The sequence below is a fragment of the Tympanuchus pallidicinctus genome, unplaced genomic scaffold (assembly GCF_026119805.1).
Source record: "Tympanuchus pallidicinctus isolate F22 unplaced genomic scaffold, pur_lepc_1.0 scaffold15, whole genome shotgun sequence".
Classification (NCBI taxonomy): domain Eukaryota; kingdom Metazoa; phylum Chordata; class Aves; order Galliformes; family Phasianidae; genus Tympanuchus; species Tympanuchus pallidicinctus.
The window spans coordinates 28,796,107-28,928,442 of record NW_026294669.1 but is presented as its reverse complement, the minus strand read 5'-3'; the positions used below and the strand labels follow the sequence as shown (position 1 = coordinate 28,928,442).

General features: G+C 44.3%; 1 protein-coding gene across 2 annotated transcripts; it reads right to left on the bottom strand.

Annotated features, from left to right (window-relative positions):
- Positions 1 to 11,171: 11,171 nt before the first annotated feature.
- Positions 11,172 to 119,091, bottom strand: TMEFF2 (transmembrane protein with EGF like and two follistatin like domains 2). 2 transcript variants are annotated; one of them, XM_052675665.1, is made up of 11 exons: positions 118,837 to 119,091; positions 118,314 to 118,423; positions 113,112 to 113,241; positions 110,355 to 110,381; positions 54,914 to 55,010; positions 37,424 to 37,572; positions 36,509 to 36,568; positions 17,288 to 17,444; positions 16,206 to 16,364; positions 12,817 to 12,903; positions 11,172 to 12,406 (listed from the first exon to the last, which is right to left on the bottom strand). In XM_052675665.1, exons 1-11 carry the CDS (start codon positions 119,009 to 119,011, stop codon positions 12,310 to 12,312), a joined length of 1,248 nt encoding a protein of 415 aa, XP_052531625.1. In that variant the 5' UTR covers positions 119,012 to 119,091; the 3' UTR covers positions 11,172 to 12,309. The 2 variants fall into 2 exon arrangements, with proteins under 2 accessions (XP_052531625.1, XP_052531626.1); XM_052675666.1 differs by having other exon boundaries at positions 17,288 to 17,411; positions 118,837 to 119,088.
- Between the last annotated feature and the right edge of the window lie 13,245 nt (positions 119,092 to 132,336).

Here is a 132,336-nt window from a genome sequence, read left to right as displayed (position 1 = left end):
CAGATCAAAGCTCCCACTGTCTGTAATGGCATCGTATGAGGCCATCTAGACGGGAAAACTGATAGCATCCATTTTGTGGTGCGCTAGAAAAATCACACCGAGATTCATTTATTCCATTGCATTTGGCACTAAGAGTGGTTAAGTGTTGGAACTGGCTGCCTAGGGATGTGGTGGAGTCACCATCCTGGAGGCGTTCAAGGAACGTGTAGATGTTGCACGGAGGGATATGGTTAGTGGGAAGTATTAGTGACAGGTGGATGGCTGGTCTGGATGCTCTTGGAGGTCTTTTCCAACCGTGGTGGTTCTATGATTCCCTGTCCCTGTACAGAGAACTCAGCCCTGGAGATCCTTAACTGGCTCTGTGTGGCCTTCTTGGTCTCACTCGATCTGCTGGCTGCTCATCACTGCTTGTAGAAAAGGGCTGTTGCTCCAGCCCTGTATAAATTGGGGTTGTTGCAGGAGAACAAATATATGGGAATGGGAGATTTGGAGAATCACCGCTGGGAGAGATTTTTAATATTTGGGGAAAGAGAAAAAGATGAGGACGCCTGACAGGAAATGTATCATCATAAAAGAACATGAAACTGCAATTTTGCTTCTTGTGCAAATGGCATCCAGCGGAACTTAATATGCCACCAAGAAATCCACTTTCACTTTATCGGCCAGACTAAATCATGTTATGCACAGGAGACTTCCTTTTGCTGTGTACCAAACAGCAGTAATTCTGCTCAGACTTGTAGACAAGTGAAAAAATAAGCCACATAAAAATACCATATGTGCCAAGAATTTTCTGTGTATTTCTTCAGATGTTTGAGGAGCCCAATAATAAACTATGATTTTTCTTTGCAAAGCAAATTAAGTTTATGTGAGGGGGGAAAAGAATAGCTTCCTTAGTTTCAAGTACAGGAGGATTCTTCAGCTGCTGGGTTGGACATTAAGCAGCTCGGACAAAAGTGAGGTCAGGACACCAGCAGACTGAAATTGAATGGCATATGGGCAGGCTGAACTTGCCAATTGTTTTCATATAGAGAATATGTGGGGCACGGTGCAGGCTAAGTGAGTCAGATCAGAATAACAAAGTTTTAAGAGGAGCTAGCTGATATTAAATGGATGTGGAAAATAGTAGGATCCACAGAATGGAGCATGGCTACCTGCTTGGAGTTGGCTGTGCTTTTGGAGCAAGGAACCAGCACGATCCTTTAAGCATCATCCCATGTTCAGGCTTTTGTGGTGAGTGTGAACGCTGGCACTAGAGAACTTGAGCTTGGTGGACTTCTTCTGGTGGCGTGTGTGTTTTGTTGAGCAAAAGCCCTTTCCAACTGGAAGATTGACTTTTGTTTCTTCCAAAGATGTCAGCTTCTGTTAAAGCATGTGCTCTTTTTTCTTTTCCTTCTCTTTTTTTTTTTTTTTTTTTTTTTTTCCCAGTTTGAGAATGTATATGAAAACAGAGATGGCTTCACTGGCTTCACCTTTTTTTCCCGGACATTTCTGTAAAAATGGAAATGGCTTTTAGTGAAAAGCAGAGCTCCCCTGTCTGCTCTCTCTCCTCTAGAAGAGAGTGAAAATCAGAATGCCTTTAGAGTTTGTCGCTGAATACACATGGTTACTTTTTATGCCGGGACACTCTTTATTACAATCTTCTCTGTGATTTATCATCTTGAGGAATTTCTCATGGGACATTGGCCAAAGCAACCTTCTTGGAGAGGCAGTGTGTTACCGCATTGCTGTGCAGGGCTTTGCTCAGGGTGATGCTTCTCCCCAACACAGGGGAGTTTTTGTAAGGGGAAATTAGGAATTATGGTCAGGATTACGCTGAAAAAGAATAATCCTTTATCTGGCACATACCTCATTATTGGTAAAAAGCTGATGGTGGAGCCTTTCCTCCCTCGTAATCAAGCTGTTTGGAAGAAGAAGATAATGAAATCACCTGTAATGGAAGAAAATGTAACATTAATTATGTGAAAAGCAGGTGAATTTAGGCGATGTTTTCTGCGGATAGCTGGGGAGACTCGTGTAACTTTCCATCTGCAGACACACTGCCATTCCTGTCCCTTGAATCATGTGCTTGGGGGGAGCCACCACGGAGCTGGAAAACAGCCAGTATCTCTCCCTCATTGCCACGGTAGCTGTCATGTTGTGTCATGGTGCTTGGCGTTGTTCAAATGACATCGCAGGAGGTAACGGCGCAATGCAAAGCGAAGCGTTAAAAATCCGACATGGCAGGTCCAAAACAATACTTGCTTTTAGTAGATCAGTTATCCTTTAAAAGGGAGTATTTAGGTTTGTGCTTAGATAATTCAGGAGCTCCCGTCTCTGGTAGGAGTGATGTCAACCTGAGTTACTCCCTGTGATGAGCAGTGATGATGGGGCAAGAAGGCATGAAAAGGATGAAGAGCACTGGGCTCTGGGTGCACATCCCAGAGCTGTCTCATGTGATCAAGGCAAGGATCCTGAGGCTGCTCACGGTAACCCTGTAAGAGAGGTGAGCAAGATCTGCTATAGACTGTCTGGCTTTAGTTCTTAATGGGCATAATTTTCAGCTATTGAAAACTCGCTAATTTCATTATATAAAAAGCTGCATATTTTTCAGAGTCCCTGTTGAGGTTAGAAGATAAAAAAGGTTAAATCAGCTCCTGGCTCCTAGTATTAATATCCTATTTATTATTGTGCAGCCAGTACGGGTGTTTATTCAGAAATATTGAATAAGCAGAAAGTCATCTGCATAGGACACGGCTAAAATGTCAAGCTGCAAATTAGCTTGTTTACTCAATAAGCAGTGAAGTTTTTCTAAGAGTTCTTTTATGAGCTGCCATACCCCAGGTTGCAGGTGAACCCGAGTGTGAAGCCGAGCTTTGAGCAGGGGGATCGTGCTTTGTAACTCGGACAGGGCTAAAAAGTGGGCTGAAGAGATATAGCCTCAGTACTTCTTATTTTGTAAAGTGTTCCTAAAAATTTTGTTCACAGTAGTGAACAAAAAGCAAATAAATAAGTAGATAAAAGCCTGTTTCCTGATTGCTAAACATGTCTGTTCAACTTCGCCACTCATTCTGCTATGCACTCAGCATCAGAGGCACTCTGTGGCATTTTACAATGCTATGGAGTGTTGGTGAGCTTGCTTCTTTCTGCATGATTTCCAGGCACTGGAGGATACCCTGGTGAGTTAAGGCAAGCAAGGTGCAGCACTGCCATTCTAGATGCTGTTTAGCTTTACACTCTCATGCACAGCAAAAAAAAACTCCAACAAAAACTGGCTGTTGTAAGCTACCTAAACCCCATCTGCTGTTTCCTGCAGTGTAGAAGCGCATACTTCAAGGTAGTACAACATAAAGGGGCAGCATGATTTTAAAGATGCATTTCCCCATATGCATTCAGTGTCATTGGGTCAATCTACCGGTTGCTTCCTTCTGCAGCTTTAATGAGATTCAAGAGGACCAGGCCAGCAGGACCAGCGTCATCTCTGTGCCTTTTCCCATAGCCACACTCATGAGCATCTTGCATCTGAGAGCTCTCCATCCTGAGATGTAGAAGCGTGGGTGTTAATAAAAATGAAGTGATTAAAAATAAAGCCTCTGGCCGAGCTGCACTCAAGATATTTGCCAGACGGATGGTGCAGGAGACTCGCATTGAGTCGCTGGCTGCTTTGAGAAGAGCAGATCCAGGCTAAAAAGAAAATAATTGAATTTTCTCCGTGGAATATTTCAGCAAATACTTCCACGTCTTCTCCACTTACTAAATACGGTAATATTTAGACAATTGGAGACATGAAATGTCAGGTTGTAGGAGCTTAAAGTCTTCTGATTTAATCATTGTAATAATTTATTTTAATAATTTCAATTTAATAGTTTTCCGCTCGCACGACAAATCTGACCGCCTTCAGGACAGCCCGGTTTGGACTGCCTTTGATGGTGGTTATCGTGCCAGCTTACATCTTGCACTGCTCAGTGCTCCCTGGCCTGGCTGTTGCCTGCTGCCCATCTCCATCCTGTTTCCAAGCCCAGGCACGTCCCATCCCCTGCCGTTCCCCAAAGGACAGCCAGCTTGTCCTGCCTAACACAAACCCTGGAGCATGCCAGCAAACTGCTGCCTATGGCTTGGTTTCCTTTGCCGTGCAACTTCTAATCAGGAAGAGGTTAGTTTCGCACCTTGGTCTTCTCTCCGATACTGTTCAGGCTCTGGTTACCTCTCCCTGCCGCCCTCCTTCCTCTGTCTCTCATGTAAAAATGGCCTTTTAAGATAAGTCAGCTTCTGATCTCTGTATTTTTGCCTGTTGCCTCGTATGTCTCTTTTTAAAAGCTCTACTAGTGCCACTTTATGCGAAATTCGTGTCATTATTATTTTTTTTTCCTTAGGTTTGAAAGGATTTTGCTTTTAAAGGGAAAATAGCACATCTCTGCATTCTTCTCCATCGTACTGGGAGAAGTGGGGATTTTGGAACACTGCCTGAGGAACGGTTTGGCACTCAGCAGTGATGGATGTTGAGAAGAGAGGGCTGATGTCCCTTGACACCACTGTTCTGCTTAGGGGTGAATAATGCCCACCTAGGATGGCTTCTCAGAGGCAAGCTTTTAGTAAGTGAATTGTGTTAGCTTTTAAAGAGTTAATGGAAACTCCTTTCAAAAAATATTTTCTTATGTCTGGTTTTGTTTTCTCGTCACAAGTATGAACCAAGCTCAGCGTGACTTGGCCAGCCGGCCTGGTCAGGTGAGACTGGGTCCTCTTCCCCCCAGGGACCACCAGCAGACCTATCTCCCTTGCAGGCGTGATGCCCAAGCAGCACATCCTGCATGTCCTTCAGCCTCCAGATGAAGGACCTGCTTTCAGCTCCCACCCCTGCACGACGATCCTCTGCAGTCACCCCTCATGTCTTGCAGGGCCCCACGGCACCCGTGGAAGAGAGCAGCCCGTGGCCCTGCTCCTCACCCAGGCGGGTCTGTCACCTTGGCCAGGCCAATCCCCATCGGCACATCAGGGCTGTGGCAGGGCTCCAAGCAGTGGATGCAGCCATCGCTGCCGCTAATGAGTTTGTTGCTGTGTCTCTAATGAGTGAGTGCTGTGGGTACATTTTCTCCCGTGCTGGTTTCCCAGGGCCCTTCTTGAGAAAGCAAACCCGATGCAGATGAAAGTAATATTGCAGTACGCTAGATAAAATTGCTTCCTTTGTTAATTTTTCTTTTCCTTTTAATTTCCTTTTAATCAGCACAGAGTCTCTGGAGGCATCAAAATCAATACTTTTTGCATACACTCTGCTGCTGCTTTTGAAACTATTTGCCCTTATTAAGTAATGTTTCCCTACCAGACATGGCTGTTCCTGGCTGACCAGCATCCCTACTGCCAGGAAGATCTCTAGGAGGAGAGAGTCTAATGCAGCCACATACTGGCTGACTCACACAAACCGAAGACACCACTGACTGTGCTTCTCTCAACACATTTTCCATAGACTTCTGAAAGGCTCTTTGTGGAAAGAGCAGCAGCCTGCTTGGCACGCATTCTCTGGCACCTTTAAGCAGAGGGAGGAGGTGCATGCATGCCACTCTGTGCCATCCACCATGCCAGCCTGCCCTGCTTGCTGCACCTTGCTGGGATCCTGGCTGTGGTCGGTGATAGCTTGGAAGCTCAGATTTATAGTCCGCATGAAAGCCACAGAGGAAGGAGGAAAACCATTTAAAACATCCCATTAGAATGTCACTCCACAACTGAAAGAACCCATTACAACTTTTATGGAGCTCTGTACATTTGTTTTCCTGTTGGCTCAGATGCGCTACCTCCCCACTTGTAACCAACCTTGGCAGCCTGGCAGGATCCCCTCTGCACCCGCCCCAGGGCTCTGAGCACCTTTTCCTCGCACTTCTGCTCGTGCTGGAGGATACCTGCTCCAAGGTGCAGCCCCGTGCCTGCTGTTGCAGTTTGTCTCTGTGCTGTGGAGCTTGCCAAATCTGCTGGCCTTGCCAGAGTCGAGCCCAGGCTGTTGGCAGCACCTCCTGCCTCACGTGCTTGCCCTCACTGCTAATCTGTCCTTGATTGCAGACCCGGCATTCATTGTTGTCAATTAGCTGTGCCTACAGAGATGCCGTGTAATGGCCTTAATGCTCAGGATCTGGCCCATGGTCCCCTCTCTGCGGGCTGCCTCAGTATGCCTTTGGCTGTGTGCCTGGCAACTGGCATGGAGCAGCAGTACATGGCTGCTCACTGCAGGGCAGGGCGGAGGTGAGGACAGCAAGGGGAGCGGCAGCCTGAGGCTGGGATGGTTCTTCCCATGGCTTCAGGAGTTGTGGAGCAGACTGGGACACCCTCGGGACAGCCTTACTGTCATCATCTCCTCCCCCCCTAGCCTTGGGTGTAGTGCAAAAGACTTAAGTGTAAATTTTTCAAGAGAGTCAGTGCAAAATGCTGAGGCAGCAGCAGTACACTGGGGCCACCCTCATGGTCACAGCACGCAGCAGTTCCCATTGCCTTTACATCAACAGCTCAGAGTTATCACTGCACTTTAAAGATCCCTAAAACTGGGCACTCCTTTAAAAAAAAATTTTAAAAATTCTTTTAAGAAAGAGAGAATTAACCAAATCTCAATCTCTGAAACAAGGACCAGCAGTACCTGCAGGACTGCAGGACCTGGAGTACAGGACACCCTGAGCTCTGCATCTCTACTCAGCAATGCCGTGACTGTTGCTAAGCGACAGGTGATGCTTGCTCTAGCCAAAATTTGGCTCTTAAATGTACGTTTGCAAAAAGCAATCTTTTGTGTGCATGAAATTAATTTGCAGTTATGTGCTGTTATATTAGGTAAAAGTAATAGAGTTTTGAAGTGCTTCGGTGTGGCATTAAACTGGGACACAGCACGTCATGAAGACATTGTGCAGCCAAAACTTGAAGTCCTCCCCTTTAATTGATTGGAATTTAAAGCCAGGATACCTTCCTCACCAAAATAAATTAACAGTAAATCAGGCCGCAGAATAAATGAGTGAATTAAGTCGGTCTGGTTGAAAAGTTCAAAGAGAATCAAGTCCCTGGGCTGATGAGTTGTGGTTCCATGCAGCTCCCAGGGGTTGCTCGGGGAGCTGTGGGGTAGGGGAAGGTGCTCCGCTGTGCTGCTGTCAGGTGGTTGCCACATCTTTTCTAATTAAAATAAAATCATGTTAGGATTCCTGAAATGAATACTTGGTATAATAGATTCTGAAAGTGATGAAAATGTTTTCATTAAATAGTGAGAGAGGGAGAGAGACCCTGTGAGGCACAGCGTTTTATCTCAAGTCTCTAATAACATTAATAAACTCTTTAATCTTTGTCACGTTTATGACTTAATGGCAACCCTTGCAGACGTGACAGACAAGTGAGCGCTGCCAGGCTCCTCTAACCTCCACGTAGCCATATTCTTTGCTGCAATGTGTGATGGAGGACCAGGAGGTGTCATCCCCATCTTACCTCCACCTCAGCTCCCTGTACCCCAGCACTGACCGTGGTCTGTGCTCTGCTGGCTGTTGTTCAGCTGGACACTGATGGCAAAACGAACCATCACCATTAATCCCTCCTTTATTTGCATGGTTTTGATGCCATCAAAACAGATGACACTGATGTAGCATAAGGAGAATTTTTAAACGGGAGCATTATGTTTTAAAACCCTAATGAAAGCAAAATAAATGCTGGAGTTTGAATTCAGAGAATGGGAGGAAAAAAAGGCTATTCTGTGCTGGTGAAGTAATGAAGGTACCGGCTGGTAACAATGTTTAATAGCACATTAAAGCTGAATTACTTTGGAATTTCTGCAGAAGTTGAGATGACATCCACATAAACACCAAATGAATTCCAAATGATCGGTATTATCATAAAAAGCACCAAATGAATTAATAATGATGGAACACTTAAACTAAAATGTTCTCTTTCCTCATCTCCTGTCTCTTTTATGCGCTGCTCTAGTCGCTTTTGTCCAACCACATGACCCTTCCTTTCCTTTGTCTTTTGATTGTTAAAGAATGTACTTTTGCATGACTGTGTCATTCCATGCAGGGAGCAAGGCATGGACTGTTCCTCGTGACAGTGCTGCACTGGCACTGCAATGTGAAGGGCTGGTGGGAAGACATCTGGACTTATTGCTGGGAGAATGATGGCAGCTGATCATGACCGTGACAATAACGATTGCTGCTGGATGGCCCCACGTGTGCACAGGCCTTGGGGCACTTTGGACAGTGCTTAGTTAAGTAAGAGTCTCAGCAAATCCCCTACTGATGCAACTGCTGGATTGCTGAGAACTTCCAGAGCAGGACATTGGGCTGCCAGGAGGATGACAGTGCAGGGCTGTTTGTTGGGAAGTCATGGCTCCAGGCACAGCTCCAGGGAATAGAGCAGCCACTTGAGTATAGAGCAGCACCTACTGCAAGGGAACTCCTGTGCAATATCCACCACTGTGCTGTTGCTGCTGGGCCTTGGCCATCATGTGTGCGTGGCTTCTGTGACAGCAGTAGCATCACGGAATTACATTACCAATTAATTTGCAAATGATGGTGGAGATGTGCTCAACAGTCCAAAAGACACACACACAAAAGAAAAAAAAAAAAAAAAGGAGAGATGGGTTTCATCTTCCCGTGTGCCTTGTAGCTGGTCCTTCTAGCCCATTCTGCATCTGTCAGAATCAGTGCCCTGGGAGCAGTCATCACTTTTATTAACCATTAAACAAGAAGCTCCTTTTTATTTGAAAATGTAAACCATGCAGAGTGCTATCAATGGCCTCTATCCCAGCTCACATTAATCTACACCGCTGGGAGCTCCCCAAAAACTGACCACAAAGCAGGGCTGGATGCGCCCCTAGGACCTACACCTCGCCTTCGGGTGCCTGATGTGAAGTCATCCCTGGGTGCCTAACGGGGCCCTGAGCAAGCCCGAGGGTGGGAGGCTGCTGTGGGGCTGGAACACATAACAGACTATAGGGCAGACTCCCTGTGTGCTATTTTTTAAGATTTATTTTTATTGTGCTGCCTTAGCTGCTTCTGTGTGAGACTGCAGAATATTTTACTGCTTTGTGGCTCTCAAAAAAAAAAACCAAACAAAAAAAAAACCAAAGAAACACAAAGAAAAAAAGGGGAAAAGTTAACAGAAAAAGTGTGTTGTTTTTTTTTTTTTTAATAGAAAAACTCTGCGTCTTTGTTTTCAGCATCCCTGCTGGGATGAAACTATTAATCAAACAGCAACTGAAATAAATTAAGCCCACCTAATACGAACAGCCCTATGTCAGATGGAGAACAGTGCCACGGCACAGGTCTCTGTCTACCTGCAGTGCTGCTCAGCCCTGTCTAACACCGCACCAGTGGCCATCTGCACGCGGGGTGAAGACCAGAGATTTTGGCTTCCATGTCAAACAGAAGGATCTAATGGGCTCAGCCAGCCAAATTTGGGTTCATCCAGACCATATCTCTCAATAAAACATTATCAGTGATAAAATGGCTCTGATGGCCTAGTTGTGATGAGGCAGAGGATTTCCATGTACCACCAAGACCCACTGAAGTTACTGGAGGAAAAGCTCAACCCAACCCAATTCATGGTTAATCTCAGCCCCACCTTGCCTCCACACCGATAGGTAACGATGCCTGCAGATACCTTGCAACCAGCCACAAAGCCATGGGTAAAAGCGAGGTGCGTGGCCTTTATGTGCAGTAACGAGCCTGCCCCTAATTGCGGTGTAACTTCCACTCGCACACGGAGCTCAGAGCATGGCGAGGCGTGCATAATCAGGGTGAGAGCACGGCTGCAGAGAGAGATGCGTCTGATGTCAGATGAGAGGAGCGAGAGCCTTTAATCATTTTGTTTTCAAAGACGCTTGAGAGAACTCTTTGAAGAGGAGGCTTTCTCAAGAGCAACTTCTGCAAAACAGGAGGCAGCATTACGCAGTGCGTACCACTGCCGGCCCCATGCTTCACCTGTGTGGGGCACATAGACACGCACCTGTAGGTATGCATAGATCTGTATGTGGCTCTGGCACGCTGCTGCTGGGCCTGGCACCGGGAAGCTAGTCCAGAGTTCACCCCATCTCGTTCTGCCTAATGTCTGCTGCAGCAAGGAAGTGCGGCCCCAATTATTATCTATTCTGTGTTATCTAATATTCATCATCTCATGTTTAATTTTCATATTAATATTTGAGGCAACCACAGTTCTCCCTGGTACAGAAGGCAAGCTAAAGGGGATGACGGCTACAACAGGATGCCAGCCTCCCTCTATTACTTCAATTATGTTATGCAGTGTTTCACTAGTGTTGGAAGAAGTGTGAACACTCAGAAGTAAAGCATCACGGTGGAGAGGAGGCTGGGGAGGGAGTTGGAGCTGGAACTAGATAAGCTTTAAGGTCCCTTCCTGCCCAAGTCATTCTAAGATTCTGTGATACCTGCAAATGTGGCTGGGGTGTTTACAGGAGAAGGCACAGTGCTTGGAGAAGCAGCCTAAGGGGAGAGCATTTGGGCTTTGCCTCTTGTCTAATTCTTAACCACCATACCTATGAAATTAATATTTCTCTTGCTCCCAGCATCTTTCAGCTTCAGTAGCAGCCTCAAGCAGCCAGTATCACTTCCAGCTTTGACCCATGGGTCTCCAAGCAATCGAACTGATTTTTTTTCCTCCACAAACTGCAGTGTCCTTTTTCCTGGTGACGTACCAAATCCTGCCCCCAGCCCCAAACCCTGCTACTGTGGCTGCCTCGGTTCTCAGTACAGCAGCATGGGAAAGTATGCCAGCTCAGAATGCTCTTGTCCCTTCAGGAAAGGAAGAAAGCAATTCAAAGCCCAGTTCTCCAAATTCACGCCCAGCTTTGATTCAAATTCTGGATGTGTTTGATGCAGAAATCTCCACTGCTTTCCATAAACCCCCAAGACAGTTATTGTTGGCCTGCACGCCCACACCGGCATGCTGAGGTTCAGTTTCAGAGGCACAAACAAGGAGGTCTCTGTTGCTGGAGAGAACCGTCCCCTGGGCTTTGCCAACATCACCGCTCTTCCTGTCTTCAGGTCAGCAGCGAGTACTCAAAACCAGCCCTGTTTTTGGAGGTGCTGCTGCTGGGGATGCAGCCACTAACAGCTCTCCAGCTGGGGCTGCTTGGGAATTCCTTGTGGCACTACACAGAAAGGGCAGGGCCAGTGACTTTGCTGCCTGCCCTGGCACCGCATTCCCACTCCCATCAATCAGCACAGACCAGGTGCCGGGAAGCAGCTCTTGCCAATCGCCTTTTATTACCTTTAAAAATTCAAGAATCCCGGAACAAGACAAAAACTGAGAGCGTGTGAACATCATGCAATGGATTCACTTTAAAGCAGATTGGGGATGGGGGAACCAAAAGTCATGTTAGAGTAGAAATAGCGCTTCTCCCATGTCTGGGTGCCAGATGGGGTGGGCTGTCACCAGCAGGGCTGGTGGCAACGGTTATGAGTGATCCGGCTAATGCTGAAGGCAGGAGATGGAAACTCACTCAGGAACCACCATCCTGAGTAACCCCAGGCCCAACAGAGACCCAAATGCAATTTCTCATGAGTTATGATAGCAAAAAATAGGGACCTCTTACTTTTGGCATGGACAGCTTTTGTTCAGGCAAAGCCTCTTTGGGAGGAGAGGCGCAAATTACAAGTTGTTTTTTAGTTCAATTATGCTATTAATCCAGCAGTCCATCAGCAGAGTGAAGTGATGACTCGGTGCCCTTCAGTGTCACTCTGCCTTCAACATTCAGAACACAACCTAGAACAATATTTGCTTCTCAGAAGAGTTTTGGAGAGTTTGAACTACCATGGAAACAACTGCATCTTGTCCACAGTGTGGATGTGACAAAACTCATGCCCTTGTTTTCCCAAGGTATAGGCAACATTTGAGTTCATTACATTTAATAGAGTAGGGTCACCCATAAAGCTATTCATAAGGTGTTTTCTGAGTGGTTTTCACGTTCTCTTTGAAAAAATAAATTATATCAGCATGTTCATGAGGTACAAACTGTGCTGGCATTCAGTTGTTATTATGTTATTAACTTATTTAACCTGATAATTTTCAATCAACAGTAGGAAGCAATTTTCACTCACTCCAGTGACCAGTTGGAGATGCTGCAATGCATGCTATCAGGGTTCACCTTGGCAGACCCCTACTCCCTCCCAGTTGGAGACAATTACCCCTGTCACTCCCGTAAGCAGTCACCAAGAATTTCCATTTCCCCTTCAGCTGGGACTTAATTTAGAAGGCGAGGACTTTCTAAGCTATGGGAGAGTAAAGATAGATGGTATGGGAGAAGGCAGCTGATGAAATGTAGTTGAGTCCGGATCTGAAATATTTTATCCCTCCTCAATGTAGGTTAAATTATTCTTCACCTTTCCCACATCCATAATTGTCGCTGATCTTGGACCAACTCAAAACCCTACTACTGAGTTCAGTAGACTCAAAATTGCCACTAGAACTGGAAAAAGAAAAAAAAAAAAGAGATTTGTTAGTGTCCACGTACAACATCCCAAGACTATACACAGCTATGAGATACAGCAAATTTAAGAAAGCCAATTCTTTTTTTTTCTCATCACTGAGTATTTATTATATATAACAAATACATGAAAAAGAAAAAACTATATTGTGTGATATAAATAGTTTATTTACATTACAGAAAAACATCAAGACAATGTATACTATTTCAAATATATCCATACATAATCAAATATAGCTGTAGTACATGTTCTCATTGGTGTAGATTACCACAAATGCAAGGCAACATGTGTAGATCTTGTCTTAATCTTTTGTCTATAATACTGTATTTTGTAGTCCAAGCTCTCTGCAGTTAGTTTTGCCATTGTGGAAACATGCGCTCTTTAAATTAACCTTGTCGATGCTCTCGTCGTGTTGTCTGAACTGTAGTGCCCCGTGTTCTGCTTCTGTCTGTGGATTCTGTTGCTCCTGGGACATTTCCTGGAAAAGAGAGCGGTGAGAGCACGCAGTTTGGAACAAGTCTCCCTGCTGGGGACACGCTGTGACAGCAGCGCATGCGAGCGCTAAAGTGGAACTTCTGTCTCACTCTGTATTGCCAGGGGAAAAGACAGCAAACCTTCGACAAAAATACAGCAGGGAAACTTCAAGAGCGCCGCTTCTTGCTACAGCACCGTGGTGCTCAGCAGTAGTTGAGCTATTTTTATAAATAACAGGACCAAGCTCTACGGTGCTCCTTAGCAAGGGCGCGCTTCAACCTCGCACTTGAAGCAGCAGCATCAGCTGCAGGGCTTGCTTGGGCATGGTTCTAACTGAGCAGCAAAATGCAGTGAAATTCGATTTTAGTGACCCCTCCCCATCAGAAGGGCCAGGGCTTCTTTTCAACGTTGAATGCGAATGATGCTATAGTTCTGTGACTCCATCCAAAGGGCTAGATGAGCATGAGGGCTCACGGAGCATTTCACATTGCTGAAACACAATTATATAAGCATCTAACATAATATGGGTCAGACTGTCCCGACTTGTCTCATTTCTAAGCCAACAAGACTACCCCCTCATGAGAAGCTGTATGGCTGTATGCTGTATTTTGCCTTTTTCCTTTCTTGGAAGCCAGCTGCTATCATTACTAGGGGAAAAATGAGCTTGCCTTCCCAGTGTTCTCGGAGGTTATGGCAGTGCTCTCATTAGGAACTAATGCAGACTTGAGATGGTTTCTGATTTCCCAATGAACTTTTTACTTGCTGCCTGCTCCCAAAAATCTGACTGAACTTTTCAGCATAAGGCACTTGTGATGGAGCCACTGCTAGCAAACACGGGGCAGTTCCATTCTGCAGCACCCAGCTCCGGTGGCACAGCAGGACCCCGTGGGGCACAGCAGGCTGCCAGTAGCTCCTCCACATCACCTGTGACCCGCTAAAAGCCTTTGGTGGTACTGATTCCATCAGAAACGCAGTGGCTGGGGAAGGTCAGCAGCCCTGGGGCACGTGGCTGTGTGTGCTGGTAGGTGAGAGGATGTTGGAAGTGAGAAGAAAAACACCCAGGAGGTGCTTCCCCAAAATCCGACAGTACCCATATGGTAGTGCAAGGTTGAGACAAATCGATTCACATACAGAGGCCATGAAAAACCACCACTTCACCAAAAATACCCATTTTAACTGCGAAATACACTATGGTACCAATCAATGGAAGCAAAGGTGTGCTCTGAAAAGACACCGGGGCCAAGTATTGATACCACAACTACTTAAACGTGGTGCTGTCAGGTGTGTTGTGGGATGCTGGTATTTAACCAGTCTTTTAGATGCTATCATCTGCTGAAAACTAAGTGATAGCTTTACCTTGGCCCTTAGCTCACTAACCAAATTTCTCTGCGGTGTGTGGTGGTGGGGATACACTCGATTACGAACACATTGGGGTGCTGAGGCAGTGGAGCACAGCCTACATGCCTCCCTCCCCGGAAGCCTGCTCACAAGCCTGACTCACTCATAATGAGATTCATAGCAGGTAAAAGATGCATTACACATTCATTTTTAATTAAGTTATTTCTTCCCATAAATAAGCTGTTGTGACTAAACATTACTAAAGCACTAAAAAATGCAAAGCCATAAAGAAAACTGCTGAGAATCATTATGACACTCGGCCATACCTATATTATTTTCTATCATCTTTCACTTCTACCACTGGCTGTCTTTTGCTGTACTTCTACACTTGGAAGTCTCCTTGTGTGAGGATGATGGTTCTCCCTGCTTTCTCCCAGGAACCTGTGAAGGTGGCTTTGGTGTTTTTCAGGACAGGGAGTTCAAACCAGGTTCTCCAAAGCAGATGACTTCAAAAACTCAATTACTTATGCACTTGCTGCCACAACATTCTCCTGTCACACGGATTTCTCTTAAGCCACTTATGGTTATGCTTTTGCAAATGTATCTCAAATCATTACGCCGGGATGGAGGATACTCTGCAGTAATTACACGCATTACAGAGAAAAGTCAAAAGATCGTAAATTAACTTGGTTACAAAGTCTGTGGGAGAAGGTAACATCTATGAAGGAAAACAGGGTGATGGGCAATTTGCATCGCAGTGCCGGGTCGCTCAGAGTGCACTGTCTTCATCCTTAGGTATGAAGTAATTTGCTCTACTGGATGAAGGTGACGAAACCAGAGTCATTCAAAAAAAATGACACAGAGCATTTTCTCCATTATCAGTCAGTACACCGCCTTCTTTTTCTTCCTGCACACTGCCTTTCTGGTTGTTCAAATGAACTTCTGTGGATGCCACCACAATATTATCTATTGCCCCTTCTGGCATCTAGCACTGAGGCAATGGCCAAAAACCAGCTAGGTTTTATCAGACTGTTTTGTTTTATGCCTTGAGGCCACAGAAGGATTTATGAACCCTTTTTTTTTTTTGTCTCTTCCTGGAGGAAATGCGATGTTTGTCTTCCAGTCAGGTAATGCAACACAAGGAGTGAAATACATTAGAAATGTTATTTTCTACAGAGTTATGACACCTGCCTTTTATTTTCTTGTCTTTTTAAGAGAAATTTATTTCTGAAAGAGTCCTGTACCAGGGTTGCCAGCTGAGTGAATTTAACCTTGTAATTCCAGAGAGAAGCCTGAAGGTGCCTGAAGTTCAGAACACCCTGAGACAATAAAGTGGTTCAGTGGGGAAGAGCAGCATGTATAGAGAGATTGAATTTATCCCTCCCCTACGAACCACCTTGGGGCTGTCATTCACATTCAAACAAACTCTTCTTCCTCATTAAAAAATGAACAGATTCACACACGGCTCAGCGTGCCACCATCTAGAGAAGACTGTAAGCACATGCAATACCTGGTGAACACGCATACAAGCCTAATGAAATCATTTAATCACTGGGATTGCAAACAGGCTTAAAAGTTTGTTTGTGTCGCCTGATTAGGACTAAGGGAATGGGCCCTTGAGGAAACCAGATGGGGATATGATTAGTTTTATTAAGTGTTGATCCAGCTGCTGTACTTATATTCCCCTTATTTATGTGAACAATAGTTGTCCAAGCATCTGAATACAAAACAGGAAATTTCATTTTCTGCAGGCACCGTCACTAGCTAAGTTTGATTAAGATGGAAGTAAAAACAACAGTAACAGTAACAGGAGCACTGGCTGGTGGGACCTGACGAGATCACCTGTTTGCTGGTGAATTAAATAGCATTTGTTATCACAAGTGTCACAGCAGAGGTCTGTATAATCAGAGTTATAAAGCAGGAAAATAAAAAGTTCTTTCTTGTTCTACAAATATCTGAGATACTGACCTTGTAATACAGAGGACTACAACACAGATGATAGCAATCTGGATAGTTCCAATCACAGCTGCTATTAAGACATACTGAAATCGTACCGGACCTGGAACCACATATAAAACGCTGTAGTCCTTTTTTTCACAGTGTTGTCCAGTATAGCCGGCATCACATCTGAAACAAAAAATACTTTCCCCAGTTAATTTTGAAGCACTTTGAAACAAAGTATATCTGAAAAAAACAAAACAAACAAACAAAAAAACCCCATATCAGTGGCTTGAGCATAAGCTTATATGTTTGTTTTTTTTTTAAGGATGGGGTCCCAGCAAGAGCACTGATGCCTCCCTTGACCTCTCTAAGGGAAAGCTTCCAAACCTCAGCATCACTGAGATCTGTGCAAGCCAACAGCAGAAGCAGTGCCAAGTGGTGCCCAGAGGACCAGGACTCATCCAGCATTTGCACATCAGGATGAGAATCCATTTTGTACTTGCACATGGTATTTTAGACTTCTCTCTTTCTTTGGGGAGATGGGGGAGGGCTGAAAGCCCTAGTCATGGCTCCTTATGCAGATTACCCTTAAGGAGGTGATAAGCAATCATTCGAGTTCCATATGAAATGTGATTAGATGTTCCTGCAAGCGGATACAGCATTTACATTTTGTCTGGATGCTATAAAAAGCCCTCTGTTGGTGCTGCAACCATCCGCCCCGGGCCGCCCGACACTTCCCTATGACTCTGGGGAACAGGCAGCGCCCTTCCCATTATCTCTCACCCTGTTCCCACTCAAATCCCCAGCAATCTGCTCCTCTGGACTGCGGGGGCTACCTAGCAGCCGCCTGTGCACTTTGTGAAGCGCTTTTACAAAATTAGTTACATACAACTGAAGGTTACTGAGTGTTTTCACCAGCAACTGTGCATGACTCAATACCATTTTGCCACAGATAGCACAGACGTTGTTAAATAATTTAAGTCTAATGGGTTTTGTGGCACAAAGGGCCTGGTTACCTCCACTTCCCATTGAGAATACACTGACTCTAGAGAAGCTAAGTCAAGATGTGTGTGCAAGCAGCCTTCCCTCCTTGGTAGGCAAAGGGTTACCTGCAGGATGGCTCCAGCATGTTGGTGGAGTGCTCGCACTTGCCGTGCATGCAGAAGCCGTTGTAGTGCTCTGGACAGGGGATGTAGATCCCTCGAGCGCTCTCTTCCAGTTTGTTGGCATTCTCTGTGAACACAGGTGGAGGCAGCGTTAACCTGGCTGCATGAGAAAGGGGAAGAATTCAACACAGAAAGGACAGAGTTCAGAGCTTCAGAAAGAATGTCTTCCTTTCGCCGCTGTCCAAGGAGAGTTTCAAAAATTTCTGACAACTTGCACTAATAAAGGAGGCTGTGCTGCCCTTGTGTTAAGACAGACAGGAACAAGCTCCCAGAAAACATGAATGACATGGCAGCCTTCACATCCCTTTAGAGCACTGCCGGCTCTTTCATCTCTAGGACTTTTAGGACATTTCAGGATCAAGCACTAAATCCTCTTCCTTGGGAGAGATGAAGAGATTAGAGATGAAGAGAAAGGAGGAAGCGAGCCTTATCTCACAGCCCTAGTTGTTTTCTCTTAACTTGAAGAAGAAACCTACAGCAAACACAAAAGCACGGCCTATAGAGTCATAAACTGAATCAACAGCACTTAATTTCTAGAGGAAATTCAATTTGTATCCTTGCACTGGCTTACAGGAGAACAGGCCATACAGCCAGGTTTCCATGAGGTTAATAGCACCAAATGCCAGCCACCAATGGACCCGCCTGGTGCACACAGGAGATCCTAATGTGCTTGGGATCCATCGTGAAGATCCCTCCTCTCTCAAATCAGCCAGCAGCACTATTAAAATAGTAAGGCGCCATTTGATTTCTTAAGGCACACATCAATGGTGACAGAAATTGTCATTTTCAGGGCAGACTAATGTGCTAGGAACTGATAGGAATGCAGATGCTTCTATTGCATGTAGGCTGTAGAAGAGAGGAATGATTTTTCCTTCTCCAGCAACCGAATGGGTAGGAACAATTTCCTTTAGAAGATTCCCCAGCATACTTTTACACAAATCTAGGATCTTGTAATTATACCTCAAGTGCATGGTAAAAATACACCACATTCAGCCACGAGTTGTCTGCAGTGCCCCATTTTGACTGTTGACCCTTCTAAAATAGAGAGAAACTGAACTTAAAGGCAGAGAGGGGACAGAAACACAATTATTCATTTGATCTGCCATTTCAGTCACTCGCTAGGCAGATCGCAATAAAAGCATAGTTCAGCTCAGCCAGACAAGAGTTTGGGACAGAGAGATGTAAAGCCTAATGAAAAACCTGGACTGACTCCATCACTTTCCTATTTGCGGACAAATGTAATTCCTGCCACTGTCCTCACACTGCTTCTCGTTTTTGTTTTAAAAACAAATACATCCTCACCCTTCAGATGAACAGTATTCAGAAACTTTTCACTCGGAGCGTTTCTCTGACAGAAAATGCCAGCTTGATGAAACCAACATCTTGTGCATTTCTGCTGCTTTTTTTTTTCCACATCTTTAGCCTAACATGACATTTCATATTGTGCACATCTTTTGTTACTGCCAGAACATGACATGATAGCCTATCATGTAAGATTCACTAGTCAAAACAGATTATTTTTAAACACATTGAGGCCAGATGCTGCTTTGTATATACCGAAGCAGCTTATCGTCTTCTTGCTAGAAGTCTCCTTCTGGTTGCACGTTGCTCTCCGGCCTTTCTGTGGATGGCAGGGAGATGCTAAGCTCTTTTGCTGGGGTAGGAACCTGGGGCCTGAAGTTTCCCCACTGTGACTGATCTTCATTCTCCTGATGGATTATCCTTTGAACAGTTAAACTAATTATTTAAAGCAATCTTGTCTAAATTCCTTAATTTATCTGCCTGTTCCTGTTCTCCCTTTAATAAAAAAGTTGGAAGAATTATTTCAGATATACTTTTAACTTCCAGCTTAACCATACGTCTTTTCTTCAAGGTTCTTGGAAGCTGAAAGAGCTCCAAGACGATTCTCAGCTAGGGTCTCAGTGAAGGCTAAAACTCAAACCATGAAGCAGTCTGTCCAGTTGCGACCTGATTCTGCAAGCGACAAAAACAAGGCATTTCCCATTTTTCAGCAAAGCAGAGGCATGGAGCATCTTGAGTAGCACCTCTGGCAAAGGGGAATTAAACCCATTAATGCCCTTGATGAAGATCACATGAAATACTACTTGAAGTGCACTAAAAATTCCTTCCAGGCCTAAATTCCTGCAATCCACTGGGAAAAAGAGAGATTAAAATCTAGTCAAAACTAGGATTCTTATGTCCAACAGCTGACTGCCAGGCACTTAACAATCAGCTCCACAGGGCTATTAATCCTATTGTTCTGTTGTTCATTGAGCCTGGCTGAAACGGGGAATTCCAGGTGACTTCAGGCAAGCCAAGTGCAGAGCCACAGTCTGTCAATCCTCATCTTAGTATTTATAGTGAATATGGGTATAATAATGGATAGGTCACATCCATATGTTAAAATATTGGCTGAAGTGTGGTGCTAATGCCTTGTGTACAGTCAATGCTGCGGAGAGGAAGGTCCTGCAAATACATAAATTTTATCAAATGAAAGAGGAGATGGTGAATGATGTGCAGTGAAAGCTATTTTGACACCTACCTCATTGAAGACAGCAGTTACGGAGAACTGACTTAATAATTTAAATCTTTTAATAATACTGAGGTCAGTCACACTGGCAGCCAAAAGCTCTCAATGATACTGAGGTACTGACTCTTTTCATGTAACATTTTCAGGGGATTTATATAGGGTGGGAAGGAATTTTGTGTCAAAAATACATCCTTAACCTTCCCAACCCTTTTTGGAAATCTGTTTTCCTTTTCTACACCCTTGGCAGCCCTCCCACGAGGATGCTGCAAAGCACAGCACTGGGAACTTACTTAACAAAGCTCTTCTGATCTGTCTGATCATGTTGGTGAGACTATTCTTACCTGTAATCTAAATAAAGGTCCAGAGAAGGATGCCCTGAGGTTTGTGAGAGAGACTGTCTGGGAATGGGAGACCTTATCCTGTGGATAAACCAAGGGACAGGACATGGACCTCATCTGCTACTCTTTTTAAGAGAAAAGCAAATTACCTCAACCCAGCAATGCTTGCACTACATGCAGAAATTTCAATACAAAGTCAGGAGGAATGAAGTAGAAACGGTGTCATAACTGAAAGTTCAAAACTGTTTTAGCAGGGTTTTTGGCACCTTCCCACTCCTAATAGGAACTGAGGCCACACACCAACTCTGAGGGAGAGGTCCGTCAGCAGGCTTCCTCCTCACTAGCAAAGAAGAAGCATCCTGACAAATCCTGGCTCTGCAGTCTGCCAGCACAGCCCTACTTCCTCACTGGCAGCTGCTCTGCTCTGACCTATTAATTATCTTGACAAAGTACTTCGTTCTTAACACCTTGTTGCTGGAGATCTTGTGAATATTGTCTCTTCACAAAGAAGAAAATAAGTGAAAGAATCTGCCTGACAACTGCTGTTTCGGTAGGCGTTGGACTGGAAACTGTGGAGGAAGTACTCACTGCCACTCCAAAGGGGATTCACCAGCCCACTCCCCTTGGAAGCCCGTGGAGGAGGGACACCAGATGTCAGCTGATGATGGCTGGCACTAGTATGCTGTAACCCTCAGCTACACGCATCCTGCAGCCACCCAAGTATGCATTTCAGGCTAATCCTCCTACACAAAGTGCACAAAAATACCATCTCTACATTAGCTACTTCAACAAGAAGAAAAAAGAAATGGATCCTTATGAATTAAATTACATTCACTTCTTTTCTCAGGCACAAAATAGACTTGCTTGACACAGTAATTTATTAATTTTAAATGTCCCCATGCAAATGACTTTCCTGGAATAAGCTAACATCCACTTCCCTTTTTAAAAATAATCTAGTGCTTTTTACATTTGAGATGATGGTAGGATGTTCTAATATACTTGAAAAAAAATATTGTGTCCTCTCTTTTGCAGCAGTGTATTGTAATTATTCAAAATGCTGCCATCATTTATTACAGAAGTGAATGAATTAAGACACTAATAGCCCCCAGAAATCAAATGGACAACGTATTTTAAGCCAGTCAGCTATATACGTCAGAGCTAACTCTAAACTTCTGAAATGCAAGAGTACTTTTACTAGCATCACCTGTGGATGGTTCTTCCCTATTGGAAAAGACCGCTTGAAATCAGGCAACCCGTTCATCTTTTTCCTGTACAAAACGTCTTGTTGAAGGAGAGGTGACAAAACACATCCACACTTGGTTTCATCACTGCATGGTTCCAAGTTGGGTGCACGCTGCCCACCGCTGGGGCCTCTTATGTTTTCACAGCAAAACTGAGGAGGCCTTCAGCTCCCGGTATAGTCTCTGTGTGGGCTGTCCTCAAAGCACTTCCCCATGCTTCTGGGAATAAACTAGACTTCTTAAAGACCATCACTGTGAGGGCAGGTCTCAGGACCTGCCATCATTTCTATGGGTGAAATGTAATAGCGTGAGGCCTTATTGTAGATGCATCAAAGCCCTCGGTAGAAGGGACCTGACAGTTTGTGCTTTCTTCTTTTGTACCAGGATTGAATAAATCTGCGTTAACACCATTCCTGGAATAGATTAAATCCCTCGGTTTGCTAACTCAGCCAGTTTCTGGCTTGCCATTGATGCCCCTGTCACTCAGGTCTCCCTGCGGAAGAGAGGCAACACTGGCCCAATGGAGCTGCTCCCTCCCTGCTCACTAACCAAGAGAGCAGCTGGGCCCGTAAAGGAATAAAAACAGTGGTTTTTATCCTCCTCTGTGATCTCCTTAGGCAGCTCATGACAGAGCCCTTAAGAGGATGAGTTAACATTATCATTATTGTAATTCTGTTGGGAAAAAAAGTTGGTGTCAGTGTGGAGATTTGTAAGGCTCCCTCCAATTAGGCCGCCTGCCTGAAGGCAAAGGCTGCATCCATCACCCGTGGCACAGCATGGGCAGAGCAGATTGCACTGCTTCAGTGAGAAGGTCCTCGATGGCCCAGCAGATGGCTCGCCTTCCTGGCCATCCACCTCTCCTCCAGTGAGAGGTGCAGATGCTTTCCTCCACTGTCAGTGCTGGAGGTGGTAAAAAATGGACTATGGCTTCTCTCTATGCATCCTCCCCTCTGAAAAACTCTGCTGGAGATTCATAATTTGCTCTTGAATATCAGGCTAAACACAGATGAAAACATCAGTCCTGTTTATGAACACTTTAGTGGCAGAATTTACTTCTTTGTATGACTGAACTGGGTCATCTCTGCAGACAACTCTGCAGAGCAAGGCAAAAGTCGGACAAGAGCAGAATTACACAGGACCCATAATGTGCTATCTCCCAGGTCCAAACCAGCGTGTCCCAGAAGGAGGAATTTTTGCACTTTGCAAGTGCCCCAGTGCAGGACCGGAACCTTTGTCCCTGCTGTGCAGCCCCATGCATCACTTAAAAACGTTAAACGTCTCCCCTAGAGCAAACTCAGCATTGCTACTAAGAGCACTGACAGAGCAACAGTAGTTAACTTCATTAAGTGGTGATTTAGGAACAAAACTCAAACTTGACTGAGTGGTGTACTGCTGTTTCTGCTTTGTGTACTATCATGCATTTTCTATATCAAAGTAGCCTTGCTAATGCAGTGCTCAGAGAGCAGCTTATTTATATGTAGATGCAGCTATATGACATTTCCAAATGCCATCATTTGCATATGAAGGTTCCACTTTTTTTCCCCCTCTTTGAGTAAACAGAGTCTGCTGCTACTCCAAAGCAATGCCTTCACAAAAGTAGAGCTTTCTGATAACCATCATCCTCCTTAAGCAACTAAAAAAGCCTGAAACAACTCATTTTCATAACTTGGCAGCCTTGGCTATCAATGGCATATGCAGGCCAGTCTTTTGATTTGCAGCTCCAGCCTTGGTACCAAACACAGTGCATGGAGAGCAAACCTGCAAGATCTTAAGATTTCCTATGCGATGGCTAGAGACAATCTGCAGGATGCATCAATATCTGCAAATAGGCCTCAGACATCTGATGGAACTTGTGGTCAACCTAAAAAAAATAGGCAGTGGGTCAAGCTCATTATAGCTATGAAGCTAGAATTGATTTTTGTTGAGGATCTGTCACTTTGGAACAAGAGCAAGAGCTTGCTGCAAGAGCTGCTTGGGACCTCTGAAACCTTACATTACACTATGAAAGCCAAGTGGACATTACATATGCAGCTTTCCTGTCAAAGAAAGATAAGGCAGGAGCAGATGGTATGTGGGCAAAGTTTCAACCTGAATACATTGCCTTCTAAAAACCTGCAGTGCGAAGGAGACATCCCAGTTTCAGTGCATGAGGCAGATGAATGTGTTATATGTGCACTGAAGAGCTGCTCCTCTGCTGCCTTATCTCTGAGAAGGAGAAGCATCCACCATGGTTCTTATGGAGAACACAGACCCTTAATACCTCAATCCTCTGAGGCCCTGCAAAGCATGGCCAAGGGTGCAGCCAGAGATTCCTCTGTACAGTACTGGGTTGTCAGCAGAAAGTGTGGGAGCACTGGTGCTACTTGTAGCACATAATGGGATAATGGGCAGTCAACTGTCCCCAGCTCACAGTGCATCCCAGCTCCTAGGCAGTGAGAAGACCACCCCAAGGTCATCCCATCCTGCGGACATGAGGTGGAATACCCTCCTGTAAGCAGCCTTTTGTCAGGTGGTGACAACGGGCACTTCCTGACTGTAACAGCAGGCACAAGAACCCCAGAACTCATCTTTAATCAGGGCTGCAGCCTTCTTCACCAAGGCTAATAGAGTTTTACCCAGCTGCCAATGTATTTCTAAAGGAACTTCATGCCCTTGACTTGGTAGATAGCATCAATACGACAAATGGGACAAGGCGCCAGGAAGCTGATAGATAATTTTGACACAACCCTAAAAATAGTGATATTTGTACCCTTTTGATGCTTTTCTAACAGTAGATGGATATGCACGAGCAAAGTTTTAAGATGTGTGTCAAGAATATTGATGTGCAAGATGAAGATTGTTCAACCAGCTCTGCCACAGGGGATGGCAGCATGATCAATGACAATTCCCATAACCAGGAAGGTGTGTGGGGAGGGGACTTGGGATGCTGTGCATTTTAGAAATAAAGGGGGGGTCTGCCATAGTGGTATCTCTGTCCACCAAGGATGCACCTTTTCCTTCATGGGATGAAGGAAGGGAAAGGCAATGCTCTCTGTACTTGGGGGACTCGGCCTGGTGGGCTGCCACGCAGCTCTTATCAGCTGGACTTCCGTATGGACTGAAGGACTACGTGGGAATTGAGCTGCCTACACATTTCATAAACACCACAGGATAAAGCATGCTCCCTTGTTCAGATGGAAGAAACAGATACATCGGGTAAGACCTGTGAACAAACATTTGGTGTAGATTTCCTATGGAGGAATAATGAAAAATGGCAGCGTAGCACCCCGTGTGCCTCACAATTACAATCCTAATTCAATTCAAGATTCCTGACCCACCTCTGGAAATATGGATGTCAAACTCATTTTTTTCCTCTCCCCTTCAATCCCTCCACTAATGTGTACTCCAAAGGCCACAAATTCAGATATAATCCCAGTGTCCTCAGGCTATTATTCCAGCTCCGGCACCTGTGAAGGTGGCTGGCAGGAGTTTTTGCATTGACGCAATTGGTGACACTTCCAATTTTTAAGGAACACATTGCTGAAAACTGCTTTTAGGCAATTTAACGGCAGATTAACAAAGCACATTTTTGCACCTGGGCAGAGGTGTACCTACCCAGTCTACTTACCTGATTACATTCAGAGAACACGTACATACTATGCAACAAGATGTTCTATTTTCTATCAAACCTCACCCTGTGTCTTCAGTGATGTGAGTGGTTTTTACTGACAGAAGGATTGGGCAGACAATCAATGAAACAAAGCAGGAGCTTCATTCTGAGATGCTGCTGCAAATAAAAGCATACCCTAATCCAGTTACCAGGCTGTTCCCTAACTTCCAATAGGAACTCTAGGTCTGAATGGATTGTTTTCTACTGGGATCAATGGATGGCATGAAGCGCTACTTGAAAAGGTCTCTGATTTATTTTTAGGCCTGCCACCACGATGCTGCTAGAATTTACTGTTCGGTTGCATGCTTTGAGCAAAGCTTTCAGAAAATTACTATTGAGAGCAAGTGAGAATGGCAAACCTGTCAGAGAGGTTTGATGGGTGGCATGCAGATGGAAAGGTTAGCCCTGTTGTGTGACAGTCTGGACAAGGACAGCATTTTGGCTGTAGGGTGTTTCCCTCAACACTTTTGACAACCTGAAGGTTCCACAATCCTAATTTTGCACTAACTTTATATTCCAGTTTGATTACTCTAGGCAATTTTTTTTTTTTCATTGGAGAGGCTTGTATCTATAAGGTGGTCCCATGCTGGCATGTAACACCCACCAGGCCCCTTCTATCCACTCTTTTCTTTCTCAACACAACATCCGTGCTTGCAAGAACATTCCGCCCAAGAGAATCAATCCAGGAAACTGAATAAAGAGCTGCAGAATTATGGGCGAGGATGTGTAGGAAGACAGGAGACTGAAGCAAAAATGCCCAGCTCCTCTTCATGCTATTTTGAATGCTTCTTGAATCACGTACCTTGCAAATCCCTTGTGCAAAACTTAGTTATTTTAGTTAGCAGAATATGACCCTGAATGGCTGAAGACTATTCAAGAGAGAAGCCAAATGTAGACTAAAAAGCATGATTTCAGCCGAGCTTGTCACTGCTTCTGTTCAAGTTAGTTGGAGAAATAAACATTTTATTGGCATGTTGGAGAATGGGGATCACTGCATGTTGGGGAGATGAACCCTCCTCAGTTTGCTGGCCTCTATTCTCTCATCTCCCTCGACTCTTGCTTCATAAAATGGTGATGGTAACAAGACCACGCAGCCAACAACTTGCTTTCTGTATCTGCTCCATTCAGCTGCTGTGATCTTAAGCATCTGTTCAGTTTTTAGCAGACTGCATGTTAGAAATTCCCACTGGGTAATGAGGAGTTTGATACGTTTCCTCTCCCATGTCTGAAGCCAGAAAGACATCCCTAACTAGTCTCAATTTTAAGTATAAAAGAAAATACTAAAACAATATGAAAGGCCAGTACAGCAAAAACTTCCATATTCTTCTACCTAATTTATCAAAGATACGCTTTATTTCTCATATGTCACTAAACCATGCAATCACAGGAGAAGACAATAATAGGACCAAGCCCCAAGCCTCTACTTGTTGGTTTTGCAATAAAAGGGGCCAATCCTGCCATGTAAACTGAAGTTATCTTATTGTTACTCAAATGATAAAGGTCTATCATTGAGATACGGCGAGAAGACTGCCCGCTCCTAGAAGACATGCTGCATACCTACCACCAGCTGCAGGAGCTCAAAGGGCCCCCAACAAGCTGTGGGAGTTGACCCCCAGTTTGCTATTGTGTTCCTGGGATGTCCATCTCCCATTCAAATCTCTGTGGAAATACCACGGTCTCCACATCAATGCTCTGTGTGACGTGTGACCAGACATGTCATGAGCGGAATCTCACAAATGAAGGGCTATTCGTTTGCACAGAGACCAGCAGAACTTCCTCACGTTCTGAGGTTCATCGCTGGTCACAAAGACGAGCACTGCCACGGAAGTTTATCAGGAGGGTCACTTGTATAAACAAACACCTGCACTCACTATTTTTACACACCACTATTAGTGCCTTACATAACTGCAGCAGAAGGGAGCTGCAGGGACGGCATTTGTGTAAATAGCAGGATTGGTACTTCATCTCAGCACATGCCCCTGGCACTAATATTCAAAGGGGGAGAAGCTGAATGGATTAAAAAAAAAAAAAAGAGCAATTTATAGAAATTGAAAATTTAATAAGAATAAAGATGGATTAAAAATGCCCAGAGAAATCACAAAGCCATTTAAATTCAATGGCTGTTCTCCCACTAGCCTCAATGAGGCCAGAACTCTGCCTCCTGCCTCTTTAAATCTCATTCCCTCTTCTAACCGCACTTTAAACAGCTGACATCCTCCTGTCCAGCCAAGGCCCTTTAAATCACTGAAACGCAGCATAGGGAAAAAATCTGCGGTGCCAGATGCGTCTGAGCCCAGTGGCAGCTCTAGTCGAGGCAGGCTGCACCAGAAGATGTTTAGCATATATTATGCCAGACAAAACACTAACAGTTTATCAGTTTCAGTATTATAGACCAACAGCACGCCCTTCCCTGGCTACTTCATTTGCAGAGCACACAGACAGGTGAGATGTATGCTACTTGATTTCAGAACAATGTTTTTTTACTTAATCCTTTCCCATCCTAGCTAGATGGAAGTACGCTTCTGTTATTAAATGAAATTGTAAATGAAATACCCCAGGGAGGGGGTGTTTTTGATGCACACCTGACACAGCTTAAAACCACAGATGAAAGAGGGAGATTAAAACCACAGGGAAGGTTTGAATTTTTTTTTTTTTCCCTTCCCTCCTAAAAAATATTTTTGCCATTATGTAACGCTGTCTAAAATACACAACAGCAGTGGGCAAAGAACTGCATTTCAATTCAGCGCCCATCAAATTACGAGATGCGCTGCCACTGCTTACATAATAGCACATTTTGGTTACAGCTGTTGCATTCCAGGAGGGCAGCTTCACGCCAACCTAACGCTGATGGGTACAGGCTACACAACAGCCTTGGTGGGGCAGAAGTCACCTTGCTATGCAAATGGATGCTGCTTTTCCAAGTTCTCTTTTTAGCAGCTCTTCCTCCCGCTTGCTGGTCCAGATGTGCACCTCCAACCACCTGAACATGGAGCAATGCCTCTCTGGAAAGAGGCAGTGCAGAAAGGAGAGCAGATATGCAAAACGCTGCACCTCTTGCAGCATTGCCTATTCACTATCAGCAGTATCCATTTCTCCTAAGCCACAAGTTCTTGTCACTGATGGTTTCAGTGTCTAATACACAGAACGTGAGGAAATAGGAAAAGCCTAAGCATGTTGCACATCTTGAACAACCAGTACCAGAAGCAGGTTTTAGTGGATGTGTTCAACAAAAAGAAGTGGAACCACTCAGCAAAGTGGACCACAGAACTATAGAACAGTTTGGGTTGGAAGGGAGCCTTAAGATCATCTAGTTCCAACCCCAGCTATAGGCTTTACCAATATACCTGAAACCAAGCAAAAACGGCTACTTTTCTCCCCACAGCCTGAAGGTCTATTAAAAATAAATACACCAGTTCTTTCTTCTCTTCTCTAAACAAACCCCTTTTCCTTCTACCAGATGCATTTGCAATTCCTGTGTCTATGTTAAAGCCTTATTTATCTTTAGGCTCAGGTTACCATTTCACGTGTTGAAATGAGCAAATAATCTTGTGTTTGTATCCTAATTTGACATGATGATACTCCTTCTGGGAAAGATGTTTCAGTCAGTTCTGAGTAGCAACCTCCCTTAACGTACAACTTATTTTTCACAACTGTCACATGCTTTCATCTCGTGATTTTTGATATCTAGCATTTCATAAAAAATGCCAAAATATCCTATGAAATAAAATTCTGAAGAAATTCAGTTCTATGAATATTTCAAAATATTTTTTTTGCATTTCAGACTAGATCAAACATGAATACTTAAATGCTGATGTCTCTGAAAATGGATATTCCAGCAGCTCATTATAACTTTAACTCTCAAATCCTTGGGAAGAATTCCTCCTATTGGCAGGTTTTCAGAAACCTAAAATAGAGCTGCTAGGCATAAAAATACACTTCTTCGTACCCATCAACTAATTCAAATGAGTGTTGTGGATGGCAAACAGCCACTGGGCATCACCTCGAGCAGCATCTTTCAAGGACAGCTGAAGCTGATGAAAGTGCCTGGAGCACGGCTAGGACCAAGGGTGAGAGAAATTCCACCCCACCCCTCCCCTGAATCCAAACAGATCTATCTCTTTACAGACTCTATTTAGAAATAAGGTAAAAACTTGAGAAATCAGGCCTGCTTCAAGCTGTAATACGTTTTAGGGATCACACTTTCATGCTCTACGATCAACAAAAGTATACTTAGAAACTGAGTATCATAGTGAGAAAACATAGGAACAACCAGAGGAGAACTCACCTGCATCCAAAGATTTAGTCTCGTGATGAAAAGCTCCACAAAGGAAGGATCTCTAGAAAGAGACCCTTCCCCAGTGGCAGCCAGCCCTTAAATGGGGTCTAACAGAGGTGCAGCCAGGCTGCACCCCTTCCTTGTCACACAGCTGAATTGTCTTCACCTGTGCTCCCAGTGCTGACCCAGTTCTTGCCTCATCAATCACTGGTTCAGGCAGTGACTCAACAGTTCCCATACACGTGTGTAAGCAGGACAGGCTCTCTTCTTTTTCCTTATTCACTCCTCTGATCAAAACCCATGGATATGGAGCAGAGGACAAAAAGATTACTGGGTATTGGAAGGTTTGGATTGCTCAGGAAGATTTCTACATTCCAAATAAGAGGAAACACAGACAAACTGCTTACGTGATGGCATAAAGGAAAAAAGGAAACATCAGGTTCTTTGCAAAGCAGAAGAAGGAGACAGAGTTTGGAACACGCTTTCTGAATCTTGCATGGTTCAGATGCAAACTGATGGGAAAACAAACTTGTCTTACAAACTCCACTCCCATCCTCAACCCCTGACTAAGCTTCACGTCCAAGACTTTAAATATTTCAGTGGAGCTGGAACAGCAAAATAGCCTCATCCAACTTCACGGTTCTTAGGCTGCCTATGTTTGCCCTGGTGCAAGCACTTGTTTTTCCTGTTCATCGCGTGCAGATCAAATTCTTAGCCTGGACATACTGTATTTCCAGACTACAGCCCTTCTGCACAAATGAAATAGCTTTTATTATAATGCTCATTCACAACATTACTGGATTTGTTTACGAGGGGAAAAAAGCAGAAACCAATTCTGCAACTTTTGATTCACATTCATTAGTGATTAAATTAAGGGCTAAGCTTTAAAGGCACAAATGGAAATGCTTTTTTTTTTTTCCTTGAGCTACATAAATTTCACTAAAGAGATGTCTAACAGTTCACCTGAGACCCAATTTCAGTTTTAATGCTAACAATTACAGGTTCCATGAGCACGACACCGGGAAATTGTAAGTAATGAAAAAATGCAATTTCTCTCATTACAAAACCACGTAGACAAAAAAATAAAAACCCCAAACGAACAAAAATCCAAACAAACGAGGCACATTTTATCCAGCTTATCACATGCAATTCAAAGTTAAAGGAGAACTCTCAGGATCTAAAGATGAACTGCTCTGTATACGAAGAACGCCACAGTGGAACTACTGCCAGTACCAAGACAATTACATTAACACTCCAGATTTCCCTATTTTAGAAAGAAATCATCTGGTTCTCATGATGACACAGAAAAATGCCAGAGTGGGACTTTCTGCTCTGCACCATTTGAAAACTAGGAGTTAAATGACAAAAAGTAGCAGCTGCAATTTTTCATTTAAAAGAGCTCCCAGGACAAGTGAAGGTTCAGGGACCAGCCGACATTGCTGGCCACTCAGACTTTAGCTCAAATGTAGCTGACAGTGAGATTTATTAACCTACCAGCTGGCCTCTATCTTCACTTTTTCATTTCCTTCTGGATATCACCAGCGATGGAGGAGCTGAAAGGCAGCAGAGGAGCTAGAGACCGGGCTGCTATCAGAACACAGTAATCTCCCTTTGGCCTTTGAAAATCATTCAGAAGAATCCTGAGTTCATCATTTTCTGATACGCGTTTTACAGTCCTGCTATGAAGCTGAGCTACACACGGTCATTATTTGTGAATAAATGCTATATTACTCTCTGTAAGCTTGATTTTGGAAGCCTCCAGATCCCAGACAGAGAATGGAGAACTCCTTCTGGCTGGCTTTTGTGGAAAGCCTTTCTATCAGGATTACCCAGACTAGGAATGCAAAACAGGACCAAAGCAGCCTCTCCCCCTGAAATCATTTTGTAAGTTTAGACCAGCTCTGCTCTTACATCATTTTGCAAGATGTGTCCCAGACTTCAGTTATTTGTAGACCTCTGCATTTTTGCAAGATGCAATGTGCTGAAGGACATCCCAGCATGCGGGGCACGATATGGTCACATCTCCCAGCAGGACATGTCCTCATTGCTTTCCTCAAGTCAAAGGCCAAGAATACCTAAATTGAACAGTCTGAAATACTGCCTATACTGGGCTCTTTCATTGTTCTGAAGAGCTTACGTGTCTTTTTTGCATTTGCACTATGAGTAAACCTTATGTGCATTTTAATTGCACTTGTAAATGCAGCGAGCAGTCCTAGCAACATTTAAATACTTTACATTTTTAAGAAATGCATCAGTTGTATTATTCTTGTACTTACAAATGCCAGGAATGTGTGGGAGTGCGGGCAGCAGCAGCAACCAGCTAGCATTCCTGCTACCACACAGCTGTCAAAATAGTAAAATATATTCTTTTTTTTTTTTTTTAATTTTTTTTTTAAATTTTTAAGTGATTTGCTGTAAAAGCAACAACATTTCCTAACTAATCTATCTGTTTAGAGACAACCTCTGACTTAGACTTTGCTACACTGAAAGCCAAGAAAATCTGCATAGGCAGGGATGCAATTTTCCTAGTGCTTTTATGAAGCTGCAGATGAGAAACTGTTTTTTCTATCTGTGATGGATGCACGGTGCTCAACTCTATGTCTCACTTGCTGATTCCATTAAGGAGAAAGGAAAGCCTGGTTCACAAAGGCAGAGCAGATGCCTGCACAATAGTTTATACACCATAGCTAAGCTCTGGGGGCTTTATTATTATTCTTCACCAGTTTTACATCTGGCTGACATGGTAGTAGACAGAAAATATAATTTAAAGGGGCAATGTCAAGTGGTTTACACTCCAAACTTAACCTACTTGCAAAATCTTATAATCTGGAGAAAGAATCCACTCCGCATTCCCTATTTAATTCCTGGGACTGGAAAAAAAATAGTCATGCTTTGTAGAGAAATCTGATGCTGCTGCTCTATTTCTTGGACCTAACTCAGGCACTGTTACAGATGATGAAGACAGTGACTGAAGTCAGGGAGCCTGTGAAGGAAGACGTCAACCCAGAGGTGCTTCCTACATGTTCTGGATCAGAGAGCTACTCACAGTATCTTTGATAAACATCACTTCTTCCCCCATTCAAAGGAATTAGAAGATAATGGTACAGAATGTTGGAGTTCAGTCACGTTTTAGGATATTTTTCTTTCTTCAAATATAAATATTCCGTGGTATTTGTTTTGGAAAAGGCATGGTCCAAGACCCTTCTTCATCCTTGGAGCAAAGAATCTGCGGTCGTTTTGTGGCCTCCATCCCACAGGCTTGGCCCAACCAAGGGCAGGCGATGTGTTGACACAGATGGATGTTGCCCTTTTTGGTAGAGAGTTCAGTTTGCTTTGACAACACAGCCATCTGTTAGTAAGCAACCCAAGAATACAGCTCGAAATGACTGCCTGCGTGTGTGCATTTTCACCCAAGGAGACTATCATGGCTGAAAATGCCTTTTTTCACCAACTTCACTGCAGAGACTTGATCTAATCAATGCTCATAGAGGGAATTTTGTCTGGTCTGGAAGACTGTGTTAGTGAGTAGGTCTATCAGATTTGTCAGTGTCGTCATTGACAATTTTCATGAATATATAACATAGAAATGTGGCTCATCCATATCCACTTATTCTTTGAAGTGCTTGTGAAAAAAAATCTCTGTAAGTTGATAATGAAAAAGGATAAAATCAGTAAGGGGTATAATTGCTAATATCCAGATCTTAAGGAGGGAGTGTAAGCATAGAAGAGCAAAAATAAACTGCCAAATGAATAAACAAGATGAAAACTCCTTGACTGTCCAGACTCCGAAAGCAAAAATGCCACCGAAACAGCCATCTTCTTTATACACCTAATGGAAAAATTCAAGAAAACATCCTTCACAGGACTTTCAAACGCTACTTTCTAAAACATATATTGCATTTAGAATGGTTAAAAATGTTCTTCCATGGAAACCGTGAGATCAAGCGTGTTTCTACTGGATTTGAGGGAAAAGCCCCCACCAACTCATTTATTGGCTAAAACGAAATGCCATCTCTCAAGCATGATCAACATTAACGAGCTGGTATTTGTTGAAAAGAGTGACAACTGCCCAAAGTCTGATGCATCATTTGGCATGCCAGAAAAATGAGAGGGGCCAGAATGCGCAAGTAGAGGCACGGACACACACTGTGCTGATACATTTCCAACTTTAAAAACAAATCTTACCTCTATCAAGTATGAGCACTCAAAACAAACAAGGCTGTGCAAACTTAAAATAAAGATTTCTGTTCCAAAGGAATGAGTGCTCTTAGCTCTGCAGACTGAAGGATTCATGTGTTCATTAGCAACGATCAATAGGCTTCAAAGAAGAACAGTGAGGAGCAAAGACATTGATTGAACAGACAGAACGAATAGCTAATAATAATAATAAAAAAAATCTGCTGGCTGTTGGGTTGTTTGCAAAGGAGCTGCCTCCCCAGGACCTCCAGATGAGAATGCAAGGGTTTTGGTGAAAAAATATGTACCATTTGGTTACTACCATCTTTACAGAGAGCATTACCACTACTTAAGCACAACTGATAACATACAATCAGAGAATCATTTAGGTTAGAAAAGACCTCCAAGACCATCAAGTTCAACCGTCACATGAATCTACCCAGTCCTATCACTAAACCATTTCTACAACAAATATCCCCACTTATTATTCTTGTACTAAACATAATAAAACTTTCATATCCTTTACAGAATGTGAGGATGGCATGAAGCTTCCTGCTGAATAAACTTTGAACCTAGAACCTACTCTCAGTTTTATACTGCTATCCCCCTTCCATTTACCTACTTGTTAAAGGCTGCAGTAACTACTTGTTCCAATGGTCCCTTTCTCCTAGGGTTTTCTTACAGTATTATGCCACAAACATTTAGGGAAACTGGAGTCGTGGCTTATCCCTTATGAACTTGCAGCTTTCAACCTACATGCTGTTACTGTATGTAAAAGTGAAAAATTAGGTGGGAATAATAGTTAGGTGTGCAGAAAGATGTACAGTCAGCTGCAGTAACCTGCTGCAGTTCATTATACCAATGGATAACACCCAATGACACCGGCCCATGGTACATCATCACTGCCCTTAAGAAACCCACTGGAGCCTGAGCCATAGCAGAAGGCCTGAAGATCTGCACCTTTCTGTGCCACACACGTACCTATTGGACATGACTGATGGTTCCGGATGTCTGCACCCATTTAGGGGACTGAGAAGCACCGTGTCCCCTGCACAGCCCCATCACTTCTGGCTAGACCCATGGGCACACTCCTGATGCCTCAACGCATCTCTGCTGTAGACTCATTCCTTGGTGCTGTTGCTCTGCCCCTCTCCCTGCCCAATAACCCAGTTTCCTCTTGTGTTCCCTTCTTGGCTTCCATCTCACATCATTTCCCTGCAATCAATTTTCCTCTCAGGACTGCTACCCACACCTCTCCCATTTGAGTGTGGGCTGAAATATCATCTCTGCTAAAGTGAAACTGCTCTCCTCCTCCTGCCCACTCCCGAGCTGAAGGTGCCTTCTGTGCTCCTCTTCCTCCATGACCCCACGACTTTTCTTTCTCATCTCATTGCTGCTATTTCCTCCTCCACCCTAATCCTCAAACTGCCTTTCTTCCCATTTTGTTACAATTCACTTGCTTCACACCCAAATGCACTAGGTTACCAGGCTGGAGCAGAATAGGATGGGTTATATAGCATTCAAAAAGAGCCTGCAGGCTTCCATTTTAATTTGGAGACTCCAGTTATCTCCCCAGCTCTCCAGCAAAGAAAAGAAAGGATCTAACACAGCTCTGCTTCTTGCTGTTGTTTCTATCTCAAAATAAATCATTTTGTTCTACTTTGCCTTGCACCCTGCCCACCATGGCATACAACCTCAGGCCTCCCAGCTTTGTCAGAAAACTGACTGCAGACTGCTTTCCTTGCATGACTTCACCACGGAAGGGCTCCTTGGCAGTAGGAAATATCTGGACCACGGCACTTCTTTGATCTTTTGGAAAGTAATCCTGGCATCCATTTTCCATAGAAATTTCCTCCCTTGCTAATTTGTCCTGCAGTCACCCCAGTACCTCAAGCTCCTCTGGCTCACCAAGCCATCATTTATTCATAGCTCTATGTTTTAATCATCATGCATCATTGTTAAGTTGGAAGAGAACAATCCCTTTGTAATGGCTGGGTGTAATATTAACCCAAGGACATCGTGCATGCAGCACCCTGACAGCAGTGACCAAACTGAGTCATCACGCTGCACAACTCCCCCGGTAAGAGATTTTAAGAGCTGTGAAACCATCAGCTGGACTTCACCTAAGCAATGTATCAAGCTGCTCAGGTAAAGTCAGCAACTGGCACCTACTCTCTAAACAGCTACTTTCAAATTACAGCAATCTGAAAAACCTAAGCCACAAATACATCTCTTGACACATTTTCACCTTGCCTTCTCAAATGCCTGAATTCTCAGCACGAGCTGTGAACATTAGCCTGCGTGCATACAAACACCCAAACCCACACATATATACACATTCAATTTTCTAAATCAGTCGTCCTGGGCAAAGGGTGTAAAACAAATACCTCCCAAACCTCACTGGCATTTGCATGTTTTTAATTTCAAATGCCGTATAAGGTTATTCAGCCATTATGTTTTACTGTAGCTTCTAAATAAAACCATTTATCACTTTAAAAAAACATTTAAAGAACCTTGTTAACTTTACAAGTAATAATATCTACTGTGGCAATGTTTCATGGTACCAGAGCTTTGCTATGCTCTGGATTTTCTCCTTCTTAAGCCTGTATATCATGAACAAAATACGTATATTCTATGCATGGTAATTCAATATTTTTCTGAATTACTTCTCTGAATTCTCAAACGTCCACTTGTTCTGGCAAACGGGTTACTGCATTTATTATTTTCACTGTCAGAATGGGTGTTTTATGTCTGTAAAGTGATAAAACCGGAAGAAGACCACTTATTAAGAAGAACGATAGTTTCTAGCAACAGAAAGTAATGAGAACATAGTGGTTTCTTCTAAAGCAAACAAACAAAACCTTAGTAGAAGACAGCCATCTCTGTAAAGAGAGGAGAAAAGTGACTCGGCGCAGCTCTCGCCAATGGTGATTCTCACATAATAGGAACCATACCTGCATAATCTGTCCGTGCGTAATGCCCGTCTTCAGATTTTGTAGTTGTTGTAGTGTTATCTGTGGGAAAAGAAATACACTGGATTGCTTGGGGAGTCTCTGCTCGCTCCTGAATCCAACCCAGTACCCATGCAAACCCACCATCCCTTCTGTGCACAGCATCGCTGCCGGCTGCAGGGCTCCCCTGGGTTTGCCAGGTGAAAACAGCAGGAGCGGGCTTTTTGGAATGAAACACCAAGCATCTTCCATTAAGAAAACACATTTTTCTAACAATAGGTGACAACAGATTGCACCTGGGATAAATACATCAGTGCAAAGCAGGACTTGTCATTTCTGCTCTATTTGAAGTAATTGGGGAGTTTTAATAGGTACCCTGAAATGAACCTCCACATAGGGTGGTTAACTTTAAAGAAATGGGAATAAGTGAGAATGTGTTCAATAGAAAGGTAGAGTGTGGCCTTGTAAGTAGATGTACCGAGGATTTATGGGTCAGAAGCTAAGGGGGAAAAAAGCTATTTAGTGTCTGAGTCCCAGTAGGCACTTTATTTACAACAGCTATTTAAAGGCAAATTTCCATCATTTTTATTTTAGAACAAACTGGAGTTTTTAAAGCCAACTCAGGGCCGTGTGACAGAGCACCCTAAGAGCCGGGAAGGAAGCAGCATGGCAGTCATGGCAAACACGGCCAGTCTGCAGCTAGCATTAACAAAACTTCCTTCTAGGCACCGCTGGCATCCCATGAGCCCAGCAGATGAGAAACAAGCACCAGCACCATGCACCACACACATTACAGCAGCCTAATGGAAATGCGAGAAGTGCCAAATGAGAAGGCAGCCCCGCTTCTCTTTTTCTTTTTCTCTTCTCTGAGCAAAAATTGAAAACATTCTTTGAAATGAGTTTTGTTATGAGCGTTACCTTGACATCGACCCAAAGACATGACTTCAATTTTCTCCTGTTTCTGGCATGATGCCTCTTTGATTTGACATGCATTATCATAAGATTTCCCATCGGAAGCACAAAGAGGATTGAAGTTGGTTTGAGAACAGTCGATGTTGCACACACACCTGAAAAGACAGGAGAGAGAAAAAAGAAGAGGCTAATATGAGTAAGTTTTTTCCCGACATCATCAATGCATCTCAGAAAAGAGAGTGTTCGTATTTTCCTGACTGAATAATGTAAATCAACAGAATGAAAGTGGAAAATTCTGTTAAAAGGTCATTTGTATTTCTGGATGGAAAAGAATGCGGGAAAAGAGAAGAGAGAAAAGCGAGAAAAAGGACAAATTAAAAAGAGAGTTATACTTGGAAAACTAAATGACAGCATTACCAGCTGCAATTCTTGTAAACCAAAGAACATCCAAACAGATATGTCAGTAATTTATGCTGCTACGCCCTCTTGCAATTAAAGAAGCCACTAAATTTACCCCTGTTGAGTTGCTGCGCATTGCATGTAACTCAGCATCTGTGGGATTTTGTACTGATTTATTATTTGGATGATAATGACAGCAGCCATATGCACTCTGATCATAATAAAGGAAGAAATGTTGCAACCACACCCCATCCGGCTGGGTAAAACCACCTGCTAAAGCCCAGAGTGACATCAGTGAGGCACCGTGTCCCACTCGTGAGCTCCTGGCTGCCCCACAACCTGAACCAAAAGCCAAGTAAGGACAATCGAGGCATTTAGATATCAGGAGGAAATTCTTTACTGTGAGGGTGGTGAGACACTGGAACAGGTTGCCCAGTGAAGTTCTGGATATCCCTTCCCTGGAGGTGTTCAAAGCCAGGCTGGATGGGGCTGTGAGCAACCTGGTCTAGAAGGAGGTGTCCCTGCCTATAGCAGAGGGTTGGAATTAGATGATCTTAAAGATCCCTTCCAACCTGAACATTCTGTGATTCTAAGGTTCCATGATTTGCTCCAAAAGCAAGGTCTGGATCTGAAATAACACGTTAACATGGCCATATCCACCAACAGTAGGCTGCAGTATTTTTCTTTTAGGTTTCTCCTATTTCATCATCATCAGTGATGTCAGATACCCCCGGGCATCGTTGAAGGCAAGGCATGCTCATTTTCCATCCCCGGTGCCTCATAACAGACAGCCCAGCCTCAGCGAGGTCACATTAACACCAATGTGACCCCGCTCAGGGACAAAGCCAGAGGTTTAACCTAGCAGCTGCTTTGACTTCTCTGAACATGTAATTGCACATGTGCCGCTATCTGGATTTGTCTTGGTTCCTTTTGACATTAAAAGCAGAGCAACACTAGTGCTGCTCCATCTCCAGCTCCACTTCACCTCACCACACGTGCTTACGGCTCTGCCTTTTGGAAGTTAAGCAAGGGGAAGGCCAGGCTGCTAGCTTAAAAGTCAGCTCCTCTTCCATTCACATCAGGCACCTGGACCCCTTTGGGTGCAGGGAGTGGAGAGGGATGTACACAACAGAAGAGCTTTGGTGGAACTGGCTTGGGAAGAGGATGTGCAGGAAATGAAGCGGTCTCGATCAGATTCCTCCATCACCCCTCAGCCTCTGCTCTCCACAAATGTGCCCAGCGTAACAAAAATCAGGGGAGCTGTGACTCACCTGTGCTCAGACTTACTTTACTTAGGTAGATCACTACCACAACACTTCAGCTCAAAAGGAGGCCAAAGGTGAGAAGCATGGCTGTAAATTAAATTAAATGATTTCATAACTAGCAGAAGACAGGAGCCTGGCTCTCTGCATAACGCTTTCACCATGCTGATGAATACGCAGTATATAAGAAAAAATCCAGTCCATTTCCTAAGAACCTCCTTATCAGCAGAATAAGGATGTTCTGCTCTACCAAAATATTAACTGCCCTCATTTCTTCCTGCAGTCATTACCAGCTTCCCACCTTACTCACACTCATTTCATTAGGAACCGTTTACCGCTCGAGTAATCGGAATTTTTTCCACGTAGCTCCACCATTTGCATTTCAGATGGGACACATTCAGCCATATGCTCCTTTCTTGTAATAAAACAGCTCCGAAACAGCTTCAGTTCTCAACACCTTGCTACAAAAAATGAGTACAGGCTAATATCTATTATGTCTCAAGTCAAGAGACAATTCAGTCAATGAGCAAATTAAAACAAAAGGGTACTCTTTAGGGGAAATCTGGGCACCTTGGGATGCAATTTAAAAAATGCCGAGGGATGTACGAACCTATGCTTAGAGTTAGGCACACAAGAGACACATTTTCAAAGGTGTTTAGATGCTTAAAGACGCATGCAAACATTTTGTACGGGATTTCTGAGAGATCTCTCACTGATTTCAAAGAGCATTTCAGAGCCCATTAGGCATTTGCTTGCATCTTTTGATACCTTCCTGAAACAAAAGTTCCAAAATGACTTTTCCAACCTCTCTCAGCAAACGTGAGAAGAAAGCAAAGATTTTCCAAAGCTCAGGTGTTAAATGTGAGGCCAAGCTTTTCCCCTCCCAGGAAGGAGCCCTCTAGCTGCATGCTATGAGCAGGATGAAGCACGCACTACTTGCACTCAGAGCACAGTGCCCGTGCGTGAGGGACAGCAGAAAGGGGCAGCCTCAGCAGGACACCACACGCTCAGGTCTTGTGGGTAAGGCTAATTTTCAGGGAAGACTACATAGGTGGAGAAAAGCACCATAATATACTCGTCAGCAGGATCTCCTTGCTGCGATGGGCTGCGTGCCATCCACCAATCGTACTTTAAGGCTGCACAACTAAGTCAACATTAAGTCTATGTCAGGAAAAGCTAAAGGTAAGGTTTCATCAGTGAGAGTAATGCACTGGGGTGCTGGCTCTGTTTAATTTATAGTGCTCATCTCATCAGGGAAGACGAGAGTATATTCGAGCACATTTTTCTCAAACCAGAGGAACAAGCAGGCTGCCATTTCAACCGTGCCCCCGAGGTTGAGAAGTGTAAATCGCAGAGAAGATGGGGAGTTTTCTGCAAACGTCTGCATCCAGGCACGTACGCAGCACACAGCAACCTTGAACAGGATCCATCCTGCCAAAATGAATACAGAACGAGTGGCACTTAACACGTGCCATTTAATGAGATCCTAGAGCAGTCAGTAAAGTCGCCCTCTGTTTTTGAAGCATGACGACATGCAGAAGCGGGGCTGTCTCCTACTGAACAAGCAGACCAAACTGTGATGTCCCTGATGAGGTCCCAGGCAGGTGGCAGTTCCTGCAAGACCACACCCTGTCCTTTGGGTCCTGCAGCACATCAGTGCTGGGGCTGCTCTGTGCTCCTCCAAGCTGGCAGCATGGCAGCTTCCCACCTCTAAGGATCTTCACTACATCCCTGAATGTAAGTAATTTGGTCATCTGACCATTTTATCATCCTGGCCGTGACTTCCGATTATCGTTATATCAATAAATCTATCTGCTTGCTGTATTCCTAAGTGTAGTGCTGAGGAAAGCTTGGCAACAGAAAGGCTGACTGTTCTTTTCTTCGGGCTCAAGAAGCTGCGAGAAGGTTAATGAGGTCTCCTAAGGGTCACAGGATGAAATTGTACCCAAGAGCATACACAGAATACACATGTAACGTTTAGCCTTGCTTTCTACAGAAAGAAAAGCAGCTTAAAAGCATCTAGGAGGAAAAAGTGCTTCTAAGAAGTCAGCTGACACTCTACAGCTCCCCTGAGAAGTGAAGGAATGCTGAGTGCTGTCCCACAGGCCTGCTGCTTCCTTCAGGTAATGGGGTTCACACACATCAATTGATTAAAATCTGGGCTGCCACTGTAAACAGCCACTACACAAGGCTCACTTTCTTACATTTATTCTTCCAGGTCATTGCGATCATCTCAGATGAATTCAATGTCTTTTATACATTTTATTCTACTCTGTTCGGTACAATTAAAATCTTGGAGGAGCTGAATGCCCCACTTGGTTAATTTGCTGATCACAGAAGCATAAAACCAAAACAAACCAAGGAAACCTCCAGCCAGCAAACCAGGGCACCTTTCTCAGGGGATTCTGAGCAACCTGGTCTAGTGGGAAGCGTCCCTACCGATAGCAGGGGGTTGGAACTAAACGATCTTACAGTTCCCTTCCAACCCAAACCATTCTATGATTCTGGGCACTGACCTGGCCTCTGTAAAAACTACTGGTGTCAATAAAACTGCCCTGGGTGAGCACACTGGTGAGCACCTGCACTCCTCACTCTCCCCTCCTCTGCACACGACAGATGGTATTGTTCTCTGAGCAGTGTCTTTGCCTGCGGAGGGAATACCACTGAAGAGCAGATTCATGGCTCTGAAGGGCTGTCCCTGGAGGGAGGAACAGCATTTTAAGGTGTCTCAATAGGAAGAGAGGATAGTTCCTCACCCATAAAGTGGAGGCAAATGCTGCAATTATATTTCCTTAGTTCATGAATATAGCATGATCATTAGTGACACAGCGACGATAAAAAGAACCCCATTCCACGTCTTATCTCCACTCCTAAGACAACCATCCTGTCTTTGTTCTCAGCAGTGTATTACTGAAAAACAATTTTAAAAAATTACTACGCAATATCAGCACGTAGCCCGAGGAAGGTTTCATATGTAGCCTGATGGTAAGGAAGTAGATAAATGTGACAGTGCCTCTAAAAGAGCAGTTTTACTGGGAACAGATGCAGAAGCGTTTACAGAATGGCAGCTCTTCTCTATTCGACATATTTTAATTAGCCCTCTGTAGTTTGGAAACCTGAGAGCATTGTTGGTACTACTGCTGTTTATTAAAGATTCATATTCAGACTTCACTGGCCATGGGTCATTTGCTTTTTGGAAGCAAAGCAACAGAAAATTGTGTCTGAGATATCTGCAAAAAGTACTTAATGAAATGACTAACGTCTTCAGCCAAGTGTCTCGTTGATTACAGGGTCCAAACAGCAGAACCGCAATAAATCTGCCACAAAGAGAATTGTCAGTCAAGAAAAAAGGCATAAAACCAACCAGACAAGGAAGCTGGAGCTAAAAATGTGAAAATGCAAATCTAGTGTTATTTTTACTAGTCAGAGCTCTGATATTTGAGTGCATATGCTAATTTGGTCAAGTGTGAGATCCAGCCATGTCTCAGTGCACACTATTTTACAGGGAAAGCGATGTTCCATTCTGCAGTCATTTAAATATGTCGTATATTTTCTTCAGGCAAAAATAAAAAAGCAAGGAAAAACCAACAACATTTTGCAGCATAAAAAAAGCCCAAAGCCCTCCCTTTGCCATAAAGCGGCGTATAAATAAAAACACGGCTGCTGAACATTTATGGCATTTCCACCAGTGAGATTTCTTACCTTCCTCTGCTCTGACTAGGAAGCAGCGATCAGAAACTCAAATTTCTGGTCCTCTCTGATCTGCTGGCTCTCTATCTAGGGCATTAAATAGCCACTAAAGCTAACCTGGCAGCACATGCCAGCACTGAGAGCCTTGCTATCACTCCCAATCGTCTTCTCCATCACTTGGATTCCTGCAAGGTTTTTGGTAGACGAGGCACCTTTGTTGACATAACCAGCAGGCAAGCTGAAACGAAGCCAGGCTTAACATTACAACTCAACACTCAAACATGCTTTGCAGTGGTTCATCTGGGTGTCCGCAGGCAGGCAGGAGACCCCTTTACCCAGACAGCTTTGGGTATGTTTAATACATCTCAACACATCCCCATGTGGAAATACTCCTACCAGGTCTGAGTAGGGGCTGCCCAGATTAGCCAGGTCAGGAAGGTCTGTACTCACACCTCCTGTCTCCACTACTCAGGCCATCTCTGTACTGCAGAGTCCCAGAAACATCAATATTGAGTCCGTATAGACTTCTAGTAGCATGGCCAAGATCAGCAGGGCTCTGTAGCATATGGAGCACAGCCCAAGAGGATGGCACTGAAACCATGTTCTTGCCAGGAGGCAGAACTGATGCAGACCGAACACTGTAAATGCACGATTCGTACTGTATCCACATGAAATAGTACATACAGAATATATTTAGAATGCACACACACACACACAGTTTTTAACACATCCTATGAATCATACCCATAAGATCTGCTGGGAGATTGAAATCCTATCACCACACACTTGAAAGCATCGCTGAAAGGCTTAAAGTATAAAGGTACTGCACACCTTCTTCAAAATAAACTTTGTTTTATATTTGAGGTGGATGCAAAACTTCAACTGCAGTGCAGAACAATAAACAATACATATTTTATAATGGCAGCACAAAAATAGCATGCGATATTACTTTCTGGGATCTGCTCATGCTTTTGCTCTGCTTTAAGATCACAAGAGAAGAAAACGCATGGCTTATTTGGAGTGCCTCCCATTCAGTACTATATAGTTTTTTATTTTCCATTCTGGTCTTCTGCAGCTTGGCTTCTGCTCCGAGCATGTCTACTGCTCACAGTGGCTTCCCTGGATATTTTACTTATTTCAACTGTTCAATTGTTTATCTTCACCATGAGTAAAAGGAGAAAAGCTTGATTCCCTCAGGGTGATGCAATGTTTCTGCATGGCATTTCAGCAGCACGCTGTTATTCAAACAATTAGAAATCACAGAGACCATGCACGGAATTATCGGCATACTGCATGGAGAGTTTTATTATTATGTAGTGCATAATGAAAATGATTTGAAGGACCCCAAAGCATCATAACAGAAGGAAGCGCTGAATAATCAAGTGATTTTTTTTGTTGTTGCTGGACTATGAGAGACAAAAATGTTGTTTACTGGACATATGTCAAGCTAAAATGCACTAAAGTGGTGAATCTATTTATGGCTGCCCTTCCTTGCATACCAAACACAACATAATCTGTGAGAAAGCAGAGAACCTGAGTAACCACTGTACAGCTGCCACGCTGCTGCTGGAGAGCAGGGAGTGGCCGGCAATGCTTACACAGAGGTAGGCATTTTTCTGAGCACATCTGCTCCAAGATCATCACAATGACAGCTCACAAAGGCTGTTTCAAACTGATTTCATGAGTGCCATCCAGGCACAGGCTCCTCCAGCAAGCTACCCTGCGTGCCCCAGCCAGGAGCCAGCCCCAGCTCCACCTTCCTCAAGGCTTCAGCCCAGCAACGCCTGCCTTAACCTGCTATGTGAGACTGCCAGCAGGTGCTAATTCTCCTTTTGTTTTTTTCCTGTAACTTTCTTTATTAAGTTTTCTGTGAAAACATCACAAGCTTCACCTTTGCTTCCCTCTTACCATTCAAAGCACCAATTATAATATGACCTTCCTCTGGTTCCCCGATGTCTCTGCTGCCCTTAACAATGCAACGAATTGTGTGCTAACACCTTTAGGGCAAAATAAATGTTTCCCTTCATTTTGCTAAATATTGTTTCTCTTTACAAGGAACTAAGCTGAGCAGGACAGCCTCTACTAGCCTCTGTGCTTTAGTCCCAGACAGAAAATCACAAGCTTGATGGCTGGGTTGAAGACCAAAGGAAAATGCTTACCCTAACAGTGTGACTAGAGAAGAAATTTCTAATTCTTTTCATATGCCAATTCAAGGGTCTGCAGATATCTAATAAGAGAAGTTTATTTAAAGTACAAAGAATAAAATAAATGCGTTCCTGTGGCTTGCCAACACTTGGTGTCCTTCACGTCCCTGCTGCCCGTGTTAAAACAAAGCTTTGCTGAGTGTTTCTCCCCCTCTGCAAACATCTGAGGCTGTCCTTCACCAGTGTTTTATCGCTGTGTGCTCCAACTGCTGATACCGTTTGTTTGCTTCAATCTTGCAGCCCACAGAAAGACAAGAGTTGTTGCAAAAGCATCCCTGTACTTCAGCCCAGGCTTTGAAGCCCTGCTCACCAAAGCATCACCTGGAAGGGAACCCATGGCAGATTTCAGATCCCTACGTAACAGCCACGTAACAGCTTCGTCAATCGGTTACTGCTGGAAGTGACCCTGATTACAAGAGGGACTAAAGGGATGGATGGAGGCCTGCATGCTATATGCCACGCAGCATGTGAGATGTCCACTGCCAGTGGAGAAGACAAAGCCAGGGGTGATCTTCATAGCAGCGGTGAGAAGAAAACCATGCTAAAACAGTTCTTGCTTACAAATATTTGCTTCACATGAGCAGAATCAGCCTAACCCTCACCATACACTCCATGTCCTCAAAGACGTGTGCCTGCCTGAGGCAGAGCCATCCGAGCCAGCTGCCTTCTCCAGGCTGCTCTGCTCCTGGGGCTGACTCAAATGACAAAACAAAATCCAGACTAGCTACCTAATCAAATTTCAGGAGGTTACCCCAGGCTTTTCCTCCAGGCTTTTCTATCCACTGCCCGTGCGGATGGAAATAACACAAGATCCCCTCCTGTCATCCTGTACAGCAGTGAAATGAGATCATGGAACAGCCCCACGGGTGTGAGACTGGGACCTGTGTAACCCTGAGCAAATCACTTCACATGGACAAGGAGAGCACAGCACCAATCCTCTATTTTCTAAGAACCCTCTTTTTTTCTGTAGCTGAAAGCTACTGCAGAGGAACCTTCTTCAGGTGTGGGACACAGACCAGTGACACCCACCTGAAGCTCCCCAAGGGATGCGTGTCCCAGGAGCACTTCAGCGTGGGCAGGCTTCATTACACAACAGGCAGGCCGACAGACAGCAATTAAGTCTTTATGTCTGGGCACATCCCACACAGGCTTTTAGCAGTGATTTGCCTTCTAGAGAATCGTCTGCATCTTGTGAGCACACGCAGGAAAAGACAGGCGTCCCTGAGGATGGCTGCCATGGGAAAGGGACACCTGCCCCCGGGGTCAGCCCTGCACTTCAGTTCAGATTGAGCTTTCGTCAAGCTCATATTTAATGCATGGGATGTATTTTTAGTGGCTCGGATGTGTGAACACATTGTGGCCTTGATGTTCCAAAATGGGTGTGTGAAGGAGCCACCGACCTTCTGCGACGGATGTAGCTTTAATTTGATAGTTAACATAAAGTGGGACGGAGGAGTTGAAGCGTTATATTAAGACATTTGATAATAAATCTGAAAGTGCTTTCCCAGTGCTTTACCTAGTTATTCTCTCTGCTGATCTATTTAGGCGACACATGTAATTCTGAACTACAAAGTTGTATCCCTGCTTTCATAAACATACTTACATAAAACCCAATAACAAAGCGGCCTATTTATTGCTAAAATGCTAGTAGGAAATTGAAAAAGGTATAAATACGATTCATTGCTGGTGATCTCCTGCCCCCTGAAGGCACTGTAGGGCTCCAAATCTCACTCAGTGCACAGCATCATAAAACTGAAGCAATAAATGTCACTCCTTCCTTGATTGCGCATTAGGCCAATCGGCCTTTTATTGCGACTAAATAGGCTGTCATGAAGGCATCATGCAGCTTACTACCAGGCTATGGCTCTGGCGAAATGTGGGGCCGGGGAGTGAAGAATGCTTGTTTTTAAATAATAGCTAAGGAGGATGGAAAAGAAAAGTGCAAACACACATAGCTGTCCCATGCCTCTGCGCTTGTTCTTTCACGCGGTAATGCTCTGACATACACAGGCGGTTATGTGTCAATGCACATTAATATTTGATGTGCATTATCATACTATCCCCTACAAGCACTCTTGCAATCTGGTGAGCCCAGGGTCTCCTGGACACGGAGTTAACACAACGGAGTGGTGGCTTCAGCTGGGAGCACCCAAGCACAGCTCTTCAAAGCTGAAGCGGACCCTTTGGTGCACCTCGTGCAGTTTGCACGATGCTCTGTGCCACTCTGAGAGCACAAGACCAGCTGCCAAAACTCTTCCTTCAAATGCAAATAAAGGTGTGTCCTCACAAGTCTGCTGGTCCTCCTAGGAAGGACTGAAGGGTGCAGTCACACAAAGATGCAGTCACAACTTGTGGGAGATGAGTGAAGAAAACATCCCAGGTTCATTAGTATCCCTATTAACTGAAGCACATAAATGGCTGCTTTCTGCATGTTGGAGGACATCCATGCTGCCTCCCAAGCTCGAGGTAGCCCCTCTGTGCCTCCAAGCACACAGCAAAGCAGACTAACTGGGAGCCAGCCTTCGATTCTCAACCCTATGCCCGTCCCTCCTCATCCTTCCCTGCCAGGACCACCTAAGTCTTTGCTGCCTCTGTATCTCCTGTCCACAGCCATGTGAACCTGACAGGCAAACTTGGCTATTTTGAGCAAGACTCCTAATTATTGCAGCTTTTTCTTTTTAAAACTGAAAAGACTAATCATTGTAAAGACAACTGACAGCCTCACACAGCTGATAAGCCATTCTCCCCTTAAATTTCAGGAGAATTTGTCTTGCTACTATAGGAGCATGGTAAGATGGTAAGACAAGGAAACAAAACTAACAAATCTCAGAATCTATTTTTAGCTTTTCACAAATCAATATTTCCTCCGAAACAACTGAAGCAGTCAGTAAGCCAAATTCTGCTTTTATCATCACAATTTCCAAGTTTGCACTCTGTGAGCAACTGTACATTTACACTCTGATTGAGTCTGTTCTCCCTTCTGCTTGCAAAAGGCTCCACTGGCTACTGAGAAGTTACTGCATGGTTATGATATCAGCAGAGGTTTTCTCACTGAGCTGGAGGGAGTAACATTTATTGCTTTCATAAGCCAGAATTTCTCCCTCTGAAGCTGAAAACCAAGTCTGGCCCAGCCCCTGACAGGAGAAGTATGAAGATAAAAATCTGTAAGCTCTATGACTTAGAGTGGAGGGTATTCTCCCTTGGCCACGTGATGAGTTCTGCTGTAATTGCAAAAGATAAAAAATGTATGCATCATATAGGGTCCCTAAAAGACCTGCTTGGGTGAACAGTACAGATGGAACACAATGCGGTTCTGCATTTATCTGAGAACATTTAGAGCCATGATATATAGTCTATATGACAGACTTCCTTGATGCATAGAGAAAATACAGTCAATTTCTTCGGGTAGGCTGAATTATTTACCAGAGCGTTCCAAAGTGTATTGGTAATAAAACACTATGAAGTATAAGTAACTCTAGACAATCTTGGCTTACGTTAAAACCAGGGTGCTTTTTTTTTTTTTTTAAGAATGTTATTAAGAAGATAAATCCTGAGAATCTGGAAAGGAAGGAGTTTGCCAAATGAGCATGAGATTCTGAAGGACTGTGGCCTCTCAGTGGATGGAAAGGTCCACCCGAAGTTAGAAACTCCACAGTCTCACTTCCAAATTAAATGGGATACTTTGGCACAGAGGGAAGGATGAAAGGATGGTAAGCCGATTTTCTGAAACTTACCAGACAAGCAAAAATAGCTGTTTTTGACTAGAATCAAATAAAATGCATGCAGAGTAAAACAATTTCAGCAGATGACCAAACAAGCCATCGTTTTCCAAGCAATACCTCTTTCTGGCAAAGCCAGTAGTGCATTTGAGTTAGAATGTGCTTGGTCCCTCCTGCTTCTCAAGAACGACTGGACCATATGCTCTCAGAGATGCTCTCTGCAGATAAATATGACTTCTTGTACAGGTATCTTGCCCTGCTCTTTCTGTGGACTCATCACTGAGAAAGGAGAAACCTCATCTTGATTAAAGGCCCTTTCCAAGCCTGTGGGAATCCTACTTTGGATATAGTTGGGCACTGACCAGGACTGGTTTTATGTCTAAACTGCCTGCTGAAAGATACCTCTGACACCTCAGCGTTCTGCCAGTAAGGAACACGACAGGAGTTGTGGTTGGCAGTTGAGGTGGCTCTATTAGGCCAGGGCTAAGATCGTGAGAGGATGTACACTGCCTGGTCGTCTCCTGTTGTGCAACAGAGACTGCACACTGCAGGTCCTTTGCTTCCCTCTGTGATTAGATATGAGCACCGTGCTCCCTGTGAAGATCTACACAGCAGCAGCCGCATTTTGCGCCCTAGGTATGATCTGAAGTGAAGCAGAAATGTTAGCCTTTGCAGGACTGCAGTTTTTAATTATTTAATTCCATTTCAGTGCTTAGTTGAACCATGAGCCCAGCAAGCATGTCTGAAGATCTACTTTTCCTCTAGAAGAGAAAGGCAAGCAGCAAGAAACTGCCATATAGCTACTGTATAACGCACGGGATGATGCAGATGTTAAAGTAGCTTGTTGTTTCTGCATCTGGAACAAGTAGGTCACACACAGTTATTATACACACTGCTGAACACGAAGCAGCCAATACCCGTGTAATGTATGTGAGCTTTCAAACTACCTTTTAGTACTTCAGAGTAGTACAGCATCTTGTTTGCGGATGCTTTCGTTGAGAGCAACTGACAGAAGGGGGAAGGGACCCGAAGCTGACTGACCTAATTGCTGAGTGGATTGAGAAGCTGGCAAAATCGTTCATTTCTTTTATATGTTTTCCTTCTATACTATAATAAAGATAAATATTGATTGCTGGAGCAATATTGATTTCAGGGGTAGTGGCTGATGGCAGCTGCATGATTTGCACAGATATCTTCCATGTACAGTGCAGTTTATTTGCATGAGAATGCAATTTCACCATCCTCACGCGTTGTGGATTGCTTGCTTGCTATATAGGAGTATTCACTCTCTCTCTCTCTCTCTCTCTATATATATATATATATATATCAGTGATTAGTGATAAAATATGAAACAAAATCTTGGAACAGTTCATATTCTTAATCCATCTTGGGTGTCTGTTTGCTCAAGCTAAGCAGAGTTTGTTGTTTCAGCCATGCGAAAGAAATGCAAGGGACTCACCGCAACTTCCCGACCTCCTCTGGGAGCACCACCCAGCTCTATGCCATGAATGAGATGCACATCCCTGCCTCCATCACACTTGGCTCCCTAGGGAAGCTGACATCATTTTTTCCCTTCTGGGCAACTTCTGCCTGCCCTGATCTGATCACAGAGGAGGTGGTATCTGAGGGATGAGCAGGGAGGAGAGGGTTGTTTTCCTCTACTCTGCCCCTGTGAGGCCCCATCTGAGTACTGTGTCCAAATGTGGGGCCCTGAATACAGGAGGGATGTGGAGCTGTTGGAGTGGGACCAGAGGAGGGACATGAAATGATCAGAGAGTTGGAGCACCACTCCTGCGAAGAAAGGCTGGGAGAGTTGGGCTTGATCATCTTGGAGAAAAGAAGGCTCCAGAGACAGTCCACTGCAGCCTTCCAGTACTCAATGCTTATATGCAGGAAAGGATCTGACTTTTTACACAGTCTGATAGTGACAGGACAAGAGAGAATGGCTTTAAGAAAAAGAGGAGGAAATTTAGTTATAGGTTAGGAACAAATTCTTTGCTGCGAAGGTAGTGCTGTGTTTCACAAGCTACCAAGAGAAGTTGTTAATGCCCCATCCCTGGAGGCATTCATGGCCAAGCTGCATGAGGCTGTGGGCAGCCTGATTTAATGAGTGGCAATTCTTCCCACAGCAGGGGGCTGAAAACAGATGATCTTTAAGGTCCTTTCCAACCCGAGACATTCTGTTATTCTATGACCCTGTCCTCCTGACCTGGGCACTGAACACACTGCAGTGCAAAGCCCTAAGCGGCCTGCTGGAGCCTGGACCCTCCTGTCAGGGACACTGCAGCATCTCCTTCACCTGCAGCCTCCAGGGAAGGCCAGCAGCAAGCTGCAGATAGCCTCCTTGCTGCCAGGCCGCAGAGAAAGAAAAGCACTCTCACATCAGATATTTCTGCATCCTTCCTACAGCTACCAAACCATGTCTCACTCCGGGCAGTCCTCCACTTTAAGTCTCTGCTGCTTGCTGACCTGCCGATATTGAAATCCTAAGCAAAAGCATGCATACTTAACCCCAATTCATCATTCTGATTTTGATTAACTCCACAAGTCAGAGGTTTAATCTTGCTTTAAGAAAACACTCCTGTCCTCCCTACTTTGCATCTTCCAAAAGGAAATTCAGCAGAAGGGGTTTTGCTATTATCTATCCCCTTCCTCTTCCTTGGACATTTCATGAACCTCCAAAATAGCTGCCCAGCATCCATCCCAACCATGGCCTGCCCAATGTACAGAGTAGCTCTTATTTCCTCAGTGGCCCGTAATGAGGAGATTGATACCAGGATCTGGGCTCTTGACGTGGTTATGTACTGACACTAAGCCACTTTAGCAGATGAGCAGGCACTCCATTTGGTGAGTACTATTTATATACAGTGAGTATTTCATGGATGCTTTTTGGAGGATCTCAGAAACACACCAGTGTTCAGCACGTTACGCTTCGTTCTTCATTTCCTTTTAAGTATATCTCTCGGGGTGTTATGTTGAGTAGCCCTGTCTTACAAAATCAATTATTCCTTAGCCAGCTCAGAAATAAAACCCAAAGTAAGCAACACCAAATGTCTGATTTACCAATAGATTGCAATCCTGCGCTAAAGAGCACAGCCGTGGCCTTGCTTTAAATATTCATGAAGCTCACTGGTGCAAAATGCATTAAAGGTGGGAATAATGCCAGTAATGCACGATCCTCTTAGTGACAAGAAGCTTTCACATATTAAAGTAGCAAGATGTTAAAGACTTTCAACTGAACAGTCTTTGTTTTTAACCCAGAGAAAGAGATTCACTAATGGAATGCCAAATTGCATTCACTCTTGTGATATTAGGCTGTGGAATAGGATAATAATATATGTGTGCTTTAACATGCCTCAGAAAACCTGTTATTACAGTTGGTTCTTTTCTGCCTTTTCTTTGTAGCTTACAGAAAATGTTCACATGCACATCTTACCCCTTTGAGTAGTCTTTTATGTGGCAAAAACCCTATGAAAATCCCAGGAGTCTAGCCATTAACAGATTGGTTTTAAGGAAATGAAACAATTTAAAAATAATGGTGACAAACTACAATAGCACAATTCAGCCGAGTGACAATTGGCAATGAATAATGAAAAAAAAAAAGACAAAAAAAAAAAAAAAGACTGGAAAAAAAAAAGAAAAAAAAAAGAAAGAGTTAAACCAGAGACAAGGGACTGCGAAATAACAGACTGTGGCAATGCAGAATAATGTTAATTGTCACTTTAAATCATCAGCAGCCCAACCACATCTGCTATCACACCTGTGCTTTCCTTTCTGATCTACCCTGACACCGAGCTACAGCAGGCAGCCAGCCAGCCCTGCATCTCCAGCTCTGAGCTCTAGATCTGCTGCCAGCTTGCATCCCCCTCACCTACAGCAGACCAGGCACAGATCCTATAAGCTTTGATGGATGGGGGACACTGCTGCTGCAGGGCTCCTCACCCCCTAACTGCAGCTCCCAGGGCTGCCTGGAGCTCCCGACATCCTTTGGATTTTCAGGAACCCCAGTGGTTGGGAATCCTGCTTACTTCTGAAATTAGACATTAGAAGAACACAGACTGAATAATAAACTGGAATTTTGCTTCCCACTTCATGCAGGGGAATTTTTCCACACACTAAATTTTTGCAGGGACAGGGAAAAATGCATCAGGATACAACTATCTGCTGCCAAACACAGGAATTCAATTAATGTACATTTTGAAAGAGGGATCTAGGTTCCCCATACATGGCCTGCTTTTATTCCAGAAATAAAAATAACAAAGAACTAACACCCAGAAGGCTCATTTTTTAGAAAGACGTTTATCCACAGCTAATCATGGGGCAGAGACAGGAAAGCAGAGCTCTGTTACGGCACATGAAGTTGTTTACTTCAAAGCAGCCCTTTAACAGGCTTTGCACGGTCTTTTTACTTCTGCTTAGAAATCTGCTTTGCTGCCTTTCAGCATCCTCCCAGCAAATGCCTTTCCCCTGCTCCCCGCCCTGAGAAGCACCTTCCCCTGCAGAACGGCCGCCTGTCAATAAAGATTGAGAACTTCAGCTCCCGCAGTTACTGCACTGCTCTGCGTAAGCCAAGCTGTTTGGAAGGGGAGGAATTAGTTGCAGAAGCTGCAGTGAGAACGTTGCTGGGCTAAGTTGGAGCTGGCTCCTTTATCAAGCTATTTCCAGAAAAAAATAAACACCGCTCCTCAGCGCTTGTGATTAATAATGTTATCTGGTAGCTAATTTTATTCCTTACCCCTCTCTTCTGCCGCCTTCCAACTTGCAAGTGCACTTAATTATGAAAACATGAGCACTAGACTGTGGATTTTGATGTATTAATTTTACCACAGCTTTTTTTCAGCATTGCACCACCGAATCCCTCAGGGATAACTGGTCAAGGAGACACTGAAATTCTGACACCAGAAGTCATTTCCTTAAACAAAGTCAACATTAAGAAGTATCTTCCACACAAATTTCAGTGCATTATTGCAAACCAAGATGCATCTTGCTCTGGTTTTTCAACACCTGAATTTCTTTTGATGCCTGGAGCCAGAGCCAGACTTCTGTGGCTAGTTGCTTGGTACTTTACAAAGATTGGGTTCAGAAGTCATTAGAGGTTTGGCAAGACCAAAGCAAAATGAGCACGAGTTGATCACCATATCCATAAGTATCTTTGTTGAATAACAGAAATGTTTATCATCTCATGTGTGGTCAAGGATGTCGTGCCTGGATGGGGCCAGCTGCCCAACACTGGCCCCAGTTATCACGTTCACCATTCATTCCACTCTGTTCTGCTCCTCCTGTACGTGTCAGAGTTCAGGCAATACCACATTATTAATATCTCACTGCCCAGTTTCTGTATCCACCCTTTAAACACCAGCAGCCTTCAGCTTCAGTAGCATCACTCAGATCATCGACTCTAACATATGCGTGATTATTTTGATGTCTTTCCAAATTTGTACCAATTACTTACAACTACGAAAATATGAAGCCTGACATTAAGGTGGTGTTAGAAATACAACTGTGTGGATATCTGCTTTCTGGATCAGCTGGCTGCTCCAAAATTACAGTGAAATGATTAGCTTAAGGTTGACTTACTATAAGATGTTTGCACAGTACCTAGGCAAACTGACAAATCCAACAAAATATTCTAACTAGAAAGAATTATTTCCCCTCAGCTTACGTGACTAAGGTTTAAAACAACAACCAAAGAAGAGTATTTTTGCAACGTCTTTCCAAAAATAAAATATAAATTTCCACTGAGAAGATGTCTGAATGCACACTCTATTTATAATTTCTAACATTTGAGGGTTAGGTGTTTGATCCCAGCAATCAAGAAAAAGCGAGACAGATTTCCCAACATTGCTAATGCCACACATGACTTAACACAATGATAATATTAATGATACTTTTTAACTGGAAACGCTGTAGGTCAATTAGCTTTCCCAATTCTGTTTTTATCAAAGAATAAAGCCATAAAATCCCAGATGGAGTAACATAAGTTATAATAGCAGCAAAATGGACAACTGCGTTTCTGGACTTCTAAATTGTGCATGTTCCAAAATTACAAACGTTTTTTCAGCCTAACAGCCACTTTGGTCACCATCTAAGCCATCAACACCATCTAGTGAATCTCTGGGTGCAAAAAATGAAATGTCTAACATTTTTAATGCTTTCTAAACCACAGTATCTTTAAATAATACAACATTGATTGAAATAGAAGAGTAGACCAAATTACTGTACCAAACGTCCTCTGCATCTTCGTCACACTCTGCCCCAAACTGGCAAATGTCACAGGTCGATGTCTCTTTTTGATTGGTTTCACCTGAGCCTTCATTGACTGTTTGATGAAAAGCAGAAGAATATACATTAGTAAAGACTGCAGCAACAAAGCACTTCCCTCTAGAAAAATCTGTTCACCGTGTCAGCTGAATGCGATGCTCACAAAGCTCACGTTGGCCAACAGGCAGCATTTCTGAATGAGCCCAACACAGAGATTTCCTTGTCGCTCTGTGGGAAAATTGCCTGGGTTATGGAGTGAAAAGGAAAGAGAGAGAAAACTGCTCCTCTTCCTTTACCCTTCCAACCCTGCAGCCTTGGAACATCCTCATCTGCCCCCACTGTAGCATCCCACAGGTCCCCACAGATTCTGCAACTAAGGGCACTAAGAGGAGGGTCTGTTAGAAGATCCAACAAAAACATACCTATGTTTGTACATAAGCATACTAGCACCTTTTACTATCTTTCAAAGACTGCTGCTTTTTAGCAAGCCTCAGCACCCAGTGATACCCATCAGATGGCTGCAGAACGATTACACTAGCCTGGAGGGCAGGTAGCAGTCAGCCCCAATGGACACTGCTATGTACAGAAACGCTCTCTGTGCTCATCCCTTCCCTCCTTCCCTCCTTCCCTCCTTCCCTCCTTCCCTCCTACCCTCCTACCCTCCTGGGTTTTTCATTGATTTTTCTTTTTTTTACTTTTTCTTTCTTTTTTTCTATATATAGAAATCTCTTTTTCTGAAGAGACAACTTTGACAGCCTGGCTGAGGATTTCCAGTGGTTAAGATATTGGGCAGGATACATGATCTGGATTGATGAAGTATGAAGTCCTGCTGCTGCACTGTGCCACAGGTTCCTCCTTCTGTACAAGGGGAATGGAATCCTTTGGCAAGACACATTGGGAGCAGTAATGAATGACTGCATGAGAAGTACACAGAGACCTATGGTCAGGAGTGGCTTGTGACAGCCACACACTCCTCACCCACCAGGAATATGAGATCTGAACAAATTCTTTAAGACAAAGAGCTATCATTTCTGCAAATCACTTCCCTTATATTTCCTTTGAGTTAAAAACATGCACCCTATTTTTTCCTCCCTCTAAGGTTTCTGCTAATAAGAATCTAGCAGGTGTGGGCTGACCAAGGATTTCACATAGGCCCACATCACAAACTAAGCAAAAGTAAGTAATGCAAAGATTTAGTAACTGATTTGGAGGGGAACATGCACCCTGAGATGCAATGCAGTTGTGAATTTCTGCTGAAAAGTAACAGGTAACTCCTTCATGTTCTTCGAAGAAGCTCTGCACGCAGCATTCCAGTGCACACACTGTCATTAAATGCCTGAGCATGCAGCAGTCTTGATGACAGAAGACATCTGCTTCTCCCTCTCTCCTCTTCCCAACACCTACAGATAACATTATTATTTACCTTTCCTCAAGGTGTGTTTTCCCTTCCTACACAAACACGCACACCCGCACAAGCACCCGCGCCCACAGGCTGCCAGACACAGAGCTTTGCTTTCTGCATGCTGTGCAGGTAAGCGCCTTGATAAATGTGGACATCTTAGAGTTATTTTCCTGCTGCTTTTCAGCCCGAGGACTAGTGGATGTGTTTTTTCTAAAGGGACTCTTCTTCTTTCTGTTCCTTGCTGCATCGCTGATCTGCGCTCCCTTTCATAACTCAACTGAAAATAAAACATTAGTGGGAATAATGCAGTTTGTGAATTCCTCTTGCTAAAAATGTAAGAAGTGTGATTCCTTTTTTTTATTTTTTTCCCTCCATGCAAATTACAAAGTTCTCAAATTAGCAAGTGTTGAGATGATACAAGGGACGTGTAGTACCTTGCTGACAGATCGTACTGTGAGGAGTCAGTGGATGTGCAAAGGGGAGCCGTGGAGCCCCGAGGGAGAGAGGCCAGCTAAGCACTAAATTTGGCTAAAACTCTTTGATATCCTTTCCTCTGAAGGCAACAGGGGAAACTAATGAGACTCTCTGGTCAGTTTTCATTGGTCTTCGGAGGACCACTAATAGTAGTATAATAATCTTTAGTCAATATATTTTAACTATACTGGAGAACACAGCAGGATAAAACATATTAAACACCACTATCACACGCTTGAATATACAAAGATACAAGCAGCCTGATCAAAATGTGTCTATGGTCATCGCAGGGGATTTTGACTAAATGACCTTTAAGGTTCTCCTGCAACTCATAAGATTTGATTATTCTATATTCTCTTTATATTGCTTCGATTGGTGTGATCAGATAAAAGCTCATCACAGTCTCGGAGCAGGCATGATCTTCATGCTGTCATCCATCATGCTTGATCCTGACCAAAAACTGGGATCACCCCAGCAGAGTGCTGAGCCCAAGCCAATGGATCTTGGGCCTTTTAGCCAACAAGACTGCAAGACAGTGCCTGGGGGAACTCACTGCATAATGATGTCCAAAGTCTGGTTTTTACAGTCCCAGATGTGCTGCACATTTCCTTACACAGCCCAACCAGCAAGCAGCTGCAGGGATAGACCAGTCTTCTTTAGCTGAGATTAAACATGTCTCCTACTAGGGCTGGTTTTTACAGATGACCAAGCTAATTTTGAACTATGACAGTTATAAGTGACAAATGTCAGCATTCTGACCACATGCTGAAAACATGACATAATTAATACTTGAGTACTTGATTTGTCACAGTGGGATGTCTTTGCTATTGCTGAAAGAAGAACATCAAACAAAATTGCTCTAGATCATTCTAACAGGAAACCCAGTTCAATTTCAGCTACAAAATCTAGGCAACAACAAAAATCACATGAAGATTAGGGTCGATGGCCATTTTGGAATGAAAGATAACGTGCAAATTAAACTGGAGGAGGAAAAGAACAATGATATCCAGAGCAACTGAGGTGATCCTGTCACACACGTCAGTATTAACAGGATTGCTCTGGACAAGTGACAAGGAGAGCAGGCAAAGTGAGAAGGCTCTGAGAAATGAGGGCAGGGAACCAGCAGAATTTACTAAATGTGTCAGAACACTACCTGCATCTCTTCCAAACAGCTAAACCACCTCACAAACGAGACCAATAAAAGCTCAGATGCTGCGAGTGACTTCCTTCTAATCAATAAGCCCTTTTTCCTGAAAGCATTAGCTCAGTCAAAACCTGCAAAGTGAGAAAAATGAAGGGTGCGAAGCAGGGGGTGGACTCTGCTCTCAAAGCCTGGCAGAGGCTCAGAACAACATTACGGTCAAAATGAAAAGAAAATGCTCTGTTGTGTTGGTAATAAATCCCAGCTCTGACACGTCGCGTTCAGCTCTCCTCCCGCTGTCTGACTCCACCTCAATAAATACACACTTACTCTCTCTTGCACACACAAACATACTGGGGTAATTACACAAGGGATGATGAAGCCATGCCTCCAACCAGCAGGGGCTCTGACACAGAACTTCTCAAGGAGATCTGCCATGTTAGCCTTCACGTCAGCGGGCACCTGGTTGGGTTCTTCAAGCCATCAAGGCTCAGCCCTGGAAATCACCTCTCCATTAGTGAAGGGCAAACTCTTTAAGTCATGGCAAGGCTGTGCTGTGGCTGAGCAGGCTGCCAGGAGAGCAGGCAGTGTTTCACAGGGTTTTAGTGCTCCAGGGTTTACCTGGATGCCTCCACGCTGCCTTTCTCAGCCATGTGCTGGGAAAGGCTGGGCTGAGCTCAGCTCACACACATATCCAGGCAAGGTTTGCAGGGTGGAACTAGAGGGATCCAGCCAGCTCAGATCACTGATAAGCCACACTCTTATCTCCTTGCAAAAGAGCATGCAGATACAGCCAGGCACTGCTTTGATGCCAATCAGATGCAATTTACAGTGTTTTCCAGATCTCATACATCTCCTGTGACTCTCAGGTTATACACTTTCTTAACCTCATAGCTGGTGGATCATCTCAATGTATTAAGACCTCAGTTTCTATCTGTATTTGTTTAGAAAGGTAGGACTAAGTTTTAGGGCTGTGGAGAAAAACCTTGTGAATATAATAAATACCAGGAACGATCAAGTTCATCATTTTTAAAACTATTTTTATAGGGCTGATTTACAGTTCTTCAGTCATGTGTACTGCTGCATTTACGTTGAACAGGAGAAAAGCACTTCTCAAATAGAGCTTGCGCTGTGCTGAGCTCACCTGCGCCTTGCACTGAAGGCTCTGCTTCTGTCATGGATACAGAATAATTAGTGCAGAAAACAGACTCTGAGATGTGCCTTGAGTTCAGCCAGTAACTACTACCAGAAATGCTTCACGTGATTACCGAGCAATGCTGCTCTTTCTAGTTCCATCTTTCTTTTTACCTCCTGTCTTGCTTTCTCTCGAACCTTCCTTCCAACAATCTTTCAGCTTCCTTCTGTTCCCCCACAACCCCAATTTTTCATTTTCGACAAGGAAAGTAAGATGTAATCTGGTGGATTTTCAATAAATGCTTACAGAAAGCATTCAGGGAAGAGCAAAGAGCCCCTCAGCATCAACCACCTCCTGAGCTCAGGACAAAGCACCTTTCAGCAAACACAAGAAGGGCCTTTGGCAGCCTTTAGCTGGCTGCCATCTCCTGCAGGATGAGTCGTGTTTATTATCAGCCTTGTGGCACCCACTTGGGAGATCACTGTTGACCAAAACCCAATTTGGGATGATCCTGATTAAACTCATCGTTTTATTTTTCTTTTATTTACAAGTGTATGCCTGTGCCTAGTGACGGGAGAGAAGTCTGATTAAATAACATGAGAGTTATGATTTACAAATTCCACTTCACCTCCTCTTTAGTGAATAACAAGGCATTAGCTTAACAACACACATAGATGGTTTAAAAAGGAGCAGGATTGCTCCTTTGCATCTCTCTGATTGCAATTTGCTCCTTTCAGCAGGTACAACTAGAGGTTTCCAAGAGCACCTGGGTCTGAAGTCAGGACATGACTCTCTCTCTATGGACCTGTGCAGGGACTTGCCTGTATTTGTACAGCTGTAACCAGGAGGGAACACATTCAGTTCTTACTCAAAGTTTATTTATTCTAAATCAACAGTATTTGCTTGTTTCTGTCTCACGCATATCCCCGCTGCTCCCATGGTGTGTTTGATAAAAAATTAAATATGATTAGCCGAGGCCAGTTTCTCCTAGCAAATATCTCTAATGGCATTTCAAAAGGAAAGGCTCATTGAATAAAACCCTATTGTAGGCCTGCTGAATGCTGACATGAAACAGCTGTGATTATTGCACCCTTGTGCAGTCCCCCTACAAAACTTGATGTTTGCCTGGTGCATGTGGGATGCCAGCATCTAAGATTTATGAAGGTGTACGATGACCAGCACCGACACGGTTTGCCAGCTCAAGGAAGAGGAGGTTCATTTAATTTTGCCAAGAGCTTCTTCTCATAAACAGCTTTGAGAGAAAAGCCAAATAGCATGCGGGGACTATTTATCTTTGCCTTGCATTAATTTAAATAGAAATCACTTCCTTGCAGGAGAATTTTCAAGGAATAGATACAGCTAGTTATAAACATGCCTGCAATGATGCCAAAGCTTTGGTGGCACCCGGCCTTGCTTTCATGTATTTCAACATGCCCGACAGCACGAACTAAACAACCAAGTGGCCATGAGCACAGCTGGATGGATGCAATATGATGGGTCACCAACCATGGCTGCTATTAAAGGGTGTGGGAGGAGACTAATACAGTCCTAATTGCAAGTACTGGATGACCCATTGGGATTGAAGAGAAACAGAAAAAGATAATGTCCGACTCCTCCCTCAGGTAGGCTAGCCTGGCTTCACAGATCATTAAACCCCCACACTGTGCCGAGGGAGATGGGAAGCCGCAGTCCAGGTACAGATCCAATAGGGAAAAATTCCATCCATGGTTTTATAAACTCTACAGAAAGGAAGCTCAAAATGGGTGATGTGACTTTCCAGGGCTTTGCACACTGAAAGGGTGCGTTGCCAGATTCCTGCATTGTGGAAAGATTAACAGAAGACTTGAATTTGAACCTATACAGCTTCTCATCTTTCAAGAAACAAAACGAAAGGAACAAAGATAAAACCTCAAAGAGCTGCACAGCATCCACTCGGTGACTACATCAGTTTTAAGGTCTTTGTCATTTTGCTATTGATTTAAGTCTGTGTACCCTTTTGAATATTAGTATGGCTAGCAAGATAGCAACATCATACATAAAAACGTTCTTTATTCTAGAACAGATGAAACTCCCAGTGGTAAAAGAAGATTTAGGTATCTCTGAAGATTTCTTATCACTGTGCAACATAACTCTCTAATGGTTCAGTGCCTTGGAGGGTCATCTGAGATCACTTATCACATAAATCAAATAGGTGGCAGGCTATAAGAGAGGAAGCCTATAGCAATTTCATGTCTTTGCTCGCAGACATCAAATCTATCTTTTAGGCAGACTATAGAGGAGATAATATGCCACTCCATTTAAGCCACTGAAGAAACTCAAATCTGGGTATTAACCAATTTTAGGAAGCTGCTCCTAGTCTTGACTGCACCACAATTACCTTGGGAAATGACTGGTTTTAAATCTGAACACATGGGCACAGGAGCCGGGCCTGGCTCTAATTTACTCTGAGGCTTCTGTAAATCACTCTGGCAATGGAAGGCGGTGTCACAGCGGGGGAAGTCCAATTTACTTTATGTCCCATTTACATAATCAGGGCGGTGTGAAGTGGCTCACGGTAAAAACGAGTAGGGTCTACCTTTCACTGAACTCAATAAGGGAAGTGCAGCATTTTTCTCCCACTCCACTTTTCTTTCATTTTACACTAATTTCTGTTTATCTCTGTGGTGCTAATGCAAGGTAAGGTATACACACACAGAACTGAGCAGTCTGGGGCTCAGAGTGGAGAAGATACTCATACCTGTGACAGCCTTATACCCTGGGATGAGGCCTCAGAGGGAGGCGCCTCAGGTGCCTACACTATGTTCAGCAAGGCTGTGCCCTCCTGAAAGGGAACTGCAGGTGGACTTTTGTTGGCTTCTTCCCCTAGAAGCTCTGTCAGCAGCCTATTTGCAGAAAGCAACCCAGAGGAATAATTCCTGCCCAGGAATAATTTTGTGTTTCTGCAGTATCCCTAGGCCTTGACTTTCACCTCAGAGCTGAAACTAAAGGCTTGCACAGCCAGTGCTCAGTCCTTTGTTCGCCTGTTTCTCTGCAGGAGAAGCAAGTATGAAGTAGACTGCAAAGCTCTGAGTCCTGCAGGAGGTACAAGATTTATGCAACATAGCTCTAGTCTTTTATATAACAAATACATATGCACACTGCAGCATCTAACTATGTGAAAACGTCTGGTGGTAAGATGGGAAAAGTCATTGTAAGTCTGTTTTTTCTCTTTGTATCCATTATCAGTGAGCAAGCTGAGGCACTGTGCGAATAGAATCACAGAATCACAGAATGGCCAGGGTTGGAAGGGACCTCAAGGATCATGAATCGCCATCCGCCCTGACACATGCAGGGCCACCAATCTCCCCATTTAACATTAGACCAGGCTGCCCAGGGCCCCATCCAACCTGGCCTTGAACACCTCCAGGGACGGGGCATCCACAACCTCTCTGGGCAGCCTGTTTCACCACTCTTCATGTAAAGAACTTTCCCCTGACATACAACCTAAATCTCCCCTCCCTCAACTTAAAACCATTTCCCCTTGTCCTGCAGCTGTCAACCCTTCCAAAGAGTTGATTCCTCTCCTGTTTGTAGGCTCCCTTTAGGTACTGAAAGGCTGCAATGAGGTCACCCTGCAGCCTTCTTTTCTCCAGGCTCCACAAGCCCAGCTCCCTTAGCCTGTCTTCGTAGGGGAGGTGCTCCGGTCCCCTGATCATCGTCGTTGCCCTCCTCTGGACCCTCTCCAACAGCACCCTGTCTTTCTTGTACAGGGGGCTCCAGACCTGGACACAATGCTCCATTCCAGATGGAGCCTCACAAAAGCAGAGTAGACGGGAAAAATCACCTTCCTGTCCCTGCTGGCCACCCCTCTTCTGATGGAGCCAGGGTACCATTTGCTTTCCGAGCTGGAGTGAATAGCACTATTAATGGCCATTGCACTCCTTGCTTTGCCTGCGTGGGATTTTACATGACTATGTACAGGAAAACAACCGAGATCCAACCAACAGTACACACAGGATGAGTGCAGCATGCCAATCTCTGCCTTCACACAAGCAGAGTGCAGATCCATTTACACCAGAGTGATGTTGCCTCCCAAGAACAATTTTACAGGTATGTTTACGATGGAAGGAGAGCCATATGGTATGGAAGGTTTAAACACTTAGTCTCACTCGATTCCAATACACTTCATATACAGAAAATCAGAAGCCCAGCTGGAAAACACAAGATTTCATTGTCACTTAGTTGTGATTAACCTTTGTGAGCTCACACAGACTTTTGTCACTTGGAAACTCCTCCAGGCTGGGAAGGATGCCCTGACATTTAGGCTCAGCAGCCGCTGAGCTTGAGCTCTCCAAAGGCTGCGAGGTGGTGTTAACCCAAATCCAGCCCCATAATCACACACTGCTCCCCACCTTACCCCAGGCACTGCCAGCATAGAGGGGACCACAGCATTGGGTACACTTCCCATCCCATCTCCTCCCTCAGCCACCAAGCAAGAGCCTGGTGGTAGCATGCTTTGCAAACATGCTCCTTCTCATTAATATTGATTCACCCACACAAACACTTTAGCTATATTTGCTGATTGCATTACCATTGCAGAAGTGTAATTAACAAATTAAAAGGGAGGACTGTGATTCAGATTAACGTGGGGAAAATTTTTACTTTAAAAAAATGAGTCTGATGTTTGAGGATCACTCCCCTTTGCTATTTATTTCAATGCCTTGGATATGCTTTAAAAGCAATGCTCTCACAAAAAAAGAAACGTCCTGATATGCTGCAGTACTGCAGGTACTTAAAGAATGAATCAGGCAAAAACCAAACAAATTAAAGAAGTCCTCCATGCAACACCAGATGCTAGATTGCAAATGGATGTGTATCACCACTGAGAGAGGAATGGGGAGACACCAGTTGGAAGCTGTTTGGACTGCAAACAGCTAGAGAGCACCAGCCTGTTGGCCAGCACTCAGAAGTGACACAGACTGTGTACAACCAACCCCAGAACGAGCAAATGCCACAGGTATCTGGGAGGGGGGAGGGGGGGGGAAGAGGAAGGGAAGAACCTCTGACCTCTGCACTTGCTACCATTCTGGGCGCTTACATGATAAAATACATCAGCTAGTTGTCAAAGCTTGCAAGCAGCAAACGGACCGCTTTTCTCTCCAAAAACCAACAAAGCACATATGGAAGAATGGCCACAAGATGATACCTCTCTTCCCTCCCATCTCCTCTGAAAAATATCTTTCAGGTGATCTAATATTATGAGAAACCATAATCATTAAGGATTGATCATGCTAATATAATTTTCTGGATGGCTTATTAACCTACTAAGACATGTTTTTCTCTACTTCCCTTCATTAGCGACAGCAATAATTAGGTAAGGCCAGAGTAGCAAAATTGATCATCTGCTGCTGCTGAAGGGGACAGAGAATGTATCGTGGACATTTAGCGTAATGTTCTCTGAACTCCAGATGCATTCATTACATTTAGCAACACAGCTATTTCCCACCTTAAATAGAAGGAACCCATTAATGTAGGTATCGTACAACAGAGGCTCGGTCCCTTCCAACCCACACCTCTCTACGTTTCTCTCGCTCTGCTGGCACAGCAAGCTCATGTAAGCACGGGATCAACAAAGGCAGTGTTGATGAATTCTTCCATTTTTTTTCACATTCCAGCAGCTGGCTTTCCTGAGCTCCCCCCCTCCATGTAAGCAGTAGGCAGCTCTCAGTAGATAACAGCATTAAAGGGAGCTGCAAAGAGTTGACATTACAAACCTGGCACTCTGATGTCATGCTGCACAAACAGCGAGAGGGAGGATCTGCCGGAGTGAAAGCCAGAGATAATGCCAAAAGCATAAACCCAACACATTGACCTTATTTAAGCCCAAACAGTTTAACACTAGGATATTTAACACAAAAATGTCGAGAGCACTCTTTATTCCATGCATACACGGATGTTTTCTTTAAATATGCAATTGACTTGATATCTGCAATCCCCCCTCTTCAGATGCAAAATCCAAAATAATGATTATATCAGTCATTGCTTAATACATTCAACTGTGGCCCTGATTTTCATGCATGAATGGTCATTTACATATCATTACCCATAATGCCTTCCGCTCGGATTTCTCTTCCTAAATAGAGTAATACATTTAAAGTCATCATTCTAAAACAAAAAAAATGCTTAAAACGGAGACTTTTGTTTCTCGTTATCTTATCTATGCTCTTAGCAGCTAATAGACCAGAATATTAAAACGGAAAAGTCTCAAGTGTGTGTGACAACTGCTCCAGTGAGAAGATCTTACGGGAGAGGCAATTACCGAGGGATTTCTCTGAACTTTGGAAACGCAGATAAACACCAACAGAAAAGCCAAAGCAAACCAATCAGAAGCAAAACGGTAATTATAACATGCTCTTCTATTTTCCCAATGCAAGCCCTTGTTGGGGGCAACGCTGGTTTCTTGCTGCGCTGGGAGCTGCATCCTGCTCGCCACTAATACTCAGCCCCCTGGTATTCACAGCCAATTTTACATCTTTTATGCAATTAATAAATAATGGAATCCTCACTGGCAGGCAATAGAGTGTGGGTTTTTTTTTTTAAGAGCGAAGAGACAAAGGGGTGCAAGCTGTATTTGCTTTAATGAGCAGTGAAGGAACAAGGTATTCACCCAGAGGACTTAAGATCCCGTGAATGGTATTGCCGTCAGTGCTGAGAGAGTGTCAGGTTAATGCTTTCTTAAATTGAAACCCAAAGCAGAGCAAGAACAATTACTTAGTGGAAACTCAGACCTACAAGATACTGGGACGTGTGAGATGCTACCCTTTGACAGAGAGGGTAAACAATTATCTCAGTCACTTTCCCAATGGAGTGGCTGGACATCGTAGCAGAAAACACAGAGGACGCTCACAGAAGGGAATTCAGCCAGGCAAAAGCTGAGCCCCACTCCCTGATGAACTGGGACCCAGCTGGTTGCATGCTGTGGAAACTGTCAGCATCAACCTCCTGGCAATAGGAGAGGTCGAAACAGGACAACTGCTGGAAAAATATGAGCGATGCAGAAGGAATTCTCCTCGTTTTATTCTGAGCTCCCAAAACCAAATCAACATTTTGGCTACTCTGATGCCTATTGACTGTCTCCCACTTTGACATGTTTATAGAATGTCCTCATCCTGCTCTGCTGGATGCTGGCGTGGCTGCGTGCAGGGTAATGCCCCAGCAGAGCACTGAAGAAGAGGCAGCCAGTTTAGCAGATCCCAAGGCAGAGCCACAAGGGTGACACGACCCACAGAACACACAGTAAGCTCAAGAGAATGGAAAATTTTACTTTGGGAAAAAGAAGATTGAAAAGAGAGTAGTCATCTGATATAAAAAGGAGTGTTAAAGAGACTGCTATAAAAAGAAGGATAATCAATTGTTCTCCACATCCACTATTTCGGAGACAAGAAATAATTGACTTAATTTATAGCAGAGGAGATTTAAGGTAGATACTAGGGAAAAAGTCTTTCCAACTTCTAAGAATGATAAGGTACTGGGCAGGGATGTGCAGCAATGAAGCAGATGGACACTGCAATTTGAGACTGGTCTGCACAAAGAAAGGGACAGCCTAAACTGCAGCTAAGCCCAGGGTACCTGAGCATGGATTGGATGGTCAGCTGAAACCATTTCCAGAACCATCTATCTATATAACTACATATCCACAGCTCTATGATCTGTTTTCTGCATGTTAGGCAATGGTTGGGCTCCATACTGCATGTCTCAATCTCGTCCGAATTCCCATTTAAACTAAGGGCTGTTTTTTGGTAATATAACAGCTTCCCGGGTACATGATGTCCACCCAGATACGAGGCCAGTAAGTATTTTTACACCGTCTCCATAAGTTACAGACTCCTGCAAAGCCAGAGGATGGGGCGCAGGACCAGAACTCTTCTGGCATCAAGAAGCAGGGAACTGACTGCTTCTTCCTCCTCCCCTAAAAGCAAATCTGCTTTTTTAAGATGGTGGTTTGAAAACACCTGTTCCAGCTGACCAACTTTTTTGTCCCATTTAAAAAACTTTTTTTTTTTTTTTTTATTTTCCTTTTTTAAATTGTTAAATGGGTTGTAAAATCTGTGGTAACAGAGCAATACAGGTAACGCAGCGCAATTCCCAGAGCGGGTGGTGATGCATTTCCAGCCTTATCACTTGGTTTCTCCTCTCCTTCCTCCTTTGTCATGTCCAGGGCAGAGTTATGGTTTATTTGCACAGTGGTAGCACAGCCCTTCAGAAAGGAGATGTAAAACGATGAATCAGAGAGCCAGACACAGCCATCTGTCACATCCAATAAGCACGCGTGCGCTGTGTGAATGCCTGGTCACTCCAGTAATTAGCTGGTAAAGCTGAATGGGCGATTCTCGAGCAGAAATGCATGAAATGCATTTTGATGCACAGAACAATTACGAATGTGACGTGCAAACTTCCAGATACCTTGAAATTGTCTCTTCACTTAGCTTTGGGGGAACTTGACCTTCTTAACCCTGTTAAGTGCAAGAGGGCACAGCAGGAGGGGGAAAGTGGGAAGCGAATAAATCTCAGCAAGGCATCCATGTTTTTAAAATGCAGCTTTTCCTTCCAAAAACTCTTAGATAATGATGGAAAAATAGTCTGCAGTGAATTCTGATGAGAAAAAAAAGAGACATACAGACCAGAATTACAAATATGTCCCATGTGACTGCTAGGAAAAATGAAGAGTCTGATTCAAGTTCTGTTCTAATCAACTGGACTCTCTCAATTACTTCTGCTAACAATCACATTCAACTCTCTGTGTTTGGCTGAGTAGAGACAGCAAGTAGACGAGAAGCAAGGATGGCCCATGATCCAAATAGCAGCTAGGCATCAGGTGAGCCACCTGAACTCACTGCGATGCTGTAAATGTACACATATGAATGCAGACAGAACGCACACAGGTGCAAACAGACTTGGATGCTACTTCAGTGGAGGGCAAAATCCTTATTTTTCCCCCTAGATGAAGGGTCTAGCCAAGAATGCGGACAGGGAAGGTAGCCAAGTCCTTTAAGTATAACTAAGCAGCACGAACATAACAAAGCCATACAGCCCTACCCATGAAAGATATGTACATTGGAAAACGTGGCCTGATTTTATCATTAACACATATTGAAATAACGTTATCACATACTGAATATTTGCAACAGACAATGTTCTTCCTGCTCAAAGCGTGCTGTGCACTTGTGGCTTCTTTGGGTAACTGTCCTCCTGCACACAGCAGCCCGAACACACATCCCACACATAGTGTGGGATACAGAGACCTGTGGGGAGCAGGAAAGGCTCCCTGGCTTCTGGAGGGCTCACACCAGGCCTGTGCTCAATGTCAGCAGAGATGGCTACCAGCTGCTGGGGAGCCAGCCCTAGGTGCTAACCAGGAAAGTTCCTTGGGAGAAGTTAATGAGTACGTCCTTGGTGCTGAGTGACACGGCTTCGTGGGCAAGGTCGTGATGGGATGAGGTTGGACTGAGTGACCTTTGAGATCTTTGCAACCTCAATGATTCTATGATTCGTATGATAGATGTGGGTATGTTTCTTTGCAAAAGCCTTTCCAGAATAGAAGAAACGTAAACATCACTCAATTTAACCACTGCTTTCATGTACCTTATTTTACACTGAGTTGCTGTAAACTATCCCTGTAGTATTTTGTTGTAATTATACGCAGTAAAAGGAACAACTGGGTAATTAGCTCAGGCTCTGCAATAATATTTCCACATTAAAATGTACATACAAGGTGCACAGCTCACGTCCATGTGTTAATCACAGGAAGAGCAGCAGAATGCTCATCTAAGGGGAACAACACCCATTGCAAAGCCAGCTTCCAGAGCTCCAGTGCTGCCACAGAGGCCAGGTACTGCCTTCATTCAGAGCTCCGCCACCAGCAATGCCAGGTTATAAAACCAGCAGCTGGTGCTTCTAAAGGGCACCTGTTCTCTTGGGAGTCCAGCAGACCCAGGAGGCAAGGGTGGAAAAGGCCATTTACACACAGGTGAGGGAAAGGAGTGCTGATGCTGTTGGTGATGGAGGCAGAGTGGGGAAGATGATCCCCAGGCATGCTTCTGCCCAGGCTAGGAGGCCCAGCAGGGAGCTGCTGCTTTGGGCTGACAATTGTGGCTGCTCTGGAAGGTGGCACCGGCTTAGCTGTAGTTTGAGTCCAGAGGGTTGCCTCTCACGTTGAAGAATTTTCTGTCTTTCATGAGCGTTTGCGCTTCATTTAAGCCCTAAATAAAGCACAAATATCCCACGGGAGCAAACTTTACTCTCTACCTGTCAGAATAATTCCCTACCTGAATTAACTTGTGGATGCACTTTAAAAAATAGACACATCTTCTCTCTGGCATGATTACTTGCCCGCTTTATTTTCCAAACATTTTTAATACTGCTTTTCCATTTGGGGCGGAATCACTCTAATGGACTGAGGGGGTGAAGAATAAACACAGGCTCTGATTTTGTGCAGCACACGTGCTCTGGTTTGCACAAATCCCCATAGGCATGGCTGTTTGCTTAATAGCACCTGCCTGCTCTGCAGATATATGCGCAATGGATTCTTTTAATGGGAATTTGGTATCCTCTGTTATCATCCTGCATCAGGCAGGGCTACGCCCTGGGGGGGAAAGGCGAACCTTTAGGATCACAAGCCTTAGAAAAGCATACTTCAAAGAGCAAAAATGTTGGGGAGGAGGGCATGGGGGAAAAGCAAGAAGCAGCGCTGGTTGAATAATATCACTGGAAGTGTGGTTGATAAATGATGGGGAGCTAATGTGGAACTGATCTGGTTTGTTTAGACTTTGTTCTGAGAGCTGGGGACTGCTTCAGCCCCTCTCTATGGGGTGAGCCTGGCTGCCTCAGGGGACAGTCCTGCCTGGAGCCCAGCTCATTACCTTCAGTTCCATACAATTACCTGCAATTTCTTTGCTCCTATTCCTGAGAAATCATTCTTTTACAGGGAGCAGCTCCCTAACATCTGAGCAGCTTCACGGTCCTACACTGTACATAGCTGCTTTGTTAATGCAGCTGTTTTCCTAACAGCATTTCTGCGGTAAAACAAAATTCACACACTCTGCATCCCCTGAACAATAAAAGACTTTTCAGAGGATAAAGCATAATTGCTTGGTGCATCAAGCATGATTGATCCCTCTACATTTCCTGGTAATTACCCTCCAGAACAGTGTGCATCAGACACTCCCTGCTATCAGAAGCAGTGCCTAGGGTCTTGTGGTCAGGTTACTAAAATGCCCCCTGCAGCACATGACCTAGAAGGCATGTATGCATATCCTACTTAAGTGCATCTGTCTTTCTTCTTGGATTTGCAACTGATCAAAGGAATAACAGAAGTTGCTGGACTCAGAAAGCTTCCCCCCTCCGCTTCCAGCAGGTGTTCCTGCAGGAGGTGCGATCCTTTCCCTCCTGCCCAGCACCAATAGCACTACACTCTCTCCCAAAAGAACCAGAACAGACTGCTCTTGCTCTGAGCTGATCCCTTCAAACACAGAACCTGAGGTGGAAATATATTACTATTTTTCCAGTAGTACTATTACTTCAGCTTCAATTCACATTATTTCTGATCCTTCAAAAACAGTGACAAACCTAAGCACATGTGTAAATGCCAGCCCAAAGTGCTTCTGCTCTTTCAACGCTGTCAAGGTAAGAGAGTGCACCTGCTCTGTGACTGCTTCTCTATTATTGGCTTTCAATAACAGCCAGGGTATTAAGCAGTTAAAAGTATTATAATCAACAGCACACATCCTTGCCAGGCTGTGAATAGCAGGGCTTTGTGAGCTGTTCTTCTCTCTTGCCACCAATACCCAAATGGATGGAGCTAAATGGTTGAACCTGCTGAGCTCAAGATCGCATCAAAGGTGTCATTAACAAATAGAGTAAGTTACACAGGTCCTTCCAGGAGAATTCTCATTTCCTGCAGCTTACGAAAAAGCCTTTATCCCTACCCTTCCTCATCCCCACCCTTTCTCTTCCCCACCCCCTATGTAAGGCTCTGGAGCACCGCTGGCTGGTACCCAGTGTGGGAGAGGCCACTCCTGCCCTGCATACCTTATAAAACATCCTGAATGGGTCTCGAAGCACCACGGCTCATTGTCTAATTGCTTCCACAAATACTAAGCATTGCTACTGCCTCCTACTTTGGAGTTAGATGGGAAGGAGCGAACCACAATCTTCACCAACTCCTGAGAACAAAGTACTCGCTCAGATACATTTTTTCAGACTTCTTAAGCACACTTATAAATTATAGCAATTTGGTACACTGCCTGTGCAGAGAGTGACGATAATGTTTTCAGACTATTACTAATGCATTTTTTCTTCTCTTTACAATACTGCAGCACCTACCCTCTTCATTAGGTTTGGGATTTTAAGTGCTGCAACTCGTGTTTCTAGGATGCTCATTCTGCCAGGATGACTGTCCGAAGTCAGCCACTATGCTTTCCTTTGCAAGTCAGCTGCTCTCACAGCTGCTGAAGGCCAGAGGAAAACTCATTGACAGTATCACGGCCCAAGCTTTGTGCTCAGACTCCCACAGTACATGGGGCACTGCACGGGCTCATGTCAGCATGGGTCCAGCTCTGGATGCCAGCAAAGCTGCCCCAAGTACATTGTCTGTATTGGTGCAGCCTGCCTGCACCAACAAGGATAATATCAAGGAGAAACGGAGAGAAATATCCAAAGAGAAAATAATCCTGCACTCACAATTGGGCAAAGCACAAGGCTTTGCTTTTATTACTCCTCTTCCAATGCAAATATTCCTTTTGCACATTCACCCTTGAAATCTTGGTCTACTTTCTGTGAATGTGGGCAGGTCTCAGCTGCCACAGCAGATATTAACCAGCAGACAATAAATCTGGTGATCTTCCCCGGGGCCTGAAGGTTTCCTTAGGTAGCATTATAAGTGCATCCAGCCAGCCTGCACAGCACACAGAACAACTTGAAAGGGCTACAGGTTGAAGCATCTCACAGCAGAATATTACAGTGGATTTAGCACTAATTCCAGCTTTATTCCTTTCCTAATTCCTGTATCACATAGCCTCATCTACACAGATAAGGCCCCTTGAAGCACACTTCCCTTGATGCATGGAAGGAAGACTTCTGTCAAAAAATGTAAGATTTGCTTAGAAGATAAATCACGGCTGTATCTAGACCACAGACCACTCCAAATACCCGACAGACTTCTGTGACAACAAGCAAAAGCTCCCCATAGTTGCTCACCAAGGTATATCTCAGACAAACCAGCACTCTACCACCAGCTTTCAGCTGGGATAGAGGTTTTCTTTTCTTTACACCATCTGGTAGGATGGTATGCTTTGGCAAACAACTGTGGTGCAGAGCTGCCTGCTGAGTTAAAGAACAACACAGGGATATTTCAGTCTCCCAGAGTGTTCTACGGATGGACACCAGCATTCTCAGCACGATGTCTGCACACCATGCAGCTGACTCTCCGGCTGCTGGGGAGTATCGGTGTCCCTGCAGGCCGTCCTATTGATCCACAGCAGACTGTGTAAGCTGCTGGGCACTGGGGGATACACAGCCTTGCAGAAAAAGTCCGTATTTAATGCACACTCTGTCTACATTTTCAGGAGCCCTTCAAGCCAAATTGTAATGGTGCAAGGCATAGATCTTCTGATGTCAAATCCTGTAAGATTTTACAGCTGGCAACAAAGAAATTTACATTTATAGTAGACAGCAACTTTCAGCCAGGAGGATTTCAAAGCACTTTACAAACTATCATTCAAAAAAATAATAACGCTGAATGAAGACATTTCTGGGTTGAAATATAGAAAATATTGAGCAGAACTACTCAGCAGCTCAGGGTAAAAGGTGAAGAATACCCCATCCAACTGAGCGTGTGCGCTGCAATTTTAGCCAGGCAGGATGCAATTACAAAAGTTGGAGTCTGGCCAAGCCACCAAGGTTAACTACTCTACTTTTTCAAAAAGTATCATGGGATTTTTCTAATGACCACAAGTTAATGATGTTGAGTCTGAAAGTCAGCACCTCTCCCCTTACAGTGGCCTTTACAATCATTTAATAGCAGCAAGTCTGGTACTGGGCCCAAAGAGAGAATCCGAAATCACCACTCTCACTGCAGGAGGAATGAAGTTCCTCTTAGAAAAATGGGACTGGAAGAAGTAAGGGAGTTATTAGGTCCAGCTCTCCAGAATCACAATGAAGATCAAACTCATGGTCACATCACTGACCTGGAGCCTAGAAAGTTCAGTACACCTTCTTCTAGGCTGAGTTCAACACTAGGAACACCAAAAACTTAGTGCCTTTTACAAAAGGAGCTTCACTGATATGTGACAAAGTCAGCTTAGTAGCATCCCTCAGTACTTGAAAGCACAAAATGAGTTGTGCACTTTATGGTGGCTTACCATATATGTATCCTTGGGCTGTGAAATTGAAGGATCTAAGATTAAATATACAATTGTTGCATTGGATTGCTATGGACACTAATAGGAATTGATACATGGATTACGTTAGGAACAGAAGGACACTACCAACCTATTCTTCATTAATCCACCCAGAGATACAAGTAACTACATTGTAAGAACAATATCCCTGTCGACACAATGAAAAATCACCTGTAAATCAAACAAGACTTTAGAAAATTCATGAGTGGCTGGTGGAGTTCAACACAATCCTCAGCACAACGATCTCTGTATACTTTGCACCAATTTTCCTAGCCTAGACACGGGGTAGAAATCTTCAGCTGAAAAAAATACAACGATGAACTTATAATGGACCAAGCATGCCCTTGTTTATCTTGGCTGATCCATTACACTCATCACTACCTGCTATAAAAACTGCATGCGTCAGTCAGCCTTGGGAGCCATATCCACAACCTACTGACCCAACAGAGGTGCTGCATCTGACCCTCACATACCACATTCGGACAGCTCACCGTCCACGTAGCTCTGCTGAGCGCCGATCTGATTAGGCAAATGAACTATTACGTCTGACCTTTTAGAAAGTTATGTATTATGCTTTTCTGATGCAGGATATTAGATAAAGAAATCATAATAGCCCATGGTAGCCTGGCCTCAGAAAATCCAGTACTCTAAAACAAACCAATCCAAAATAAATCAGTCTTAGAGAAGTCAGGGCAACTTCTCAGGTGGAATAAATCAGAACTCCTCTGCCAGCCACCAGGTTCTCAGCTGCCATCGTTGATCCCAGCACCTTACCTATAGGATCCATCTTGTGGCAATTCATTAAGCACCAAGTGAACCACACAATAGCCTCACTACTTTTAACACTTAGCACATTCTGTTCTCTTTTGCCAACAGTTATTTTTTCTTGGCGCCAACATCAAATTCACAGTAATAATGAGAACTTAAAGGAATTGACGTTCACATCAAGTTTGCCAGAAATTTCAGGACTTCTTACTTTTGGAAGTTATTAATAGATGGTTGAGTTCTCACTTGTTTAATTGTTTGGAGGTGAAATGGTAAATCTGATCTTTGCTCTTACATTAGCTGGCAGCGAGCATCCCTTTCTGAATATCTGTCAAGAATTTTTCATCTGTGAATTCATTTCCTGCAGATGAGAAAGCTATCTTCTGGTCTTAATACTCTGATCTTTCTTTGATTAAAAAGACTCATTCAGATTCATTTCCCTGTGATATTGCATAACACCACGGTGCCCTGGCTGTTCCGTGAGATCTCCTTGGAGGTCACTTCTTGGCCTTCCCCCAACACCCCCCAGCCCAAAGTGCCGCTGTGGCCACACACCCCGTATCTCTTTCGCAGCCCTGAAATACATGAAGATGTTTAAGCATGCACGCAGGGTGGCTGAGCTCTCTCCAAACTGAGACTCTAAAACCTGACGTTAATATTAATCAACAACGGCTCAGGATTGTGAGTTCCTGCTGAAAACAGAGGGATGTGCATATTCTCTTAGTTCAGATCAAGCCTTTGATGACTGAGACACTTTCCAGCTAGATGCGCCTAAACAGAAATGGAAAGAGATAGTGTAGCTGTTAGGACTGCCTTTCCTCCCAGCAAGGAGGGTTTTACAGCTGTATTTTTTGAGAAAGAAAAAAAATAACAACATTTATGTACCTTGGTATGAGTGCAATAACTCAACAGTAACCCAGCACATAAAAAAGGAGCACACAAATGGCTCCAGGTGAAACTCTCCGCTGTGCAGATAGCTTGTTTGCTTTGTTGGTTCACCTCTCCACAACTGCAATTCTAGGGCTGGCAGAGGGAGTGGATGACCCTCAGGCTTTGCCCACTAAAAGCAGCACAGACAGCTGTCTTCAGGTACTCAGCTCTTTGCACCTGAGTGCAGCAACCAAAGGCAGCACAGACACAGCTAATGTGTCGCAAGTCATTACAAAACTGAAGTTAACTGAACATTCAACATTTTTCTTCAAGAAAAAAATATCCTTTTAAAATAAAATAGAGTTTTATGTGCCCATGTTTCTTTTTTTTTTTTTTTTTTGTGTATGAAATAATTTAAACTTCTTACTTAGTTGATCCTATCCATCCATTTTACAATCGTATCCAGCTCTCCACATATGCTGCTATTTCTCTGCCATCCCCAGCTGTTACAACATACTTATTCTACTGCTGTGTTAAGAGTAAATGAACAGGCATACGCAACAATTCAGTTGGCATTTTTCTGACATGAGAAATGACTGGGATCCAATTCTGTGTGATGTATTTTCTTAGCATGGTGATGCCAGTAGGACTTGTACCCACTTGTCTCTCCAGATAATGAAGATGAAAAGGTGCTTATTTTCTTAAAAGATACTAACTACACAACTCTACCTAGAGAAAGGCACAAGAATAAAGGTTGCTATATTCACAGACTAAAACTATGTGAGTATGACTGAGAACCCATACAGTTATACCTCACACTTAAAACCGGATTTTTTTCTGATCAAGCCCTTGGAATATATATATTTTTAAAAACGAAAACATTAACAAAAACCACAGTGTGAGCGTAACCACATCTGGAAAGCGTTGTTCCTTTTTCCTGTTTTTTTGTTTTTGTTTTTGTTTTTTTTCCCAAGCCACAGCCTATTGGGTTTCTGCAAACCTTTGCCAAGCTGAGCTTTCTAGGAATCGCAGATTGTTCCGGTTCTGACTGCATCTGAAGAGTTACTATTTTTTATTTTGGCATGAAAGGAGATGATGTAAGCACTGAAGTGGTTTTGGCCTTTAAACCTCCTAGCAAACAAAGTATTTTTGTCCCGGTGACTCCCCTCAGACTTTTTGCTGCAATTCACAAATCTCTTCTCCTCACATCTCCAAACAGACATTTGAAGAAGGTGAAGCATGACACGTGTGCCATGTATTCTTGTGTATAAAGCAAGAACAAGCATGCCAAAACATCAACACAGCTTCTATATTATATACATTCTATTTCAGAAAATGGAACAAACCCCAGACACGTCCCACTTCCTCAGGATAAAAGAAACCTGTTCAAATCCACTACAAATCAGAGCTTTTTGTAGTTTCTGCTCTTCCTCATCACATAATGAGGTCTTCCACCACCCTCCATTCTTCCTCCTGGAAGAAATCTACTCAATTGGAGATCACAGCACTTCCTACACAGCCTTGCTTTCCAACACCAACAAGGTTCTTGGCCAGCAAAAACATTCCCAAGCCACTGCTCAGCCCAGCCCTCCCCTTCTCCAGCAGGCTTGGTCTTTTTCCTTGCTGTCTACATATTTGAAGTCTTGGGACTTTCCCCAAGCTTTTGCATCATCCCCATTACCTTCACACTTCTCTGGCTCTTACCAATGTCATTAGCCCACACCATAGCCTTTTCTACAAGACCTACAAGTAGGTCTTCGTCACGATTCTCGTCAACATCACCTTCTGACATGAACTGTGCTCCGAAAGAGAAACAAAATCAGAGGGAAGTTTCTTTGGTGTGGTGTGACCACAAATCCTATTTACAGCTTTGGATGGATCCTGTAGTCTTTCTGCAATTATAGTCTCCACTCACTTACTTTTCTATTTATAGGAACTGGGTCTTCTTTTTCAGCCAGTAGATTAACACAGTATGGTTATTATAACAACAAATAATAAAACACTCTTATATCCATCTTCTTCAGTATACAAGCATGAATCTCTTTAGGTGTTCCTGTAGTGCGTTGTTTCTTTAGCTCAGAACTGGGATTTACACAGGAGCGTCAGCTCTGATCCACGGATGTATTAGGAACCATGATTTTAATGGGTGTTTAACAGCCTGATGCATTATTTGATTTCCAAATGTAGTTAGCGTCAGACCATCATTAAACATCAAGGCAATAAGGTGGCCTCAGGGGATGCTTTCCCATAGGCCCCAGTCATCACCACTGGCCCTTAAATTTCACGCCAAAGTGTTAGTTCGTTCAACAATTTGCTCCTTTTTGTTACATCTTAAAGAAAAGGACAGAGGGTAATTTCATACACAAATGTGCAAGGGATTTGGTGTTCAGCTGGTGTGAAGAAGGTAATTTAAAAGCTCTTTTATCTAGATAATGTAAATATAAGAAACTTTGGCCTTCATTTATTGGGATTCAGAATCAGGTCTGGAGACCAATAATAGTTCAGCTCACAAACCATAAAGAGATGTAAGCCCCACTAATTTCATGCTCCTTTAATCTGCTTTCATCAACTGTGTGGATTTTGTAAAAGCACTCAAAAATTAAATGTTACCATTTAGTAAAAGCATTGACTGATTTCTAAAGGGCTAGCTTGCAGCACTGCTGAAAACATTAGTGACACGGCAAATAATCCTGCACTATGAGCTTCCAGTGCTACATGATTTCTATTCCATCAATGTAAATATTACAGTATGAAAGTTATTCTCTTCTCTTAATAAAGGGAGAGAGACAACGCTTGGCCTTAATGCTGATCTGCTTCTGATGAGGCTATAAATAAACTGCTACTCGTGGTCTCCAAGACAAACCAGTTTGGATGTCCTCAAATATCATGCTCATTAACATAGATTATATTTACACAAATAGAAAAAAGACAACACTGAACAAGGCCATTGATTTCAATGTAACGAGCAATGCAAAGCAATTGAATGTTGTTAAGCAACAATATGAGCAATATTGCTTTTACCAGTTTCATAATAAATTTTTCAACACGTATTTTCTTCATTTCAGTGATCATTGTTATCATGAATAATTGCATTAAAAGTGCCGTTTTGTCAAATTAACTTACAACTGCAATAACCTCTCGTGGAGATTTTTAGGATAATAGTTGCTGCGAACGCACAGAGAGCTCAGTTCTGAGAAAAAAAATTGAAAACGCTTAGCACAAATGGAAACACATTGTACAGAAGATAGCAGCACTGTGTAATACAGTTACAAACATCATTAATGGAGAGCAAGCCTGATGCCATCCAGCTCATCAACTATCATCAGTCTGTTGATGAGGAAAACTGTAACTCCTTACCCCTTTGCACCAGGCAAAGCACAATCCTGAAGAAGCTCCTGGGAGCAGCAGCCCCTCGCATTTCAAAGCGGAGCTCACTGCCCTGTTTATCCATTGGGAGCTATCTGAGACAATATTAAGGCACCCCACATGTAATCTCACATCTGACCTGCACTCCTTCCCCTCCTTGGAGGTGGCTGACACAGGACAATGTCTTGCCACCAGCCAAAGCAGATGGACTCTGGCCATTTTGCCACGTACTGGAAGCACTATTTTGCTAAATCCTCAGCGTAAAGTCAATAGGATCCCTTTCCAGCACCATGTAGCTTCCAGCAATCTCCAACTATCTAGACTTTGGACTCAAACACAGATACTGGCAAAAAGACCACAGCTCCCTCTAGTTATGGGAAATGTATTGGGTCTGCAACACTGCTGGGGTAACGAGGCCGTGATGGAAAGCCCAAAGGCCAGTCTGGCAATAGTGTGACTGTTAAAAAGGCAACTAAATGCTGGGATTTGTCAGATGCCATATCTTGACCAGGAGAACTAGGTAAGTGTTGGTACCAGTACCTGAACGCTGTGTTCACTCTGGTTAGCCATGCTATAGGAACTTCTGAATCCAACAGGACTTGTTGAAAAGAACAGCTAAGGAAATGGAAATGAAGAAATTACTACAGGAGATTGTGGCCTGTTTGACCTAAGGCAGAGGCTGACAAGAGCTGTGATGGCTATTATGGGATATTGCAGGAGTGGAGAGAGGGGAAACACATTGTGAGATTAAAGAGATGGGGGGTCAACAAGACCCTGGGTCTGTGCTGGGACTGAATGTAGCTCTCAGCTGGCTCCCATCACAGGAGGTTTATGTGGTTGCCTTGGCCAGCTTTTTTCGATAACTCCTTTTCCTAATTTCCTGATCCACACCAGCAACTCCCATCAAATTCAACTTTTCTGTTTGAACTTAAACACTCAACTCTTCACTTCTCTCGGAGAATTTACAGCATTTCTATAAGGTTTTAAAATCTGCTACTGAGTCTCCCAAAGTAGAAAGGAAGAGAGAGACAGAAGAAAATGCATACGGATATATTCCTTGCTGAAATCAGCAGATACCATTTTTGATACAGATACATTTGCGTGGTATTTCTCATGCTCCCTTCTCTCCCCCATGCTAAAATCTGGACATTATGAGCTCAGCTGAAGCTTGCTCTGGTTACTGAACGGCTTCAGCCATAATGAGATGGCTGAAGGCTGGGTTAACGTTTTCGAAGGAACAAAGGTGTTTAATAATCCTAGCTCAAAGACTGCTGCTAAAACTCACAGTATGTTCATTTTGATGGCTCAGAACAGATGGGTACCAGTGGTTTTATCACAGCCCCAGCATAGCTGAGACTCACCAGAAAGAAGAATCAGCCATTTCACAACCGCTTCTAGAGTCAATCTGTAAAGCCTTTCATAAACAGAACGCAGGGGGGTGAGGAAAAGTGCTACGTGCATTTGTTCAAAGTACAAAATGTGCAAGTCAGATCTAAGGAAATATTACTTGGAACTTGCATTGGAATTACGCAAGGCCAACCTTCTCCATACCGTCTAGAGACCCGTTGTTCATAACCTCGGGCTACTATCAGCGCTATGAAGCCTGCAACAAAGTACTGTGTGCGTAGCAGTACTTGATGAACCGAATGAATAAATGTTAAATCCTGAAGCAAGATGTTCCTTGTGATCTCTGTTAAAAGTCTGCAACCCTTTAAAACAAGAGCCTTAACATCATAATCTCTGTGGCATCTTTATCATCCTGAGAAATGAGTTAATTTTCCATACACTGTGTTCTGCCAAGCAAAGTTATTTTTCCAAGTATTTCTTACATAACCGTAGGATGGGAAAGGCGAGACCGGAGCTGAGCCCTTGTGTGTAGCACAGCCTGATGAGATGCCTCCTGCTAACTGGGGCAAGCTGCCCTTCAGACTCAACCTCCTCTGGCTCTTCTCTTTTGTGCTTCTAGGGGCAGGCGCTGGCAGAGATGGTGATAAGCAGCTTCTCCACTCCTCCTGCAGCACAGGAAAATCAGCCTCGTTCTGCTCTTTATCTCCCAAAATGTATTCGTGCCACAGTACTTCACTGAGGTTCAGCCTTAAAGAGAACAGGACATCTGCGTGCGGGGCTCAACACACAAAAACAGATTTCTGTTGAGTAGGATGCTTGGACTGGATCCATAAATCTGCATTTCCACAGCTCACTTTTCTCTGTTTCAAATATAGGCTTCATTAAGGGACCTCCAGGTGATCCGATTCACTACAGTTACTATGGATGCCCATAAACCAGGCAAGTGCAAGACAAAAAGTTAATATACAGCACTGCTGTGATGAGTGAGAAGGCAAAACTCTAGCAGGAGTGGACAAGGAGTCAAGATGACAAGGGAGGACCTTGAGACTGCCATAAAAATATTTTCATCAGGAAAAAAAGTCAAGTTTAAAAGTTTTTTTTGCCCTGATTTTGCAGACAGCATTGTCAGCTTGGTTCCTACCACAAAGGAGCAAGAGAATCTCTTCCAGAATGATCAAAGAAAGTTCAGGAATTTCACTAAAACTCACGTATGACCTCCAGCTTGCATATGAATTCTGAACACAGCAGAACTCACAATACAACGACAAAATGCGGCAAAAAGTGGCACTCCTTGCTACATGTAACTGGGACAAGCCATCTTCCCACAGCTCACAAAGCATTTACTGCTCCCTTGCCAATATACACCTACAGCCGGACCCTTTAAGCCAGTATTAGCATTCCCAGTGATTTTAATAAGGCCCCCAAAGACTTCCAATGTCAGACACAGACAATGTGGTACTGAGCTGGACGTTTCTTCAGCACCCCAAAGGGAGGAGGATGAGCAGCAGCTCCCAGAGTCTTAGGCTCCTGATACGGACCTAGGATCGAGCCTGCAAGCATGCTGAAATAAAGAATGCCAGACTTGATCTAGGCATAAATCAAGAGGAGACTGAACTGAGCCTAAAGGGAGCAAAACGAAGACGGAATCAGGAAACCACAATTAATCATTTATCTTTTTGGTATCCTGCTAGCAATGGAAACTTCCAGACTAATGACTATTTGAATGCAGCTTACAAGTAATGTATCATCACCGAAAGCAGTATCAAAACACTAAATGAAGAGTGCTAAGATTAACAGGATGTTTACAAATAATTATTAGGTGGTTGCCTAGTTTGGGACTTCAGTTTGCTGCATTTACCTTCTTGTAATCAAACAGCTCCATATTTGGCAATACCTACATCTATCTAGTTTGTGGCTTCACACAGTATTGCTATAAAAATGCTGATAAACTATTTATACAGCACACTACGCACTTTACGTGCAATTTGCCAAGCGGTTTTATATTTTTTTTTCTGTAGTTCTTTTGATTTTCTCTTATTCATTTTGCTTGATAAACTTTCATGCATTTTGCTCAAAAAATAATAAAGTTTGGTTCTTGTTTAAAAAAAACCATATAATTTCAAAAGATAAGAGGTCTTCAGTTTTAACTCTTGGCCTCACTCTATACAATGAGAATTAGAGTACTGAACACTCATAAGATGTCACACCATGTCCAAACTGCAGTATTTTCTGTTCAATGTTGGTTATGCTCAGCTGCAAGAAAAGAGAATTGCTAAGCATACTATCCAATAGAAGTCAGTGTGATTTACGGGCTGGTGCTTCTCCACTAAAGAAGGCTGGCACGTGCCCTCCCTGGGAGCAGGAGAGGCACCACTCTGCTGATCTGGGATGTTCTTGCTGTGATCTAAGGACAGTCTGTGGCTCAGCTGTGTCAGGCACATGACACATAACCCACATAAATGGGTACATTCTAGCTATTACAGAGATATTCGATTTTTTCAGGGTGCAACAGACATATAACAATTCTTACAGGATACAGTAAATTGACTTCAGCTCATATTTTGAGCATATTTCCCTGTCCATCATATCCCATAGATAATGCCAGCTGAATCACAAAGAGCTTGAACAGAAAGAAAAAAAAAAAAAAAAAAACAACATAATTTATTCCATGTGATCATCCTTATGGCAGGACCAAGAAAGTCAAAATGCTCAAAACAGCATCAGATGGGAGACCAGTACAGGACAAACTGCCCCTACTGCCTGTTCCAGCTTGAGGAGCGAGGGCAGGTGGATGCAGAGCTATGGAGGGGGGCCAAGTGCTCACAAATGCTTTTCTCCTTCAGGCACTGGTGTCTGTTATCTGTAGGGTTCACACACATGCCAACAAGCAGAGATGAAGACTTCAGAGGACTTGTAACTCATAAAGCAAAGAATTCACTAATCTGAGTGCCCTGAATATCCCACGGCCCTACCTGTCCCACTTGTATTAACCACATGGGGATGCTCAGAGCTGAGCTTTCCACGCAGGCACCTACAGCCGTGGACACGTGGACAATACAGCCGCCTCTCTTCATCTGCATGCACTCCCTCGCATGAGTAATTATAGTAGAAATCACACATTGCCAAGGGAGGAGTAGGCAAGGAGCTGTGTGCTTTTTGGTTTTTGGTGAATGACACACCTCCCCTTCAGAAGGCAGAATATAATTCTGCCACAGTGACTACATGAATCATAAATCATGGAATCATTAAATTTGGAAAACACCTCTTAAATCATCATATCCAACTGTCAGCCCATCATCACCATGTCCCTCTAGACCATGTCCCCCAGTGCCAAATCTGCACAGCTCTTGAACACCTCCAGGGACTCTACCACTTCCCTCGGCAGCGCGTTCAAAATAATGGCATTCTTCTCAGAGAAAAATGCTGTAAAATTCTTTAAGGCTCAGTAACGCTGACATTTTGTTAGTGTTTTGGCTCCTTCCATCCCAGTATTGTTGGAGCTTCAGTGCTTCAAGCCACACACTGAAATGCTAAGGAAAGAGAATAACATAAAAATACAAATACAGAAAACACATCTGAAAATGACGATTTTGATCTTTCAAAAGACAAATCACACACATCTTTCTCTAATGAATCACAGAACTACCAAGGTTGGAAAAGACCTTCAAGATGAGATACGGGATGATAGAGGTAATGCTGAATAAATGGCTAAGGACCGAGCCAAGAGTTTCAAAAGCTGATATTCTGCTCTTGTCCCACCAGGCAAAAAAACAACGATCCTTTGTATGTCCTGTACCAGAATACTATAGACTCACTAAAGAAATCCATTAATGGTGCTTAATGCAAGGACAGCTCTAAGCTCACCCAAGGATGCGAAGGCTGGAACACAGCACTGCGGTATTTTAAATGCCACAGAATCGTACCATTTATTCTTTCCAAATACATTTTCAAGCTGAAACAAACAAACAAACAAGGCTCTTCCACCTCTGCACATCTTTCTGAGGATCATTAATGTGATAGAGTAGAAGTTGCTAGGTGACAGTAAAAGGACCTTTGGTCAACAGCAATTTGAATTAGCTGCTGGCATGAAAAAAGAGATGCAGAGTAAAACAGCTCCATTCAGCTGGGACTCGCTAGTTCAGGAGTTGATGCAAATCTGATATAGGTCTGCTCAAAAATAAAAGCACCTCAGCAGATCACTACTGCTAATTCCTGATGTCTTGCTGAAGTTTTTTTTTTTTTGTGTTTCCTCCACTAAGGTGAGCTGGGGGGAGTGCTGTCTTACAGATCACATCCAGCAGTGCTTCCCACTACATTATGAGCAGTAAAAACCTGCAGTCCCACACCAGAAGTGCATGGCTGCTTGACTCTACCTCCTGCTCCTTTTTGCTGAACTGGCTTGCCCATCCCTTCTGAGGTCTTCAACAGCAGGTCATGTCTTAACACTAAGCAAGAAAACTGAGAAAAAAGCCAAACATTTTCCTCTGAAGAGTTTATCCTATGTCCCTGGCTGTACAAATGCCACAAGGTGTAGCTGAAAAAGTACAGTGCTCTGTATGTTTCAGAAACCACTTTAAGCTTCTTCTAGCTAAGTGTACAATTACGCTTTTAGGTAACAATCAGGTTGCAATGCAATAATCAGCTGCAAGAGAAGGCACAAGAAAGACCAAGGGAAGCTACAAGCTGGAGAAGATACAGAGGAGGAAGCAAAGAAGAGAAAATAAGGCGGTTTTGCTCTTTTGTTTACTGCCCAAGTGAGCTCATTACTGCCCATGGAACTGGGGGAGATTGATTAATTGCAAAAGGGCTTTGCCTGGACATTCTTGTTGTCCTTTTCATTTCAAACAAATACAGTATCAAACAAATTGCATCTAAGAGGAACAAAAACATCTTTCATCCCTCCCAGCAGTAAGGAAAATACTAAGTAAACAGTGTTAATAATAGAAACAAAGGGATGGAGTCTAGCAGAGCTTTTAGGTCACTGACTCCATTCATAATGGGGAAAGAAAGGAGAGTAAGGTACAATCTAACCTAATTACAGTTTTGTAAAAATTATTTTTGAGCCATTAACTGAGATTTGGCCTACTTACATTACCAACTTTCTACGGGCAAAGTCTTGTTCTTTTCTGCATTTGAATGTCTTGTGGAATGCAGCCTGTGCCCATGACCAGCACTACTGGTGCGTTAACACAGCTTAGTACAAAGCTGTGCTAGCCATGTGCCTGCAGCTGGGCCTGCTGTTGGAGAGCCTCCCAAGTAGTCCTAACAGCTGAGGGCAGAGCTTGGTGTGAGGCAGGAAGGTCTGAACCTGTTTGTTTAACTACTGTTCTTCCTAGCACTTCCCCACAATAATGAAATCCCAACACCATTGGCACTAGAACAGGTAACCAAGCTCTCCAGGCCATGAAGGGGTTCTGTTGAGAATTCCTGGGTGTACATGTAGTCCCCGCCAAAACTCATCACCCAGAATCTGGGTCAGTGTAAAAAAAAAAAACTGGAAGAGTTACACATCTGTGGGGGAAAAAGACCTATTGGGGAACAATCCCAACCATCTTCCAGGCTGAAGCGCTAAGAACGAGCATATTCTTTTTGGTTCTCTATTCCTTCCAGGTCAGCTGCCTGTATGCAGAGAACCACTTACTGCCATGATTGCAGTGTGATATGTATGATACCTGCTTCTTTCTTGCAGGTATCTGCTGCTGTAACCAAGGGGATGCACAAAGGTGTTGGTAGAGCTGGGGAACGAGCGCGAAGGAATCCTGCCCGAGTTTATGATTGCAGAGCAAAAACTTGAAAATATAACTGCACTCTCAAAGATCCTGAAATCAAAAGGGAGTAATGGAGCTAAAAACACATTATTTTAAAAATAAACTGATATGAGAGTCATTCCTACATGGAAATGTGCTGTGACAGAAAGAGCGGTGCAGAAAGTCTGTGTTCTTAAATAGCCCACACCTACCAGCAGCACCACACTGATTACATTTCAACTGCAGGTGAAGAAGTTCCACGGTGTAATTTATAAGTCATCTCAAATCTGTAGAAAGCTCAGGTATATTACAGGGAAAAGTGCCTCACTTCTTATAGAGCAATCATCAAATGCCAGAAGCTCAAAAGTGCTTGGTTCTGCTGGTATTCAGCCTCATGCATAGGTTGGAAAAACATGTGCAGAAGATTTGGCCAGCAGCATTATTTTTTAATTAAGAGAGGAAAAAAAAAATCTTTAGAAAGCATCTTAAACTGACAAGGTGAGGTGTGCAGAATGACCTAAGACAGACAGGCACTGATTGAAAGCCATTGAGGTAATTCCAGAAGTAATTAGATCTTTGGACAACAAAGTGATGAAACAGGACAAATGACCTTTTCTCATTCGCACACTACCAGCTTACTTCTCTGATTTGTTTCAGTCTCCAAGAACAGTATTTCTTTTAAACACGAGCAGAAAAAAAATATGGCTCCAGCACTGAGCTGGGATGCCTGGGGTGCCTGGCTCTGCCACGGATTTCCAATGTGACCTTGGGCACACCCATTAATCTCTTGCATCTCAGTTCTTTAGCAGCAATACAGGAGGAGAGATGCTACTTTTTACTTGCCCACTCGCCTGTTTTTTCTACAGAGACCGCAAGCATTTTTTTGAGCAGTTTGCTGGCACAACCACGTCTATGAATTCAGCAGGAACCTGGGTCAAACACTGTGCTAAATGTTAAGCACAGAGGTCACCACCACAAGCTGCCTGAGTCAGTGTTGGGAAGCACTCCCTCGTGTACACACAGGTGTACTAGTTCTACCCCTCCTCTTTCACTTCAGGTCCAGAGACAGCAGCATTCCTCCAGCCTGTGACACATCCCAGCACAGAGCTGTGGGCCCATCTGCCTGGTCACCATAGGAAATGATGTGGAGCATCCACTTGCCTGGCCACCAGAGCCCACCCTGCTCTACAGCACATGCAGGCCAGAGAACTGTCTATAGGCTGAAGGTTCCCACTCTACCCTTGAGATAACAATCCTCCTATTAAAGCTCTACAGGCAATTTCTTAACTTCTATATAGTGCACAGTATCAGATCATTACAGATTGCCCTGATAAAGTTATTGCAAAAATTTACAATCCCTGGCATCAAATCACCATTTGGCTGCATGAATGTGAGTGCAAATATATAAATACATACCCAGACGCTAACATACACATTCTGTCTATATATAATATGCAGAGATACTCATGTGTGTATGCATACTTATCATTACACACCCACACACGAACACATTTCAACATAAAGAAGAATGTCAGAGCTGGCCTACCATCAGAATAAACATCCAACTCGATACATTTTTCGTAAGACCTCTGTAAATTTGGTTTAACTACAATTATGAGGATTTTGCAAACGTGCTGATAATGCCAGAAGCACAGCTTTGAGTTGACTGCATTCTTACTCCCACCAGTGTCCTTGCTGTGACAGTTTTGATACAAACAGTGTGTATTAGATCATTAGTACAGAGACAACTCTCTCCCTGCCATGCTTTCAAAGCTCAGGCTGATGAATGGAAACTTGTTACTTCTGCATTCAGCTTGGCCAATATATCAGAAAGCTATGTCCAGGTAATGGCATCTAGATTGCCTCTGACCACACTCCTAGGTTGTTCCCTATCAGCCACAACAAACACACAAAAATACAGAACGTGCCTGCAATCAATCAAGACATAATTTTCTGGAAGCATACAGAAAATCATTTATTGACTAATAAGGCAGCCAATAATCCAAGGTCCATTAAGTGACGTGAGCACTCAAACCTCTGCTTCTATCTGTAAGATTTCTCAGTGCTGCATGCAGACAGGAGCATGTGTGCATGCCACTGTGGGAGCTAGGTTCCTCCCGTAAAGCAGAATGATCTTTAACTTAGGGAAGCAAGCACAGAATAACAAGTCCAAGATTCCTGTGCATGAAACAGAAAAGATGACTTTAAAAGAAAAAAATCTTGAAACGCTGGGAGAATATTTCAAAAGGCAAGACTTGTAAAACGTCTCTGTTAGCATGAAAAGAGCTGGAAGAGGTGGCAGTAATTACAGTGAGGATGCAGCTTTATATTCTGAATCACCCTGTTGCTAATCAAGTGGCTGTATTGATCACTCTCCTTGGATGCCTTCCTTTTCACCGCAGGGTGTGCACTGTGCTCTCCCTGCAGAGGCTGGTTTGAGCCTTCACAGCTCCATTACAGCAAGGCGCTGAATTTAATTTGGGACAGAGCTGTGGGCCCTGCACAACACATGCTACAGATAAGCACAAACACAAAAACTTTCGTTTACAACTCCTGTTAACAAGCAAAAAAGGAAGCCTCCTTACAACACAATTTACAGACATCGTTGTTTTGCTTTGAGATCAAGGTCTGGCACAAACTGTCCCTTCTCTGTTGATTCTGCAATTACACACAAAGCTTACGCTGGCTACGTGCTCACCCTGCTGATCCTCTCTGTCATATCTTCCTGACATGCTCCCGTGCAACCTCGGCTCTGAATGCAGCAATGATGCTCTGCTACTTCTCACAGTCAGCGATTGGTTTTAAAAGATTTATCCCAACTTTAATTAAAAAGGCACGTATTACATTCACATTTGAAAAGCACTTAAAAAAAAACCAAAACCTTCTTTTCTGCTATGCTCATAAAATTAGAAAACTTCTGCTGGAAAGTTCTAATGATACAACTGTATATTTAAATTTCAACACACACTAACTTTAGAATAAGATAATGTGGCATTTTAATTATGGCTTTTCTATTTCTGTATTTCCTATGTGGCACAAGACCCCTTTAATGAAAGCACGTTTTGGAACAGCTACAACACCCAGCATTATTGCAAGTTTTTGAAAGTGCCAGCAGCTTATCAGCTAAAATATGTTAATTTCTCTAATGTGGTAATGAAGTCTAAATGCTTTCAGGAAGACATTGCTATGATAATGGATCTACTTAAAACACAACATTAGGAGAACCTTGATTACAGGTTGCTCAGTAGTTTTTGACTTCCCTTGGAACCAGAGCTTTTTCCATACCTCATTTGCTGCAAGATCTGCTGGGAAGGAGGCTCATCTCCATTTACTTAGTCAATCACCTCTGACAACATAAACAAGGGACTGTGTGCTGTTTGAAGAAAATTTGCTCTACACTTGCTTTTTTTTCCTATGGTGTCTCACCACGGCAATAGCCACCAGGCATTAATTTGGTGTACTATTCAACTCACATTCATACAGCTTGAAGAGGAAACTATGGATGCCAGGATATAGGTAATCAGAAAAAAAACAAGCTGATAGGTTAATGATGGGGTGACAGTAATACATGTGCACCCATGTGGTTTGCTTACAGCAGCACCAAACAGGTGGCATTCTGAGACTTAGAGCTGTGAAGACTTGGAGAATGAAGCAAGCAAGGCTGAGTCACGTGCAGGAGAGCATAGGACAGGGAGTGATACCACTGCCATGAGAAGCAGATGGACAATCAAAATGAAGAGGCAGGTTTGATGATGAAATAAAGGGAAAGAGTTATGTGAAGTGATGAAGATGGCATGCCTGCTGAGGAAGCCACCTGGTCAATGCCTGTACCATCTTCAGAACAAGATTCTTGATCTAAACACATTTTCTCAAGTGGGTGCTCCTCTTAGCTTACTAAAGCTCCTGACTTCCCAAGATATGAACCTTATCAATGAACCTTCCTTCTGCCTTCACCACACACCCACCTGGACCTCAGTGTTCACCTTCTGCTCTCTCACACTTTGGTCCCATGTGGAGTGGGATAACCTCGTGCTACTTCTGGAGCGTGAAGGCACAGAAACTGAGCCATGTTTGGGCTCTGTCCCAACCAACACTTTAACACAAAACACACAAAGCCCCAAGCAAAACCCCCAGCAGCCCAGTCTTGAGGGACCTGTACCTGCCCTTGCTTCAGGGATGGACTGACAGACACACTCCGTATTACACCACCTTGCCATGGCAGCAGCAGACTTATCCTATGGCTATTTTCCACCATATCCACTGCATCTCAGTGACAGTGCCTTGAATTTCATTTTTGCTACGCTGTGAGCTGGCTGGCCTGATCACATGCATGTATTTCATTTCTGTACATATCCTATCAGCTGCTAAACAGGCCATCGCTGCCCGCATCAGTCAAACCTGCAATGATTCAGCTCATTACTGAAGGGGAGAAAACGTATGAGGAACTAAGAAAACTTCTTGTCAAGTTGCACCCTGTGCATAAGTAAGTCAGCAAGCTTATACTGAAAACTGGGTAAGAAACAGAAGAGGAAACCAAATGAAAGAGATACTTTCCCTGCCTCCCAGTACACCGCACCAAGCTCTGACCTCAGACACCGAGACAGCACAGCTGATCTCCATGTTAGAAAAATGAAGAAAGCCTGACCCTGTTGCACAGCTGCGCTCCCTGAAAGGCAGAGAGCTTGCTATTCGTCTCAATGTGTTCAGCAGGGATGTGCCCTCCCGCATTTAGGAAACAAATGGCTCTGCAAATCCAGCAGCACTGAGCGCAGCATGATCTAAGGGAACTAAGTACTGTACCTTGGTATTTGCACTTCCTCTTTTATCAAAACAAACAGTAATCCACTCATTAAATCCAGCATTTCTGGAATTAATTCAGCAGTCGCTGCAAATCACCTTTAATTGGATTAGTTATAATTACAATAAAATGATTATCTGAAATCATAAGAAGTTGTATTTGTAAGTTTCTTTTTTGTTGTTTTTGTTTTTTTTTTTATTTTTAAACAGAGTCAGGAATGTGAGCTGAACATAAAATAGACAAGAAACACTTCAGTGGTGACTATCCAACCCTCCTAGCTCACTTTTTTGCTGAGCATGCTTGTGCATCGCCTGCACCCATCCGCGCTCACCCTGCTGTGTGCCCTCACAGACCCCAGCTAGCCCAAATGGTGACTTCAGGATGCTCTGTGGCCTGGTCACACTGCTGCAGCCCCAAGCCCCCCTCCTCCCCCCATGGTGGGGCACCAGCACCAGGCTTGTGTGTCCCAAACTTATGTTCTCCTCAGTATGACGTGTTGGGGCTTTAGAGAACTAATTCCTCCAAAACCTCATTTTTTTTCCCCACAATTCCTCACAAGTCAAGCACCCACAAACTATCTAAACAGCTTGAATTTCAACTTAGGTCAAAAATCAACAATACCAAAAGCCCTCTGTCTTTGGGATGCACCACTGTGTCATACCTAGAAGCGCCATGTCAGGTGAGGCACAAGGCAGCAGCGGTGTGTGTCTGAGGCACGTTCCTCCGTGCTGCACGGCCTCAGAAGCCATACAGGTTTCTCTGCTCATATTCAGAGATGAAATCAAACGCCGTGTAAGGAAGGAATCAAACAAAACAGGGCAATGACCTACGGGCACAGCTGACCCTAGACAAATGGAATAAATCTGCTGGAAATGCAGAGTTCTCATTCAAAACCTTTCATTCTTAAAATAAAATTGCACGATGCTTTGGCAGGAGCTCTGACTCTGCTCTAACACCAGTCACAGTTTCACATTTAATACATGCCATAAAAATAACGCATTTGATTCGCATGAGCATGTCACCTCACATAAACGTAACACTGTGCTGCAAGTGACATTTCTACTGTGTGCACGAACACGCTGACCTCCCCTCCTCATGCTCCAGCTCTCACAGCTCCTCATGAGCAGTATAGCAAGAGTTAATTAGACTGAGCAATCACCAATGCATTTTGAAATAATGCAAAAACAGATCAGCTACTACGAAGCACAAAGAACAAAAAGTTCTCTGGAAAAAAGAGGGAGTTAAAACAGGTGCTGAAGTTTAAAAAATACTCATAAATTACACATGTTTTATGCAATCTGACTTTGTTGAAGGCTCTAGTGCTTCTTCTTAACTAATCCCTTAAAACAAAATATTTCTCTATGGCTTTCAACACCATCTTTCCCTCCTTCACTGCTGCTAATGACTATACAACAACCTGATCCCTTTCCTGCTCTCCATATCCTACAAGGGCTCAGGGTTGCTCAGGGTTGGGGTGCTACACTTGCTTCACTGAAAAGCAGATTCTTCTGTGATAAAGAGAAAAGTGGGACTGAGCACTACTGTTTAATGATACAGCTGTAGCATCAGGCACAAATCTGCCCATCCTACACAGCCCCATGCCTGAAGAAGCTGGGCCCTGGAGTCTAGCAAGGCATGGGGCTGCTTCTGGAGAGGGAATTTTAACCCCACATCTCTGTCTTAAGGCCCCGGGTGAGGCAGCCAGCTGAACCACCCCCAGCAAAACATCACAAAATCAGGGCTCAAAACGTCTCCGAAGAGGCAGGAGCCAGCGCAGAGGTGCCCCTAGAGCCACCTTGTCAACACACGCCGCTGCTGGCCTCACTCGACCCCTTCCCAAGGTGTGCTGGCCAGGGCGAGCTCCGTGCTGAGCCATGTCGCTGCGAGAGCCAGCAGAGGACAAAACAGTGGACACGCCAGCACTTTCCTACTGGTGTGGTGAACAGAGGCCGGGAAAACAGCAAAGCCAGCAGAACACAGGGCAGGACCTCGGCCACCCGCAGAGAGATGCGCCGAGATTGCTGCGCTTGCCAGAACAGGCAGATCAATATGTAAAGGAGAAAGAGGGCAGAGAAAGAGTAATTAGGAGAAGAAAAAAAAAAAAAAAAAAAAAAAAAAAAGCACTGCTTTCCTTAGTTTCTCTTCAAGTTCCATTGCCAATTGTGGCACAAATACCCATGGAACTTCTATTTAGGATCTTTGTTCAAGAAATTGGGTGCCCCAATTCATTTTGCTTACAGTGCGCATGTGTGCGGAAAGAGCCTCAGACTTGATGCTCAGACTTATTAAGTACGTTAATATTGCAGTTGTAATTACATGGCTTTTTCCTTCTAATTTTGGAAGGCTAATTCTTTGCAATAATTACATGGAGTTTAACTAAGTTCTGGGGAACGTCTGAGTCACGGAGAAGCACATATGCATTCTAACAGAAAGACTAGGTGAAATTCTGCAGATTTTTAACTCTGCTAATTACTGGAGCTGGAAAAAGCGAGATGGGAACTGCTAGGTCCTACTTTAAGGAGAAAGAGGGAGTCGGCGTGGAAGATGCTTTGGAGATTGCCTCTAATGGAAATAATATAGCCGCTGTGAGGAGTTTCTGCCTTAAAATTTTCCTGAAGACTTTCCAACTCACAATGAGAACAGTGTGTTTATCTGATATTTTCATGCTTAAAGAGCCCACAGCCAAATTACTGGCAAATATCTCCCAGATTGTACAAAGTGCCCACACAGAACTCCAGCACAGAGGCAGGGATGAGGCACAAGAAGGCATGTGGTCCACACCACACAGACTTCACTCTACAGCACAGTCACTGCATAAAAAGGCTCAAAAATACTCCCAAAAAAATGGAATAAGAAAATTGCATATAGCCCAAACTGCCATTTAAATGTCAGACTTGCAGAATTCCACCCCTGAATCTGCTCTTATTTCAGAGCAAGCAGCAACCCCCAAATAAACAAACAAATGAAAAACAAATGGAACTTTTTGGTGTTGCGAGAATGTGATTTTATAACTGAAAGGTCTACTGTCTTAGAGTCATCAGCAGATGAAATGAAGTTCAAGTGGAGCTGTTGTACTCTATTTTCTTCCTTCCTTGCCCACTTGTAATGGGGATTCCTTTCAGCAGCTCAGGGTCTCTCCTGGTATTGTCTGTGGGTTGCTCGCCGGCCTGGAGTCATCTATTCAATCACATTATTTAAATAATAATGCATATGTTTAATCCCCCTTCCTTCCATAACTGTTCTACTTCCAGAACTAATTAATTCCATTTGTTACTTCCTGGTGTATCATTTCTTCTCTGTAAGCTGGAATCCCTTTAAAGTCCATCCTTGTCTGCCCTTGACTACTGATGATTTCCTTGGCTCTTCAATCATCACAGCCTTTTCTTTTGGATTTTAAAGCATCACTGCAATTGTCTATTTTAATAATTCAGGTTTTCATAGGCTGTGCCTACTTTAAGACTTAAGTAAAAAAGAACAATCCCACTTTCTTTAAATGGCTTTGCAGACAACACTGAGTGCTGCTCCTTGAATTTGTAACCTGCTAGGTACAATAGTACAAGCCATTGTATCTGACACAGCTACCTGGTAACTTTTTCCAAAACATTACGAGGAAAAACATTTTGTGTGTTTTCAGGAATTCAGTTGCTGTGTAAACACTCAAATACATGTTCTCTAAGCACTTGAATAAACTCTCGGAGGCATACAATTTAGAAACAAAGGCATTTCCTGAGGCATCAGACTTGAGGGATATCAGTTTCAGATCTGCTTGTACTCCCTTCTTCACTGTTACACGATCAGGATAAGAATTAAATGCTGAAATACCCCAGTGGTGAGGCAACTGGAACTAATTTTAGTGAGGACAAGCTGGCTGGATGTCAGATTTCATGCAGAGCTACAGGACTAGGCTCTCTCTCAGGAGTGAAGCAGTGGAAGTTTTAAACCTCCAGCCAACGTCACGAGTGCTGTCTATTAGCCTACACCCAGAGCACTACGGTTGGGAAAGAGTGAAGGGTATCAGAAATCTGAACCGTTCTTCTGCTTGTGTTAAAGCCAAGTGACACTTCCCTTTCAGCAAGGGTTTCTACCAATTTCTGATGGCATAGCAAACACTATAAATGCAAACCAAAGAAACATTTTCCCTAAGTAATCTTCCCACGTCACTACCACCACTTGGAGATGAGAACAAGAGAATGCAATGAGGTCAATGGGAAACTTTTTCCTTCTTCCCATTATTTTGATATCACAAGCCACAGGAAGCCCAGCTCTGCAGGACACATCCCATCCCACTGCCCGTGTGATGCTAAGGTGCCTGCAGGAACCATGGCCTGCAGTGGCAGGTCTGATGGCCAAAATGCTGCTGTAACAACTGGACTCTGAACACAAGTACCCAAGTGGCAGCAACGCAGCCCATGCCTCAACAGCAGCAATTCAGAGCCTGGCATGCTGCTGCCTCCAAACAGGGAGCATCCATTTGCTTCTCTTTCTTTGGTATGACCACGACTTGTAAAAGCAACCGTTTTTTTCAAACCATTCTTTGAAGCAGCACAAAATTAGGTGCAGATGAGAGCTTCCAATTCTGTCTCCCTGTAAACAAGCAGAGCATCTGCTATCAGAGCTGCGCAGGCACCAAGAGGCTGACACTGCTGGAGTCATCCAGCACTGGCAGAGATTCAGCTCTGCCCCAGTTTTACCCGAATCATGACTTCCAAATTAAACCCACCATAAGGCTTCTGATCAGACCACGAGAGAGCTCACAGGCTTACGATATCTGTAAGCTTTTAAATGCTGCCTGAGTTTCTTGCTTTTAGTTACGATCAATGAGAGCATATGAGTTCATCTGTTCCGAAAGAAGCATTATAAAAAAAATAAAGCATACTGCAGCCAGTTATGTCAAGTTATGGGAAAGCACTGCAGTCAATCACCTAACAACTAGTAACGCTACTCCTTATAAATAAAATTAATAACAGCCTATTAGCATATAAAATAGTCTACAAAAAGCACATGGGGGAAAACGGGCAAGTTGAAATGCTGGAAAGGGAAATGTTCTCAAGTGTGGAAGTGCTTCTGTAAAAGGCCACATCTCTTCTACAAGAGAACTGAATCTGAAAGGGGCAGACAGAGGCAAACAGAAGGAAGACCACGCAAAGAGAACCTGACAAATGGTGTTCAACCTTCAGGATTCAGTAAAGACAATAGCCAAGGAACCCATTTCATTTTGGCAAAGTGATAACTAATAAACTGATGATGACATTGCTGGACTCCAGAATTTATCTCTATCCATGGCCAACTCACACATACAAACACATTTTCTTCCCTCATACATGACTGTGCATGGCCAAATGCAGACTCCCACCTCAATACACGAGCCAAGCGTTCGTTGGCAGGTTTTTGCAAGCCATCTCCCACTAAGGTGGCTCAAGGATGATGCTTCTTTCACCTTCTTAGGAAACAGCTGCTTCTGGCTATCACCAGCAACATGATTGGAAATACACTGACCCTGCTCTGATTCATTATGAATATTCACAGAGCAATATAAAAACTGCGCGTATGCATTTATGCACAGCAGCACACAGAGAATATGCATTAGGCTCCCTTGTAATGCTCACACCTACATAAGGTTAAATAGCCCTAGGTGACAGAATGCTATTTAAATGGACCTTTTCATAATGACAAACAATAATGCATTCTGGTTACCTTCTGACATGGCTTTCTTCCAGTCAGCATTAAGGAGAATTACTACCTGATTTTAATACATCTCACTTCAATTGCATGCAGGCTTACTGTCTTCTAATTATCAACACAACAATTTGATCTGCATCCAGATTAAGGCATTGCCCTGACTTCTCACACCGGAGCAAGGCATGTGGTGGTGTGTCAATTTCTCAAGCAGTAAGCAGTTTGCTGTTGTCTCACATCCCCAAGGCACAAATAAGCAGATGCTGCATTAAAGCTTGTTTTACAAAACTGCTTCAGTTGTGATATACATTTTTAATACAATATACCGAGTGCATTAAAGTAAAAATTGCCAGGGCCAGAAAACCCATACAAATTCATTAGCAAGGCCAGCTCCTCAATCAAGCTAAGCTAAGGACCACATCCAGTAGAAAAGCATTGTCCAGACCAGCCGAAAAGAGTGAAAAAACTTCACTGTTTGCCACATGTGAGCACAGCCTGGTTTACCATTTCAGTTTTCTGAGTATTAGCTGGGATTGTTTCTCATCAAGGACAAGCTTCACTGACCTTTCTCTTCTTTTCGTCACAAGGATATTGTGGCTGGCTTGAAAGCTTGAATTTTTTAGAATATTGCTATTCTGAGCGTGAAAGCAGAGGCGCAGCTTTTCAGACACAGAATAGGCTCTGCATAGCAGACACCAGCAGCCAAATATTTTATAGCACACCCTGACATGTCTTCATTCATGAATAGGTTTCAAAGATCAGAAATTACATTTTGCACTTATGAAAGACAAGCCAAAGGAGAAAGCTGCTTTTTCACTCTCTTCAGCTTATTTGCATTTCTTACCTACGCTCCTCTCCTCAATTGACATTGTCACTTGTAGGATGATAACTGAAGAGCACCTCCAGAGCGCTCTGTAGTTAATCTGCTGCAATGCCTGTAAACTATATGGTGAAGTGGCAATTACAACAGGAGTTTCTGAAAAGCACAAATTTTGCTCTTGCTGCAGCGAGGAGTTGTTGCTGCTCACTTTGAGGAAACTCAAGCTACCAGAGGATTATTGTTACAAATGTATTTGTTTAATGATGATGCAACGTAAAATACACAGAAGTTATTCCAGTCAGCAGCAGACAAAAGTTTACAAAAAGCATCTGCTGGCTGCCTCTGGTAAAACATTACATTTGTCTCAACTTTATTTATGGCACAACTGGCTGCACCTCGTCAAGAGATGTGCTGTTGCACAAGGCTGCTGTAGGTTGCCTTAACAGAGGAGAAGCTCTTATCACAACCTTCTCCAGCCTCTGGACTGCTGTCCTTTATGAAGCCCCCTAGCACTGAATTTTTCAGACAATGCAACCACAGAAAAGGTGATGAGCTGACGGAAGAGCTTTCCCTCTCACTGCTGATTCTCTCTTCTGTGCTTTTGTTTGTCGCTTCACTGCGCCTTGAGAATGTACCCAACACACATCCCCAAGCAGTGTTTCCAAAGTCTGCTCATCTGGCCAAGGTGGCTGGCGATGTCCTCTCCCTCCCCCTCCTTTATGTCCATGCGTTCTCATGAACATGCTCACCTCTTTCTCCATGAAATAACAGAACCTTCTTCAGAAGTTTCTCTTGTCATGAAGATAACTGAAATGAGGGTTCCTGCGCCTTTTAGTATGTTTTTAAGTTCAGCTCAAGACAACAAGTTTATCCTGTCCAAATCCTTGCAAAGGGCAAAAAAAAAAAAAAAAAAGACACTAAATCCTAAAAAAAAAAAAAAAAAAAAAAAAAAAGGAGAATTTTCATCACCTGCTCCTCTCTGAGACACTGACATTTGAGAAGTGACATGACAAAACGACTTCTCTGTGCCCCTAATTTCAGGATGGAATTTGCAAGGATTTATGCAGGGATACTTGTACTGTGTGTGTGAGCAGCTTCTACCACTGTACAAGTTGCCGGGCTCCAATTTAACCTGACCTTAGCAAGTTGTGCAATCTGACAGCACACCATGCTGCGTTTCCTCCACATCCCTTCAAATTAACAGCGTATGATCAGTTAGTGCTACAATGCCATTAAACACAGAAACACCAAAGATGACTTTCTGTGGCCCTAATTTGAAGTCACAGCACTTTAAAGGGAAGAAAGAAATCAGCTCATACGCCTCATCACTGCGTACAAGACAAATGAGGGTGCATACTCCTAATTATATGAATTGCACAAGCAATCTCTTCTTCTAGAAGGAAGAGATTACTGAAAAGTCTCATTAAACACGATGAGAAGATTTTTTGTGAGTTTCCATGCTACTAAACATTCGGGTTTCCTCCCATTTGTTTCTCAACTCTGAACCCTCTGGTGCTCTGTGTTTGCAATTGCTTTTAAATAACAAGACTGTTCTGGAAAATGACTTAATATGTTCTTACTAATGCTTAAATTACTGATAAATTTTCTCAGCATTACTTCCACATTAAGAGTATTTGTTTTTTGCCTGCCCCGGCAGTAGCTTGAGCCAAAATGTAGATTATTTTCAATCTAGTTGACCTCTATAAACAACACTTAGCTGAACAGAACTGCCTGACCGCCCGGAGAAATCAAAAGCATCTCTTCTAACAAATGCTGTAGTGCAGCAGACAAGAAAGCAGTTATTTAAACCTTAAGCAGGGGGTTGGCACAAAGAAAATGCAGAAAGATCCTGCTGAAGACGGCCCAGCACTAGACATTGCCTGCTAAAACTGCTGTTTACAAGTAGCAAGAATAAGCATCTTAACTATAAAACCTTTTATTTCTTACATACTACTGTGAACTCAAAAAGTGCTCGTGATATTGCTCTCAAATAGAGAAAAAAAATGAGAAAATCCATCTGAACCACATATGGGAAAATTCAACCTCAAAGCACCTATCTGTCACCCAGATAAAGACATCCAGGAAAGTGTACCTTGTAGCAAACAAGCTGCCGATTTCCAGCCCTTATCCACATGGGACACTAATGGCTCAGCTACAGAACTACCTGTATTGGTTGGAAACTGGATGGTCTGCCCGTGTAGAATATTCTTTTTGCCAATAACATCTTTGCTGCTGCCTATAAACGATGCTTAGCCCTTTGGTGCCCTCTCCTTCAGCAGAACACTGAAGCAATGAGATGGAAGGGCTCAAATTTGCAGAGCAGAGCAAGTCAACAGCAATGAAAACCCGAGGAAAACTCCCCAATGCGTTTTCCCAGACCCACAGCACAGGTAAGTTGTGAGCTCCCCCTGCTGACACGAGGAAGCCCTGCCTGGCACTGCCAGCAGTCTGTGCCCCCCATCACAGCAGGGTGACCATCACCACCAGGGCATGAGGGCAGAGACCCAGGGGACCAAACAGAGCTCCAACAGCAGGGATGGAGCAGCGTGGGCCTCAGCCTCATAGCCTGACCTCGTAGCTGGCTGAGCCTCCCTGCTTTGCATGGCAGCAGCTGGCTCCCTGACCCCACTGAGTAGCGTGAGGAGCTCCCAGCCCAGCTCCCACACACAGCAAGGCTAGCCTCAGCATAGACCCGCTGAGCATCTCCGTGCTGCCTGTAAAGGGTTATCCTTCAAACATCCCTTTCTGCTGCTTTGAGTGGGCAGCAAAAGCGTGCCAACAAACTCCTGAGCCACCAAACGAGGCCTGGTCCCACCGAGCTAAGGTTTCACTCCCAGCACCAACAGTCCGATGCACAATCACAGATGCTGGAACATCAGAACACAGGAGAGATGATACACCAAGAAGAGGCTTTTTGAAAGCCAAGGGAGGAAGTTAAAACTAGCAAAAACATCTGAAAAAATATTTGTGGAAACCTGTGCCAAAATATCCTTCAATGTGTATCTATGACTAAGCATTTCAGCTGAACAGCCTCCTGCTGTAAAGAAGGTGCTGCTTCCTGGTCACGGTCTGAAAGCACCGATGCAACAATAAGCACAGCTTAATTGTTGATAAACTCACATGTCAACAGCAGAATTTGTGGTCAGAAGCATGTGAAAGCCTGTAGGGCTTTGGAGCAGTAAGACAGAAACGGGGCCATACGGTGGCTGAACAAAGTCTGCTGAAGAGCCATATATTTCTGCCTTTGATAGGGACTTTCCAGAGCTGTCAGCTGAGCTGCAGAATTAGAAACCTGACATTGCAGCAGTCAGTTTTTAGATTTCAAGCTGTTCAAATGACTTGTCTCCAGGGAAGAATACAGAGTGCAGGAATCAATAGCAAAACAGGTAAAGATGCCAATGTCCAGCGCCAGACACCCATCAAAATGCCCCAGCCAGCCTGGTAAACCTACTGCTGAGATGCAAGAGGATGGAAGAGAAAAACTTGCTCCCTCTTTGAATTGGCATAAGAGATGCTATGCACCATCCTCTGTATTTGTGAGATTGCAGTGTGATTATATTTGATCCTCACTGCAGATTGATCTCCCACATGCCCTGAGTTCACAGTATGCCAGTGCTCAGAGCCACTCACCAAAGATATTATAAAAGAGCCTATTTTATCATATCTTCACCTCCGAATGCATTACAAGTGACATCGCTTAATTTTAGCCAATCTGAACAGCTAATTAGATGTAAACAGATTGAAAAATTGTACACACGGGACAACTCATTTTTCAAAAGGCCACTAATCTAAACAAACCTGAGTCCATCAATTTATTTCAACATTTGTCTAAATGAATTACAGCATAGGCTTGTCCTGCACTAGCCTTGTGATTCACGTAACAGACTCCCTCCTCTTTTGATGAAAATCTCAGGCACAGTACAAAAGAAAAGACTATTTGTTTATCAAGGCTGTTATAACAAAGATGAAGATGCCTCTGAGTCTAGTGGAAGACACAATGAGCCAAAGCAATTAATCACAGTCTACTCTGGTACCTTCTCTCCCACCTCCCAAGCCCCTCACATATCCTAGTACATCAAAGCTGGAGAGGCTCTTCGCAATAACAGATAAAATCAAATGTTATTTAATCACGATCAATACACATTCCAACTTCAGAGCTCTGCAGGTGCAATCCTCCTCTCTGTTCTGTCTCATTATATCAGAAGAAAGAGAAAGGAGAAGAATAACGGGTGGTTCCTCAGAGCCTCCAAGACACTGCCTGTTTGTGACCGGGAAAAGACCAACAGCCACACCTAATATCCATGCCAGACAAAAGAAAGAAGTATTGGAGTGAAATGCACTGCAGTGAGACCTATTTTTAAATACACAACAATTAGCTGCGCATTATGTGTGAGGTTTTCTCTTCACCCACATTTCTTCTACTATTTGCATGGTAAATGCACACAATTACATGGGAAAGGGCAGAGATGAAAAACTGCTGTGCATTTTTAAGTGAATAAGCATATAATCAATTTCCTTCCACGTTTCTTAACGTAGGAATCTTACTGAATGCTACCTCAGCCTGCTTAGTATGCAAACTAAACTACAGCACCAAGAATTAAGGGACCAATGTGTATCTGCTGTGACATCCCCTCATGACAAAGGTCCTGCGACTTTCAAACCCTTCCATGTTTGAACAGAGTGATCTAGATGTACAACTGTGAAAACGTCAAGAGACAGAGAGTCCAACATAACTTTTAATTGCTTACTTCTATGTGCTTCTTGGACAAATTTACAAATGTCTAACTCATACTTCCAGCCTGACATCTCATTAGACCTTTATCTGTCAGAATAAAGAACACTTTTTCTGCTCACTTCTGTTTCCCACAGAGATACTTACAGACAGTGCCCCTGCACACGCTTTTTCTTTCACCTGACAAAGCTATGAGCGTCAAGGCTTTCCTAGTAAAGCTTTCTTGCTGGGTATCTCCCAGCTAGCCCATTAACTGCTAAGGCTCCAGCTTCCTTTCTACCAATCCTCCTTTTCAGTATCAGAAGTAGAGCTACAGGAGACAGACTGTTTAGGATCTGTTGTGATAGAACAAGGGGAACTGGTTTCGAGCTTTGAGAGAGTAGATTTAGGTTGGATATAAGAAAAACATCTTTTACAATGAGGGTGGTGCAGCACTGGAACAGGTTGCTCAGGGATGTGGTGGATGCTCCATCTCTGGAGACTATCATAGCGAAGCTTGATCATGCCCTGAGCAACCCGATCTAGCGGTGCATGTTCCTGTTCATTGCAGGGGAGTTAGACTAGATGACCTTTAAAGGCCCCTTCCAACTCTTAAGGACTCTATGATTCTCTCTCAGGGACTTGACCAATCTCAAGCCTCTGGTTTTCCATCTCTGTTCTATGGCTGTGGTGTGACATTAGGCCACATCAGAAGGCAGGCTCCTTCTTACTCCAAGGTGCCTGTTGACTCAGATTGGGTTGTTTCACTCATCTGTTCATTTCTTACTCCTCCAGCCACATTAGCTGTACGTTGGCCAACGAGCAATCTATGTTCCTACCCAAATAACAATTAAAACAACAAACAGCCTAAGCCTAAGGCTGACCTGTGCCATCCATAGAAAAGTGATAAAACCACTAACAATCGAGTTGTGAAAGGCAGTTGTTACTCTACTAATCGTCTACGCTGTTAATTTTGCGTGATTCCTATTCTTTAATCATAGTGTCGTGTACTGGCATGCCAAATACTTCACTGACATCCATGTATGCTACATCAATATTCCCATCTTTATCAAGTAAATTTGTAGCTTCATAAATAACATTTCAATTAGTTGACAAAATCTATTACATCAGCCCACATTGCTCGGCATTAGTTCTCATTTATTTCTTTATTAAGCAGGTCTGGATCTGCCACATCCTGCTCTACCTCGATCAATGTCAGATTGACAGGCCTATAAATAACTGGATGTTTTCCCTACCCTTCTGAATACTTACATACTTATATGCTATCAGACCTTTACAACTTCTCCATGTTCTCAAAAGCACCAAAAACCAAATTAATGTCCTTACCTACCTTCTTTTAAATTCCTGTCTGCAAAGCTATTCGGAGCTGCTAAACTAAAAAGGGTCCCTCTTCAGCAGCTCACTTTTTAATGGGTCTAAATAAGCACCATCATTATCCAGTTTGCATGAAGCCAGAACAGATGAGATCAAGAAGCCTGAAGCATTAAAAAAAACATGAAACAGCATAGAAGAGTTTTGACATCTTCCCCAGATCATGATGTTTTCAAAATAGTCTGGAGTTCTTCCTATTGTCTTGCATTCAAGTGCTCTCCTGACCAAAGAGGACTAGATAACAGGCTGCCCCGAGAGGTTGCGGATGCCCCATCCCTGGAGGTGTTCAAGGCCAGTTTGTATGAGGCCACAGGCAGCCTAGTCTAGTATTAAACGTGGAGGTTGGCAGCTCTGAATGTGTCAGGAGGGCTGAAGGTTGATGATCCTTGGTCCCTTCCAATCAAAGACATTCTATGACTGGTAATCTAAGCATCTTCTGTAACTATTCAAAACCCTGGTTGGAAGACTTGTGCCCACATCATAAGAATCAGTAGCACTGTACCATAACATTTTACCTTGTCTGAACACTATTATGAGTTGTGGACTCTTGAGCCTGCAATACTCCCATTAAATTTGTTCTATATGCGCATTTACACAAAGTAGCCAGCAATCTCTAGCTTACCAAGTGTCTAGCAAGCAGTCATCTCACTGACTTCAAGAAGAGCTGACAAAATTTCTGCTCTTATTTATCCACCTCTAAAAGGCAAGAAATCTTCTTAGACAAAAGGAATTTAAGCATCCAACACAGAATAAATTCAATTTGCCAGCTGCAGCTGAGGCCTGACACAAAAGAGTTAACAAAAATGAAGTACATAAACCTTGAGAGAGACTTGGCAGCTCTCACCCCATTTGTACTTTGCTAGATCTCATGAGAGCATCTAACAAATCCTGTGTCACGCCAGCAAAGTTCAAAGCAAGCGCCTAGCGAATCAGCTTCTTCAACCACTAGGGCACAGAGCACGTAACTAAGAAACAAATCAGGACCTAAAGAACTTATGGTTACTCCAAGAGCACCTCAGGCCCCACTTGCCAAAGTCATTCACATCAACAGCGTTTAAGGACAGGCTAAAAATTAAACACACACTCTGACCCCATAAAGAACTAAGGTATTCTCAGCAAGTGTATGAGAGTCTGTAGAAAGCTTGAGAAACATCCTTCTTCTAGTGGAAGAATTTCCTGCACAGGAAAGCAAAATGATGTGCTACATTCACCTCTCACTGTCATCATGCTTAATCTTCAGTGACTCCATGCTTGTCACAAGAAAAATTAATCCAGCTTTACAGAGATGTAGCAGACAAATCTAGACCACTACATTTCTCTCTTGATATATCTAAGTAACGGACCAATATAGGAGTGCTTGTGATAGAATGCCCTCTTTATCATCTGTTTGCTAAAGTATCATAAGATTTGTTTGCTGGTTGGGTGACTTAGTTCTTTGTGGATTTACAGACTGCATGTGATTAGGTAGGATATTTTGGATTATCTTTTTTGCTCAGTTTTGATGTGGATGGGGAGTTTAGATTTTGAAAGCAACACTGGAGTGTCTTCAGCATGGTTTGTCTTAGGTGAATACCCTCCTTGTGTAGCTCTGAACCCTTTAATAGGAGTGCTAAAAAATACATGTATGTATCTAAGGAATAGAGTCATTTAAGAAAGAGGCTACGAATGGAAATCATACCTGCCTTTTGCCTTAAAAAAATCTGTGGATCTTCACTGCATTTTCCATTCATTTTCATGGTTTTGAAGTAACAATTGAGAACGATCCACAAATGACTCACTGCAGTCAATTCTTTTCCTCAGTGTTGTCTGTCTACACGGTGGCATTTGTGCCACAACACAGCAAAGACGTAGTTATTAATGGGCCAAACTAAGAATGAAGGGGGTATGGGGGGAGAGAGGGGGAACATCACACTGCATGGAATTTTTGCACTGCAGTTTCAGAAGTAGAAGAGGCAGTAAGCAAAACGTGGGCAGAACTCAGGCAACTAAATCCAAGACACATATCTTCCAAACTGGTACTTATACATAAGCCTGGACAGCTTCAAGCCCAGAGGAGCTCCAGGGATTTGCTGAGCATCTCAGGCAGGCAGGGTCGATTAGCTCAGTGCTCAGCTCAAATGAGAGCTTGACAGGAATCCAAATGCTGGATATTCCTATCGTTTTGATACCTTCCTAGGACTTCTAAAACATTTACTGAATCCTGCTCAGCACAAAATGCCAACCGCAAGGACCTGAAAGTTCATCACCTGGGAAACCCCAAATGCTTCTCATGTAGCCAAGAAAAGCAGAGGAACTCCATGCTCTCCCAATTCTTTAAAGGCCTTGAAGAGACATTATGGCCTTTTCCCAAGCTAAACACTTATACAGGTCAGATGTGTGCCAGCCCTGAACTAAAAGTCATGTAATCACATTAGGACAACAAATAGCTTGAGCTAATAAACCCAGCCTTTCAAAGAGCTTATTGGTTTGGGCTCAGTGCCATGTCGAGGTTAACAAGGTAAAAACCCGTTTAACAAAGGAGATATATATCTGACCATCCACAGTCAGGTCAATCATTTAAGATTTAAACATTCCCTTCAGAGGTATTTACCCAGTCAGTGCATGCTGCTTATGGTTGCTTCTGTACCTTCTGATGATGCTTTAAATCATATCTTCTGAATGAAATTAGAGTAGAAGCTTTCCTACAGCCTTACTGCAGATGGTAATAGCATGGGGGGTCAGCAATATTCTCAACTCACAAGAGAAAAAAGCATTATCTGTTACGTGCAGTCAAAAAAAAAAACAAAAACAAAAGCAACCCACAACAACAACAAACCAATAGTTCACATAGCTCAAAACACAAATGGCCCTTCTTTTGGAGTTTAAACCAGAGCAGTCCCTCTATCTTCCCATAAACTGTGTGTCTGCATACGTGATATCAGTACTGCATTTAATACAGTGCCTTATTCAAACCAATATATACTTCAGGTTTTATGGAGTATTTTGGCTCAAATACTATTGCTAGGATGCTGTTTACAGCAATACCCATTGTGTTCTGCATAGCCCGGCCTATCAATCAGCCTTGTAATAAAGCAGAGAGGAAAATCTGGGGAAAAGCAGCAGAGCTGCTGAATCCAAGCTAGTCAAGCAAAACCAGCATGGAGACAAGTGCAAATACAACTGGGTCAAAGCAGCTGTTAGGCTGTTGGTTGTACAAGAACACGTATGCGTTGCATTAGAGCTTGCCTCAGACAAAAAACTCAGGCTTTTAATTGTTAAGCCTTTCTTCTCTCTTTTGACTGGGTTTCAAAATGACTTGTTACACACAGATTCATGATGTGCATGTGTTTACTCACATATCTCCAAGCTGAATGGAAAGGCAGATAAGAATTCCAAATCTATCATTAGATCAACATGTTGTTACCTACAAAGAGCCACAGGACTTCAATTTTCTGGCTAAGATTTAAGGGATAAACTGAAGAGAACAAACAAACAAAGAAGCCACTCTCATCCACAAAATACACATACAAAACAACAAAGGCAAAAAAAAAAGATGGCCCAAAAGGCTGCTGATTCTCAGGTGTGCCTAAGAGCGGTAAATTAGGAACAACCATAAGAACAGTGCAATCTGCCATTCTTTATGGATTGTGCATGGTTCAAAGGACACGGCGCTGGTTTGGCTGTGAGCAGCCATTGTTATCCCCAGGCCAGCTTCTCTCAGCCTCTGCCTAACTCACACACATTCAGGTTCTCCTTCGAGGATTCCTTCCTCTACCTCAAGGTGAGGAAGTGCCTTACAATACCAGTGTGTACCACCCTGGAGCCCTAATCTTATAATTAGTGCCTCTAGCTGCTGCTGCTGCAAATTAAATAGTGACAATTGTATTGATGAATTATGATATTTTTTTTTCATTCTGCTTTAGTCTCAATCATAAAGAATTAACATAAAAAAAAATCAAACTCTGCTAAGATGCACATACCCATGGGCCCCATATGATTCCCATTAAAGTAAGACTTAAGTGGAAATTGAATCAGGCTCTGGAACCAACTCAATGGAAGCGCCTGCACTCTTCAGTACTGGGACCACAGCTGCAGTGAGCACCATCACCACCCACTGTACGTCCATCAGGCTGAATGCAAGGTCACCAACAGAACTAGAAACACATCATGTGGGAAGGGGGAAAGGAATTCAGTGCCAAAAAAAAAAAGAAGAAAAAAAAAAAAAGAAACCAAGGAGAGATGCTCTTAGCCTGCTGAGCATAGTAATAAAATACTGCATCTCAAGTTGGTTGCTGTTTGAAGGAAGCTAGGAAACAAGCAAGAATTCATTATGAAGCTGCTCAAGACTAAACCATGAATCATTGGGTTCTAAAAAAAATCCTATGCTGTCTAGAGAACAGCATGGATGAAAATGAATGGAATCTCTTTAAATTACTCTCTGTATAAACTCCTTCACATTCATTCTTTCTGCCACTGATTAGCCTCCTTCTATGATACGGGTTTTTAAATTATTCCACACCACACTCCCAGCTTCTGCAATCAAAACAAAGAAGCAACTCTTGATTCCTCATTTTTAGCCCCCATTTACAGGAAAAAAGCATCTTCTGCAGTGCAAAACTTGAACACCTACTGTTATTACATGTTTCCTGGATATCCCCAAAAGAGAGTGCGTGCTGATAGCTCAGTAAGCTAATGACCTTAAAATCCCCCCACTGCTCCGCAAATAAGGGGACTTTTGTTGCGCTGTACTGAATATGCTATTGCTGCCTGACGGAGTATTAAATCACCTCTGGAAAGCCCCCAGGATGTTAAAGCACAGGAAGCTGGAACCCCCCCCCCTCCCCCAGTCTCAGCAAGCCTGGAAGTAAAGACAAAAACCCCAAATTCCAAATATTAAACTGGGACAAACCCACTGCAAACTCATGTGGGTATGAGCAGAAGGAAACGTGGTTGGCAGAACACGCCCCCTGGTTATACCATCCTCGCTGTAGCCTGATTCCTGAGAACATGAGGTTTTTGTGACCACGTAGTGTGGTTGTGTACCTGTCCATTGCACCAACTCCTTTTCCAGTAATTTCTGAATCAACCGATTACAATTTCACATGACAGAGACTCATAGAGATGAGGTAGTATTGAGAGCTCAACTGTTACCAGCTACAGAGAAAACCATCTCAACGCAAAAAGCTTGCTATGCTCCAAGAACTGGAAAACACGACTATACTAGCCAGCAAATTTGAGGTAATTCCCTGTTAGGTGTGTACGCTATCAGACTACATAATTCCAATCACAAGATACAAGTCCACCAGAAAGCTGGGCCATTCATCTCACAGCTTGTAAATGATACGCAAAAACGTGCAAGCAAGTCCTGAACAATTCACACTGAAGGATCACCTCTTGGAAGTGCCTTCAGCTAGAAGTCCACCTACCTATAAGAGCAAGCCCTACCCAGATGCTCTCCTTAACACACCAAGTACAGATCCTCTTGTCCCAGATCCTGCACCAAGCAAGAGATCTCTTTGATATCCCAGCCCTGATGTCACTTGCCTGGATTTTGTTGGAAAAGGCATTCACTGAGAACCTCCTGACCCCCTAAGCCCAGTAGAATGTGCTGTTCTCCTATGCCCACCACTGGCTGTTAACCAAGACTGCTTGGAGATGCATCAGAAAGGGAAGTTCTCAGTAAAAAAAAAACAAACAAACAAAAAAAAAACCAGAAAACCAGCAAATAAACTAAGATCTCAGACTTCTTATAGAAGAACTTTCCACTCATGACTGTTAAGAGTGGATTTTAAAAGACTTATTGTAGTGACATCCAAAATTTATTACAGCTTTTACAACAAGACTGTGTGTAGTAAAGAATGATGTAGTGACAATATTTACTTGGCTGGATTTAGCTTCTTAGGGCACATAAATATACTTTTGTACTTTGTGAACAGCAGTGGCTGCCTACTAAATCTTCTATAATACAAGGCAGCTTTGTAGACCTTCAAACACACACACCAACTTGACTCTGTCTACTTCACAAATTTGCTTCCTTAACTATCTGCCTAGTCAGTCCCCACAGTTCTCTTCTGCTTGTCTTCTGTCAACCTCAGCTCTTCAAATGAAATTGTTTGGAAATCCTGCTTTTAAAATCCTATGCTTCCTAAGTACGGATTTCATAGTGGCCAAGTTTGTTCCCCCACTCTGCCTCACCACCACTTACAAAACAAACTGGAAGCCTTACGCATTGCATTCTCCTTGGTACACACCTGAGAAAAGCCACACAAAAGTCATCATTTGAAAATAGATTTATTAACCATGTGCCTGATGGTCCCATCTCAAGAATAAATTGAAGTGTAGATTTCTTTTAGTCTTTGAATCTCAATTAACTGGTCCAGTTAGAAAGACAATATAGAAGGACGCAACAGCAAGACAGGAATAGTTTTTGAATATGAGAGGTAATACTTTCAACTGTGAAACTTGAAGTTCAGTATGTGACAATCAGATCTCCTGCAAATACCACTTTACAGGTGAGAATACTACTTGCACACTGCGAACTCTAGTGTACTAGTAAGCAAAACCACAGGACTGGCTGCTCCAACTAGCCCTTGTGCTTCCCAGCCTCTAGGAAGCAGCAGCTCCCAGAGGGCACACTGCCTACCCTGAGGTAGGGCTCTACCCAAAGCCACCATGTATACTCCCAAGAAGCACTAGTCACACGTGCCAGGATCTGTGGTGAACCAGCAAATCCATAAATCACTTAATCTAAGAAATAAAAAAAAAGAAAACCCACAAATTCACCCTCCAGTTTATATGCAAGTTTGCTGCTGTTTTATAGTAGGTTACAAATGCATCAAAGGGTTTGGACTACTTCCATTTCTGTGTTTGCTTTTGCTGCTGTTGTTCTTACAAAAACACACCATTCTTCTCCCATGACATTGCTTCGTAACTTCAAAAGAATGCTCTCCACTGCCACAAAATATTTGCTTTGAATCCTCCAGCAAGGAGAAGCCAAGGGTTTGGCTCACGTGTTAAAAACAGGAAGAAATAGCTCTCTAAGAACAGAACAAACAAGTGCAACAGTAACAGTAGATGGAGATAGAGCTCCTAGCATAACCTATGAATAATTCCAAGTCCTATTAGAAGGAACACAGCTTTCTGAATTTCCCTAGAAAACAGCATGTCATTACTGGGCTGCAGCTTGACTCAAATGCAAAATGTCACTTTTTCAGAAAAAAAGCCAAACAACAGACAATATGTAGTGTAACAACTAAACTGCAAAGCACATCCACTTAGAAGCTGAAATTGCAAAAGACAACGAGCGTAGATATAAGCACAGCAATATCAGAAGAGGGCTCTTACCTCCATCCCCAGATCCTGAGCCAGCATCTGAAAAGAGAACAGAATGAAATTTATATTCATGTGCTGCTGTATGTCCTGTAAGCATGTAAGGCAAGACTGTTCAGTTAAATGCATTACATCGTATCTTATGTTTGATGTCATCCCTGGGTAAATTACAGAGATCTAATCTGAACACAGTTCACTCAAGCTGCCTTACTCATGTCTGAACTCCCTTACTTTATAGTCTCTATATAAGACTAAAATAACTTAAGCTCTGGAGTGCTGTGATGTTCTCAGAAGCCTCTGCCTCATTTTGTTGTACTGAGACTGATAAAGCAGCTCCAGGAGCTTTGTTCCCAACAGTTGCGCAGAGTTGCTTCACGTGGCCACTAGGAAACAGTCAGCATCAAACAGGGCTTTTAAACACATCTGTCTGAGCCCAGACTGACTGGAAACGCGTGCCATCGTCCGTACAGAAACACCTCAGCAGATCACAACCAGTTAGAGTCAACCAGTGAAACTCTCATCCAAAGCTCTTCAGATAAACAATTAAAACGCCATTTCTGTCAAGGCTGTTGCTGAGTTTCAAAGCCAAGTGCTTTGTTTTACTCATGCTCACCGTTTTTTTAGGATGGAACAACCAGATGCACAAACTCAAGTGCAAACCCAAGTGTGATGTCTCAATCTCCAAGCCCAGAACTTCATTATGATGCTTTCTAACCAAGCCCACACTTAGAAGGGCTACAGAATTCTCCCAGAGAGAAAGGATGCCCTTCTCAGCATTTATCCATTCATCAACATCAAGAGGAACAGAAAGAGTTTGAGATGGCTGCTTGGGGATCCAGTCACCCCATGAACTGTTATGTCAAATTTACTGACAATAGGGCCTGGTGGATCTGAACTGGCTTGCATGTGCTAGCTCCATTTCAATAAGTCTGTCATATAAGTGGCTCAGTCTTGTAGTGCAAACTGGTCATTCTAAGTGGGAGAAAAGCCAAAGGGGTTTGGAAAAGTAAACAGATAATGATAGCGTTTCCCTGTATTCTCTGTCTCTTTGCAGGGAGGGATCTCATGTTTTCCTCCTGCCCCTGCATTGTGAAGCCTGCACCTCCACCAAGCCCCCAGTGGCACAGGTCTGTGGAGGCTGGCAGCCCTGTGTGTCACTCTGCACCATCCCACTGCCAGTAGCGAGCTAGAGTAGGAAAAGATGAAGCAATGCACTCAAACTTGATCAAATCCCTTTAACCAAAAAGTAAGGCCTTGGTTTTTTTTTTTTTGTTTGTTTGTTTTCAAACAAATAAGAAGAGTTGCTGTGCTGAGAGAATTTACAGGGCGAAAGGAATCCTGTGCCACAATAGGCTTTGTCAGTCTGAGCCCCACTTAATACCACTTCACAGAAGAAAAAAAAAAATTGAGCATGAGTGTTGTTGGTAGTTTTTTTTTTTTTTTTTTTTTTTTTTTTCTCACCCCTATTCAAAATTGCCAGGTAACAGCTTCAGAGAAAAACAAAATTTCCAGGAAAAAGCTTTTTCTCTCCGATGCATCAAACACAAAAATCATGGCACTGCACAAAGTTTGTCTGATGTACTTTCTATCAACTCCTCTGTCCTCACCTGAGGAAAAAAAAAGTCTGCCTTAAGTTTAAAAGGCTCTCTCAAGAACAAAGCCTTACTCCTTCTATTCTTTTCAAGTGAACTTCACTGCCCAGCTCTAACAGACACTGAGCACAGAAGAAAAACATCAAGAACCCTTGCACTTAGGCAACTCTGTTTTTCTGATGGATTTTGCTCATTTGCTTTCCTTGCTGCTCCATGAAAGCAGAGACACAAATAGCTCTCGATGCTCAAAGTTAAACATGGGAGTCTCAAACACCAGTCAGTTTTCACATGTGCTCTTCAATGAGATTTTCCAACAAACCCAGGAAAATAAGTGATGGCACAGACCTGTTCATTAAGCACTGTACAATCAATGAAAATACAAATGTTATAATTTATCTGAGAGCTTGGCTATGTAGTTACTATACTAGAGCAGAAAAGAAAGACCCTCACCCTACCCTGAGCTTACGTGGGAAACTCCAGTGGAGAGAATCTCCAGAAGAGATCCTTGCCAACTGGCAGTCAGCTCTTAAATGGGTCTAGGAGAGGTGGAGCCAGGCTCCTCTCTTTCCGGCAGCACAGGTGAATTGCCTTCACCTGTGCTCCCATGGCTGACTCATGGCTCACCTCAGGTGATCAATCAGAGGTTCAGGCCAAGATTCAGCAGTCGCCATACAAGTGTGGTGGGGTTAAGTCCTCAGCTGGTGGGAGTTGGTGTGGCTCACTACAGACAGCAGAGCTCTGCTGAGCTACACCAGCTGGGAACCCAGCCCCGCAAGGAACAACTGAAGAGATTGCCTTAGGGGCAACGCTGCTCCAGTCCCACTCTCTGCAGATTATAGAGGGGGTTGCTATGAGCCAGATGCCCATCCATTCATCTGGCATCTGCTTGCTATGGTTATCCTCTCCCAATGACTTGTCAAACTGCACCATGAGCATACACTGACTGACCAGCAACACAAGGTACAGGAAAAAAAAAAAAAAAAAAAAAAAAAAAAAAAAAAAAAAAAAATCGAATCACCAACTTTTGCATTGCGCTCTGTCAAATTAAACTTATTTTGAAGCAAAGGATGGCAGCAGCATCTTCTCACAATCAAGACTGCAATGAATTAACCCCCAATGAACTCAAAGGAAGGATTCACAGGGCTCCAGCCCTCAGCAGAGGCAGCTCTCTGCTACGTACCGGTCGCACACGATCCTTCGGAGACAAGCAGTATCTCGCTCTGTTGCTTGCAGGCAGCCTGCTTCAGGTAGCACTCATTCTGGTAGGTGTCACCGTTGGAGCCGCAGACGGGCACGTAGTCATTGTTGCACTGCAAGGACACAGAACGGCAGCGTTAGCCGTGCAGAGGGATGGGGCAGCCCGAGGTTGTGTGCCCCCCACCCCATAGCATGAAACCACCAGGAGAACGGTGGGAGGGAGGCACTGCCTCTGCCCTTTGCTAGAGAAGAGGGATGTGTAAAAGAAGTAAGGGAGAGAATCATAAGACAACCCCGGGCAAATACCCACAGAACTGCCTTCCCATGAAGATGAGCACATCCAGGCAGGGAACACCCAGCAAGGAAAGCAGCTCCCCAGCAGCAGCTCGTGCGCTTCTATTGGACGGCAACAGGCAAATTGCAGCCAGCCATCCTCCTCCCCGCTACAGAGCCGGTCCTTTGCATGCAGAGAAGCGTTCGTCTGCGTGCACATAACTCTCTATTTAAGCACTTAGCCATAATGAGAACTGATGGGACAGAGGGCAATCATTTCCAAGAGATCTTGGACCAAAAGGCATCCATCCCTTTTGCTGTGGGCCAGATGCTGCACCCAGGATGCTGGGGGCCCCAGGTCCCCACACCACAGCTGTGCTCCTACCGGCCACGAGCCCTGCCCTGCTGCCTACACTTTCTGCCTTCCCCCTCCACCGCTGCAGGGCAGGTTTGCCCTCTTCTGCTCGTTTTAATAAAAATAATTCCATTTAGTAGAGAAAATTGGGCAACCTACAGGGTGCAGTTATCATCAGATAATCACACTCTGAGGCTTAAAGATTCTTGGATGTGCCCTGTACGTGGTAATTACGCCAGGGATATGATTATCTCATGATTACCGTACTCCTGGTATGCCTCATTGTTTAATTATAACAAATGAAATGATCACAATTATTATTTACAAATGCTCACCTCTGCTTAAACCCAAATGAAAATTAAAGAAGCCATACCCCCTATTTGGCTACCTCATGCCACAAAGCAGCTGAGGTGTGCACACAGCCTAACACACAGAACTGAGCCATGCAGACCAAATAGGCCTCGAGGTGAGCGACTACAGAAACCAGCATCACAAACAGTTGCTTAGATGGCATTCATTGCAGGCCTCCACACGCAGCAGCTGCCAACGAATTATTCATAGTTGGTCAGAGTGACATTTTGATTGGGCTAAAACAAATGACATTTTCCCCACGTGTTGTATTTTCTCAGATCTCAGAGCTGCGTCCCACCTGCAGCATCCTCTTCCTTCAGAGCCGGACACATAGCAGCAGTGAAAATCTTTCCCTTCCTCTCCTGATGAGGTGCTACCCACGCAGAAATTTTCAACAGCCCATTAAAACGTGTCACAATCTATTGTCACAGTTGTGCTCCAAACCTGAGGAATGTTGCAAGCAAAAAACACCAGCCTCATCCAGCAGCTCGACAACAAATGCTGGAGGGTGATCTGGAATACTTAACCAGGACAATTAACACAATCATGCAAATTTTCTAGAGCATGAAGAGCTGAGTCAGTCTTGTTTTTACACACCCTTTCTCCTTGACACCCATGGGACTTCTTGGCAGAGCAATCGGTGCAGAATCCAACCCAAAGCATCTCAATAGGCTTTGATACACACAGAAACAATGCTGGACCCTACTCCCAAGAAACACAGTGGGAACTCTGCTGGTTTTGCCCAGAGCCAAAGATGATCTTTTACATGGACTTAGCTTCAAATCTGAAAGGCCAAGCAGCCCTACGTTAGCAATGTGAGATGTCAGGAATGAAATCCTGAGCCACGGGTCCAGGTTGCTTCTGGCACCTGGGCCAGAACTTCCAAAGCTCAGCAGATTTAGAATGTATCTGAGAGACACCAGACAGAGGGCCCTGGGAAGGTGTCATTTTTTTCACAGAGGTTCTTCCATCTCTCCTGTGGCTCCCTACTCACCCAAATTTGGATGTGGACAGCAGAGATAGCTGGCCCATCACAATGACAACTGGTGATCCACCTTTTCCTTTCTCCGGCTGGAATGGTTCCTCATGCATTTCTTGATCACTGCCCATCTCTCCCATCACTCATTCCATACAGCTGCTGCTTGGACGGAGAACGCTGAAGTGGGGAGCTGCTGGTGGGAGTGCAACAGGTGAGAGCTTCCAGGTAAGTGCTGCCTTGTTCTGAGCTGGGCTGACTCTAAAGGCCATAGTGAAACCATTCTGGAAGTCACAACAAGACTGCTGAAGGGAAGGTCACAGCATCAGTGCTCAGGTAGCTGGCAAGCTTCTTCCTCACAATAGAGAACATCAGACTTTGACTTGGCTTCCTTGGCATGGCTTCCTCAGCCTAACAACATGTTTTTGATATTGGTTTAAGACTCAACAGATCAAGCTCTGGACATGATCACAACTCTCCATCCCTAAAGGCCTGTTGGAACGCACACTGAAATCCATTTCGAATCTCAATAAACCCAGGAGCACAGTGCCATATCGTCAGATTCTCTCATATGTGGGTTCTTAAAATATACCTGTAAAGAAGGGAAATAAGTGCATCCAAGTCGCCTACATTCTCAGCATGAGCAGCCTTGTGCAGTCACAACCACAGCTGGAGACAAGACAATCCTGCAAGTGCTGGGATCAGTGCTGGAAGTACAAGGTTTGCTTTCTGAAGAGACCGGTGAACCCATGCACCTCCTCCTCCTTGTAGTGCTGTTGGAAGTTTGACCTCCTCCTTCTCTCAGGCTTCACTCCCCAAATAGTGGCTATGTTAGGAGCCACGTAACACGACACTATATTCCAGAAGTGAAATAGCAGGCAGCAAGCTGGCAGGTGAGCTACAGCTCCACCACTACTGAAAGATGCGAGGGACTCAACACACAGAAGGAGGGCTCCCCACACACCGAGCATTTAACATTTGCCGTCTTGGTCATGAGGTGCAACCTTGATGGAAAAACCTTCTAGACACGTTCACAAGATCTGAGCGGAAGAGATGATGGGCTGCTGATGGCTTTGGAAGACTAAGGTACAGTGCATCCAGCCACAGCCCTGATGGGCTTGCTGTGCAGGGTAGGAGGGAGGTGGCCGCCACCATGCTCAGACCCACGGCTGGGACAGCACCCCCCCCTGGGCAGAGCGAGATGTGGTACTGTTCCCCACAGAACAGCTTACCATGGGGAGACAGGGAACAAGGCATGGCTTTGTGAAGGAGCAAGAGGGAGCCAAGCAACAGGAACCCCTGCCTCAGCATGTGCCTGCTGCTCTATGGAGAAAGAGCCCCACTTACACCTTCTACATCAGTCCGACTGGGTATGCCCTCTCAAACAATATAACATGAATTTTATCAATCATGTCCAACAAATGGAGCTAATATTGAAAAACTAAAAACAAATAAAACAAACACACACACACACAAAAAAAAAATAATAAAATAAAACAACGCACCAAAGAAACAAACCAAACCAAAGCTGCAGCAGTTTCCCTCTGCAGCAGTCCCAGTTTGCCTCTGCAGCCCCCCAAGCCCCATGCTGGCCAGCCCAGGCCTTTCAGACAGTGAGAAGGCAGAATTAGCTTTCAGTCCCTGTCTGTTTTCTCAAGCTGCAGTGAAAGCCCCTGGCAAATTCTGGAGAAAACATAACAAGTAATTATAGTGATGAGGCATCTGCTATTGATTTGCTCACTATCACCCAGCGAGCTGTCACCAAAATGGGGCACTGAGTTCTGACGAAGGACCCCTCGCCCCGGGAAAGATCTTGTGAACGTGTCCAGAAGGCTTTTCCACCCAACCCTGGGGCTCTGCCCACCTCATCCAGCCACAGGCACCTCCCCGGGGACTCATCTCCCACCGGCACGCAGCTCCCTGCCCATCACCTGCCGCTGCGTGGGTAGGCACATCCCTCCCGCAGAGCCCAGCAGCGCATCTCACAGATATGGCCCTACAGCCATTACCCAGTTCCCTTCCATGTGTTCCCATGTCCCCTGCAGGACCGAGGGCAGGGCCAGGCAGCAGCACACCGGCCCCTGCAACAGGACCGGGCAGCGCCACGCCGCGTTACAGCTCATTCTTCGAAAGAGAACCCTGAAATCCCGGCACACATTGAGCCGCAGTCACAGTCCCTCAGCACGCCGCTCACAGCGGGGCTCCGTCGCACGGTTTGTGATGCAGGCAAATCAGAGATGGAATTAAAAGCCACACGGCGAGTAGGGAACCACAGCACCTTAGCAAACACCTGCCGTGCTCTCATTACTGAGAATTCCTTTGCTGTAAAGGCAGGAGTTAATCGCCTGGGATTTTTCTCCAGAGATAGATTTAGCTCTAGGAACAGCACAGTACTCACGGGGCTTCCAAGCAAACAGCCTATCAGAGCCCAGTAGTGCATCAGTCACTGCGGGCACACACCGTCCCGAGCCGTGTCACTGGCCTGCCGGGCTGCAAACGCTCCCAGCAGCACCACAAGTTGCACAAGTTGACGTTAAAACACCACAGAAGACAGGGAATACAGGCAGAAACACACAGGCAGAGATACGCACAGCCCCTCGAACGCCCGGGCTCTATTCAGGTCAGTGCGGAAAGCACAGCTACTTGCAGGTCGGCCCAGCACATGAATCCTTTCTAAGAAAGCTGCCCGACCCTGAGGATGCCTGGGATGCTGCGGGGACAAGGAGCGGGGGCAGCTACCAGCGCCCGCTCCAGCTCCATTAACGCAAAGGGAGCTCCCGGTTTGGAACAGAGAGATTTCTCCCTAATCCGATCAGCTGGGCAGACACACGGTCAGAAGCGCCGTCACCACGCAGCCCTTCCTCAAAACATTGCATAAGCACATTACAGATCCATTTCTTTAACGAGATCAGAACTCCGAATACAATAAGCCACGATCTGTATCAGAGCCCTCCCTAAATTCATCTCCAACTCCTCCTTCAAAGGGCAGAAGAACAGTCAGAAACGCACAGCGGTAGCTGCGGACCGAGGGGACGCGTGAAGCCGCAGCGTCTGCCTTTCCCCAGCAGAGCTCGTGTCCCCGTGCCACCAGTTGGCTCCCCGGCTGCCCGCCGCACGCTGCCAGGCTGCGCCTCCAACTTCCCCGCGCCGCCGAGTGACAGGTGACAGCGGGAGCGCCGCGCCTCGTGCTCTCATTAACGAATTAGGGGAGGAAATATCAATCTCCTTACCTTGAACTGACAGACGCAAGTCACGCTGTCTCCGATCCTCAAACACTCCCCATCGAATTTACAGGTGTTGGTGTCGCAGAGAAAGAGATCGTTTTCTCTGTCATCGTAACCTCGAATGCAAAGCGGAGGAAGATGTCAGCAGCGGGGAGCGACGGACGATTTCCTGCCGTCCTTCTCTGCCCTCGGTACCCCACTCCTTCGCCCGTTTCCCCCCTCTGTCTCCCCATCAGCCCTCGTTTCCCGCGCACTTTTTCCCCATCTCCCTTTCCTCGCACCACTGCGAACACAAGTCCCGATTCCTGCAGCCGCGACCGAACGAGCCGCGCTCCGCAGCTCCGCAGCCCCGCGCCGTTCCCGGGAGGAGCCCAGCGGCTCTCGGCTCCCCGACCCCCGCGCAGCGGCCGGACGCGGCCGGGACACGTCGGGCGCAGCTCGGAGCTCCCGCCGGACTCGGGCAGCCCGCAGCTCTGCCCGACGCCACGGCCGCGCGCGCCCGGCCCCGCTGGCTCCCCGGCGCTCTCACCGGAGCAGTTCCAGCCGGTGGGCGTCTGGCAGTCGCTCAGGGAGGTAGGGAAGGCCGCCAGCTTGTCGGGGCGGGCGAGCAGCAGCAGCGCGGCGGGCAGCAGCAGCCAGCAGCAGCAGTCGCACAGCGTCCAGCCGCCGCACTGCCGGGGCGCGGAGGGCTCCCAGGGCACCATGACTCCCTCCCTCAACTGTCCGCCGAGCCCCCGGGGCGCCGGGGACCGCTGGGCATCCCGGGGCCCCGGCCGGCGGCGGCGCGGCTCAGCGAGCGGCGAGCGGCGGAGCCCGGCGGGGCGGCGCGGGGCTGCGGGGGGCGGCGGCGGGGCGGGGAGCGGCTGCCATAGGGGCCGGGCGGCGGGGAGCGGGGGTTGGGCGCGGAGGGGCCGCCGCCGCGCAGCCGCCGCCGCCGCCGCCTGCCCCGCTCTGCCGCCCGCATCCCTCTGCGCGGGGGAAGCAGCGGGTCCCGGCCCGCCGCGTCACGTGCCGCCGCCGCCGCGCCCCCATTGGCCGAGCGGCGAGCGGGGAGCGGCGGGCGGGGCGGCGGAGCCCCGAGGCGGCGCCCGGGGCAGGGTCGGGGGGGGAGCGGGGGTACGCGCGCGCGCGCGCCCGCAGGTCTTGCCGTCGCCGGGGGCGGCCGCTGGGCGCGGGATGCGGGGCGGCCGCGCGGAGCGTGGACAGGAGCGGAGCGACGGGGAGCGCGGGGGGTGCTCGGCCGGGCCGCGGCGGCACGCCCCGCTGGAAAACTGCACCATCACGGCTGCGGGCACACCTCGGGGCGCGGCGGGCGGCGAGCGGGGCGTCTCAACGTCCCGCCGGCCGTCCCGCGGCGCGCGGTGCCGGCGGCTCGCGAGGAAGCACACCTTAGACCTTACGGGGAACGAGTGCCTGTCGGGTCCCTCTGCGCAGACGGCAGCGGAGCCCGCAGCGCGGCGCCGCCTCGTCCCGCAGCGCACCGCGCCTCCGCCCCGACCGAACTGCTGCGGCTGGGACGGGGCTGCAGCTGTGCATACAGCGCTGCTCTAGGTGTGCTAAAGTTGTGCGCACAGCGCTGTTATACGTGTGTGCAGAACCGCTGTAGGTATGCACGCAGCAGTGCTGTCGGTGCGTACAGCAGTGCTGCTGCTCGGCATCCCAGCAGCAGCTCCGCACGCTGTGTCAGGGAGCGTTCCAGGTTTGCAGAATTCCCATCTATTCCAAAGGCGCCGCAGATTTCCTGCATCCCCGTCCTGTCCGGCACAGCCACACCTGCTCCCCGTTAGGCCACCTGCAGCTGCCTGCATTGGCCCCTCTATGTGTCCATACTCCAAAAGCCTTCGCTACACTGAGGTGCACATCGGTCTGCATGCTCCTGCATGTGCTGCAGTGCTGCTGAAGATGCACACACGCTCCTGTTCCTCCCGTTTCCTACCAACTGACCAAGCCCTAAGAAGCACCTCGCATGCAGGCAATACTCCTTTTTACTGCCTGCTAGTGGCTGAACAGAATCTTCTCCTTCATCTTCTGCGGGTTCACAGAAATCTGCCAGCTGAGCAGATCGATTTTTTTTGTCTTTCCCTTCAGCACTTTATTTCACTTTTTTTTTTTTTTTTTTTTTTTTTTTTTTTTTTTTTTTGCCATGTCATTATTCCCTTTACTATCATATTCTATTTCCTTCTCACCTTCCCCTTTTGTATTTAACTTGCTGATTCTTTCTCACATCCATCATCTGTTGCTCGCTGAAGCACTCTCTGCCTTGTGCTTAAAGACCTCCATCCCAGCCGGGTGTGTGCCATCCCCCTGCCTGGCCCCTGTTTATAGACCAGTTTACCCAGCTAAGAAGGCAATGAGACCGTCGGGTCCTTCCTGACCTGCCTCTCCTGCCACTGCAGCTCCCACACAAGGAGAACCCTTAAGCACAGCAGCAGCAGCCCAGCTGCAGCCTGCCTTCTCCCCAGAGTGCCATATAGCACAGTGCTGCCCGGCTCTCTCGCACACAGCTCTGACTTACATTTGCCCTGCTTTATTTCCAGCCGCTCAGACAACAGGCTCTGTCTGCTGAGACAAAGGAGCCCCTCTATTTTTGTGCTTGTTTGCTGACTTTGGAAAATGGGAGCTCCACCAGAGGTCCTGTCATCGTCACAGTGCCGTGCTTGAACTGCAGACCTGACCCTGCCTGAAGGGCAGCCTGGTTAGGGCATGGTGCTAGTGGTTTTGCTGTGACTAACTGCTATTTTCCTCAGAAAGATTTTCCTTGTTGATATGAAGGCTTTACTTGTAAAACATTTTAATGATAAAGTTACATCTGCCAGACCCACGAGCCCTATTTCTCCATCACCCTCTCCAGCAATTTCTCCTGAGTTAAAGAGATTGCAACACAATTACCTTTCCATATACTTCCCAGCCCCGAATCAGGCATCCCTTTGCCCTTCTAATCCGGTGTTGCACACGCAATCACTTTGTAACGTGCTATTCCCAGCTGTGCCCCAGTGCTGTGGTTAGCTGATGCCTGGTGCTCCCATCACATCTCCCCACCACACAGAAACTACTTCTCATAAGCCATGCAGCCCATTTGCTGCCAAGCAGGCAGCTTACTGCTAGCATGATGGACAAGTTGCAGCTACCATAGTTTCCAAGATATTTTGGGGTCATGGCACCTGTGCCCTGGCTCCCTGTTCTCCAACTCAGAACCAAGTGCCACAGAGCAACAGCCATCAGTGTGGTTCCTTCTAGCTCCAAACATGTGGCTCCAGTGCAAGATAATGACTATGTAACAAGGGGAAATGACATCCTGAGTGTTAAAGCTATTACCCTTGGAGCTGTTTTGGGACCTGTGCAGCTTTTAGTTGCCTTTACCACAGAAAATGGGTAGATGAAAGGCCTCAGAGGCAGTACTGATACAGCGTCATCCAACACACATTGTCACACCAGACATACAGTGCTTGTAGGACATTGCTCCCAGATGAAAAGCAGCTGGTTGAGATGTTTCAAGTGCCCTGAAGGGCAGGGAGACCTGTGCCAGCCTGCAGCATGCTCCTCCAGCCCCTCATGGTCTGGGCCCGGACCAAGCTGCACCTATTGCCAGTCCCACATCGCACATCTGCAAGCACTGCCTTCTGTTGCTGTGCTTGGCAGGGAGACGACGTGTTACTGACAAGTTATGTAACCTGAGTTATTCACACTTGCATTGCATCTTGGCTGTGCTGCTTCTGGAAGCCTGCAGTCTCCCAGAAGTTTCCCAGAACTTGGGAGCAGCCAACTGGTGCAGAAGAGTGTAGCAAAACCTCCTCGGCAGTACAAGCTACGGGTATGCGAGACCTGTTCTCCTTATGCTCTGTCTACCCAAGGCTTTAAAGCTGAGTCCTTGTCTTTAAAGCACTGCATGTCTGAGGTCTCCCAAGGCCCTAGGACAATACTTTCATCAAGAATATTAACAAAAAAAGGCTTCTTTTTACAATACAGCTTATGTTCATCAACATTTTCTTCAAGTTGGTGCTAAGAGTACAGGACTTTGGTTCCATATCAGCTAAGAATGAATCCCTCCAAAGGACATTGTTAGCCTCTTCACCATTCACACTGTGTTTGTGAAACATGCAAATACAGAACTTAAAAAAGTCCCCTCTGCACGGTCCTTGAGAGGATAAGAGGCACTCTGCATGAGCAAACTACTGTAAGATACCTAGAAAACAGTGAGAAAAAATATATTACGTCAGAAAGAGAACTGACCAAGCAACACCCTAGCCAGCACCTACAAGAAGGGGACATAGACATCACCTATTTTCATTGGCAGTCTTTCTCAGCAAAAGGTGAGGTCTGATTCCAGTATGCAAAAATCCTACCTGAAATGGCTTGGGAGCCCAGTTCTCAGAAGGAGCAACCCAGAAGGAAAGGTGCGTGACGGATGTCACCTGCTCCGGCAGAAGAACAACAAAGGATGCACAACCTATATAGCCTCATGTATATGAAACTAGAGCTTTTCCCTCTTGGAAGAACATTTGCTTCAGGTTTGTGTATTTTCAGGTTTGGCTTGACCAAAAATTGGCAGACTTAGCCTTCACATGTGTTCCTGTCAGAAGTCTGTGAATCTCAAGTAGATTTTTTGATCGTCTACTTTTCACGTGTGCAGGAAAAGTGCACATGGGTGCACTCAGACACTTGCAGGTACTCTATGCCTATATGCTATCTTACAGATTTTACACAGCTTTCAGCTAAATCACATCTCTTAAAGTGAAGTATACCAGTCTTGCATATTACATGGATTTTTAATGCTCTGAGGGATCCTTTGGGTCTATAAACAAGAAGTAGATTACACTCATCTACATGCTGTCAAGACTGCTTTCCTCCCTACTTGTGAAAGAAACATGGCTCTCACACTTCACTTGATCTAGTGTGTAATCCAAGAACAATTCATGGCCAGCTATGAGAAAAGTGTGCTGTATTTTTCATTGTAATTAACCGCTTCAGAGGAAGACTCCTCATGTATAAAGATGAAGAGAGGTCTCAGCTTTCCTTGAAAGATGACTTGCCTTTCAGCAATGCGTCTCACACTTTGATTTTTGACTGAAACGTTCCGCTGCTTTGGTGACCTGTTATGCCAAAAAAGCTGTCTTGTGTTATGCTTTACTTTTAACTCAGCGTTCTGGCACACGCCAAGAAAAAGAACAAAGTATCACAGTGTATACTGGAACAGCATTTCGTGCTGCTCCACAGATGAAATTGATGTCAGGAAAAATTGCACAAAGGGCATGGAAAATATGAATAAATGCTGAGGTCCTTTTACCTTCAGTTTTAAATAGAAGGATTGAAAGGCACAGATGATAAAGATTTATGCATCCATTTACAGTCCATTCTGGAGTTTTAACATTTCATGCAGCTTGTAGGAAGGAGTGTATTATTTATGTAAAGCCATAGTTATTCAGCAGTGTTTATTCCTGAAGAGCAACAGAACACCTTCAGTGGAGAAAAAGAAATTCATAACTCTGGTTGACTACCAGGGCTAACCAACTTAGCTCTCCTATTTTTCAACTGATTTACAAAGAGTCTTGCTCCTACATGCGCCTTTGTAGCACTAGACATTTTGCTGCCAGCAGCAGACTTCACCCCTTTCTCTTTCCAGCCACCTTGCTCATTGGAACTACAGAGGTTGGGTTTGATTTTTGCTGTTGTTGATTTGTTGTTGTGGCTTTTTTTTCTCCTAGCAGTGACTCAAACTGTCTAAATGACAAAGAAAAACAATCTGGAGACATACAGCAGAACTTTCAAACAACATTTCTCAGTCAACTGAGTTGTAGCTGTAGCTCCTGTGAAGATGAGTCTTGAAGAAGTTAAATTCAGCTCACCTTAAGTGACTGTAGTGTATCCTCTTCCTACCTAGGTATGATTCCTTCTGACCACCAAGGGGAGTTAATAGTTTAACCAAACAAATCCCAGGTCTTGTTCAATGCTGGCAGTGTTGCCAACAGAAGCACCTGAACTATGTGTCTATCTGCGGAGGTCTGAGAGCCAGATAGATGTATGAGCCAATCCTTTCAGTAGATCCTAGAGGATGGGCAGACAGGACCGCTCAAGAGTTGAGCAGATCAGGTCCAATGGAGGAGGAGTACTGTTTCCTTTGAGATAGACATCACTGCTGAAGTCTTATAGAAGACACTACACACTGTGATGAAAAACTTCATATGGGTCCTCAGACATAGAGTAGGAGAGACATAGAGTAGGAGATCCAAGTAAGACCATGGTGGAGGTTTCCTTATAACCCTGCAGGCAGCTGGAAGTTGTGTCTGCTCAGGACAAGGCTGGGACAAGGGATAGTATCTGTATGTTTAATAGCTGCTGATAGATTGTCTTCCCATGAATTTCCCATGAACCATACAGCCATATGGCATCCAGGAGGACCTGTGGCCACGAGCCTCGAGTCCTGTGTGAGAGGATACTCTCTTAAACCTGGCTAACATCATTTGATACTCCTATTTCATGCATTATGAAGCAGCAAACAACCTTTTCATATTCAGCACCTTGTGCCAGCCCATATCTGTAAGCCCTGTTCCATGTCTCCCCATGTACTGCTAAATCATTCTAACAGACAACAGCCTGACCGTGCTGCCTTCTGCATATGGATGCAGATCTAGCATCAGTGTCCCTCCTTAGGAGAAGTGCCAACAGGCAATGTCTGATTGCTGTGTGCACTGCCAGTGAGCATCACCCCCTGCCACGATAGCAGAGCACATGGTGTGGGTACCCAGAGACAATGTCGTCTGTCACACGCAAGGCTTTTGGGAGCAAAGGGCACTTGTATGCCCCAGGCAAGTGTCAAGAAATGAATGAATGTGGACTTCAGTTCAGCCACAACGGTATGGTACAGTGCCAAACTGACCAAGTGGCAGCGTGGTTCCTTGCACTAAGCAGTGAAAAGTTGATGGGCAGCCTTCAGCTGGCTGATAGCAGATGAGAGGGTGAAGGGTCACAGGGGAATTCCTGATTGGTCTTGGGAATTGGTATCGATGAGAATTAATGCAAAAGAAAAATCTTTAGACATGGAAAATGCTAGGACTCTTGAAGGATTAGTCTAAAAAGGATTCTTACCAGGATCAGACATCAATATCCTTAGGAAATTGTTATACGTATATACTCATGCATAGAAATCCAAAACGTAGGCCTTATAAAATCTGATTCCATAGGTGAGAAGAAAAAGGCCCAGAGAGATGCAGTTCTGACAGAACGATCACTGGGAGCCATCACATGTATATTTAACTTCACTTTACAATGAAACAAAACAGCAGTAACGGAGAAACATTGTTGAAACAAGAAAACATTTCACTTCTTATCATGTAATTAATTTTTTATTCAAAATGTCATTGCTTGAGTATGATAGAAACATTTTTTATGATCAGTCAGCCAAAAGTATTATTTAGAAATGATTTGAAAGCCTACCAACTCAAAACAGTGAAAAATGCAAATGAAGGCGCTCTGCTACCTAAAACATTGATGCCAAACAATATAAATGGTAACTTCTTCAAAAAAAAAAAAGACTGCTAAAGTACATCAAGTAGAGCTCTGTGATAATAAAGAGAACCTTGCTGCCTTAAATGGGAACCTTAATAGCTTCCATTTAAAGAAAGGGGCATTACAGCCCTAGATACCACTCCTACCTACTCTGAAAATGACAGCACAGTGATTTTCTGAGGTCTGTGATGGACATAAACAGAAAGTATCCTGCCTAACCCGTGAAAATAAAACTGCCTTTTGTATCATTGCTCTTGTGATAGCCATGAAGTTACGCTTCCCTCTCTTCAGCCTCTCCACTGTTTTTCCCTCTGCTGAAGGTCTCCGTCTTTGTTGATCCTGCCCCACTCCCAGCACTTCTCCCACGAGGTTCTGAGGGACATCACACACCACGCTGTTCAATGGTTCCCAGCTTTCTTTTGCTTCATAAAATGTGCTACAAGTTTGGAGCAAGGTAGCTACCATTATTATTATTGATCGCTGTGCAGGAGCAATACGGAATCACAGAATTGGAGGGGTTAGAAGGGACCTCTGGAAATTAAGTTCAACCCCCCTGCTAAAACAGGTTCCCTACAGTAGGTCACACAAGAAAATGTTCAGTTTGGTCTTGAATAGGGGTCAGCCCTATTCATGCTGGACAGTCCTTTTAATGGCTCCTGTACAAACCCCTGGTCAGCAAGGTGAGCTGTTACAAGATGCCACTTGTGTCTAAGGTCCTCTAAGAGTTCTACACGAGGCTGACTGATGTACCGCTGACCAACCATTCAAATAAATGCCCAATAATTTGAATTTGTAGACTGGGTTTATTTGTTTGTTTGTTTGTTTTGTTTCTTTCTTTCTTTCTTTTAGCTTACCTAAGAGGCAAAAATCAGATCTAAAGCAATGGCAGAGAGCAATCGGTCCCATGGTCAGCATCAGCTGTGATCCCACTGTGAGGTTGGACAGGGCAGGGAGGTATAAAGGTCTCAGAGCCCCCATGCAGATGATTTATGAGGCTAGGCTGCTTCAAACAGATCTTATTTATGTCACGGCAGGAAGATGCAAAATCTGCTGCATTCCAGCTCTGTAACTGAGGAGGGTTTGTGAATGTGTAATCCGTGGATAACAGATAAGGTGCCAGTAGATGGCTCTCAAGATATGAGGCCCATGGCTCACATAGGACTGAGACAACTTCTTGGCTATTGAGTAATAGCTGCTTTTGCTGCATGGCAGGAAGTAAAAAGAAAAAAACACAAGGGAAGATGAGAAGACAGAGACTGCATGAAAAGGAGGCATTTTCTATCCAGGCCTGCTCAAAAATATCAGAGCTCTAAGCTTAGCTATTTGTAATGATTCAGGCAAAAAATGCTAACCTTTTTAGTAAAGCGTGATTGAAATTCTCCTTTAATTCTTTAAGTGAGATTTAGGGGCAGTTCAAGCAGATTGGAAATAGCTGGGAGAATACTTTCACAGTACCCCTGTTTCTCTGCAAGAAGAATTGTTGCCAGCCCCAGCAGAGTAATGCAGTAAGTTACATTTTCTTAACTAAATAGCAGAGTGGTGTCTAATTAGAGTTGATTTTTTTTTATGAACTAACACCCTTAAGGGAAGGGAGTCCACAAGGGAAGCTCATAGTTTGCAATTCTACAGAGGTTTGAAATGAATTTTTAGTACTGTGTGAGTAACGTAAGCAGTATGTAGTTACAATTTTTCATGAGGGGAGAGGAAATGGTGAGAATCTGTACAACATACTTTTATTCAGACCATAGTGTACAAACTAGAAATTCTGCTTGAAAATATATCCCATTTTTAAAATTAAATTTGTCTCTGTCTATGCTTCAAATGCTCATTTTCCATGTAGCATGTACTAAGGCCTACGCCGTCCCACTGAGATGTATTTTCCTGGTCAGCGACCCCAGTCTATATTTATTATACTCCTTCTGTTTCCTGGTTTCATGGCAGGGACAACTGGAGTGATTGCTGACTAAATAATTAGCCAAGGGAACTCTTTCTCTCTATGTATCTGTACTCATTAGACGAGTGGGAAAACGTAACTTGCTTTCATAATCTCTTTCCCTATAGGTACCTGGCACTTTCTGGGAGCGAAGTAGGGAGAAAATGTAATTGCTAAAAGCTCGCACACTCATTATTAGACTAATGATACCTTTTCCTCTCAATCTTGCCTGATAAAGGCAGCTACAGAACTGAAGGCATAAAGCTACTGCTTGCCATTATAACAGAAAGGAGAAATGCAGGTTTCCAATATTCCCAGTATTCCCCACCACCTCCCCCCCCCCCCCCTCATAACACAATACCGCAGCATTATATAATAAAATAATGTGGTAAAATAATACAGTGACATTATCATGCACAGCCCCAAGTCAAATAAGGATGAAGGCTCAAGGCACACCCTGACATTGCCCAGCATTAGGAATCCCTTATCCCCTTATCCTTAACCTAGGACCTGTTTTCCTTCTGGGACCCCTGCAGAGAGAGTCTGTGTCCTCGGGAGGGACAAGAGTTCCTAATTTCAGGCCTTGTTCACACGCGCATCTCTTTCCTTTGCCCTCCCTATTGCACTCTCACCATGGACTGCAAAGGGAATTTAAGGAAGGTAATTGGGTTAAGTTGCTCAGGTAAGTTTGGTGTCTAGCCCGATTTGTCTAGACTATTAAAAAACGAGGATGAACTTTAGCTGAGAAGTTGGGCTGAGCTGGGACCAAATTGCCTTGTTTTGGTTTCTGCACTTCTGCTTTTTACAGAAGATGAATGTCACTCACCCCGTGATGCTTCTCAAACCTGCAGGGAACTCTGCCCTCAGGTTTAAGTGAGAACTGCTGAACTTAGAGTACAACAGTGTAAATTACCAGTACATCCCTGAACTACCACCTTTAGCATATGAATAGACGTACCATAAGCTTTGGGAATCGTGTGAAAAAGATTCCATTCTTCCACAAGATTCTAATTTCTATTTTTTCCAACACTCCTCCTATGTGAGGAGCTGGAGAATGGTATCAGCACTGGGAGAAAGTTTTATGACATCCCGGTTCCACTGAAATCAGTGTGAAGTAGTCGTTATTTTAGTTAGCTGGAATTTCTTTCATCAGCTTTTGTGTCTAATATAGTCACTCCTTAATCTACATACTATTATCTCCTTATGAACTATGGGGAATCCAGCACCCATTTCTTTTTATGAAGTCACTAGAAACTATGGAAGCAAAGTTCACCTTGAGGCATTGAAGACAAAGTGGTTCTTCTGCAAATTTGGAATATCTATTGAATTCACAGCTCTCCCTCCAGATTTCTTCAGGTTTTGGTGAGGGGTAGTGGGAATTTTTGAACAGAAATTCAATAGAATGGAAATGCAGAGCTTCACTCATCATGCTTCTAATTTTATGAATCCATGCCCTGATTCAATCTGCCATTCCGAACATCTGGTGCATCTCGAAAAGAAGATTCTTTCACGTGGAGTCTCGTTCCTGATTTCGTCAGCTATTATTTATTATACCGGTTGGGCTTTAGAAGGGATTGATGAAACAGTGTGGATAATCTAAAAAATAGACTTAATCTAAAACTAATGCAAACTGCGCAGCGTAGGAGATTTAGAAAAGCTTACTTAACAGTCAAGCAAAACCCTTTCATTTATCTTGGTACTTCCGAATCTAGCTCTGGACAGATACTGGACCACAAGTCAAAAATTAAAAGAGTGCTTTCCAAGTGACCAGAAGGCAGAGATTCTGCACGCGAACCTGCTTTGCACAAACCTTGCGCAAAACACCGAGGGGTCAGAGTGTTTTGAACCCAGGGCATTGTCCAGTGCCTGCCCCACTCAGTCTTCTGACCCTCTCCACGTCAGCATGCCGCAGTTACAGAGCTGCACGGTGGCATCGGGAAATTTCAGCCTTTGTTTTGAGAGCAGTGCCTATTAACCACACTTAACCCCAAAGCATCTTTTTTAATTTAAATAGCGGTTGCCTTAATGGCTTACTGCCTGAAATGCGTTCTTTGATGCTGAGGCATAAAGCTCTCCAACTGTGCACGATCCCATGTAAGGCGCCTGTTAACGCTACCTGCTGGCACAAACTGTGTTTGGGAGAAGGGAAGGTGATTAGCACCTCCTAAACTCAGTCCAAACAGGAAGCTAAAACAAGCTGGGGTGGGTGTGAACATACATACATACAAAATGCTTTAGTGTCGTGTATCTTCAGAGTAGAGATAACGATGGCTACAAAAAAGAGGAAGAAAGTGATCATTTTGGGGTCAGGCAAATATTGTTTGAATACAGTAATTTGTTAGCTTGCTTTTTTTTTAGGGCTAACCTTTGCAAACAGTTTGCTCTCCACTAGCAGTGCACTGCTTTGCAATAACAAGAGGCCCTTCTGCATCAGGCTGGGCTCCCAGCCCCGAGCAGCAGTGGCCAGAACTTTGGGATGTGCGAGAGGCTGCACAGGAGAAATGGAGGCAGGGGCATTGCTTATCAGAATAGCCCCTGCTGAAGCAGATGCTCTTCTGCGTCCTGTAAGTGGTCTGTTTGGTAAAGGACATCAGACAGAGAAGAAGTGAGATTTCTGGAAAATGTACGAAGTGAAAGCAAAATTACAGCGCTGCTGTAGATAGTGACAAAGCATGAAGATACATCAGCATTAAGTAAATAGCTAGCTTGGGGTTTTCAATTGCAATTACCACACACACGCTCTGCTTCTAATACCTAGGAGACCCATAGCGCATTACAGAATTTTGTTAATTACTAAGTAAGTGAAGAAAGAGAGAAAAAAAATACTGCGTTCGAAATATATATTGTGTATTGATTTAGAGAATTGTAATTTAGGTTTAATAATTTATCATTCCTCTTAACAGGCTGGGCAGTATTTTATAAAAAGTAATGAAGCCTTAGGAAAACAGAGGAAATCACTATAGCCTCTGATACTTGATCTCTGCTGAGAAATGAGAAGGAGTGGCTTGTCTTCCCCTTGCCCTATTTATAAAATGTGCAGCTTGGCAAAGAGTAGATTAGCAAGATTACAGACTTTTCTTTGGTGTTATTTATCATGCAACAGTGGACAAAATAGTAACTGGTGTTCGATGTTAAGAGAGTCTTCACAGGTAATACCCACAGGAAGTAATCACAGCAGCACTCAAAACGATCACAATCATTGTCCCATCAATTTGAGCAGTTCAAACCAGCAGAAGTTGCTTGGCTCATAGAATGATAATGAGATTGCTGTTGCTGGAAAAGCAGAGCCTCTCCAGCCCTTGTTTCTGCTAGTTCAGAGCAAGGACCATTGGCTCACATGTTACCAGAGGAACAATCACAAGAAAACTACCTTGTAATAAGAAATTATTTAACACTGTTGCAGCACATGCACACATCTGCAGTCTTAGGTTCTTTTCAGTATATGTGTCCTTTTATGCTACATAATTTCTGGGAAAAAAGCTTCATGAACTTCAAGCAAACACTAGCTGCAAAGTGCTGCATATGCTTTGTTGGTAGACACACTGTTTCCAATGCTCATTTTCATTATTTTTATTTCTCATTTTCAGTACTTGTAACTGCTGACATCACAGGTGCCCCAGGTAGCTTTGTGGTGCAATGAGGATGTCGGACCTCAGCCTTGTTTCTGGTGGAAATAGGGCTTATGGGATCCCGCTGCTGATGAGCACACAACTCTTTCCTCCCTCCTCTGTTGTGTATTCCATTGGCTGCTTTCAACCAAACTTGAGAAGGACTGATTTCTCAAACAACGTTAACTCTAATTCAATTTCATTCACGTAGACAAATAGGAAAGGACAGAGCCACAGAAAGGCTCTGAACCAAGCCCATTTTTCACGGGCACCAGAAGACCTTAAGAGGGGGCCTCAAATGATCCCAACCATGGGCAAGAACTACGTGAAACCTCAATCCTTGCAGACACCACAGGCACACATCTACCACTGGTCTTCATGGAGCCTCTTGTACACAGAAAGGCCTCAAAATCCGAGATATGATTGGTATCTCCTGAATCCAGGGAACACTACAAGACTGCTCCAAGCTCAATAACCAGTTAAATAACAGTGCAGGCTAAAGGTGCTCCAGCCCAGCCAGCTGCCCTGCTCCTCAGGCATGCCCCAAGGCATCAGGAAGCCATGGAAGAGGTTTGCTTGAGTGAACTTCACACATCTCGAGTTCTGCTTAAATACCCCACATGTTGAATGGATAAGTTAAAGGTTAGGGAACTGTCCTAAAAACTTGGAGAGAAAGCATTTCTCCAACTCACACTTCTGGATGACCATAGCACCGCTGTGCAAATCCTCATCCATCAAATGAGGCTGACAGCACTGACCCGCATAAAGAAACATGCTGCAGACTGTAAGGTACCGGAACAGCGTGGGAGCAGAATGAGGTCACCTCAAAGACAGAGATGAAGTAGCTGCTAACATCCCAGGCCAGCTGACATACTTCCAGAGGCAGCCTGTGCTTCAGAGAATCAGGGCTGTTTGCCTACAGTTTGATTCAGGTCCTCTGTTAATTACCGTGGGCCCTGCACAGGTATGTTTCATTTAAGACTTG

Bases quoted from the DNA above. Each gene is read 5' to 3' on its own strand.
- TMEFF2 (XM_052675665.1), bottom strand. From the start codon at position 119,011: ATGGTGCCCTGGGAGCCCTCCGCGCCCCGGCAGTGCGGCGGCTGGACG. The intron at 55,011-110,354 runs GTAAGAGCCCTC...TTCATCAAACAG, and splicing joins CTCAGGATCTGGGGATGGAG to TCAATGAAGGCTCAGGTGAA. The intron at 37,573-54,913 runs GTACAGTAATTT...CTGTCTTTTCAG, and splicing joins GAAGATGCAGAGGACGTTTG to GTGTGTGTGCAACATCGACT.